At 46.6% G+C, this 143,199-nt stretch overlaps 4 protein-coding genes across 4 annotated transcripts; all 4 read right to left on the bottom strand.

Annotated features, from left to right (window-relative positions):
- Positions 1-27,245: 27,245 nt before the first annotated feature.
- DHX35 (DEAH-box helicase 35) lies at positions 27,246-57,147 on the bottom strand. Its single transcript, XM_032198400.1, has 22 exons — positions 57,098-57,147; positions 55,935-56,068; positions 55,491-55,583; positions 54,574-54,651; positions 52,507-52,611; positions 51,227-51,288; positions 50,574-50,643; positions 50,029-50,088; positions 48,380-48,492; positions 47,401-47,497; positions 46,126-46,284; positions 44,634-44,844; positions 42,348-42,472; positions 41,541-41,595; positions 37,315-37,410; positions 36,811-36,905; positions 36,132-36,209; positions 34,864-34,993; positions 34,073-34,154; positions 33,474-33,545; positions 31,127-31,238; positions 27,246-28,265 (listed from the first exon to the last, which is right to left on the bottom strand). Exons 1-22 carry the CDS (start codon positions 57,135-57,137, stop codon positions 28,221-28,223), a joined length of 2,112 nt encoding a protein of 703 aa, XP_032054291.1. The 5' UTR covers positions 57,138-57,147; the 3' UTR covers positions 27,246-28,220.
- Positions 57,148-59,240: 2,093 nt separating this feature from the next.
- On the bottom strand, positions 59,241-63,026 carry LOC116495907 (protein FAM83D-A-like). The gene is made up of 4 exons (XM_032198648.1): positions 62,565-63,026; positions 60,888-61,055; positions 60,145-60,269; positions 59,241-59,985 (listed from the first exon to the last, which is right to left on the bottom strand). The coding sequence occupies exons 1-4, from the start codon at positions 63,009-63,011 to the stop codon at positions 59,595-59,597; spliced, it is 1,131 nt and encodes a 376-aa protein (XP_032054539.1). The 5' UTR covers positions 63,012-63,026; the 3' UTR covers positions 59,241-59,594.
- Positions 63,027-65,732: 2,706 nt separating this feature from the next.
- LOC116495651 (protein FAM83D-like) lies at positions 65,733-71,303 on the bottom strand. Its single transcript, XM_032198300.1, has 4 exons — positions 70,842-71,303; positions 68,169-68,336; positions 67,073-67,197; positions 65,733-66,714 (listed from the first exon to the last, which is right to left on the bottom strand). Exons 1-4 carry the CDS (start codon positions 71,286-71,288, stop codon positions 65,760-65,762), a joined length of 1,695 nt encoding a protein of 564 aa, XP_032054191.1. The 5' UTR covers positions 71,289-71,303; the 3' UTR covers positions 65,733-65,759.
- Positions 71,304-71,752: 449 nt separating this feature from the next.
- On the bottom strand, positions 71,753-129,738 carry PPP1R16B (protein phosphatase 1 regulatory subunit 16B). Its single transcript, XM_032198244.1, has 11 exons — positions 129,718-129,738; positions 113,339-113,741; positions 87,369-87,439; positions 85,295-85,440; positions 83,199-83,302; positions 82,795-82,919; positions 81,181-81,306; positions 80,773-80,848; positions 79,506-79,635; positions 78,616-78,784; positions 71,753-77,968 (listed from the first exon to the last, which is right to left on the bottom strand). The coding sequence occupies exons 2-11, from the start codon at positions 113,583-113,585 to the stop codon at positions 77,447-77,449; spliced, it is 1,716 nt and encodes a 571-aa protein (XP_032054135.1). The 5' UTR covers positions 113,586-113,741; positions 129,718-129,738; the 3' UTR covers positions 71,753-77,446.
- Positions 129,739-143,199: the final 13,461 nt, after the last annotated feature.

The raw sequence follows: 143,199 nt of genomic DNA, 5'->3' as shown, positions 1-143,199 counted from the left end.
TACTCTGTCTTCAGTAAACACTGTTTCTAGCACTAAGTTTTCAATACTACCAAGGCAAACTCCTTATCCACCTGGCAGAAATACGGGAACTGTTCTGTGACTGTCTCCAAGCAAAGGAAAGATTTAGGCAAACATTGTTTTGATCTTTCCCATGTATATCATTATTTAATTTGATTTTGTATTGAGGATTTTTATTTATCTTATTTTTTAACAAGCACTAAATGATGGCTGTATCCTGGTCAAGCCATTCAAGCAGATCAAGTATTCAAGTAAAAAATGTTTTCCTGAGACAAATGTGTTAAATCCAGAGCATTTTAGAGGTAAATTCACTATTTCCCATCACTAAAAACAAGTTGGCCTGTGCTACCAGTGCATATAACTTGCTCTCCAGAGCAATCAATGTTAAAGCCTGAAGTCATTTTCACAGTTCTCAGCAAAATCAGGAGAACTGGCTTTAAACCTCCAGTTAATGGTGGAAGCTGCAGAGGAGCCCTGACAGGGGCAGCAGTGCTTCTCAACTCACCCTGCAAGCCCTGGATCACTGCCTGCTCAGCCCCCTGCAACTCTCGCCATTCTCCCACAGTTCCAGGCTCCTTTACAGGACTTGCAACAATTTTTAGGGTGGAAAGAAAAAAGAAAAAAAAGCCAACTTAAAACAGGACTACTTCAAAACTGCATTCTTTTGCTATGCTGGCCAAGATGAGTCAGGTATAATCAGATCAGTACCAAGCTGGGGGTGCATTGCCAAAAATGTCAGGCAGCCCCTGGCAAAGATAAAGCAGCACAAGGACCAGTCTCAGCCTGGGGACAGCACATGCACGTACAGGAACATCAGTTTTAGCAGAGAGATCTGGTCACCCTCGATACCGCAGCCACCTCCTCCACTGTGGCTGCTATCTAGGGCAAGGCTAGGATTAGGATTAGGACTAGAGTGGGAGATGGTTTATGTCTTGATATTCCTCAGCCTTCCAGAGCCCAGCTTCCTCCAGGAGAAGATGCTGGATGAAGGATTTAAACTCATCCTGTTCTGCTTCGCTAGGTACATCCACACAGGCGGGCAATGCACAGTAACGTGCAATAACAGAAAAAACAGCAGCAGCAGCATGCAAGGAGTGTGCATAAAGGGAAAAAAAAAATGTGGAGACACGCATGCAGCTGAAGCTTTCCTTAAGGGCATAAAGGTTCAGGTGGAGAGCTGAAAAGCAGGGGGTGTCAGAGGCTCATGAACACAAAGAGATCCAGGATTCTACAGGTCTACAAGTGGGTTCCTGGAAGTTCTAGCGTTTCCCTGCACAGATCTGCAAGAAATATTTTTCCACTGAAATGGGATTTGGGATGAGTTCACACAATCCAAACATACCTGCAGGTAACTCCCTGCAAAGGAGTCATGGTCATCCATGACTCCTGGTCATCCGGTGAGACCCATGGCAGTGGGATAACTGAGCACGCATCCATGCAGTCACCGCAGCTCATCCAACATGAGTGACTCACTAAGCCCAGGTTATTTGGTTGCTTTAACTGATGTGAGCAGACAAACTGATTCAGACAGGCATCATAACCATTGCTTATGTCCTGCTATCTCAAACACACTCCTCACAGTGCTATTTCACAGAACTGACACAAAAATACAAGCTGTGTGTTGTGAATAGATGGTGGATGCCCTCTCTGCATGAAGGGCCACGATGATGAAGTTGTCCCTGTTCTCTTGCATTTGGCTGCCCTTTCATCCTACCTGTCTCCTCCCTCCCCCTACCCCCCCTCCCCAAGAAGTTTCTTCTCAAATGTTATTGTATTTGCATCATTAATGTCACCATCCGAGTTCCTCAACCTGCTTACAATAGCCGTTAGATCACGATTTATTATCCAAATGCCAAGAGCCTTGTTATCACAAATGAACTTTGGGAAGCAGAAGAACTCATACATGATAGTCTAGGTTTATTTACTCAACTGACATCTTTTAACTACTAAAAAATGTTACCTCTTTAAATCATGTAGCCCCAGATATATGCATCTGCTTACAACCTGGTAACTCTGCTGACAGAAGATTTGGTGACCTTCCCCATCATAGCTGATGACCTCTGAAAACAGGACCCATTTTCTTAGGCTTTGTCTGAAATTGTTTTCATGTCCAAAAACTTGAGTTATCCCAGTCTAAGAAAAGGAAATCTGTGAAGATAAATTTCCTAAAATGCCAGGAATATATGCATATGGATATCAAGTTAAGCAAGCTGTCCCTCCTGCCTTATTTTGCTCAAAAAAGAAGAAATAAGGAATTATATGTTTTGATTAGCTAATCTTTTACACAAATTACTTAATTAATTTAATGTATGCTACTGTACAAATCATAATTCTATGACATATGATACAATTTTGTGAATAAACAGGTAAGTAGTAGCATATTGGTTGTATCACATAATAAATATAGGTTTTGGTCAAAACCTGTGAACTTAATACTTTGATTCACACATGTAAACTATTAGTTTGGGATATGGAGTATTGCTGCACACATTTTTAAACTTTATAGAAAAAAAAGCTTTCATACCATCAGGATTTTATGGTCCAAATTTTCATGGGGAGTACTTGACAAAAAGGCGTGAACACAGCTGAAACAAATTCACTTAAGATGTTACACACTTCCTTAAAACTGCATGTGTTTGAGAGTTCTGCTAGGCTACGGACCAAAACAAAAGTCACAGAAATCATTGTTATTCACTCTGAAATTTTATTTTAGCACTTCTGTTCCATACGCACACAGACTGAGTATTCTGACAGAGATCTAAAACATCAAAACTAACATCCATTGCAAAACTCTCACGTCCCATTTATGTGGTCAGACAATGCCAGCTGCTACCAGACACCCACCAGGTGGTATGGTGTCCCATTTGAACAACACATTTTCAGATTCGGCCTGTTTCTCTGCAGAAATCATAAAGGCCAAAATCTGGTTTCAACTTGCTGTTTTGAAGAGCCGACTCGCATGCACAGGCAACTCAGAGTCCTGATGTGGTCTGACAACAGCCCTGATGCTCACAGACTACTGCAGCTTGCTCACCAAGAGGAGAACAGCCTTGGCTTGGCCAAATACATATACATATATATGGCATTTTTTATGATTTTTTACAACCACAGAGCTAGTCAGGACTTTTCAGATTATGATAGACATCTTTCCCTTCTTTTTTGACCTGATAAATACCCACCACCATCCAAGCCTCCTAGTGTCCCATCACCTCCTGTCCATCCCTTTAGCACCTGAAGTGCATTTCCTTGGTTCCAGTTGCAGAAGTTCCTACAGCTGCTGCCAGTTTTTCAAAGTGGAAATAAATTCACCATGAAAAGCCATTTCCACAGCCCAGGGTTCTTTCTGCTGTTTTGGCTTGCATTGGGTTTGCTGCAAGTGAAGCAACACTAGAGAAGGAGAGCAGAGCTTCAGATATTTCTTTTGCAGCTGACGGCAGCTGTTTGCCAATGCCTTACTTGGATGTGAGTTTCAGAATAATAAAAATACAAGTGAGGACTATAAACACAAGCACAAATATCTCAGGACTCAGAAAAAGCACAAAAGCAGGCAACGTTGCCACCATCCCAAAGCATTAAAAGGTATTAAAAGCTCTGGTCACTAGAGGATATAAACCAAATACTAAAGGATCTGTGACTAGAGATCTTATTACACAAATTGATTTGCTCAGCTCTAATTTTATAGATAAAGCTCAAAAAATAAATATGCCATGTAAAAGGTTATTGATCAGCTCACCTAGGGCAAGTAATCCTTGCATCGCTGGGCGCAGGCGGTGCATGAGCAGCGTGCCAGCTCGGTGTGAGCTCGGGCTGGGCTTTGTGGCTGTGAGATCCAAGCAGGTCCCGTGTTTGGCTTCAGTGGCCAAATTCAAGAAATCTGCCAGGTTTTCCTCTAAGTGCTCCAATAGAGGTCTTTCCCGACCTGAATGATTTTGTGATTCTCTAGGAAGAAATAAATAAGTAAAAGGGGAAGGTGGAGAAGAAAGGGGAAGGTGAAGAGGGAAAAGTAAAAGTGGGGGGGATATAGGACAACACAGGTATCTGAGCAGGGTGTAAGGGCTTCAGCTGGGAACTGGCACACGTGGGTTTTAGTGCCAATTGTACATTCCCATAAGATGTTACAGCAGCAGGCAGCCCCATGTGCCTCTCCTGCTGCAGGCACCTTGGGCGACCGGCCAGCTGCCCGTGCCTCCCACTGGAACTGGTTATTTACTTAGTGTGAAACAAACTAAATCTTCACATCAGCTTCCTGCAAATGGAGAGAAAGGGGCGGCAGGGATTGGGACATATCTCATAAAGTGTTGATTGCCCCTTTTGGTACAGGCTATAGGGCTAATTGCTGAGCCCTGGAATGATGGATAACAGACCCAATGTGTTGCTTCTCGCCGCCATCAGGGATGTGCCAAGGCCAGCCCCACTCAGATAAACACAGATTCAGGTCAACCAAAGTACTTTGTGAATTGATAATTGTTTCAAATTGTTGAATTGTAAATTTAAGTGTTTCAAAAATCCAACCAATAAATTCATGGGGGAAAAAATAGGCAAGTTTCATCTTGACAGTTGCAGAATTTCACCATATTTTCATGTGAAATGAGAAAACATTTTGAAGTTGACTTTAAATGGTTTGGGTCTAAAATGGTCAAGAATAAATGGTTCTTCTGCCCTGTTTGCCAGGATTGTTGATTTATGACCAATCCAAAATTCTTTAACACCCTGTAGTGTCACAGGAAGCTTTACAATTAATTTGCAGCTCCTCACCCAGCCTTCACCCTGACTCTGACACCTCATGCACTCAGCAGAGGAGGCAAGAGCTCTTCTTGCAGCTCTAGTGTACTTTGAGGAAAAATACTTCAGAAGAATGAAGGGTCCGGGATGAGATGAAGGAGGGCAGAGCTGGAGGCACTCAGGGACACCATGGGCTGTGCAAGGTAGAAGGGTCCTGTCCTGGAGCCCTGCAGTCTTTACGATGAGGTAGATCAAGAAACACATTGCACAAGTGCAGAGACCTTTCTTCTCACCGCTTGCTGCATTTAAACAGTTTGCTGCTTAAATTTATCCTGTAAAGACAGAGCAACAAGACAAGCAATGAAACAAGGAGATAGATCCTGTAGGAAATTCTCCTATTGCAGGTAAATGTAGAGTGAAGTCCTCTTACCTCAGTATTTCAAAGATGTGTCCAGAAAGTTTCATCCTTGGCCTCTAAAAAGAGTACAAACCTCCCCTCTCTGTGGTCCCAAATCAACAGCGCTGTACAGAGGTCCCTTCCTCACCTGATAGACAGAAATCTTTCACTTAATTTCTTGAATACTTGAACTCAAACTATCTAATTACAGAAGTTTGGAAAATCAGGTAACACTTCCAGCATGCCTTACTGCTGTTCTGCTATGTGTGCTGAGAACAGGAGCAGGGTGAAGTCATTGCCTAGTGAAATCCTAACTGCCTTTCCTTTCACACAGATGGCACACTCAGTAGCATTAATCACATCCTGATTAATGACTGACTTGAAAGCAGCATGCACACTTCACTAGAGGATCTCATAATGCCCTGCCACCATTAATGGATTTTACATGATTTCTCCACTTGGTTTTAAAAAGAGCAAAATCAAGCTAGGGAGATGCTGGCACTATAGGAGTGTATGAGTGAAAGAGCCTCAGCTCCCATGTCCATCCTGCATGTCAGAACTTCTAAAGCTTGGCTCGTGGCACTGGGAATAAGCAACCAACCATCGGCTTGGGTTACCCCTGTATAAACTCAGAGTGCTAAAAATAAATCTGCAAAATAAAAGCTCCCGCCTGGCGCACCAAAACACAATGGGCATCAAATTGCATTAGAATGTTTATATTGAGGAAAATTGCATCCTGCAAACTTAAATTATCTCTCTCCTCCCTCTCCCCTCCCACCTGCCATGGCCCATTTCCTATTATATTTTTCTAACAAACCAATAGATGCTTGAAATCACAGAAAGCCATAAAGAATTGGAATCAAATTAAGTCTACATTCTAACTGCATTAGGTGCTGTCAAGCATAGTTTACTCACTTTTCACAGTTCTATCTAGAGGCTAAACAATTTTGTACCCTTTCTCTACTAATCAAAACTGATTACTCTGATAATGGACCCCTGACGCTGAACACTTTATGAAGGTAAATTATGCCATATCGAACAGGAAGGGGAATGGAAAAATCACCCAGAGATAAATAGGTCTAAAGATGCATATATTGATCTCACACTCATTCTTTTTCTCTCTTTCAATGCCTGCAATGGCTAAAGGTTCAATCAATACTTTCAGTGCTGTAATGCCATCTTTTATAATACCATCATAATTGGCCGTTACCACAGCTTGCCCTCGGATTGGCTTGTGCTGGGGCCTTTTAGAGCTGAGGTCTTTTGTTTCTCCCCTTCCAGGGCACATAACTGGTGGGCAGGTTGAATGTGGCCCCAGCATTCCCCAAATTAGACCATCCTTGTGCATCATGGCAAGGGGAGGAAAGAGATGCTCAGCCATCAGCTGAAGCTGCTGGGTAATTCAGCCAACAAGCACCTTCTAATTCATAGACCAAGCAACGTTCAAGCACAAGCAGATTTTATGGTCAAACATACTGATTTTTGATTGCTAGAGACAATATATCTTTACTGGAAATGAAATCCTGATTAGGTGCCTATGTAAGTTGAATTTCAATAATTTGGGGCTATTCTGTCAAAGGGCAAAAACCAAAGCTGTTTCCCATCCCCATCCCAGCAAATCCCAATTTAGGTCCTAGCATGGTGCCTTGGTGGCCTTCCCTGTGATGGATTTATGGTCCTGAGAGATGAGGGTGTTATGTGGAACACAATGTACAAATCCAGAAGATGGGGAAGCAGGAAAAGGTCTTTGAGGGGTTTTGTTGTCCTGTATTTGACTGTCAAAGCACAGGCTTCATGTTGGGTTTTGGCTGCACTGGTTTACAAACACTCTCCGGAGTGACTACATGAGATACCACCAGTACTCTGAGTAGTGGCCCCTTTATTTCTGGTCCAGGCTCAGCATCTTCCTTCTCATACAAGTGAGTATCTGCAGAAAGGAGGTACTTACTGCTTCGTAATAGAACCTGAGAGCATGCTGCATGGTGGCACATCAGCTGCTGTTTTCATCCACCACCGTCTGTGGAACACAGTACGAAGTGTTTGATGGCAATGCAAAGGCCTTGGCTTGCTGAGCGTGGCTCTACACCAGCAGTGGAAGCCTCTGCTATTACAACAGCCCCCCACAGACACAAAGAGCAATTTAAGCATGAAATTCTCCATAATCACAGCTTAGGGCATGATATGAGCTTGTTCAGAATTCAAGAGACCTCCTCTTGAGAATCAGGTGCCAAAAAATAATAATGAAGAAAAATAAAAATAAAACAAATAAGCAGCATCCAGCTTTCTGCATAGCTGCATAAAACTATATGCTCCATGGAATAGAAGTGACCCCTGATAAAAATCCTGCATTGCATCCATAAAATTCCATCATTGCATCTGTAAATACTCCATATTTAACACCATGAAATAACAAGAGTCACATAGTACGTAGTTGAACTTTTTTGGTTCTAGATGTTTAGGTATAGCTCAAAATGAGGCAGGCAGGATTTCTTGCATCAAATACAAGCTCTGCTAGAGCAGGTACAAGCTGCTCTTTGCTATATGGTTGTAGTGAAGGAAATCCAATGGGCTTGTCAATACAGACATTTAGACTACTTGTTGCAAGTGTGCAGTGTTTAAAGAAATCACAAATGATTTTTGTAAAACATGAATAAAAGTGCTCACTTAACAGAAGTGTATTTGAACAGACATAACTGCTCTTTTTGACATATTAATATTTCTCATTTATGCACCTCTCCACAAAGTAGGAATTAATGACCCTCTCTCCACCCTCACAAAATTTTAATTTATTTCCCCACCTGTGCAAACCTCCAAGAGGCCACACTTTGCACTCCACCAAAACAGGGTAACTGATTCCAGATTAAATACATTTAAAAAAAAATCATCAGGCGTCTATTTTCTACCCACCATTATAGCTGGCCTAGACAAGAGCCATAAAATGTCCTGCCCAAACTATTGGGGCAACTGTGCTTTGAGGCAGTCACCACCATGCTCAAAGGTAATCTCAGATTACCTTTGGGTGAATGATCTCAAATTACCTTTGGCTCTAGGAAGAAAAATTGGCTGTTTAATCTGGTTTGATTCACTGAACTATCATGCTAAGTGGGAGATTTTAGTTGTCAAGGATGAGCACAGCAGCTTGAATCAAGATCTGAGAAGCCTTCAGTGTTTACGGCTCCTTGGACCTCCTGGAGCTGGCTCACTTTCCAAACAACTGGCTCAAGGCAAGTCTTTAGAAATCCAAACACAGATCCCAGCACCACTCTGCGACCAGAACAACACCAGGCATGGCCTCGGTGCCCACCCAGGTGCTGTCCAGCCTGTCCAGGAGAAGGGTGGGTGACACCAGGAGAAGGGTGGGTGACACTCATGCACCTGGGCACCGTGGGCTGACAGCCCGGGCTGCTCGCGGAGGCTCAGCAAGATAAATGCCCTCCTCCGTGAGACGAGATACCTATCCCACAAATCACCGCTCTCTTCCCCCTGCACCTTCCCTTCCCTCTAACCCGCTTCCATTACTCATCCCCTGGACGAAAATGCAAAGAGTAATAATAATTAGACAAGTACAAATAGCCGGACGGCGCTGCGGATGGCGTGTTCCACTAAATAAGGGGCCGTTACCATACCAACGGGCGGGCCGAGAGCAGGCCTGACGGCGCTCGCGGGCGCTCCGGCGGTGGCACCTCATCTGTTATCCCGCTCCTGGCTCCGGCCTCCCCGAGGCGCTGCCCAGGCCTTGCGCCCCATCCGTTTAAGTCAGGAGGATCTGCTGCCTCTTCCGAGGGACTGTGCCGAAAGGCTCCGTGTCTGCAGGAAATTAGGCAGCGGCGCAGCTTTGCTTCTGGAAGGACAGGGATGGAATAAGCAGGCTGAGCTCTTTCTGGGATGTTAATGCCAAAAAACTTCTAAACTTCGGTAAACTGGGAGGCCAATGTGGAGAGAGCTGGCCATGGCACGGGCATGGTATCAGCCTGCTTGGCCAGAGCACCTACTGCTACTTCTCCAAGGCTTGAGTTTGCTTTGCCGGGATAAATCCAGGCTTGTCTGAAGCACAGTCTGATAGGAACAAATAAACCAGAATCCTCAGTAGGAGCAAGGCCCTTAGGGAGCTGTTGGGCTGCAGAATCCACCCCCTGAAGTTAGGGAGGAGATGGACTTCAGGTCCAGAAGGGCACATGTAACAACCAAACTCTCACCTGCACTTCTTAACAGCAATATACAACCTGGCTAACTGGGGTCTCTCATAAAAATAATAATAATAAAAAAAATTAAAAACAAACAAAAAAAAAAAATCAGAAGTTGTAACACCACTGATGAACCAGTATGGAGAAAGATGGGGAGGGATCGATGATCTTGATCCTTGTGACAGCAGGAAATCTGCTGGATTACTCACACTGCCAGTGGTAGGTCCAGCAAGGTGATTTGGGCTGAAAATCTAAAATACTTCATTATGTCACAGACACATAAGGGAGATCAGCTACAGATTCCTGGTGGAGCTCTGTGCCCTTATCAATAAGCACAGTCATCTGACGTAGCAGTATTTATAACACCAACCCAGCTGCATGAAGAGGTGGGTGCTCTAAAGGAGAGGAAAGCCTCTTTGTTTTAAGAGTAGACACAACAAGCTCTGTCTGCAATCCTGCTAGCACAGTTAACAACAAATCACATTCAGACATTTTTGGAAGAAGCCTGCTGCAGAGGAGTGATGCTTTTTGAAGGTCAGCAGCACGTACCTCTCCGTACATGTGTTGCTGCAGGGCTGTCCTGGCAGGTGTTCCAGCTCCTTCACAATTTTTCCTGTCTGACCAAGTGTCTTGCCTGTTGATTTCCTAGGAAGTAAAAGTACTAAACCCAACAGGTCCAACAGATTATAAAACTAACAGTTTCTGCAAGAGGCACTTGTGCACTCAGTAGCTGCACACTCAAGATCACCGATCTTTTGAAAATCTTGATAATTGCTCCTAGTTCAGGTAATGAAATCTGTTCAGAACAAAAGGCCTGGACACACCATCAAAAAGGCACAATTGTCCCTTTCTGAAGGGCCAGAGGTACAAGAGACTGGAGGGGGGGCTCCTCCAGGGGGGCTTTGGCCACTACCTGTCCAAACCTTCAAACAGCTAACAGCAAAAGAAAAACCTCTGAAATTCTGGTTACCAGTTTTTCTATCATGCAAAAAGATGGTCAAATGGGAGAGAGGAAGAAGTCAAACATTTTGTTAAATTATTGAAACAGCATTTTTTGAACTAACAGTTGTTCCAACTCACACTCTGCAAAGGTAATCGATTTTTTCTCCCAAGTTTTTATTTAAGATTTTACTATGAGGCTTAGAGATCGCACATTGATTTAATTTAATTAATCTCCTTTTGCTTGCCAATCTGTTCTTGCTGCATATAAAATAGTCCGTGTCCCAGCTGAAATTTGCAATATATTTCCAGTGGTAACCCTATCCATCACAACAAACACTATCTTCTGGTTTTAGGGCCTTCAAATATGAATTTAAGGTACAGATGTTTCTACTATCATACAGAAACCTCATGAAGACAGTAATTACTTTAACCTCTCCTCCTTATAGCTAATCTATATAAATCCCCTTCTCTGTCAGCTTCCTTTGCGGTCTCTTCTCTTCCCCCCACAAAACCTCCTCAGGAGGACTTGGCAGTTCCTGTGCTAAAATTATTCATGGTACATATGTTTTTAGGACAGTACATCATCATTACAACAGGGATCTCACGCATACCGTAAGTGAGCAAGTTAGCATTTGCTTCACCTTCCTTTCCTTACTCTGCAAGGGAGGTGGACAAAAGCCAGAGGAAAGACAGGCTGACAGAGCCAGCGGAAGCCATCTATCACAAAAGCCAACACGAAGGGCAGTTTTTCACTTTTCTTGCTGAGCCAAAAGGACAGCAAGTCCCATGCAACTGTGCTTTCCCAGTATTCACAATCTTAACAACTAGAGTAAAGGCAGGTAAAATAAAGTGCATGAAGGCAACTGTTTGTGTGAACAGATAACGATGCAAGTGCTAGGGTAATTTTACAATAACTCAAAATAGCTGAAACAAACCCTTCTCTGCTATTTCTGTCTAGTTCTGGGAAGCTCCTGTTCCTAGACGCATTGAAAACTGGAATAAAAGGGCATTTTATCAGTGAAAAGCTCAAGCAGACTATTTAGTTCCTGACTTGCACTATACCTTCTAAAGTACATGAAACAACAAAGACTTTACTAGAGTGTACTAATCTTATGCAGAAGGACTTACTCTAATTTGCTACTTCTTCAAGTAGCAAATCTTCATCTTCAGCCCAGATGAACCTGCCATGAATTATTCATTTAAAATCCACATACCTGTAACTAGTCAGACTGGTGTCTAACCTCATTTCAATTGCTTCACTGCATTTTTCCCCACACCGTTGCTATTGCAAGTTGAAGCAAAAGATTTCCTCTCTGTTTCTCCTTCCCTCTGTTTCTGGAAGTTGCTTGGTTCCCAGCTCACTTCAGGTATTTCCAGAATGCAAATATTACTAGAACACAAGCAGTGAATGAACTTGGGTGCTCTACTTGACCCTGCTGGGTACAGGGGGTTGGACTAGATGATCTCCAACGGTACCTTCCAGCCTCAGTCATGCTGTGAGTCTGTGACTGTAGTAATATGCACACAGATGGGGAGTAACAAATGCAAAGCCTTCTGTCTGCTAAGGTGCAAGACAGCATGACTCTACGGTGCAGGGAAAGTCTCAGGAGAATCAAGACAGCCACCATGAGTCTGAACATTTAAACACCCTGCAGCTGTGCAGGGAATGCGCAGTGCTTTCCAGCAGCCAAAGGCCTGGAATATCAGAGTTCAAGTTTCCTGCTAGATTTTGTACCAGCTATTTGACTAAAAAAACTTGCTCTAGAAAAAACTATAAATTAAACTAGGGAGGTTTGATTTCAAGTGAGGCTGTACTTCAGTCTAATCTGTCAGAGGAAAAATCATCCAGCAATGCAATTCCTAAATAATTGTTCCAAATTACATCCTTAATATCATTATTCTAAAAATTAAAAATTAAAAAATAACCATGCTCTCATATAGTAAATAAAAATTTCTCCTATACTAGGACAAAATAATTGTGGAGTACCTTGTTCTAAAACAACTGGGTTGATTGCAGAACACAGACACAGACTAGGTCGTGTTCAGGCTCTCCTGTTTTCCCTTAGCACTGTGCCTCTTGACAGCAGTTTCTGCACATCTACTCGTTGAATTATTGGTCCCCATTTAAATGCCTGTGCCCTGTGATAGACCTGTCATTACCTGCGTCCCTCAGCCACATGGGATTAGAGGAAACTCAGCAATACAAACAGCCCTATCTTCCATATGTAAACTGATTCAAGAGCAGGTTAAGGCTCCAGCTTTGTGGGACATTGCTAGCAGAAGATGAGCAATGGTACCACTGCTACAGTCAGGGAGAGGGAGCACCGCAAGGATGCTCATTTAGTTTCGCAGCTGCATTTTGGGGCATGACTGCAGTTAGATTCCTGAGCAGAGCTGGGTCAACTCCTGTGGTGTCCTGGCAGCACTTTCAGGAGCAGCCTGCAGAACTGCTGGCCCTCCCCAGCATCACTGGCTCCTTGCTTCCCTCCAGAAAATAAACCATTTGATTTGCAAAATCCCTCTTAATAACATAGCAAACCAAAGCTTTCCAGATCCCTGGCTGTGCCTCTCCATAAAGCTGCTTTGTCCCCTCTGCACTTAACAAGACAAAGAAGATGGTTAACAAGAACTTTTGCAGATACATTTTATTTTTATTTTTAAGACCTTCGCAAGCCAACTCATCTGCTCTCATGGACTTCTTGCTGATACGTCTCACTTTATTAGTGCCTTTGGCCTTGAGTGTCTCAGCTGTTTGATCAATACTGCAGGGGGTCAGTGATATTTTCTCACTTTTAGTGGCTCGCTGCCTTTAACTTTGTCACCTGATGAACAGCACTACCCCTGGAACGCTTATCTCATATCGATTTTCTCCAGGCTCCTGCTGCATTTCCAGATGTCCCACCATTTCCCCCCCTGTCACCACATGCCCATTTAATGTTAACTTATCCCCTTTCTCCTGGCTCCTCATTCTTACAGAGGCTTTCCCCCCCCCCCCCCCTCCACACTAGCAGATTGTCAAAAAAACAATTTCCTTTTTCCACCTGACTCATTGTTATCCTTCAGCCGTTTATTGTTTGTCAGCCGGGCGCCCTCAGCCCCGCGCTGGGATGGGACGAGGAGAGGGGCTAAGCCAAAGCTGATGTCCAAAACCCACCTGCAGCCCCATCCAAACCTACACCTGGTCCTACAGCCAGCCTCCTCTTGCCCCAGAGCTGCGGTGGGTACGTGCTCAGGCTCGGCCGTAACGCACCAAGCAGGATGAACATGCTCAGTGTCGTGTGGGGATGGGAACAACGTGGCCAGGTGACAGGGACCCTCAGCCCCCACTGCTGTTGGGTGCTTCAGCCCAGCCTGGGTCTGGAGCAAGTGAGAGCCGCCTGCCATGAGCCCCGGCAAGCAGCTTGTCATGCGCTGTGCCTCCCAATGCAGGGGAAGGGACTGACGGCTACCAAAAGCTCCATTTGTAACAGAGTGAGGGTTTTAATGCTGTTGTAACTCTGTCATACCTGATACAGACTGCTTGGCTAGTGGAAAGGACCACAAATCGAGGTGTCATCTCATCCTTGGGCTTGCACTGAGCTGCATAGCAGAGCAGGGTGCTGCAGGTTTACACCAGTAAGCTGTGGTTCTTTGCATGTTTTTTTCCTGCAACTGGAACCATTTAAAAAGATCTCTATGATAACCTTACATATTCTGTCCCCTAGAGTTGCACACCTTCCCTTGGTTGGGCAAAAAGGGTCATAACCAGAAAGTTTACCTTCCTCACTGAAAGTGAAACTTTTCCTTCTATCTCAGTATCACAGAAAGCAAACCAAAATGCATTTCACATGGTATGGAAAACGGAGCAGCCCTGCCAATGGCTTCCAAATGTCTCTCCCTAAATTGATGTAGACTTAAGCTAAGCCAAAGAGGATTTGGGGAACCCTGCACACACAGGGTATTTAATCACACCACACACATGTTGCTCTAAAACAGTTAGAATGTGAACAAGCCACGTCCACGAACACAGCCAGCCACATCACTGGCAGTAGGTAGCTGGTTATAAAACTAACAAGGTGTTGCCTGAGAAGAATCAGCTCACTCCATGCTCAATATCTGGGAAATACCCCAGGTACAGTAATACTCCTCCAGCCAGCCTCATTTCCAGAGCTCACCCCACACGTGCTTCCCCCTGCAGCTGGTAAGGGCAGAGTACTGCTCACGTCTCTAGCTGAGAAGTATTTTCTGTTTAGAAACAAATTTTAGACACTTTCACTTACAAATGTATCTAAATTTAAAATGAACTAAGAGCAAAACAAAAACAAACAAACAAACAAACAAACAACAAAAAAAACACATCTGGAATAATAAAAATATCCATACCATCCAAAACAGAATTTCTGATTTTGCATTCCAACAGAAAAATGCAAAGAAAAAGGTTTTCACCTGGTAGTTAACTTTTAAATTTTCAGCTTATCAAGAAACAAAACAAAAAGAAGTCCTCTCTCCCTCCCCCAAGACAATGACTTACACAGTTTTTTTTCAGTCCCATTAGAGACATATCAGTGGGGGGAGTCTTTTGATTTCACTGGACCAGGTCTAACAGGTTTCCCTAGTGTTCTCCTGTGACCATGACTTTTAGCCAGTAGATGTCCTGAGCTTGGGGATGCAGAGATGGTGAGAGGTGATGGCTTACCTTGTTGTACTTTTACTGTAGGTCACTGGCTTGAATTTCCCTATTTTTAGGCAAATGGTACGGTGAATTTGGGGAAAACCACTATATTAATAAGAGCAGCAAATGCTGCTGTACTGTACTGCTGTGCAGAACAAAGGGAACTAAACCTGGTCCAATGGTGCAAAAGGAACATGCTGCACTGAGCAGTGACTGAGGCCAGATCATCCCCCGCCAGGGACATCCAGCTGAACTCACACAAAGGAGGCTGGAGGTCGTGATGAAAGAGGTGACCACTGCTCTGCAGATGAAGCAGCAAGACTACCCCAGGATGTCAAGCAGGAGGGCCAGGGAACAATTTTTACCATTGAAGGTTTTCACAGAAGCTTCAGTTTCCCACTGGGACAAGTGAGAAAGGAATCAGAGGCAAAAAGCCCTCTGCCCAGCAGGAAAGCCAGAGTCCCAGGGGGTGGAAGAAGAGGGAAATGGCAAGTAGTGCTGAGAGGACACCTCTCCTCTCCTCTCCTCTACACAAGGATGCTTCACAGATCCTGGCCTCCCAACTTGCCTCTGCTAATGCCACTCAGTCCCAAACAGAGTTATGAACTGGTCTCTCCCAATTCTTTACTCCCAAAGCAGACTCTAGACGTTTATAGGGCTGCTGGGTGGCGTGTTCCTCTCCTGCCTGTGAGAAGTTTTGAAAACCTCCAGGTCTTGCTGTGCCTCCCTCCAAACCACTCTAGAGGCTGGAGCAACATGGCACAGCCTTTCAGCATTTCCCTCAGCATTTCCCTCCAGCAGCTTTACCCATTTTCCCATCCCTCAGTTAGGTGCAGCCCTCTCTGTCTGCTGGCGTTAAACGCTGGGATTTAATATATATGTGCTCTTTTATTCATCTAACAAGTTTATTCCTTTGTCAGGTGCAGCCTCATATCAGAGGGCTGTGCCGAGATGGATACGCAGGGAATTTATTGCTATAACAGGCTTATTCTTACAGCATCTATTCATTTATGCAGACTCCCCTCTGTTTGGCATCCCTGTGCATAAACAGCAGGGGCAGCGAGCTCCCACGCAGCAGCCGCAGAGCGAGCCTGCATTGCCCTCCTGCGGCCAGCCGCTGGATCCCAGAGCCTGCACATTAATCATAGCAGCAGGAGTGTAAAATTCAATTTTACCTCTCCATTCATTCTGAGATGAGTTGAAGGCCGGCCTTGTACATATAAACCACACTTTACTTCATCAGAGCCCCGGTAACAAATGGAGTGTCTTCTTCGGGGAGTTTAACCATCAAAAAACACCGCGCCATTTAATTCCACGCGTGCCTAGGGTCAAAGAAGTAGCTCTTGGCATCAGCAAATGCTTCAGCCCTCAGCTGCGCAGTAAACTATGTTTTAGAGATTGTTCCTCAATACGAAATGATCAGTCCATTTATCTGCTAAAGCAGCCTGTCTCTTTGTTCAGTCTCCCAATATTTTTTCCGCTGACCTGATCTGGACAATAAACCAGAGTCATCTTAAGATATTCACCGTTCAATTTGTTACTTGAGTGCCCCCAAGCCCGGCAGTCCCTGCTGCCAGCGTCACAGGCTGCCCAGCCTTCGCCACCATGCTGAGTGCCCATGCTGTGCCCTGCATATGGTGATGGGCTCTTCTCTCTGTAACCACACAGTCCCAAGCCACTGCCTTGCCCCAAGGCCCCTGCCAAGTGTTCTTCTGTCCGCCCTCCCTTACACCAAATCCACAAGCAGTACTCACTCAAGTGCTGGTGTCTCTCTGCTCCATGGGGTGCTGCTTGCAGAGCTGCATTCACACTCCTTCCCCTAAGCTGATAGAACATTGGGTACCATCTACAAAAGAGTCTGACCTATACTAGGAGGCCCCCCTTTTCATCCTAAAACTCCTGGAGGTAGTACGTTTTACCACCTTCTGCTGAAGGAGACTTAGAAGCACCACTGCAGGCTGCTAAGTGAATGCATCAAACACAGAGCCATCACACAGCAGGAATTTACTGCTAGTCTGTCTAATCCTGTCGACACGACGAGTTTTGTAGCAGAGCATGGTGCTGAGGTACCAAGAGCTAAATCCAACAAGTCTTCCATGTCCTTAGCAAACATCAATGAAAGGTGTGAAAGGTTTCGTCTCCCTCGGAAGGGCCTCATAACTCATGTGCACAACTGTATCCCTGCTGGACATCAGCAGGCTACTGCTGTCTGAGTTCTGGGTTTCCAGTTTTGGAACTGGTTCATCTATGTCTACACCACCTTGCCTGCGGGGTTTTAGAAACTCATTTCCAGGAGAGTTTTCAGTGTCCCGAAGAGCTGAGCTCCCAGCCGGACTACCAATACAAACTCACTTTTCCCTGGCTATCGTCGGTGGGCTCCCAATAAACAGGCTGAATGTCATGAACATTATCCTTCAGCATCAACAGTCCCTTTGCATTGCACAGAAGATTAGACACCTACACAAGGTTGTGGTGTCCACTACTGGAGCCAGATGTCCAGAATTTTGACCGCACAGATCCCTGACTCACCTCCAGAGCCCTTTCATGCGTGTAGCTGTAAATAACTAATGCAAGTTTACACTACAGTGATGGAGGGATTTAATCTTCAAAGATGTAAAAAGAGTCTCCAAACCACAGAATCATACTTGCTGCTCAGACAAGAAACTTCCTAGAAAAGCTGCTCCTCATAATCATTGTTTTTGATTCATTTGCTATTCTTCATTATGCATGTGCCACTGTGTTGTCCCACATCGGAATCCCACATTGCCTATTCAGCATGGCAAGCACCAAGATTTTAACAGCAGCCTGCTGATAGCTGGAGCTTTCTCAACACTTCTCACCTCAGTTGCATCACACCAGCACTCAGCCAAAACAACACAGGCACAGTGAAGCAAATGAGCAATGCCTGAAGCCTCACACATGGCACTTCCATTTTGTTACAAAGGCCCAGAGAACTGGAGCATGCACAGCACAGCCTGGGGAGAAGAAGCCTAAATGTCTGCGCAGTTGCAGAGGGGGCCATAACCCCAAATTTTCCATGGAGTCCAGCCTGCTTGCACAGAGATGTACAGATCACCTGCGTCATGGGACTCGCTGGCTTCCACCAGGGTGCCTCCTGACAGTGTGATGATCCATGCTGGCTCACGAGCTGGTCAGCACAGAGGATCAGATACATGTATCCGCTTGGACTGTTTGCTAGCAGTGGCACAACTGCTCTAGGATTGACTTTTTCCATGGAAGATTCTAAAACTTTACCCATGTTTTGAATTTTCTCCCTAATTCTATTCCTTTTTCTTTTTTTTTTTTCTCCCAATGGAAAAGGATGAGGAGTATCCCTCACTTGTAAGTCTGCATCTTTCTGCCATGAGAAAGCATGGAGAAGAGAGATACACGTACATAGCAAGATGCTTTCTCCCACCTAACTACATTAGGAAAAGGGAGAGACGGAAGATTTGCTTTCTCTACTACTTTTCCTCCAGTGCCCACAAAGGAGAAATTAAAGGGTGACAAGGGACATAAATAACCCCAAAAAAATAAAATAGAAATTGAAGTGATGGAAAAAGTGCAACTCAAATCAAGTATAGCGTTTAGAGATCAGTCAGCACTGAAGCACTGAAAAGTATTGGATGTCAGCAATCTGCTAATTCCTATTTTAGAAGGGTTTTCTCTCAAAATGTTTCAACTAGCCTTGGACAGGAAACTCAAAACACACAAACCCCCTTGCCAAAGACATTTCTGCATTCCAGAAAGCATCACATTTGTGGGTGTCAGTGTATCTGACAGACATTACAGTCTTGTACTGCCGTAGGAGATAAAATTTCACCCCTATTTACACTTCAGTAAAATGAAATACAAGAGGATTTCCCGAGTGAGACACAAAGTCAAGAGCTAAATTCAGATGTTCTAGTTCTGTTTCCAACTCAAAATTCATTCCAGGGGGAAAAAAAAATGGAGGGAGGAGAATGATACAAAGTGTTTATCCTTTAACTTTTGTAAAAATTCAAAGAACATCCCAATCCAAAACAGTTCACAGGACAACTGGCCTCTGTAAAGGTTTGTCTCGAGAAAGAGCCATTGGGAAGACCTGCACCCGCAGCAGGTGCTCGTGCTGTGGCTGTCTCCACATGCTCCCGAGTGCCATCAAGGTCCTGGTCAAAGCGCTGTAACGCTCAGCTCAACTCTTTTTTTCCCCACACCTGATGCAGGATTTCTGGTAAAGCCTAAAGCACCTGTCTTGCCAAAAATTATTACTTAGGTACAGTGGCTCCTGAAAAGCTTCCCAGCCCTAATGGAAACTTCACTCAAATGACTAAGGGCTGAGCAGCTGGTTCTCTTATATTGGATCTGCTCTTGCTACACATCTTCCCCCTGCGTACCACTCCTCACAGGAGTAAGGGCCCTTAAACAGACATAAAAGGACTTGGTGACAAACTGGCTGAAATTTAGAAGCATCTAGAAAAGGCTTTTGGATGGCTATAGGGCAGGAGGCTATAGAGCAGAGTCGGAGCAGAAGTTCTTATCAGCAGTGGATCTGCAGTCCTCCTCTGCCCTCCTTAGTCAGCTAACGATGAACATTTTCCACTCCCACCTCTTCTCTCATCTTTGTACGTCTTGTCTTTCTCTTTGTGCAGCACATCCTCAGGAGGCCTTCAAATAGGACTTAAATTGAAAGGTGTACATGCAATGATGAACACAAATGCCCGATGTGCCTACACACATGGAAGCTGCACAGTGCACGCTACGCACGTGCTCACAAACCCTGATCACCAAAAAGATCCAGTGATGAATTTGGGGTTCCCAAGAGGTGTGAGTGGTACAATTTGCCATTTAAAGATGACTGAGAAGTCACTTTTCCCCAGATGTTTTGTTTACAGGATGAGAGCCTGAACACATCGTGAGTGGAAACTCCTCCAGTTCATCTGCGTTCTCAAGGAAGAGGAACATGGATCCGCCGTGACTGCATGGGCTCCCTCTGTTGTCAGGAAGGACACCCTGCTTGCTCTCCCCGCAGCAAGATACACGGTCTGTCCGATCGAGAAGGGCACATGCAGGCTCTAACAGCTGGCCTCCCACTACATGGCCTGCAGCGAGCCCTGTTGGTTATAACACACATCCAAGCCCTGGCACCATCTCTGTGTAGGTGCTCAGCCTGTCAACCAGCCAGTTACAAATGCAGGTTTTGTACCAGGACCACAAGAGGCAACCTCTGGAAGTGCTCCAGCCAGCAGGCCCCTTCACGCAGCGGCAGGAGGCCTTCCACTGCTCTGTCTAAAGCAAGAGGCTCCAAGGCTTCTCGGATTGATCCCTTGCCACCGATGTGCACCGCTTCTCCTCCTCAGTGTCTCTCCCTGCAGTGCAAAGGGTTAAACAAGCATCAGCAGACGTTTTCAAGAAGCCAAAGTGATTTTGAACAAGACGAAGCCCTCCTCTTCCCTTGCTGGCCCTGACTGCCCTGCCTGCACCCCCGGGGAGCCACAAAACACCCATGTCAGTGTCCTGACTGGCGTTACTGCTCCCCGTGGCCACCAGGACCACACACTGCCTCAGCACATGTTTCTGTGTCAGAGCAGCTGCTGTGACTGGCACCGTGCACAAAACAAGCCCGGCCTATGCCCACACAGTGGCAGGCTTCGTTCTCCTCCTACGCCCTGACATGTCCCCGTTCCTGCAGCGCCCAAAGGCACCTGCAAAGTTCTGTGCCCTGGCGTGCCAGATACCAAGCACCTGGGTGTGTAATCACACACTCAAAAACAGTCCTTGGCCTCCCAAAACTTTAAAAGACTTGGGGAAGGAGGAAAGCCTAACTCCACCTTGCAAGCAAGTCCTGTTCTTGGGAGCAGACCTGAACATTAACCCAGCTCTTCCAGGTCCCAGCATGGGGCACCACATCTGATATCATTCATTTGCTGGTCTCCAGCTTCATCAGGGCTCGAAATCCTGGTTTCTCATCAGGTACTACAAAGAAAAACAGGAGTTCCTCAATATCCAGCCCACAAAGGACATTTCCTGGCACCAAAACACTCCCTGCCTGATGGGATTATCCTTCTGCCAGCAGGTATTTGCAATATACAACCTGGTTCTTGGCCTGCAGGCAGCCAAGAAGCCTTTGCAATTCTGTCTTCTTTGTCCTATTCCTTCTGCAAGTTTTGACTTCACCTAGCCAAGTAGCACAGGATGCACAGTTTAAGGGATCTCTTCCACCTAAGCCATTTTCCCCCACAGCACTCGGCTGGGGAGCAGTAGGCCACTGGGAGCACTGCTCAGCAAGGGTGAGAGCTGCAGTTGCAGCCATAGAAGGCGTCTCCTGCACTTACACTGCCAATGGCAAGCAAGGTTTTCCTCCTGTGCTGTTCCTTGTGCTACTGTGCACTCCAGGAGCTGCTAAAGAGGATTAAAACAAAAGTGAAATACATATTACACATACATATTTCATATATATACATATATATGTGTGTTATATATATATATATATATATATATATATATATATACACACACACACACACAAATCTTACATCATGATGATGATCCTAGAAAGGACAGTCAGGAATTTTTTCAGATGGTTTTTGATTTCTCACCATCAACAACATGGCTAACTGCAACCTCTGTACCTCGCAGACTTCAAAAACTTCAGCCCTGTGAAAGACAGTTTTGAAACAGAGCAGGCAGTCACTTTTGCTGCCTTTGTGGGAAATTGTATCTACCATGCTGCCATGAAATGAACTGGATTTGTAGCTCTGAACTGTTGATTTTGTTTATTGCAGTAGTGGATGGAATCCAGCTCAGCTTGGAGATTTCTTTGTAGTGGATACAACTGCTGTTGCCCTGAAGTGTGGACAAAAAGGGAAGGAGATAAAGGCCAAGTGGGAGGGCAGGCTGGCTCTGCCTCACATCATGGAAACACCTACCTAAGACCTGCCACCACAGGGCATCTCAAAAACTTCATCCTGCCTCTGAGTGTAGACAGAAGCAGACACTTATGAAGAAATAGCGTGCCCGTACCCCATGTGTGCATATCTTCAAACATTTTGCTGAGCTGGCTGTATTTTGGACATAGAGTGGTATTCTCAAAATGCCATAGACTTCTTGGTCTCTTCATCCTGCTCTGAGCCTTGTTCCTATCTCCAGAACCCATGGAGCATTCCTGTAAGAAGAACAAGCCCAGATGCATGGGCAGCCTCTCTTTAGGGTTTTCAGGTTTACAAAATTTTGCTAAAAGGAGACATATCTAGGTTGGATCTTAGAAAAAGGTTCTTCACTGAGAGGATAGCAGACCCCTGGAACATCCTCCACAGAGAAGTAGTCACAGCACCAGACCTGTCAGAGTTTAGGAAGCATTTGGACAGCACTGTCAGATATATGGGCTGAGTTTTGGGTGGCCCTGTGTGGAGCCAGGAGTTGGACTTGATCCTTGTGGGTTTCTTCCAACTCAGGATATTCTGTGACTTCACGTGTCCAATATTTCACAGAGGAAAATCAACCAGGTTAATGATGAGTTTTAACCGAGAAAGCTTCAACAATTTAAAACTAGAAGAACATTTCAGTATGCCTTATTTACAAAAAATAATATATATGGAAAAAAATGAGGAAAAGAACAGTATGGAGAAAGAAGAAAGGTCTAATAACCCAGATTTGCAGCCTTAGACTGAGACTTAGTAACATACCAGGAAATACCTTTAGTGAATATTGTCCAGCTATACAACAGAGCTGTTGTGGTTTTGGCTGTGACAGAGTTAATTTTCTTCCTAGTAGCTAATATGGTACTGTGTTTTGGATTTAGGCTGAGAATAATGCTGATAACACACCAATATTGCAGAGCAGTGCTTGCACAGAGCCCATGGCTTCCCAGCTCCCTGTGCCGCCTTGCCAGCAAGCAGGCCTGGGGGGACACAGCCAGAGCAGCTGGCCCTAATGGCCCAAGGGACATCCCGTGGTATGGGGAACAATAAAACTGGGGCTGTTGGTGACACGCAGTTTGGGGACTGGCTGAGCATCAGTCAGCAAGCAATTGCATAGTGCATCCATTGTTTTGTACATTCTTTTATCATTATTTCTTTTTTTTTCCCTTCCTTTTCTGTCCTATTAAACTGTCTTTATCTCAACCCACCAGATTTACCTTTTCCCCCAATTCTCTCCCTCATTCCACTGGCAGAGGGAAGTGAGCAAAGGGCCCTGTGGTGCTTGGCTAACCGCAGGGTCACACCACAAGTGCTTATGTGCAGCAGTTTTCAGTTCCAAGGATTACTAGTAACTCATTATTATGAAAATATCTCTACTAGATAAGACAACTGCAAAATTTAACTTTATTTAAAATCTGAGAGCTCAAGCCAGAAGTTACCGCCAAAAAAAAAAAAAAAAAAAAGTGAGAAAAATTTTAAACTTCAGCTGTGGTTGGTCACTTGGGTAAGCTAAGTATAAAAGCCACTGACAAATGCCATCAATCTCCTTGACTTATTAGCACGCTCCCATCCAGCACACTCTTCCAAACCTCCAGCTACGGCCCACAATAAAAGTTGCCATTTTTATGGTTAAGAGTATAATTGAAAGAACTGCTATAGAATGTATTGACTTATGGGTTGGCTGTTGGGTTTGGTTGTTTTTAAACCAGCAGGGCACGCAGCACTGGGCTTTTTCTCTAATCTCTGCCGTTGAAATACTGACTTTCTCCCATATCCACAAGAGCGTTTCCCTTTCCCCTTCCTGCTCCCATTTATCACAAAACTGATTTAAGAAGAAAAACGTTTTAAGAATTGACCAATTATTTCTTCCCCCAGATACTACTACTCAAAACTGACGCCTGCCATCTACTGGCATTTTTCTCAAAATGCAGTCAAGCCTGGGGCAAAAATGCTCATTTCTCCAAGAAATCGTACAGAGTGGTGCAATTATTGACAGGAAAAAAACATGCAAGCTCTCGAGTACAAAAGCTCTGCAAGCCTGAGAACCAATGAGACACTGGACATAAGGTCAGTTTTTCTGTATGCACTTATGTACATCTTCCAGCTAGTTTGTTCCAAATTGTTTTTGTAAGAAAAACTTAGCTCCAAACTCTTTGCCAGTTGTTGATAGTATTGCCACTTGATAAACAGCAATGAAAAATTATGAAACCACACTGATAAACAGTGATTCCAAGCTGCCTTCACTGGAGTTACTCAGAAGTGATGAACTAGTCCAGCAAAGGCCACTCACCAGAATGATGGGATGCCACCAGCTGCCGATGCACATTCATGCTCCCAAACACGTGGGTTCTGAAACGCTTGTGGAAAAAAGACACAACGAGTTTTCCTTGGTAAAGAAAGCAGTTGGAACATCAGGAAAGATTTTGACAACTACATTTCAGAACAGAATCGCCCTTCAAAGCCCAAGGCAGTGTATGGCCTGGATGGTTTTACCCCCAGCACGGCCAGGTGGGTTATCACCTCTGCCTTCCTGCACCAGCAGCTGCGGGATGCAAACCAGCAGTGCAGGCCTCAGCTCCAGGACTGCGGGTCAGTGATCCTGTCACAAGATACAGACATCACGCAAAGGGGACAAGCGCAGTTAGGCTGCTCAGCTAATTAATTCCTAATCAGCTTCTGGAAGTTTAGGTTCCCACCAAGCAAGCCAGCAGCTCAGTAACCACTTGTTCAGCAGCAGTTGGAGGAGTAAACAGACAAGGCACTGCACTGAGTCACTGGGTGAACCAGCGATGAAGAAATTTTGCACCTATTTGCACCTTCCCTACAGATATCTCTGCCTCTCTGCACTTTTCCCTCCTTTATTCCCTACGATGGGGGTTCCTGACAGAATCCGAGAAGCTGGCCCAGCCCTTCCTTGTGGTCAGAAATGTCTTTCCAGAACACGGCTGGAATTACCAAAACAATTCTGACGTGTTACAGCCCTGTCCTCCCTCATGCACCCTCCCCATGGTAGCATCGCTACCCTATTTCTCCATTTGCTGGAACAGGAAACTATTCACTGCTTGCACTTGCCCACAAGCTAGAAAAGATCTGAACCACAGGATCCAAAATGAGTCACACAGATATCTGACTCTAATAAACAACTTTTCAGATTAAAGATGCACACAACCTGACTTACTGCTTTTTTCCCATGCCCATATACCAAGTGCTTAGCATAACATACACAAAATCAATCCATCTTAAAAAAAAATCATATCTTGAAGTTTAGAGAACACTGTTCTGTGCATGCCTCAGTTATGTATTCTATTATCATATTAATATTATATTATTATATCAATATCATATCAATTATGTTATTATAACTATTATAATATTAATTATCATAAAGCAGAGTATTTTTTATCATAAAAAGTATTTAATCCTAAAGCACTAAGAAGTAATGGCAGATAAGTCTCCCTAAACACTGTATTTACACCTTTAATTTTAGTCAATAAATGGTCTCTTTCCTCAAATTAAACAGACAGAGCTGTGGCTGTGTTCTTACCCATTTAGTAGAATTATTTTTACGCTATAAGAAATACATTTCAATTAACAATGTCTTACCTGAATTTTTATTCTGATTTAGCACCATCTTATTCCACCACTGACAACACTGAAGCCATGACATGAGCAGAAACACTGACAGCACTTCCCGCTGAACTTCAGTAATTTGAAATTGATGGATTGTAGGCTTACTTCTGAAAAACATTTATCTCCTTGTCAGTGGTAGCATGACTTCTATTTCAAACAGCATTTTAATTCAAGAGTGATATTTTAACATCATTCCCTACAGGCCAGATTTTAAGTCTTAAACTGTTTCATAAACTTCCTTGCCTTCATCTTCAAATGCCTCCAACCTCCCCCACAACAGCACACCGACTGTTTATCCAGCAAAGAGCCAACAACAAGGCAGAGTTGCCCATCTCCTTAATCAAAGTTATTTAAAGCATAGAGCTACACAGACAGCTAGCAGAGAGCTGCAGGCCACAATTTTATAAAGTAAAGACATTTTCAGTCCTTTCAAGTTTTGGGTCTCTAACTTCAAGCACCTTCAAAGAGTCCACCTTTCTTGATGAAAGCAGTGCTTTCTCTCTAAAGATACCTTAATATGGATACTAAAAACACTTATTCTTGCCTACATCTCTAGTATAAAGTCTACGTGTTCAACCTGTGTGTGCACCTCCGGCAATCCTTCCATAGTCTGTAAAACTACCTACCCACTGTGAAGACAAGTCTCCATTTCTGTTTTTGTTTATAAGACATATTGCACTCGTTCTTATAGAAGTACAATTGCTTGCAGCATGTTACAAAGCTTTTACATCCCTGGCTTCTGAACTTGGCAGGAGTCACAGTCATTCCAACAGAAAATTTTGCAGATGTAAAGCCAGGCTAAAGTACACCTGGAGAAGAGAGTTCAGACCCAATTCTCAAAGCAGCAAGTTCTAGTGGCCACCCTCTGCATGCCAAGCACCACCCAGACCAGCACCGTACAGCCACCCAGTATGCTGGGAAACCACCCTGTAGTCAGCCTGAAGTAATGCACTCTCAAGCTTCCTTGATTCAATGGTTTTTATTTTTTGTAAGAATATTTCCAGAGGATGGAGCGACACAGACACTTGAAAAGTCTTCATATTTAGTTCATTCTCTGATCCTTTGACAGAAAAAAAACCTGCAAGTTGATTATGTTCGATAAGTGCCAGCAATGCTCTCAGCTCTGGCTAGGAGACAGTCCCTGCCCCAAAGAGCTTCCATTCTAAGAAAGTAATACAAAGGTGAGGATCCCAGGGAAGACAAAGAAGGTGACGTGGTTTGTCGTGCTGCTGGTGGCTTACGTTGAGACTGGTCCATCTTTTTGTGCTGGCAACCAGTATGGAGACACTGCACAGACAACACGTTGCACATGACAGAACATGTTCTTTCTGCAGGTGTTTGTAAAGGATAAAGTAACGAAGCTCTCACAGTTTTCAAGGCAGTCCTGTTATGAGGAAGGCATTTACTCTACATAGAAATTTCTGCCTATTTACATACTCTTGCTTTTTTTTTTTTTTTTTTAAAAAAAAAAAAAAAAAAAGAAAACAAAATCACAGCTAATGTGCCCAAAATATTCATCACATCAATTGCCTTACAAAAATAAAGTTTTAGAACAATATGTTGTGCCTTTCTAAAATAAATATTGATAGAGTAGGAAGAAATAAATACATGTATACAAGCTATTTTATTAAAACACAAAGAATACAGTTCTTTACTGAAAAGTAGCCATGGAATTCTGGTTAAAGCAGGAAGTGTTCAGAGCATCCTTCTCTTGCAGTAACACATGCAGTCCCAGGCAGCAAAGAACAAATTCTTTTTTCTTATTTATATGTGTATATATATATATATATATATATATACACACACACACACATACACATATATGTGTGTGTATACATACACACACACAGTGTTCCTTATTAGGAAAGTACAGAACATATTCATCTTTGCTGAATGAGACACTAGAAAACGTGTTCCCTGATGATATTTTCTGGGATTTCCAAGCCAAAAGAGGCTAACAGCTTTTTCTTGTTAGAAGAAAGAATAATAAAAAAAAAACATAAAGCCCCATCTGCAAATCTGAATAACTGTTAACAAATATATAGTTCCTTGACTGAGAAAAAAAAAAAAATCCTTCTTAGAAAGGCTGAGCTGTTTCTCTTCCTCCCCCTCCTCAAATAACTATTCTCAAGTATGGAAATCAGACATTTTAGATATTATGCTACTTTCTATAGGACTGTTACAGCAAAGGAAGCAAGGGGCAGCTCATCTTCAGGCAGGAGACTTTTACTGCTTGGGAGCACAAGCTGCACCAGTTCGGGGTGGTCCAACATGAAATCAACATTTCCATGGCAGTCCCTTGTATTTCAAGGGTGACTTCCTTGCCCTGAGCTACCTGCTGTCAGGAGTCAGTCTCAGTTTGGCCGGTAGTAGTCACAGTGCTCTAGGTAATAGGAGGCAGGGTACCCTATTCCCCACTCTCATAAGGCAGCCGTACCACTCCAGGAAATCAGCTTCCCTCTTGAAGGCTTTTTTGTGGTCCTGTATGTCCTCTTACTTTTGTTTATTGTTGTTGTTGTTTGCCTATTTATTAAAAGGAGCAACATGCCTAGATTAACAACAGTGGTCAATTAGGCAAAGAATAAAATGTCCACAATGCAAGCTCTACATAGGTTTACAATGTACTGGTCATGCATAAACCCCTACAGATCCTGGCAGGCATTTAAACATTTAACTTTATGTAGGATCAAATTGGTAATGAGCTAACTGCTGAATGGACTGTAGCCAGCTTCAGATCACTGGTAGGTTCTGCATCTGCTGTCACAAGTCATGTCAAGTCAGTGGTCATCCACTTTAGCTCTTTTGGCTTTCAAGGAAAGATGCTGCAAAAAGAAAAAAAACTTCATAGCACATACACCACAAATAGAAAAAAGTTCAACTAGAATGTTTTCAGGTATTAATCATAAATTAGATAAATCCTTAGACAAATATTACCCTTCCCAAGCCCTGCTTATTATTGATAAAGCTAAAATAAATACATGAAATCCATTAAAAAAAAAAAAAAAGAAACCCACATGCATCCCCAAATAGTATTTTGGCTCGATATAAAACAGCATCTTCTAGTACTTCTGTATTGACTGCAAGCATATGAAAATTCCCCAGCTGAAGCAACTTGCCAACATGTGAAAATGCACATAAAGATAGACGTGCTCCAAACAATGCATCTGCACAAACACCAGGAACACATACACAAAGTATAAGATTTTAACAAGCATTAAATCTGCAGCTGTAGTTTCAGTAGTGCTTTGAATCTATTTGTCTTAAAGAAAAAGGCACGCCAAAAAGCGCAATGGAAGAACACCCTCCAAAACCACTGCAAAAGTTGGAATGAAACACAATTGTCTGAAACTGTAATCAAAGTGTAGAAAAAGTCTTAGCAGAGAATCTATTCAGTTCTAATTTGTGTGGGTTTTTTTTGTTTGTTTGTTTGAATGATGTAGGAATAAAAATCCTAAGATTTCAGAAATATTTAAGCAGAAAGATGTGTTCTTCAGTATAAGTCTGAATGACTATAATTCAGCATAAATTTTTGTGCCTTGCAATTGTTTGCATATACAAAATTTACTTCTATAATTCAAACCTTTACACAACAGATTTATATCTGATTTTCAAACATTTTTATAAATACATCCAAGCTTTTTGGCTGATGAAGATAAACAGAGGCTGACCAAACTGAATAAGTTTTTGAAAAAGTTTTCCTCAAAAATAGCACCACCTTTGGTAACTTCCATTACTTTAGGATGAATGCAATGCTTACTTCATCCTGCAAACAGATCAAATCTAAAGAATGGCAATACTAAGAGTTAGGTGATTTTATGGAGCATCTGCAACAGTGGTAACGGTGCCTTGGAAAACATGTTCTCTCAGTCAGGTAGGTAGTACAGCTCAAGACAACTCTTACTCGCTTACAAAAAGCGATTCTATGAGTCACTGAATCACATTTCCCAACACCACCTATTTAAAGTAAAACCTCACACTGAGTTTTAGCCCACAGAGAGGTCATTTCCTAATGAGATGTTGTGTTACATATGGGATGTTTCAACATATAAATATGTGAGTCAAAAGGATGAATTATTCCAGGAGCAGATTAGATAAAACACGAACATTGGCTCATCTTTCTACACCGTGCTTGCAGAATGCGTCTAACAGCAGCTAAAGACTTGAGGGACTACCCTGCAGGGTCATTACTACCTTTGTCAAATATATTATAGAGTAAAAGGCAAAAAATACTCAGCTACTTAATAAATGTATTTATAGACGGCAAATGTCTGGATAACCAAGATGAATTCTTCAAGCTCAGCATTCATAAAAATAAGAAAAAACACCCTCTCAAGTCAATTGTATGGACAGATGCCAATTCTGGTGTACACTGAAACCACATACATATGTTCTAAGACAATCCATGCAGCACAATGTTTTTCTTTTTTTTTTTTTTTTTTTTCCAAAAAACCCAAGAAGTAAAAGAAAGCAAGCCTGAGATTCTAAGAAAAAAAAAGTGTAGCAGATGTATAAATCAAACAAGCATTTTTGCAACCTGGCTGCTCATGTGCACAAACAAATCTCATTTTGCATCAGTCTGATAGGCAAGTGCATTTTTTCACTCAGCGTTTTGGAAATAGTTCACTAATTCATATGACTAATATTAATCCCAATGGGAAACTCGTATGCAAGAACAATTTGGTTATCTTGCCTGTACGGTATCTACATGCAATGTGGTATCAGAAGCTTTGGCATAAATAACATTTAGATAATTGTGAAAACTGGGTTGGCATTAAGTATTATCAGTGAATACTTCTTGATTGATGAATTTGCATAGGGCAGAGTAGCTAAAGAATGATAGGAAAAAGTGGTAACTTAAGAGATATCTGTGAAGAACAGGACCACACACAGGATGGTTGAGGTTGGAAGAGACCTCTGGGGTCCATCTGGTCCAACCCCCCCGCTCAAGCAGGGACACCTACTGCAGATTGCCCAGGGCCAAGTCCAAGCAGCTTTTGAAGATCTCCAAGGAGACTCCACAACTTTGGGCAACCTCTGCCAGTGCTCTGTTACACGCACAGTAAAGAAATACTTCCTGAAGGTTAGACAGAACCTCCCGTGCTCCAGTTTGTGCACACTGCCTCTTGTCCTGCCACCGGGCGTTACTGAAAAGAGCCTGGTTCTGGCTTCCCCATGCCCTCCCTTCAGGTATTGATTAAATTGATCAGATCCCCTCCTGGCCTCCTCCTCTTCTTCTTCCTCTATGTATGTATATAGTTACATATATCACACGTTACAGAATTTAAAATAAAGGTTTGCACAAATAGCAGCTATTCTTTGACATTTCATGTTTTAACAAATCAGAGCTGACTTTTGCAGCTCTGAATCATGAGCAGAAGGCCTGGGATTTGCACAAACATTTGCAAAGCATACAGAGACTTAAAACTGTGAAAAGCATGACCTCTGCCAGTCCTAGTGCTGCTCCCAGAAGTAATACCAACCACCTACATTTAAGTGTAAAATAGTTCAAGGTTTCATTTACTGGAAGAATATACTATTTTATAACTTTGAAATCATGCCTGTTGGTTGGATAATTTTTGTATCGTTACATAGATGACAAAAAAAAAAAAAGCACTTAAAAGTTCAGATACAAGAGCTGTTAATACAGCAATGGTACTGTTTGGGCTTTATGCCGATTCCGTACCGTTCCTTGCTGGTAAAAATGAGGTGCCAGTTCCAAGAGCCATGCTGATTCAATGGCTGTCACATCTCTCATGTAGTATTTGGCAGTCTGTATGACTTCATTGTAGACTACCCTAGGAGAAAGAAAAGAAAAAATAATGTACCATAAAGCAATGAGGGAGGCAGGTGTATAATGGCATATTTAAATAGTTTCTCATACAAGCTGCTAGAGGTAGTATTCACAGCACAAAGAAGTCTGTAAATTGTATGGTCTCTTACCTCTTTCCTTCCAGTTGCTTGGAGTGCTCTACATGAAAACAATTTCTAGACTACCATTAAAAACAATTTCACGTACTACCATGACAGACTGCTACAAGGTATAAAAATAATGGGGCCAAGGGGACTCAAAGCAAATCCTTTGGAAGACAGAATATTACTTATTCTGTAATATCAGGAGGAAGGTTGTCAAAGGCACCAAAACCCTGTGCCCGTAACAAGCTGGGCACAAATACAGCATGACTACCCCTGGTGTCTGCAAGCAAGCAAGATAAGGATTTGGAAAAGAAATCACCTTCATACCCCGATAGGAAATTCAGAAACGGTCACATGGACTCATTCATTACTGCCTCCATGAACAGAGTGTGCAACCCATTTCTGAAGATAACCTTCTGTAGGGAAAGTCAATTTTACCAAGGAAGCACAAACCCACGCTCTGAACAGTCATCAAAACCAGAAGTTATTTGCCTTCTATAAGCATAAAGCTGCCACAAGGTTTGTGGCCTCTCGTTAATTGATATTTTGCTCTCAAAGCAAATAGGAAAGAGTCCAAAATTCTCTGCCAAATGCAGCCAGACTCATGGTAACCAATCCAACTAAAGAGAAATCAAAGGAAGAGAAGCAAGAACACACTATGAACACACGTAACAAATCAAAAACTGAAGTTCTCAGCACAGGAGGTGCTCTGAGACAGAAGTAGCACTGAAAGCAGGGTTGCCAGGTAAGTTAAACCCCTGTCTTAAAAGATGTCCTTAGCGAGTAGGGTGTTGGGGTTGGCAGTGACAATACCACATGGCCTTGGAAGACAGCTCCAAGAAATTACTGCTGCCACCAAACAGCCAGTGAAGCAAACAAGAGCTTTCAGGTTTTACCAGTTAAGGCTTCCAGCTATCCACAGTTCTGATTTCTGGAAGTGCCCAAGGCTAGGATGGAGATTCTGCTCTGACCTCACTTGAAAACTGAACCCTGCAGTACTTGAGCCCTCTGCTAAGAGATTGCAGAAGGTGTGTGCTGGAGCAAGGAATTCTTCCAATGCTTTTCTACTACTGGATTTTCTTTACAGATGATTTTCTTCTTAATTTATTCTTCTTACTGTCTGTCACTCTCCCATAACAGAACCTCTTTCAGGATGTCATCTTCAGCAAGCTAGAAAGTTTCAGAAGTGTATCTGCAAAGCATTCTTTTCATCATTTCAAACAGTTTGTGTCTTATTTTTAGTAGCAATGACAGGAGGTTAAAAAATAGCAAAAAAGGGAGAGGATCAGGCTGGTTTCATTGGCAAAAATTACTTTAGCTACACTCTGCTCAACTCAGCCCTGAAGAATCAGTCCAGTTCACACCAAGTGAGAGCTGGACTCATTTCTGTTTTGTGAGCCAATGTAACCGATGGCTAAGTTCCAATCAGTTATGCTTCTGCAAACCATACGCACAAGGCGTAGGAAGCCAGTTCCAAGATAACAGATAACACAGGCCAAGTTTACCCTTCAAATTCTCACCTACAGGACAAGAGTCCAAATACATCAGGTTCATCATGTTGATCTGGCAGTTGGAAGCACATTTCTAGTTATCTGAGCATTTTTGGCATAAATGGAACTGTAATATCCCAGCTAAGAGGAAAGTAATACTATTAATGTCATCTTTTAAACAACCATATCTCATCTCAAAGGATTCTGGATCATGAAATTTATATCTAAGCCCTCTCCCAGGAATCCAAGTGCAAGTACTGCAGCACCTATTTGATAAAACATTTACTTACTAGGTTTAATAAAAGCAACATAACTCTAGCCACATCTAGGTACAGCGACCACTCGGAGAACAATTTGCAGTGCAAGACATGGTGCCTATTAAAAGGGTCACTTGCCTCTCCTTTCCAACCTCTGCAAGCTTTTTGATTGTTAAACATCATTTTATTTCCCTGATTTATTTGGATACTGCCTACAAAAAGTTGCAAGGGAAACACCAACCAAATTATCTCTGTGAGAACCATGACCTGTGTTTATCTCTCTCTCCACAAAAAGTCATTCATGAAAATGTCTGGATGCTCAAAACATCTTCTAAAGATCACAAAGCAAGTGCGAGTTGCTTTAACTTACCAGCGTGGAGGTTTCTCTGCATACAAGACTGAAGTGGGGTGGATATGAAGCTCATGGTCATCACGGATAGTCCTTGAAAGCAAGATACTATTTCAGATCATGCACAGATTTATCATTTAACATTTGGTTTCTTCCATCCACAGTACAAATGTTAACAAATGGCAACAGCGAAAGAACTGGAGCAAACTAAAAACATTCACATTTAATGAACAGCTTTCAGCTGAAACCAGGCTTAAATCCTGGCAAATGGAAAAAATTATAGTTTAATGATCTAGAAGAAATCTATCTATATTAAATGAAGAACTAGTGTTTCAGGCTTTTATTCAGTGCTCTGAAGCACTACAAAGACACAGTACTTGCTTGTATTAACACAAATAATTCCTATTAGTACCAGCTTCTTGCTATCAATAATTCTAATCATATTTGCCAAAAAGAAGAGAGAAGAATTGAAGTAGTTTGAACACACAAGCCTTCAAAGATGTAGTAAATCAAGTGCCATGTTTCTTACTGCAAGTGCCTAGAAGAGCACCCATTTGTTGATTTATCCAGTCAAAACTTTTAAACCAAGCAACAGTTGTAATGAAAGTACATATATTTACCTGTAAGCACCGGTAGAGTGGAATTTAGCTGCATTAGCAAAGAATCCAGAAACTATGCATCTCAAAACAGGATCTGGATCACCTGAAGATATTGATGAATTTGACAGACAAACATTAATGTAAATTAAAAAATAAAAAAAAAAAATAAAAAGTTTGATTCATCAATCAAACTTTGATAGCAAAGGCTTGAAAGAAAACCCTGCAATCTCTTCTGACTTCAATTTCACAGCAAGTCAAAATTACTGTGAAAAAAAATACTGTTGCCACCATGAAGATAGTTTCACAGTCCTTAGGGCAACCTTGTGCGACAGCAAAGCATTGAAGTCTGATTTTTCAGAGCAGTTAGAGACAAGTTTTGAGAACTAGTCATAGCACCCACATCCTCAGAGCACAGCTGGAAATCAGATCCCAATGTCCATGCATTTTGAACATAGTAGAAAGAAATGTGTTTTTTGAGAAGTCAAATAGGTCACCCCATTCCTTCTTTTATGATTTTTGTAAAATCTGTCCTTTAAATATATAATCAATGGTGATAATCTCTTGCTGGAAAACTTAACTAATGAAGACTGGACTAAATTCAAATCATAAAAACTGGCTACGTTGCTCTTTTACAGTCATTTTTATGAGAAAAATATGCTTTTAATTAATGTTATTTTTAGGCCATAGAGAAAAACAGGTTACAAGAAAAGCAAAAGGCAGACTAACAATTTGGAAACTATCCTCAAAGCGTATCGGACATGTGTTTTTTTATTTTTTTATTTAAAAAAAAAAAAAAAAAAGCAAACTTTCACCTTCACTGGACTTCTTTGGAACTTTAAAACGTACAAGAAGCTTTTTCAGCTGCTCTCTTACAACAGAAGCTCTAACAAGACCTTTGTAGTTTAGAAAGTGCTCCTGACACCACTGAGAGCTCTTGCTGTGCTGTAGAATGAGAAGAAAAAATTACAGTGAAATACCTCCAGCAAAACAAAAAACAATCTCTCTTGGATCACGGTCTCATTCTGTTTTTGTCTCCTACAACGCTATTTATTGTTCTTTTCCCTGAAAATTATCTGCCTACACAGCAACTAACATGAGTTAGTAATCAACAGTAATTACAGAACATGTTTGAAGCAACTTCTAAATGGCAGCAGAATAAACACTGTGAGGATATGTTCAAATAGTTGTTCCTCATTTCTTGACATGTGGTCAAAGAGAAAAGCATCAATTATTTAATTTTCACACACAAATGCATTATATCATAAATTAGTCTGTTTTTAATCTGAAAATGTAAACAAACTTTTCTGTTTACTGTTTTCATTAGTTCAAATGTTTTCACTACTTCTCCAGAAGCCAGCACTTACTCCAAGAATCTCTGCAACTGGCTACTTCTGAGAGAATTATGCAGGTACAAAATCTAAAAGGCAAATTTTTCGTTGGTACCTGAGCTTTGGTTAGTACCTGGGAGCTGGGGAGAGGAAAGTCACTTTTTTAAATAGTAGAGCTGTTATACTGGTTCAACTCAAGACTGTTGCAAGTATATTACAGATGTGCTTTATACCAGCAAAACATACTTCTCCCCAGCAGGTATAGTACTTCAAAACTAATAGGTAAAACCTCAGCTTACAGAAAAGTACTAAGATTGCTGTTAAACCTTAAGGTAAATACATAAAGATACTGAAAAAGAAGATGCGTTGATCAATGAGGCAACTATTTTAAAAAATTGCTAGACTTGGATGCAGTTTATCATCAGTAAAACTTGGATACGTTTATAAAAAAGATATGGTAACATGAATTTCACTGAGAATTTGAATACATGTTTTTCCTAGACCTGTTCAAAAATTCCAATGGAGACAGTTCTCCACAGACAAGAATTTTGTGCTGTACCCAAACCAGAGAATTTTTTCTATTTCCTGTTCAAGATCTATGGCAAAATACAAACAAAGCAGAACTATCATTTAATAGATTTGGCAAGTCCTCAACTTTGAGGATGCTATATCCAGAACTTCCAGAATCAGAACTGGGGGATGTTCGAGTTCCTTACATTTCTGCAAATCCACATACACTTGAATCAACTTACTTTGACAAAGGCTTCATAAACATTAAGCATAGTGAGGTGATCACCTTCTTCCACAGCAAACTTTCTGTGTTGCCTGGCCTGAAAAAGAAATATATTTTTTACAGGCAGATTGATTTTTTGCAATGATCATGTCTAATACCCTCAGTTCCCATTATCTCCATGTTGACTGTCAAAATTCTTACCATAAAGAATAGTAGTTCTAGGCAACATCAATATTCTACTAGCCCACCTACATTGAGGTGGCGTTCTAAAACTTGAATTAGAAAAGTGAACTGAAAAGGAATGCCAAAAGTATGAGAAGGATGCATTAAAATTAGGCTCTTACTACCTTTTAAGAATTTGCTACATCCTAATACTTTTGTTTGTTTGTTTCTCTCAAAAGGAAAGTGACTTGGGGAGGTTTTTAAATTTTATTTGTTTCTTTTTAACCCATCCTTTAACAAGCCCTCATGCTGGTCAATATTGGATTATAACCCTCCGCATTTCTAATCCTCAGAAGGAGGCTTTTATCACTGACAAGGAACTCCAAGGCTCCCCCTGTTAATCAGATTCTCCTTTTGCCTATAACCAATAGGTAGAGTTTAAAACTGTTTCATTTTCATGTAAACTTGCAGTATGCAACGAGCATCAGTATAATACCTTACATATGGAACATACAAAACAACACAGTTGAACTTACAGCTTGAGATTTTTGATTTGGAGGGATCATAAAAATATTTTGAATCTGCATCATGGCAGCAATTGTTAAAATTTCCTGGGAGCAGCCAAAATTTCCTGAGGAGTAAGTGGAGATATTTAGTACATGAAATCTTCTATCATTCAACTTATCACCATACAAAATAAAGAGGAAAAGAAGCAAGATGTATTTTGAAAGCATACAAAAATGCAATATCTAAACTCATGGATTTTCTTCACAAGTATGAAAATGAACGTTTTTAATGGAAAATAACAAGACAAATATGTTAGACTTAACAATTATTGACGTGTTAATTGGTTTAGACACTATCAGAAAGGACCATGAGTTTAACTACTCTTTTTACTAAGCACCATGCCAAGATGAAACACTATATTTCAAGTTTAGCAAATGTCTAATACTACTCTACAGTTACTAAAGGCAGTATTCACTACTCAACACAAGACTATGAAGAAAAGTATGAGGTGGTTTTATATTTTTTCTTCTTACCTGATTCCAGAAGCATCTTTGCAAACATAGGATTCAGAGGAAACTCTGCTATTCTTATTCCAAGAGGCTCTGTTAAACGGCAGTGCATATCCAAACCTGCAGCACATTAATAAATGTATCTGTGATACAGGCAAAAGTAGCGCAGAAAGACTTCTTTCGGAATTTTAAAGCATACAGAAGAGCAGAATTAAGAGCTAAAATATAGCAAATACACCTAGGAATGGAAACAGTTTTCTGACTTATATATGCTTAGGTCACAGAGAAAAATAATTCAATATAATCTGAACCAGAGATGCACAACTGCTGAAGATTCTCTGCAGTTTATCCTGCCTCATGCATCAGTTAGTGAACTGGCAGCCACGTTTCAACTGCAGCCTCTTTACTGGAGCTGAAGCAGTACAGGACAGAGGCATGGCAGCTTGATTTCAGCGCACAAGAGAAGCCACACAAGAAGACTAAGAGGAGTACAGGAGCAAGACTTTGGAGAACCACAGATTGCGTAAATAACCATAGAGTAGTCTGAGGAAACCTAAGTGCGACCCAGGCATTATATAAGCATGGTATTTGTCAGACTGCTTGGTGGCAAGAAAACCACAGCTGTACTTCAGCTGTGTTTCACAAAGAAGACCAAAACCACAAATCATTTCAAAGGAGAATAGCTCTGAAAACTTGTGTCAGCATACCTAAAGCCATAGATACCTCTATCGCAGTTACTTTCTTTTATTATTTGATATACTTTTATTGAACTTCTTACGACAATGTAGTAAGTCCCTCACCACACCCCTACACTAACACTTTGAGACATTTCACATGTCAAAATATTTTCCTCAGAAGCAGGTACAACAGTCAGCTTATGTGAAGTGATAAAGTTAATGTATTTAAACACGAAGTAAAAGAAATTGCAAACATTAAGATATGATTAGCTATCATTTGACCAGCACAATGGAAGAGGCTTAAGTGCTACCACCATTAATACAGAAGCATAGAATACCCCGAGTTGGAAGGGACCCATAAGGATCATCAAGTCCAACTCCTAGCACCACACAGGTCTACCCAAAAATCCAGACCATAATACTAAGAGCACAGTCCAAATGCTTCTTAAACTCTGACTGGCTTGGTGCTGTGACTACAGCCCTGTGGAGCCTGTTGCAGTGCACGACCACCCTCTCAGTGAAGAACCTCTTCCTGAAATCCAGCCTGAACCTCCCCTGCCTCAGCTTGACACCATTCCCACAGGTCCTATCACTGGTCACTAAAGAGGATTGATCAGCACCTGCCCCTCCACTCCACCTTGCGAGGAAGCTATAGACCGCGATGAGGTCTCCCCTCAGCCTACTCTTTTCCAGGCTGAACAGGCCCAGTGCCCTCAGACGCTGTCTTCCCCTCTAGGCCCTTCACCATCTTTGTAGCCCTTCTCTGGACACTCTCCAACAGGTTGTACTGTGGTGCCCAGAACTGCACACAGTACTCTGCGCTGGTGTGGCCTCACCTCGAGTAGAGTGGGACAATCACTTCTCTCAACCAACTAGCGATGCCGTGCTTGATGCACCCCAGGACACAATTGGCCCTCCTGGCTGCCAGGGCACACTGCTGGCTCATATTCAACTTGCTGTCAACCACAACCCCCATATCCCTCTCTGCAAGGCTGCTCTCCAGCGTCTTGTTGCCCAGTCTGTACGGAAAGCCAGGGTTGCCCCATCCCAGGTGCAGGACCCGGCACTTGCTCTTTTTAAACTTCATGCGGTTGGTGATCGCCCGGCTCTCCAACCTGTCCAGATCTCTCTGCAATTTAATATCTTAGAATAAGTAGCCCTTCATTTAGAGATATTTAACTGAGTTCCCAAGTATGGAAAAGGAGAAATTAATATCTTTTCAACTTTCTACGGGTACACCAAGCCATTGGTTTCTGCTGAATTCTATAAATCTCAAAGCAATTATGCATGAATATATACAGCTTGTGCACAGATGCTTTTGTAGCAACACGCCTGATTATAAACCAAATAAATCTGAGCTCTGCTTAAAGATAAAGATGTTGCTAAGACTATTATTGAACGTGCTCAGTAGAAATTATTCAAGAGTCTTGTCATTAAGCTTCAAGTAACAATCACTAGTAAAATGTGATGGGCTGAAGGAGACAAACAGTTATTTTAAGCTTAGCTGGAGTGGTTGTTTCTGATAGGCAATAACTTACAAAAATCTTCACCAAGATCCTGGATCTGAAGTAAAGCTAAAAATTAAGTCACTTTTTGCCTACTTATCTGTATTCTCCTAAATTATACTTAAAACTTATACCAGCTGAGACCTATACTTAAAACTTATACCAACCGAGACCTTCAAAGGGGCATCAAAGAAGGCTAAGAGGTGCTCCTGATGTAATCTGTTTGCATCACTGTAAAAATAATCGGTCTGAGAACAGTGATGTGTTTATCCAACAGACCTATCTCAGCCTTAACAGCGTTTGCTCTGCACGTTTCTCTGTTGGCCCTGCAGTGGCATAATAGGGTCCTGACCCACATTTGCATGCTGTTACAATGCAAATGATGAAACACATGTTCATACTTGCATAAGGGATTTATTCCTGACTGCACCTGCAAACTCTTGGGCAGCTTCAACTCTGCAACTTAAAAAAAAAAAAAAAAAAATCTATAGTAAGCCACTGAAAACCTTAAACTTCAGCAAAAAATTGAGAGTGAATCCATATCACGCACTACATTCCTTTCCATCTCAGACACCAACATCAGCGTTTCTCTGCTTTGCTACAAAAGCTGGACAGCCAACAAAGTAACAGCTCTACACTTTCCTGTGAACCTACCACGAGCATAACACTTTTGCCAAAACATCAAACAGCTAATCAGTGAGTTTATTGACCTTTCCTCTCCATTTCCCTAAGGTGGTTTTGGCTGCAAATTCATCCTTGCAACACACTTTGGAGCCAGTGTGCAGGTACTTGTTCCAAGCTTGAAATGGCTGCCAAGAACCAAGTGCCTTGAGTGAAACCTTCCTTCACAAGATGGAAATGAATCAGCACAGAACAAAATCACAGCCAAGAGAGCTACAGTTCCATGAGAATTAGAATTGTGCTGACTGCCAAAACTTACAACATGGCATTTGTAAGTGACGTAAAACCAGTTCCAAATGTCTAGAAGCTTCCAAACTTCACAGTCTTTTTTACACTACCCTTTTCCTAGTGTTTACATTATGTAGCAAATACTCTTAACTTAGCATTTGCAGTTAATCAAAAAGTAGATCAGACTTTCATTTTGATTACTTGTTCCTGCATCAATTTCTTGTTTTGCTTTAAGTTTGCTGCACTCAAAAAGATTAAATAGCTGTCAGAAAAGAACTGTTCTGATAAACAAAATTAGATGACATACATTCTGCTAATCACAACAAAACAAAACTGAAAATTGTGTATAAAACTATTGCTAGGGTGTGATTTTAATGTTAGCAGTATTCAACAGGAGCGTAACAAATACAAACCAAAATGAACACGTTTAACCTCTACCGAATTTGAGAACATGCTATGAATAGTAATTTAGAAAATATTATAAAAAGATGCTCTATTAAATAACTAATAAAAAGTACTTTGAATTATATTCTCATGGTTTTCCATGTGCCTTAGCATGGTTTCCAGGAGGTTCTGTCCCATGATCTCGTCAGGCACAGAAGTAAGACTGACTGGCCTGTAGCTCCCCAGGTTTTCCTTTCTTCCCTTTTTAAAAATAGGGGTTATGTTTCCCCTCTTCCAGTCAGTGGGAACTTTCCCAGAGTACCTCAACTTCTCAATAGTCGCATCTTCTCACAAAAGTACTAGGCAATATGCCTAGTACTTACATATACTTATAGCTACTATATAGTATTTATAGCTACTATATAGTACTTATAGCTACTAAGTACACTTTTAAGCAACCTAAACGGTTAAATTCTAGTTTTATACTCCATTTAACCGATTTTTAGTTGCTCCCATAAAGTTACTGCTGCTTTTTGCTTGCTTACCTGTGTAGAATAACCTTACAGTAAAAGAAAGTACATTTGGAGGAGGCTGAAATACTTTTCAAGAAAATAAAAAATAAAAAAATAAATATTTCACTGGTCAAATCTGCTATTTCTCTTACTCTATTCTCAAAAACAAACTCAATTAACATCCATCCAATCACCAAATCCAAATCAACAATGTTTTTCATAACTTCTGTAAGATAACTAAGTAAAGCAAAGTATATTCTCACCTCCTAAAGCATACAGCAATTCCAAAGCTTGTACCATTGACTGTGCAGGAGGTGGCTGTGAAGAAAAAATTGCTTAAAAGTTATCATCACAGAACACATGAATTTCCATAAAAATTCTTCCACAAGATCATTACCTTTTAATTATCTACTTTCTTTCTTAAGCAAAATGAAAAGTTCTCAGACTCTTCCTGTCAGCTTTCCATTAACCACAACCACCAGTGTTGCAAGCCAAATCCATCTCAACAGGCTCATCATGATTACCATGACACTCTCAAGATCCTATCAGTATACAGAATTAGGCCAAGTTGAAGAGGCAAACTTTCTTTATCCAGAAGTGACTGCCATAACAATTGCTTCTTAACTTTCTCTTCTAATGCTATCGTATCAGATTTAGTCATCAATATAAGAGTAGCTAGAAACTTCACAGAAATATAAAAACTGATATTGCTCTTTTTAATGAGACAGATTTAGTTCTGTAGATATTTCTTTTCCCCCTGAAAATTTAGTGTAAAACAACTAGTTAGTATTGCAGAACCTTACAAGTGTTTTTCTTTCCAAGCTGTTCTCAGCATTTCTAACAGCAAACTCCAGAACACAAACAGTTATTTCCAAGTTGCCACACACATTACTCGTACTAGCTGATTTCCATAGAGCTATTTTACTGCCTGATAGTAGGCAATGAGGCATGCTTTCCAAATTAACAGGACAATAATTACTGGTTAATGGTTCTATGGGTTACCAACAAGTCATCTCACGATATCTGTTCTCACTAAAGAAAGATGACAAACTCCATTTTCTGGGACTCACTGAAAGAAAGGGGAACCTGAGCACGTTGTCAATTCCCAAAGCCTTCAGTTGCAAGATGACAGGTGCAAGATTACTGCGCTGCATCTCAGGAACAGTGGACTTTGGCAACTTCTCAAAGTCTTCCTCTGTTGCAGGAGAAAACAAAGCCATTTGGGATTCAACTCTTACCATGGGCAAGCCAACATGATAGAACTGTACCCATTTCAAGTTCAAGTTCAATTTTAAAGACCAAACAGGTGTTAAAACAACTAACTCAAAGATGATGTTTCTCCAGTTACTGTATTTAAAATTACTTTAGTGTGAAAATTCTGTTTTATCTACACTGTTGATTCTGTACTTGACCCACATTTCAATTGGAAATTTAAATTCTTCATAAAAATCTGGAAATACTTTATTTTTCTTCCCAGAGTTTGATGTAATACTATAAAAAAGCTTTGATTTTAAAAAGGGGACAAGGAAAAGTTCAAAACAAACATGTTCTCAATATAAAAATACTATTTTTAGTAACTATACAAGTCAATGAGGTTTTAAAGTGTATTGAAAATAACAACTAAGGATTGAAAAACAACAAAAAAAAAAGGCATTGTTGAGTAAATTTAAGCATACTTACTATAAATTCTAAGCATGGAAAAACACTTCATGGAAGGTCAAAACCCCCATAACCTCTCTATCCATCTCTTCTACACACACACATTCCTATGCTAAACTCACCCCAAATCAAGAGAGTAAATGCATTATTTTTACCTCACTTATTTTTCATGTCCAGACAGAAACTTCCTCCATTTCTGATCTCTCTCATACCTTCACTAAGACAAATCACAGAATCACAGAATTTCTAGGTTGGAAGAGACCTCAAGATCATCGAGTCCAACCTCTGACAAAGGTAGCTTACCTTTTCTGTGCTTTGGTCCACTCAGTGCACCTTTTATTTATTATTTTTTTCTTTAATGTTTCTTAAAACACTCATCATTAGGCCATCTCTGGGGCACACGAAAATAACTTAAATATAGTCATGTAAGAGATTATGTTGACAGGAGCACTAAAACCACAAAGGTTGACTAATCCTGGGACGTAGTATCATCATGGCCACCTACAGAGTAAAAGTGCTCAGTGCCACTGCATATGTTGTAAGAGATCACAGTGGTATCACCTGAATTCTTAAACAATGCTCTATAGTTCCACATGGAAAAATGCTGCAAACCTCCATGGGAAAAGGTGCTTTGAAAGATGCAAGGACCACACATGTGAAAGACAGCTATGAAATAACTTTTTTTTTTTTTTTTAAATAAGATGTATCAGCAAGAAAAATGCTCTGTAGTACATCCAAACAACTACCTCATGAATTGCAAGCCGATCTCACACAGATGTATTTTAACAGTATCACCAAGACCTAATGACAAATTATTAATCTCAACAATCTACTAAGCACTTGCTTTAGTCTGCAGGCTCTTGTTCATTAAAACATCTGCTAAATTTAAAGCTAAAGCAATTCCATTCACTCTCGTTCTTCACTGGACACACAAATTTAGGTAATAAATCACATCTTTGTTTAATGCGGCAACTGCTGGAAAGCACATGTATGTTGCAAAAAAGATATAAGCCTCAAAGCTGCAATAAAACTAGAGGGAACCTCATGCACATAAGCAACTACCATGCTCAACTGTAAAGCCTTTTCTCATTAAACAGCTGAGAATAGAGACAGTTGGATTGCAGCTTTCTGAACACTGCCAGGTGGCTGACAGATTCATTTATAACAGTTATTTTTCTACAGTGCCAGCCTAAATAATTCAGGACAGCATTTGGGGTTGGCACCTATTGCTCTGAAAAAGAAACTGCATAAAGAAGTTTTTCTCAACCATCTGATGAATCCTTTATTAAACACAGAGTCTAAAGGGAACTTTAGTCACAGAAGAGAGTGTCACATGTGAAGCAAAGCCTCAGAAACGAAAACAGGGGTAGTTTTTTTTTTTTCCTTTTTTAACCAAGAAAGGTAAACTGAGTAAACTTGTCACTCTGAAAGGTGTCAGCAAGTGCAAGCCTGAAATGTTGATGCAACCTCATTGCACTTTCCCTGCTCAGTTTGTATTTCTGTTTTATAAAAGCAATTCAGTTTCCAATGCTTAGCATATACAAACAATGCACTTTTAAATATGCCAAAGGAATAATGAAGGGAAATTTCTGTCTCTTGCTGAAAGAATAAAATGCAGTTTTGGTTCCCTTTAGCTAATGCTAAAACAAAACACAAGTCATACCAACAGGTTCATCTTCCCTACACAAATTACTGACCTGTAAACAGTCTGTAACATTTTCCAGAGCGGTTCCGTCCGGCACGCCCTGCTCTCTGATTAGCTGACGCTTTGGACTCTGGCACCACCACAAGGCATTCAATGGCTGTTTTTGGATTATAGGCCCGAAGCTTCACAAAGCCACAATCAATTACAAACGTAATTCCATGAATTGTGATAGAAGTCTCAGCAACGTTGGTGGCTACTATCACCTGCAGATATGAACACAAGGAGGATACTGTGAGATGCCCCAATTTCCATTACACTGTCAAGCCCTACCATCACTGCACCAGGACTGAAATACAAGCCACCATTTGAGATTGAAAGATCTCAAACATGACGGTTCCAATCAACACACTCTGCAGCACAAAAGGATACAGCAGATGCAGCAGAAATAGCTGTCAGCTTAAAGTAAGCCCAGTTTTTTTACAGTTTCACAATTAATTTCTTATTCAGATTTATTCTCCCTTCATAAAAGCAGTAGAACTTGGCTGTGTTTACAAAGAAAACCATAATCTGACTGTAAATTGAATGTTACTATGTAGTGAACTAAAATATCTTCTCTCTGCTTCTCAGTTACAGTGACCTGTTACTTGTAACACTGGTGCAGGGCAGGAGATAAGAGGGGGGCAGAGCTGATTCATTGTTCTACGTTCAGTATTCCTGCAGAGAAGTCCCAAAATATTAAAAAATAATTGCTCCCTGCTGACAAGGGGAATTTTAATCCTTATTTCACCTGAAAATAAAAAAAGTAAGTCTTGGCAATTAATTGACATATCCAGGAGAGAAAATAAGTACTTATCTCTCAATGTTTTCCAACATCAGATGAACAGCTTTACTCATTAGACTCCAGCAGGCACAAGAAGTATAACAACGCACCTGGGTAATTGTCAGCTTATCTCAGCCCCAACACAGGCTCTGCCTAAGCAGAAAGCACTAATAATTGTGACCAATTAGATGATAGTTCTGTGACGTTAAACATCCAAACAAGACTTTCAGAAGTCAAAACAAAGCATTTTCTATGTAAGCCAAGCAAGTCTTAACTTGTATCTTAAGTGAAAACAGAGCATTTACCCACTGTCATTATTTTTTCCTTTACTAATAGAAAATAGACATAGGCTGTCCACAGAAAGGAAAGAAAACAGGTGAAAGCAGAAGACTTCAGAGCGTAAGAAGCTGCAACTTGATATAAGCAAAAGCTGCAAGTGGATACAGATATATGTGGCATGTAAAAAGGCTCTTAAAAATTGAGAGCTGAAGTAGACAGGAGAGCTAGAGCTAACATACCTAGGAACGATAGAAGATGAAAAGGGAAGCCAGAGAACATGTTCTCGGTTCGCATTATGAAAATAACAGGCACTATCAGGAGATGCAAAAAAAATCTTCTTCCATAAAAGTTCACAACAGTCTTGTGATGTGAATACCATATATGGTACCTGTGAAACACAGACACCCTTCTGGGTGGTAGAAATGAAGATAAATTACAACTGTACCTTCCTGACATTGCGAGAAACTCTCTCAAACACCTTCATTTGCTCCGGATAAGGCAGCCCAGCATACATGGGGAGAACACGGAGGTGTCTTTTCATTCCAGTACGAGAAAGGGCCCGAGCCTGTTCTATAAGCATAGAAACAACAGTCTCCACTTCCTCCTAGAACAACAGCAAGACAAAAAAGGGCATGAGGGAGTTTTCACTTTAGTATCATTCAGCTATCACCTGTAAAGAAAACGCACAAAAGTAATCCTAATATAGTTTTAGTTGTTCAAAATCCAGGACCACATGAATAGCTCCCTCAACTTTGAAATATTCTTATATTAATTGCCATTTCTATGAAATACATATTTACATAAAATATTTATATCCATTTATTCAAAACAGCATTCCTTCACAAATTCATGAGAAAAATCGCAAAGGAAGGACTGAACAAAGCTCAATAAGGAGGAAGCAGGCCTGTTTTTCTGTGCATTTCAATGCATGAGAGAGCAAATTGAGAGGCCGTATTTTGACTGTGCTGTGCATCTTGATGAGGCATGACACAGTACCAGCATTAACACCTATCCTCACATTTTCTCCAAGATTACATTCAGAGATCAACTGTGGCATCTCACTCAAAAAAAATACAGACAACAAAGTGTTTAGACATTGCCTTATCATATATCAAATTCACTTTTTCAAAGTCGAATCAATAACAGGGATGAAAATTTTTTTTGTAGAAACACGCAAGACGCTAGTGAAGCTATTCAAGGTAGCTTGCTCTGCACTGGAAGAACCATAAGCCACCTCCCATTTACTCTTCTGGGCTGCAAAGCGAGCTGACAGGCACAAACAGAGCAAAAGAGACTCGCAGATCTCATAGCAATTTGTTTTTCTGTCAAAGACTTCAGATTTTAAGCCTAACAAATGAAAATTCCATTTGCCCTATTAATGATGATTCACTGTCAATTTTAACAACTTTGTAGGTGTGACTAGCACCAAGAAACAAGCTGTTCCACATTATCAACAAGGCCATAACCATACAGCATTAAACAAGGGAAAATGTTAACCATTACTAGCTCTGATAAATTCAGACCTAATTACATTTTCTGAAAGTCCTTGGGACTGGCCTAATTCTGCTCCCATTGACCCAGAAAGGCTCATCATCTTTAACAACTGTAAAGTAAGCACAGCTAGGGAAAGATGGAGACTTTGCAAAGCCAACAATACAGCACTGTAAAGCAAAAAAAAAAAAAAAAAAAAAAAAAAAAAAAAGATTGCTTTTGTTTATACCTGGCCAGTTAAAAATGCCAGTATATCACCATCATTCTCCATCTGGTGAATTTTCATTGCAGTTTCCACAGTTGATTTTACATAGTCTGGAACAGGACTGTTGGGAGAAAAAATGGCAGAGATGTTAGTAGAAAAGTAAGTACAGATGCCTTGCTTATGTAGGAGTAGAATAAAAAGCTAGCTTTTGGACACTGTAAATCACATGCACATTTACTTCAGGATGTATTCTTACGAATCAGCCTTTGACAATTCATTTGTTTCCTTGACAGAAATGTGAGTTTAAAAAAAAAAAAAAAAAAAAGTCTTTCTACATGTGTTTTGCTGCTGTAAGCAACATCCCATCATTTCAAGGGCTTTTTTTAATGCTGTGTTTCCAAGCAAATATGCAAGTGCTTACTTCAAATGTATAAAAGCTATGACAATGAGCCTGTTCTAAGAAAAGAAATGTAACTGTAAGAATTATCCTATTTTTCATACAATCAGTTTACCATTTATTAGACGTGTTCCCAAACACATCCAAGAACTGGGGCATCTCCCCAGAGTGAACTGACATGACCAGAGCTGTTTGTACAAATGTGAATTCATGTACACAAGTTAGAAGGTTCTTCTGAGAATTCTGTTTTAATGATTTCCACTTCAGGGGCTTTCAAGAAGCTATATGCATTTATTGCAAAATGAAACTGATGGATCAAGAAAAGACCCTTCAATTCGTCCACAGCTTTCACTGTTTCATCACTTTTGTACTTATGTTCCTGTTCTTCACAAAGCCAGAAGAATCATTCAATCTGAAAACAACACTGCACTTATATCCTTAATTTCTTGGTATGAAGACTATGAAAATATTTTGAAAGAATGACTGTTTGCCAAATCAAACATTACACCTACTTACTACTGGTTTGTGTTTCTGACCTTAGTCAAAAATGATACCACGGTCAGACACCCTCCTAATCATCACTGAGAAGATCAAAGAGAAACACACCTTTGTAAGTAAAAGATGTCCACTGGAAACGTCCTCCCCTCCACAGTAAGGATCACGCTGGTATCTTTGCTGGGGTCACCGGTGTCATTTTGATTAAAGAAATCCCTGAATTTCTACATTAAAATAAAGACAAACACTTTCAGTTTGTTAAATTCAAAGAAGTGAGGGAGAAGCCTCAAGACAATAAGAAATCAAAATACTACATTACTCGACATATTCTTCACAAATTCGACAGTCTTTTGATAAAGTACTAAATTAAAAAAAAAAAGATTCTGTTGCCTTGTATTCTGGTTGGGATTCAGGCACTGGAAAAAGTAGATGTATAATCTTTTACTGGATCTACTGAAGCTAAGTAGAACATAGAAATTATTGTTCTTACAAGTTTGAGTGAGGCTTGCACATTCTCACCTATATTTTTTGGATGAAGAAGTAAATTTTACCGTTTCTACTGAAAACCAAGATCTCTCTTTGTAAAAGCAGAGTTAAGCTGATTTATGTAAGTTCAGGACTTGTGTTGTGAGACACTTCTATAAATTTTAAGTTTAGCACCATGAAATATTTAAATACACAAGAGTGAACAGCAAGAACGCAAATAATCCATCTCTAATCACAGAGATACTGCAAACTCGCTGTATTTAAACAAATGTATATAGTCACTAGTTAATGTGTAAAATTACTAATACTTTACATTCACTGCAAAGGCAGACCATTGTCATGTTCTCTAATGTAACATACAGAATACACAGTATTATAAGTACTACCAAAGCACAGCATATTATCACTATTTACTGCATATGGTATTTGTCACTTAAGGAAGTCTCAGTACACCTGCATCATCAGTGCTAGATGCAGCTCCCACCACCACATCTCATGAAAGACACAGTGGAGTTCAGAGAAGTACAGAGAAAGGCAATGAATATGATGAAGGAGACAGAGTAGCTGTCTTACGAGGAAAGGCTGAAAAGGCTGGGACTCCAACCGGGGAACAGAAGGCACACAGCTGAGATTTACAAAATCAAAGGTGAGAGAAAATGGTTTTTTGTTTGAAAAAATCCCATACTACTTGAACTAGGAGGCACCTGATCAACCTAGCATGTTTAAGAGTATCTCATTAAATAGTAGGTGTTCTTACTCAAAGTTACTCTGTTCTTACTCAAAGTTAAACTAATGACATTTTTAGTAAGTTAAATTCCCAGAGGCTGCAAGTCAATCACAGAGTTTATTTCTCACTGAAATAAAACCTCCTTGTCTGTCACTTATTTTTATGGTCTATGGTTGTCTCAAATTATTGCTATCAGTAAAACAGAACTAAACCAATGTCTCTTACTAGATTAGATTAAGCCAAAAGAACATCTTTGTATACAATACCACTAAGATGGAAAAAAAGCCATGAATATATGAAAAACAGATTCATATTTAAACTTACTTCCAAAGAAGTTTGGTAATGTAATATGTAAAGCAATATGTAAAGCAAACACAGCAACCTAACTGTAGCAGATTTTTTTCCTGCATTCCTTCCCCTCTTCACCCCTCAAACAGAAGCAATACTTCACAAGAAGAAAGCAGCACAGAAGACAAGCTGTATATAAACAGAGGGAGAGCTGCCACTTCAGGTCACTTCATTACAAAACAAAATTTGAGAGATATACCTCTGCATCCAAGGTGGCTGAAGCCACAATCAGTCGAAGATCCCCACGCTTCTTTTGAATCTAGTATCAAAGAGAGCAAGAACATCCAGAGTAAAAATTATTTTCTGAGGTATAAGGCTAGAAGCAGGCTCCTAGAGCATCAACCAGAGAGCTGTGTGTGGAGCTTTATATAATTAAGAATAAAAAACAACTGGGGGTATTCAGTCTGTAATCACAGTTTACTCTTAATTTCTGGTGGTAGTGAGGCCCTTAGTAGATTGAAAGTCAGCAGCTCCCTGTGGGATTACTTCACATGATCATCATCAGCAGAAGCAAGATTGTCTTTTTGCTATTACCACAGAGAGAAAAGGCAGCCTTACAGGGAGGAAGAGGAGCAACCCGAGCATCAGATGTATAATGTACAATGGGCTGTAAAATAAATGAGGAACTAGAAATCTCCCTCTCTCAAATGGGCGCACTAATCAGCCATCAAGACCAGAGGTCTAGCAAAAACAATAGCAATGAAAAGGGTTAGAGGACACTAAAAAACAAACAAACAAACAAACCTTTTTTAGTAGGCCGATGGCAATATCTGTATAGAGAGTCCTCTCATGGGCTTCATCCAGCATGAGCACACTGTGAATAAAGCAGAAAGATGAGATTTTAGAAATGGTTAGATTAACACCAGAATCACTGTCTTCCTATATTCTATGAAATATCATTGTTTGAAATTTGTTGCTGGCTTATTAGTGTTTACAGCCCCTTAAAAAAACGTGGAGATAAAATAAAGAGAACAGAAGCAAAATGGGAGGGAAAAAGTAGCTAATGTATGTGGTACATACAAAATGTTTATTCAGGCTGTTTTTTGGAAAGGGGTGGAAGAAGCAACGTTTATCTTCACTATACCGCATAGGTTTTGTTTAGAATAAGCCTGTGGCTTTGTTTTATTAATTATTATTATAAGAAAGAAAAAAAAAATGAGTTTAAAACTAGTATATGAATCAATTCAGACTCCACAAGGTACATTTATATTTTGTTCCAAAAATCACAGCACAAAATCCTGCTGGGTTTGGCATTGCAATGATCAGTTGATTTTCTTACAGGCTTTACAACATATATCTCCTGAATAATTTTCACATCTTTTTATTTAACTTACCATACCTCAGCCTAAAAAAAAAAAAAAAAAACCTTCAGCAAGCATCATTCCATGTTTCCTTACCTGTATCTTGTTAATAGAGGATCAGCCATCATCTCCCTTACCAGCATACCATCAGTCAGGAACTAAAAGTGAAAGCAAAGAAAAATGTTAAAAAACAAATGAACAGCACACACCCTAACAGATAGTCCTAATTACCCATGTGATTTTTTGATATGAACGATTTTTGCCTGAAGTTTTACTTGTCTTTCATTTTCTAACGATCTATTAAGCTGATCTACTTCCAGCTACAGAAGCCAAATCTATTTCTGAGTATCAGCCTGCAGATAAGCAGAGAAATTGGTATTTAATCAGTATTGAACTGTTGAAAATGAGTTGTTTTCACAATGAAAATATAATGGACTGGCAGCACTGGAATGCTGCAATAGAAGTTTCTTCACACTCGTCTGTAACACGACAATCTCTTCTACAGATAACATTCTCCATGTCAGTCCAGCTTCGACTCTCTCAAAGCAAACTACTTAACAGCAATCGGGCATCTGACCAGAATGCAAGCCTTAACATTCCAACAAAATACATGTTCATTTAGTAATTTCTTCTTACTAGCCAGTGGAAAGAAACCAGCTTCACATAGGCATCAACCAGAGTTTGACTGAGGACTCCAATTTTGACTTTGAATTGGACAAGAACTTGTCAAGGTAAAAATCTCCAAATTTCCAACCCCAAATGATGAATCATCATCATCAAAAATGAATAAGCATCTTTATCTCTTTCAAACTGCTCTTAGCCTCAGAAAAATAAAAATTCAAAGACTAAATTCTCATTCACCCTCATTCCTCTTCCAGCGTAACTAAAACAAACTCTCGTCTGTACACTACACAAGCAAAATATTGCTCAGAGGGCTAAGGAACAGCTGCAAATCTCGCTATTTAATCCATATTAAATTACCCTCAGTTAGCCTGCTCATCTTCCCTTTTATTTGCACTTTTAATCAAAATCTATTTTTAGGGTGGTGAGAATACTTCAGCTTTGATTCACTGCAGCCTTTCGCTATGACTTTGAGTGGTTTATCAGGTCACACTAGCACCGCATCGATAGCTAGCAACAACTAACTTGAAAAGCTCCTTTACTTTAAAAAGGTGGCTGCCAGACCAGCAGAACAGAGCATATTCTAGTAAGGTCTGGAGAGCCACAACTATTTAAGCACACTCTTGGGGTACCCACCTGGAAACCAGAAATGCTACCTGTTCTCTTTACTGGGCATTACAAGGTTCTCGTTAATTTTGCAAAAGCACTTTAAGAGTTTCAGCTAAACTTTCCAGAGGAAGCACATACTGTTTCACCTTAATTCTTGTAGCCTGGGGATCCGTGCAGTCATCAAACCGAATGCAATATCCAACTTCATGACCCAACACTGCACCCCTTTCATCAGCAACTCGGCCTGCGACCTGAGAAAAGAGATCTGCATAAACAAGAGACAGCTCACAGCAAACTTCTTCACTCTATCATTGTTTTGTCTGTAGGGAATTGACATTACAACAGGAATAGAGCTACTGCTTCTAAAGAACTACTACTTGTTCCTAATGAAATGCAGAGTTCTGTTTCACACCACAATGCATACCTAATATAGAACTGGTAAATACTTTTAAGATGTTTCAATATAACTTGAATCTGTTTCACGCTGCTTCCACTTAGAAAAGCTACAGAAGTACTTCTTTGTGATAAGGACTCTGAGAGACCTACAAAAGCAGCCCCTCGATCAGTCATAAAGCTGGGGAAGGGCTCCATACCTGCAATTGTGGGAACACAGTTTAAGAACACCGCATGCAAAGAGGTACATAGCACGCAGAAAAAAAGTCATCAGTTAAGCTGATCTGTCCCTGAACTTACTCAGACTTTTTTTTTCTTTTACGTGAAGATGCTACTCTCCATTTCATAATACAGAATTCCCTGTGCAGAAATCAGACAGAAAAATGGCAGAATAATTAAAAGCAACAACAATTTTTGGAACAGTAGATCTCTGAGCCAGCTTAAAGCCAAGAGCTCATTTAGCTAAATCTTGAATCACTTAGACTTATCCTACTTAATATTATGTATTATCAGATTATGATTTCAGCAAAGTGCAGAAGACATTTAAAACCTGAAAACACAATAAAAATTCAGAATGCATACATTAGTTTTCTTTAAATTCCAACAGCAAGCTACCTTCAGTCATTTGAATGACATTATAAACCATACTGGTAAGCAACGAATTCATTTTCACTTAGAATCTTTACACTCCTTCACTTTCAGGCAAACCTTCAGGATAACTGTCAGCCTGAGTTATACAAGCAGAACTTCAGGAACTTCTAAACTACATCTTGCGTCTCTGCAACTACTGCTCTTCACTTCTGACAGCCTCCATAGTCCTAGCTGAGAAAGCAGGTAAAATTTTAAAATAAAATTTAAAAAAAAAAAGTTTCAGTTCAAGACAAAGCAATAAATCATTAATGTCTCTCATCTCCCTGCAATTGCCAAATAGCACAGGCAGTTTGCAACAACATTATTAAAGGAAAATCCTACTGTGACTATATGCTAAGCACTAATTGAGTAATCCTATTTTAGACTTAAAAATAACATTCTCAAAGATAAAAGGGAAAAGAGAAATAAGTTTGCCAGGGGACGTCATTGCAGTATATGCAACATCTTGTGTAGAACCATCCAATGTCAGATGAATGTCCTATGAAGGGGAAAAGGAAGGACACTGCAGGCAGAATGCCCAAAGCTCAGGAGGCAGCTCACTGCTAGGGACTGTTTCCCTAACCGCAGTGGATCTAGTCAAAGACAGCTGATGAGATGATACATCCAGGTAGACAACTGCCCAATCTTCTACATTTTTACAAGAGACATACACTGATGTACTGCAGTTACAGTTTAATGCCATTAACAAAAAATAGGCAAAATGAGGATTACAAAAAGGCACCTCAATTTTCTATAGAAAGAAATCAGGTATGAATTGCTAAAAAGAGGTACACAACCTCCCATTTCCTCCACTGGCAGTGTTACTGCACACAGATTTGCATCACTACTTTATTTTCAGAGAGCAGTTAGGGGTTATGCAAGCATTATTCTAGCTGAGAGTCAAACACAGCTCAACCTTGCACAGTCCTAACTCCCTGTACGGTTCTGCTGATGCAACTCAATTTTATTTCTAAGCTTTTACATCTGCAATTCTGGGATTGGAATCTTTGGCAAGACCTACTAATCAGGTTGAATTCAGCATATAGTACCAGCAATTCTGGAAGGAAGATGAGCAGAAATGTCTATTCACTCAGGAGCTCACAGAGTTAGCAGTTTTGCTGAGAAGCAGGAATGACAAGACATCAGAGGTTACAGTGACAATGAAGTGAAAAAACTGGGGAGAAACTCACTGAAACAGCAGCTACTCGACGAGGCTGCGTCACCCCAACAACTCTTCCTTCGGCTGTCCAGCCAGCTTCTGCTAGGTACTGCAAACCAAAATGAAGGATAAGAAATGAGTCATCCACATTGTGATTACAGCAAGGTTTTGGTTCTCCACACTCTACATTTCTTCCTGGTTCTGACACAAAACGATGCATGACCCTAGGCAAATCGGTTACTTGGAGATTGTGCATTATTCATCTCACCATTAAAAACAATACAGTACAATATTACTTCCTAAGCACATTAGCTTCCAGAAAGCATTCTAAAAGCAGTTCTTTGGGTCTCAATTTGATTTATTTTTTTCCCTTTTCTTCTCTTTATTTTATAATCTCTTTGAGGAAAACAAAACTAGGCAGCACAACTCCAGTGGTCACACTGAAACAGATGGCATTCATCATTAGCTTGTAATTATTCAAACTAAACCCAAGAACTAACTTTTACATATTCTTGGATTTTCTTCATTCCTGTCACAACAGAGAAAGTTTTAAGAAAATACAGAAATATGTACTTCAAAAATTTCCAAGAGCAAAGCTCGTTAGAAACCTGCACTTTTTTTCCTACTCAAAAACATATTCTCTACAACATTTTAAACTTCAGCTAGACAGAATAAGGACACCTCCTATAGCACAGTAACTACTATTTGTACCAGCATAATCTTGTTTTGTGTGGTCCTTCACTGTAGCGAAAGAAGACTTTGTATTACAGATATATGGGCTCCTGCTATGTAAAATTAAGCTTTATTTTTCTCTCCTTTTGTTCACACACAGGAAAAAGCACTGGTAAATTCCCACTCTTAAAGTACAGTTCTGGAATGCTGTTTCAACATTTCATGTAAAATTCCCTGAGGGAATACTTGATTTTACTGAGCTGAACGCACACTTACTTGTGGAATTTGCGTTGATTTCCCACATCCTGTTTCCCCAACAATCACCAGAGTTTGATAGTTCTCCACTAGATAAAGTATGTGATTTCTCAGCTGAAAAAGTGACATTTTAATCTCAAAAACAGATTTGTACAAAAGTAAGAAAATAAATTAACATTACAGTAGTTACATAATGACACAGTAAATTAATTTTACCAAGTACTTACTGTCAAAAGTCATACTTTGAAATTTACAAGCATTATACATACAATACATAGTAACTTAAATCTACGAAGCCTGTAGACTTGCATAAAGGAAATAAACTTTTGCAGGAAATTTCCTGCCTAAAGGAAACGCAACTATTGCTGTATGCTGCACAATGTTTGTATGCTTCTTTCTCAAAAGAAAACCATGAAAGCCAGTCACCACACAACAGATTTAGTGTTCCCAAAAGAACTTCTGTACCTTAAAAACGGGCAGCTTTTGTCTTTGTTGTTCAATAGAAAGGGAAGCATAAGGATTATAGATGATAGTTACACCACCGCTCTCAGCAGGACTCTGCCTCTCTTCTGAAACACTGACACCAGGACCTTCTGTGCCTAAATGACATAATTTTAATGGGAAAAACACACTTCTGTCAGCTGCGTCACAGTACTGCCAGAATCAGTATGCTCCTTACAAAGAAGAATCATACATAGCAGCATGCATCAAAAGACCAACTTTTCTAAGAAAATAATCAAAAGAATTCAATAATGCAAGCAGGAATTCTTTCAAATGAAGTATCTTTCTCGAATAAGTATATGAATCTTTAAATGAGCCTTGTCAGGTTATGAGGTACACCGCTCACTTCAGCTCTGTATCTACCTTAGTAATGAAATTTGATTTATGTCTGCTGCAAATTAACATAAAACTACTGACAACCACAAATACTGAATTATGTAAGCAAACCTGAAGCTAAAACTCATCTCAGTAAAGATGATGAACGTTCCTGATGAACGTATCACCAGGGCTGCACGTTCAACTGGGGAAGCCTGAGCGCAAAGAGAAGGCTCCTCCAGTTTTGTAGGATTTGCTTGTTTGGGCTTCTCCCGCTGTTTAAGAACAGTTAGTCCCTACTCAAAGCTGCCCAGCAAAATTCAGAGCCTACTGACCTAACCTGAAGAGGCGTCAGCAATGCCTCTGATTGCTATCCGCTCCCCAGCCCACCTGGGGTCGTTAGGAAGCTCAGCAGCCTCTTGTCCTGTCCCTGGGCACCACCAAGGACCTGCTCCAGCACCCCCCGCTCCCCCAGCACAGTTTGTGCACAGAGGCACACCCCGAGCCTCCCCTTCTCCAGGTGTCCCCGCCACCCCCTGCACCGGCCCATCACCTCAGCGACCCCTCGCAGACCCCCCCCCAGCCCGGCCCCTCCTGTGTGGTGCCAGCAGCCCACGGAGCGCCCCGAGAGGTGCCGCAGGACGGCCCGGCTCCCCTCCAGCACAGCCCCTGCTGCCGCCGGCCTCGATCCCCGCAGGGCCCCGGGGTCCCTCCAGGCCCAGGACACGGAGCTCTCAGCGGCTGGGGGCAGCCCAGGGGAGCGGAGGAGGCCGGGGAGCCCCCCCCCCCAACCCAGGCCCCGCCGCCCTCACCCGGCTTCCAGAACTTCACCGGCCCCACGGGCGCCGCCATCTTGAGGCGAGAGGCGGGGACGCGCCGCCCATTGCCTCGGCCCCGCCGCCACAGCGGGGAGGCGCCGTGCGCGGCTGCTGCCCTGTGGGAACGGCGGTAGGGGCCGGGACAGAGCCGTCAAGCAGCAGTCGGAAAGATCTCAGTCTCCAAAACGGCCTTCTGTCGTTAATTAACTACAGTTAATTGCTGTAAATCCCCACCCTGAATGATAGCGCCTCACTGCGAACGCGAGGCGCTGCGCTTCGCGCCAGGCGGCTGAGGGACTGAAAGTGAGTACAGGGGCATCTGCAGGCACAGCTACTGCAACCAAAGGGAACCATTACTGAGTCACATCTAAGCTAGAGTTTGAGTTATTTAAGTATAAGCTGAAGTAAAAAAAAAAAAAAAAAAAAAAAAAAAAAAAAGTGATAGTTTCCAATAAGTAATGCTGTCAAAAATTCACACTTAAGGGAAAAAAATAACCACATTTTATATTCCTAATCGTTCTCCATAAATAACTTAACACACAAGCAGGGCAGCTGTGGTGACAAAAGCAGAGTGCACTTTGTAACACTGTACTTCCACAGTAACTCCTGCTATGGCTCTGGATAACCTGCCCGTAAAACCTTCATTCAGTTATAATTAAAGACATTGTTACAATTCTAGCTACTTATTTCAGTGGAGTTGTCACATAGGAAAAAAAAAAAAAGTATCAAAAGTAAACACAATTGTTACCACAGAAGTTTGTACCATCAATATGTTAACAGCTGCTGAGAAAAAAGTCCTACGGCTGTGCAGTGGAAGTAATAAGTAGTGCCCTATTTAAAGAATGAGATGAACAACAAAGTTAAAAACTTGTATTTGAGAAAACAGATATACAGACAATCATCACTGTGAAATATTGCACAAACGTTTTGCATAGAGTACAAAATTATCTTTTTTGTCTTTATGGAAAATATAGTTAAGAATAAAAATATATTTTTAAAACTTTTTTACATCAGGATAAAACTTAACACTTAATCTATAAACTATCGAACATTTACAAAGTAGGAGGCAGAACTATTACAATTCCATGTTTGTAAGAGTAGAAGAAAAAGGACACACATTAGTTGTATCCTAATCAGTACATTTTTGCATTGTCAGTAAAGAGCATTCCTGTACACTCTCACGTTCAATTTAATATTGTCCTACTGGCATTTAGCATAGGCCCATACAACATGCCCCAGCTAAGTTTATAGATTCCCCTTTGAGGCCCAGAATCCACAAGAATCCACAAAGGCAAGAATATACCCAAGATTTCTGCAGCAGCAGAGCCACAAGAACAGCTTGGGACATGGCTACCACGGTTGGGTTAACAGGAGTTTCTGCACTGGAAGGCTGGTGGAACATCAATGCATCTAAGTACAACAGTTTGGGAGGGTGTTTTATTCATTTATTTTTCTTCTCCAGAAAACAATGGATTTTTAAAAAATTGAGCTGGCATGAAACTTTAAAATTAAATGCTTCTGACCTCCACATTATTACCTGTCAAGTGGAAGTAAGGTGGTTTTTTTTTTTTTTTTTTTTTTTTTTTAGAAGTAGCAGATTTAAGATCTAATTAGCTTTTCCCTGTAAGAGCAGGCAGCAGTAGCAACCACAAAATAGGTATGTAATGCCAAAAAAATGTATTATTTGGCTTTGCTACATATATTAGTAGGTTCTTAGTAACATTACCCCTTGATTACAGGCATTTAAAATACATTTTTTGTGATGGTCAACAAGTATTCTTATTACCAAAAAGAAAAGGTAATTTGAAATTCAGTCATCAGAAAACTGTGATGGCCTGATGTGTTAACTTGTTTTGCCAGCTGCACAGCGTCATGTAAAGAAGATGTAACATCTGAGAACCAGGGCTGGTAATTATCTAGTTTCTAGATTATGGCTACTCCAGCTCTGTCATGAAACGGTTTGTTGAACACAAGATCAAGCTTACAATGATTTCAGAAATGTACAGCAGTCCTGATATTCATCCTTAGAAACCCTTTAAGCAATATATACATATTTAAGGTATCTGGGTATAGAAAATAAAGTTTCATAGAATCATAGAATATCCTGAGTTGGAAGGGACCCTTAAGGATCATCAAGTTTGAGCCACTTTGCCAAGACATTGCTAACCCATTAGCTTAAACCATTCAAGAACAGGTTGAAAAATGAAAAACTGATAGAACGCAGTCAATAATGGCTTTCCAGGTGCTAGGAGTTTTGTTGTCTTTGGCATTGAAGCACTTCTTAGCCTAAGACAATACCATAACTGTATCTGCTGCTCAGCATTATAGAAGTGTTGAACTGAAACCACATCTCCAGTATCCCTTTCTCTCAGTTTGAGGTTGGTTTCCCAGCTGCTTGCACACACACGCTGTAAGACAGTATGTCATGTAAGACATGGACCATGGGACATGGTTTCGAGGTTCTGCATCTCGCTGTGAGTGAACTTGCAATTCATCTCTCTATGATCCAGTGTGGCCTCATAATTTGAGAGCCATTCCTCTTAGTCAGTGGTGGAGAAGCATGCATTGCATTATTTGACACGTAGACTGCCTCCCTTGAGGCATGCAGCCAGTTTCGTTTCCTTTTTAGATTTCCTACAAATGCTCTAAGATACAAAAACTCCATTCTCAGGAAGTTTTCTCTGGTTAAGTCTCTGGAAGCCACTGTTATCCTGACCAGCTGATCCAACACCTTACTTTTCTTGCTGCTGGAAAACTCTCTGAGGTTGACAGGTTTTGACCGTGCATAAAGAATCCGAAACTCGTGGTCAAAGTGTGCAACTGCAGGGCCTGACAGGATCAAAATGTTACTGCTGTTCAGCTTCCCATCTGTCCATGTAAAACTAGCAAAAGAAGAATGAGAAAATTTCAAGTTAATTATAAATGATAATAAAGATTATCATTTATTTAAAGATTATTAACTGAAAATTCTCTTAATGGTGTGCCTTGTTTTAAGGCTAAATATTACAAAAAAAAGAAAAAAAAAAGAAATTGCCACTTGCCTGTAGGAGCCTGTTGTCACTCTAATGCCATCAATTAACATGAACTTTTCACAGACTTTTCCAACAATTTTGGCACCTGACCTTGTGTAGTATGTGTTCCCAGTGATATTTCGGATTCTCATCGACTGTTAAAAAGAAAGATGTGGAAAGATCACATACATTTCAAAGTTAAATGATCGCACTTAAAGGAGTAACACATGATAATAAAGATCACCAACAAACTACGAAAGTTGCTGTGCAGCAGTGCAGGTTTCACCCTCCAGAAACAATTTGGTGTTGTTTTAGCAGGCAAAGAGAAAGCACGCTAAGGGACAACCCCATACACTGGCTGTGCAGAAGGTGATCATAAAAAACATTGCCTAATATCACGTCTCTTGACGTGATATTAGGCAATGACGTCTCCACGTCTTCTTGAGAACCAACTCCATCAGCCTTTAAAAGCTCAGCACGCCTGAGCAACTCCACTCATCCTTTTAGAAACCAGACATTCCTCCTTCATTTTCTTGGATGCTCCACTAGTATTTGTACTCAGAGAGCAACTGTGACAGCCTCTTGTAAAGATTTCAGCTTTTCTGTTAAGTACCTTCTTTTATAAGAATGGTTACATCTTACAAGAAAGAGCTAGAGCTACATAAACCCCATTTTAAGTTATGGCAGCAGGCAAAACAGTTTCTTCTAACAGCTCAAAGATTAGAGTTATTATAGGACCAACTCTCTATCCCTAGAAATATCACAAGGCTTACCTTTTCCTGCTCAAGGTCAACTCCTAGATCTCTGCACATTTTCAGAAAGTGGGAAAATGAAGACTGATCCAGAAGGATATATGCTTTAACTTGCCGCTGGCTACAAGCTTCCAAGAGGTCTCTGAAGATATCGGTATCTGTGAAGGAATCCATAACCAAGGCAATCATCTGCAACAAGTTTCAGAATAAATCATTAGGCTGTTTCCACAGCATTCCAAGAGAGATGGCACGTGAGGAATTTGACTTTGAATTTAAATATTTTCCCCCTATTTTCTTCTCTTTGGTGGTTATACAACCTGGCAGTCTTCTGCTGTACAATGCATTCTTCTGTTGTTCACAGAACTGCTGAAACATTTATGAGACGTATAAGAAATAGCAGAGAAAGGAAGAAGTAACTGACTAAAATAAAGTTTTGTGACGAGGAGGGTATTTTGGTAAAGATGATTACAGACTACAGTACACCGAGGTACAGGAGATACAACATACTTCACTACAATCACTTATTCATGTCTCTGTATAGTTAAAAAAAAAAAAAAAAAAAACAGTACATACTGAACTCAAGGATGGAAACCATTGCTATTTGCCCCAGTTTTGGTGTTGCTTGACTCACATATAACAGATAATATCAATTAGGATTTCTATTAACCCAATGTAAAATTTCCCTTTTTACAGTAGTTAGAGCTGTGACTTTGGTAGCGGACTTTGAAGCTTCTTTTGCCAGGATCTCTATTGGTTTGGTTCATTTGGTAGATGCAAACTAGCCTGAAAGCCTGTTGTGGAGAAACACCCCTTAACTATTTTTAAAAACTGGAGTTCATCACTAACTGCCAACAATGAGAGCTCCTACACCCGTTCAGTAACACACTGCTCATGACTTTTCATTAAGGTTGTACTAAAGCCTTCCCCTTTTTTATTCCATAACTTCACCTTCAAGATCCAGTTACACAAATCTGAGCATTTCTGCCTCTGCCCCAACCTCTGGAGTGGTCCACAAGACACCTCAAGGCATCCAGGAGACTGACACCTCTCCAAAAACTGAGCGAGCTCATATAAAAAGAGTCCAAAAAAGAAAGACATTTTGCTGTCGGTCTTCTTTAGCTACACACTGCTTGGTGTGACAGGAGCACTGAGCTCACCGGGGGCTGTCAGGGGGTGAGAAGATCTCACACAAATCAGATCAGTGGAAAACAAACGTGTTGCTTCAGGATTTTCTTCATCCTCCCAGATACCAAAAGAGGCGTCTGGGTAAGACAAATTTGGTCTCTGATTCCTGGATGAGAGCTCTTCTCCTGAGGACAGTCCCCTTGTTGTTAAAAGCACTCTACAAAAATTGTAAAGTATGAGCTTATTTCCAAAACATAAATGGGCCGAAATCTTTCAAACTTTTCAAATAGGAAGCCAAATAGGGAAAAAAAAAAAAAAAACCACCTGCGTCCACCCGTGGCTGCTCATCGCACCTTTTTAAGATACACCCGAGCTTCCCCTGCAGCTTACGGTTCATTTTCCCGTGACGCGCCCTCACGGCTCCCTCACGGCTCCCTCACGGCTCTCCCGGTGCTCGCAGCCCTCCCACCGCCCGCGTGCCTTCGGGGCATCCCCTGACGGGGCACTCCTGGTGCTTTTTTCTCCTGCCGAGGCAGCGCGGGGGCAGCCCCCGGGGAGTCGCCGCGCACCCACCTGCCGCGCGGAGCGGATCTGGCGCCGCACCGCCTCCTTGCAGCCGCAGCCGCCGTCCCCGCAGCCCGGCTGGAAGTGCGCCTCCACCCGCGTCAGCCCGCGGAAGGCGCCGCCGGCGAAGCCCGGCCAGCCCAGCTCCAGCGCCGGCGGCTCCACGTCCGAGCGCTCGGGGAAGTAGGTGAGCGACGAGGCGGCCGGCGAGGCGCCGAGCGACGGCGGCTCCTCCTCGGCCGCGGCGGGCGGCACGGCGCCCCGCGCGATGGCCTGCACCTCGGGCTCCGACAGGAAGGGCGGCAGCTGCTCCCGCCGCAGGAAGGCCCGCAGCGCCTCGGGGCCGCCCGCCACCAGCTCCTCCAGCGCCAGCCGCTGCGCCTCGCTGTACAGCCCCGGCCCCGGCTCCGGCCAGCGCCCGGCGCCCTCCTCCAGGCACTGCGACGGGTTGGCCATGGCGCGGCTCGCTGCCCGCCCGGCCCGGCACGGGATGCTTTATAGCGACCCCGCTCCCCCCCCGCGGCCCTTCCCCGCCTCACGCCCGGCCCGCCCCGGGGCGGGGAGCGGCCGCCGGCGCTGCCCCGGGCCCGGCCCCGCGCTCCCCTCAGGGGGCGCCGCGAAATGGCGGCGGGATGGGGGGAGGCTGGGGCAGCCCTCGGAGCGTCCCGGGGAAGGGGGAGCAGCGCGGCCCCAGGGCTGAGCTCAGGCTGCCCCCCGTGAGGAGCTGTGTGAGGGAGGGCGGCTGCCTTCCCTTCTGCCTTGCCTTCATTCCGCAGCAGCCAAGCGGGCAGGGCGGCGGCCGGCGGGATGCGGAGGGACAGGTACACAGACGGCAAAACGCGGAAGGGAGGCGGTGAGAAGCCCCGTGGCAAAATGAGTTTATTTGTAAAAAAAGGTATCGTTCCTGGGAGAGCTCCAAAACAACCGTACAGGGCACCGAAGCCGAGAAGTACAGAGAACAAACGCGGTTTTCAGGTGGGTTTCGTATACATTCAAGCATTGCCGAACACGAGGCTTTTAAGAATACAGCTCTGACAGTGTCCTGAATGTGTATTGTGGCTCCCTGTTTGCAACCCCCTTTCGTCTCTGTTCCAGCTCTAGGAGCTGTGCCCCTCACCTGTTTAAGCAGGTGCAGACAGTTTTTCCCTTCCCTGCACCTCTCCGTACATCTGCCTTGCAGCTTTAGGGAAGAACTGGCTGCTTTAACCTCCAATCTATTGACAAAGAGGCTTAGCTACTTCTATACAGGACTCAAAAATTCTAGTCAGTAGAATAAAAGTGCCGCTGTCTACACTTCGGTTGCAGCTCTGCGGAGTTTGGGCTGTTCCCTATTCATTCATTGCCCCTTGTGGAAATAAATAACAGCTGAAACGTGCCACCTACTGGACAGACATGCCTATAAATAAGAAGGAAATACCTCACCCAGACTCTGATTTGACTGAAGAATACCACATCAGGTTGGTCACTAAACTATTTTCACACAGGTCTAAAGAATAATATCACAGGTCAGATTTCAGAGAGAACTCAGAAAAACTCACATACTACTCAAAAAAAAAAAAAAGTGATCCATCAAGCATGGACACATGCACAGTAATACTAACAAATATTTGCGTAGTGTCTGCAGAGTGACTTAACCCAAGATTCAGTTAGTGTTGAAAGCAGAATATTTTCAAAAGCTAGAAAGGCACTTAACTCTCTTTGAAGAACCTATTAGTGGATAAAATACAGACAGAGCAGGAAGCAGAATACTTCAAAAAGCACAGTTTAGGATAAAAATAAAAACCCAAAATTACTTGTAAAAGAATAAAAACAAACAATCTATAATGCTTTTGTAGTGTGTTTGAGCAGGGGCTTTGTTATGCGTCCTCAGTGATTGTTTCACCACTAGGCTGACCCCAAAGATGCCATTTACAGGTCTCTTAACAGAAGCAAGATCATGGAATCATTAAGGCTGTAAAAGCCCTCCAAGGTCATCTGGTCCAACCATCACCCTATTGCCACTGTCCCCCACTAAACCACATCCCTAAGCACCACATCCAGCCTTTCCTTGAACACCACCAGGGATGGTGACACCACCAGCTCCCTGGGCAACCCATCCCAATGCCTGACCGCCCTTTAGGAGACATTTCTTCTCATAAATTCTAACCTTAATCTCCCCTAAATGGTTCAGAAACCTCCTAGACCAAGCTAGAATACAGCTTGGTCTCAATTCTGGGAGAGACATCGAACAAAAAGCATCTTCTGAAGTTATGCCAAAAGGGGTGTACAACAGGGGCACATTGTAGTGTCTGCTATGAGACACTGAGCTCCAACTATTACCTCATCTCCTGCTCACAAGCAAGATTTGCACCCCCAAACACCTCATTAATACATTTACATTAATATCCATACAGATCCAATAGGTGCTTCTAGTATTCAAAACTAAAAGCTAGTTAAATGAGGACAAAGTTCCCCTAAAATAGGTATGGCTGTCTTGGAGTGCTAGGTTGCTACTTCCTTGACTTTTTAAAGATGCTCCTCAGAGAATGTGCACATATACACAAATGTGATGCAAATGTGTATGGAGAGAGAGAGACAGACATAAGGTGATCTGACTGAATTGCTGGCTGGCTCAGTACTATTCAGTCCCTTTCAGAATGCTTAAGCAATGGAAAGAGGATGCAGTAAGAGATACACAAGAACCTGCAACTGTTCCAATAGACCCTTCACAACTTTAATGGAAGGGTAATTTTTTTTTTTTTTTAAATCTGTGAAGTCAGAAAAAAAAATAGCTTTATGATTAATTTTTCCCCCTAATGCTGAGTATAAAGTAAAAGTCCCAATTTTAGAAAGGGGAAAAGAGTATGTATTGATAAAGTCATTCTGAGCAAGGTCAGTTGGACTCAGATTTTTCCAAGTTTAGATAACTTAAAGCCAGAGAATTAGCTATCCTGAAGAGTAAACATATTAATGCTTTCTAAGTCAAGTATACAGAAGTACTATACACCTCTACCACTAATGCATATAAGAGAAACATCTAAGTGGTTACGGTATAAATAAAAACCTGTTCTTTATTACTTAAATTGCATAGTATAAAACAAAGTGCTGGTAAGGGATTTACTCTTGTTGGTATGTGTGCAAGTATCGGAAGGAATTAGAAGACTCAGCAGACAAACAAGTGCATTTTGAAACCCAAACTTCTGTGCTCTGCGTTCAGTCCAGCAGTCATTTATTCAGAGAAAAGAGGGAAACATCTCGGAGGCTGCGCAGGCTGGTGCTGATGTCTCGCCTCTGATTCAGATTGCATTTTCCAGTGTAGTGGTTCATGTAGTTTTCAGGCACACGCCTCCTTCGGGACAGGATGTCCACCATGTGGCTGAATTTCGACCTGATGGTAGAGTAGTGGAATTGCCTCTCCTTATGCAGTTTCTGGAAATACTCTGCCCTGTGACTGCTGGAGTATTCGATGGAACAAATAGAAGAGAGTGAGCTGGTAGAGCTTGTAACAGAACACTGGGACGACGATGAAGACAGCGATCGCAGGCTAGAATTTGATACAGACTTTCCAGGTAGAAAGGATTCTTCTTTTGATGCCCTTCTGTAAAGCAGGGGTGTTTCTGCACACTCTTCTTCCTTTGTCTGTGTCACTGCAGTCTTCAGCAAAACTGAAGTCTGAGTCCCCGTCATTCTAGCAGCAACAGAAGTTTGAGTGCCAATTTCATCTGTTAGAACATTGGTCTGCGTGCCAGCATTACACACCGTCACTGCAGGCTTCTCTTCCCACTGGCCAGTTTGAGTTGATGCATTCTTTCGCTCCGCTGTAGCCTCCTGATCACTGAACCACTCCACTTCGCTGATGCAAGAGTGTTCCAGGTTACAAGGTTTGCCTCTGGGAGTACCTTCAGCCAGATCTAGTCCTTTTAACATTTTTTTGGGAGTACTAGACATCCTGGCAAATTCTGCTCTCAAATTGCTTTTTACAGAGTATTCTTTAGAGGACTCTCTTCTGCTCACCAGATGATCAAACATCCCACTGTTCCTGGATCTTGACAGGCGTTTAGGGCTGATAGGGTCTGACTGGGCATAAAGAATTCTGAACTGGAGGTCAAATTGTTCAACCACTTGACCTGACAACACCAGCAAGTTACAGCTGTTCAGCTTCCCATCAGTCCATGTGAAACTATTGAAAACAAACCAAGACTCACAGTTAAATTTCAACTCACTTCAACACGTACAGTTACAGGTAACAAGACAAGACTCAGCTTAGGACTGTTGTGCATGAGGGAGGTATCAACTTGAGTGAGTGTTCGCTCTCCTTCAGGAAAACCCCTACATAGCCATGGCCACGTTCCTTCCTAGCTGTGTAAGCCAACGTAGTTTTCCCACTGTTTTTTCCAGTTTTGTGTTAGTTCCACTTGAGTCAGACAGCCCACTTTATATTTACCAGTACCAAGCAAACAGCAGAGTTAATACACCCTTCCTGCAGAACCTCCCCCTTTTCACAGCATCATCAGGCACTGACAGACCCCAATACTTGCCTGTAGGAGCCCGTTGTCACTCTGATGCCATCAATTAACATGAACTTCTCGTGGACTTTCCCAATGATTTTGGCGCCTGACCTCACGTAGTACGTGCTCCCAGTGAGAGTTCGAACTCTCATCAACTGTTTCAGGAGAGAAGGGAAAAAGTAACATCAGATTTCAATTAAAGCTTTGAGCAGTAATTCTGCACAAAAACAACTAGACACGTTATGGATGATAGGAATGAAGTGAGCTTCCTTACATTATTCAGCAAGTGAGTCTTACTAATGCTAAATTTCTGTTAGTTTAAGAGAGGCTGTAGAGTCGGCCTGGAGAAAACTGCTAATTACTTCCAGGTAATTACTGACCGCAAAGCTAGGAGTGCCTCCCCATCCAGAGAAGCTCTCACTTGGGTCAGCACAAGCCTGTCCTAGCCAGGACAGGACGCAGTCACGTCAGCTTCCATTCAGAGGAATTGGGTAAGCCACCTGGGTCACATCATGCAAACCCTGAATTAGAAAGATGTTCCCAAAGCCATGCCACTCTTGAGCTTCCTGTCTTTGTTTTCCTTGGAGTCATTTTCCTTAGCAAGCTCAAGGAACCCATTCTTGGTTTAGAAAGAATAAAGCTACTTAGATCTTGCAAAATTAAGTGCTTGAAGATAGCCACTTTGTCAGGATGCTCCATCCAGCACACTGGGGAGCTGCACAGCCTGGCAGTAGCTCCTACATACTGGTAGCGTAGGATAGAAGTAAACGTGCCTTTTCTGTATGGTTTTCAATGAGTTTGTGAGCAATTTAGGAACATTGTTTAGTGGCTGATACTGGTGGTAGGGTGATGGTTGGACCAGGTGATCTTGGAGGTCTTCTCCAGCCCTCATGATTCTATGATACTAGCCAGTATTGGGCCATGATCTTCAGGAGCTGAGAAACTTTTCAAAAACCAAAGCAAGACACCATCACCCTTCTACTTCAGTTACCAGACAGACAGGATGCTTCAGTCTTCCAGGGAAGTCTGATGATTTACAGAAGGGTGTCTGTGATGTCCAAAATCGTAAGCAGTAACACAAGAAGTAGAAACAAACCACCTCCCCTCCACCACGTTTAGTACTTACACTTTCCTGCTCAGGACAGACTCCTAAATTCTTGCACATCTCCAAGAAGTAGGGTAGAAAGCCCTGGTCAAGGAGGATATAGACAGGGACCTTGCGCTTGTTGTAGGCATCCTGAAGGTCACTGAAAATATCAGTATCCGTGAAGGAATCCATCACAATGGCAATTACCTGTAAAGAGAAGTGGCAACACTTGTTTAAGAGCTTTACCTTACACAAGGCAAGACCATTGCCTCCCCCAACAGTTTCCTCCTGCTGTACTGTCAAGACCAAATACATATTTCTTTGCCCTGCTGCTTTGGCCTTGGCAAGTTTTAAACAACTCCTACATTCTCCCAATGTTTCTGTAAATTCATCATGTCCTGGCGTGCAAAGTATGAGACTGAAGAGATTTTTCCAACATCTGCTGCAGCGTTTGTGCACAGCCTGCTTTCCTACCTCACCTCCCATGAGCTGACCGTTTCTTAAAACCTGGGAAGCTGACACGACAGTCAGCAACCCCGACAGGCCATCCCCACTCCTGTGCTTCCCGAGTGTCAGTAGCTGCAGGGATTATGCTGAATGAGGAACTGCCATATCCAAAGAGCAGTTCTTATAGAGTAAGAAAGAGGGAGGTTTTAAACTAAACCTTACCAGCTTGTGCCTCCTGCAAAGCATTCTCAAGACTCTCTTCTGTGGCAAACCCGCTGCAGACAGCTGCTTCCCCCAGGAGAATTAGCTCAAACAACCTCTCGGTGTCACAGAGAAACATCTCAGACACTCACTGCTGTCTCTTCAGGCCACGCACCCCTATGTGAATTACCATGACAAACTAGTTCTGCAGCAACATAATAAACTGAATACATCCCATAAGAGTCTGGAAATGGCATATTCCAAGCGTCCACCCAAAACCCACACAAGAAAGCCATCCAGCTGCCCAGGAGCAGATGCAGACTTGTACTAACAATTCTTTACAGCAGGCAAGTCCCAAGATGAAGATTTCCTTCCAGTGGGCCAAAGATAGAACGGTCTTACATTTGCAAACAGCCTCCCCATTCAGAACACCACTGTGTGCCATTTCTGTGCTAGAAACCCAGCCCTTCAAAACTGGGAACATGCAGCCGCGTGGGTGCAGACACAAAGGATCTGGCTTCACGACTTCCCGTATTGTTCCACTAGACCAGCATCAAGGACACCAGTTGCAGAAGCGCAGCAGTGCCTGCCTGTATCAGATAGGGCGTGCGCCCTACTGCCACATGCCCAAGGCATCCATGCACGCAACACAGCTGCTGTGTGTGGCATCGCCTGTGCTCAGAGGAAGCGTTTCCCACAAGAACAGACTGAGCTTCGCATTCACACCTGTGCCCTGCTCCTCAGGGGATTGGCTCTAAACAGATGATTTTTTAGTTATAAAAAACACAAACACACTGGTATTTCTACATAAAGTTAGTTCACACCTGTGCTTCTTACATATCTCCTCTGGTCTTCTCCACCCTATCACTACACTGAATGCCAAAGTAAGATAGAGAAAGTCAAGGTACTCTGGATGAGACCAGGTGAGTAAGAAGTTAACCCCTGAAACCAGAACGAGAGGTACACAGTTCACAGTAAGCCCTTTGGAACATGGCTGCCTTCAAATGACTACTCAATTGGAAGAGCATTTGAGATCCAGTCCCGGAATTATAAACTGAAAAAGAAATAAAGTTGTGCTCAAAGTGAGCAAGAGTGCAGTGACGTGGGTAGGAGGTAGAGAAAACATTTTTCTCCTGAGCCATTCAGGATAGCAGAGGCAAGACAGCGACAGTGCCCAAGTTAGTCTGTCAAGCCAACCGTATTTTAGCAAGCTGAGAAGGAACTACACAGCATCTGCAGCTTTCCTGTTCCTCACATTAACCCTGGGAGCTCAGCTGCGATCCCACAACTGTTCACAGCAGCTCAAGTGACAAGGGTCAGAATTCTCCCTGTTCCACACCCACAGAGCTGCCTCCCAGGCCAGGCAGGCACGCTGCAGTGACCAGCACAGCTTGGCGGCTGTTGGCTCCATGCAAGGGAAGATGCTTTGGCCAGATGCTACAGGCAAGAACATGACAAGCAACAACAGCTTTTTGGAAAAACAGCCGTTTTCACGGGGTTTGCTTGAACCACCAGGCTGCTCACAGCTACCTGATACAGGCCCTTTGCCAACACATCTTTGTCTGCAACAGCTTCTGGCAAGAAGCCCACGCTCGTGTCATCCTCACACGCCCCAGGCTTCTGCTCTCGGGCAGGCTGGGACCCGGCTCGTCGCTAGCTCTGGGTGTGCCCGTGTGAGCACCTCACCCACAGCCAGGCGTTGCTTCACCTGGAGAGGAAGCTGTGCTTTAAATTCTGGCCAAGCCAATCGAGTGGCTGCAGGTGGGGAAGGAGACTCCCTCCTGGGATTGCAGTTAGAGCCTGCAAGCTCAATTAGCGCTGCGAGTTACGGAGCACAGTTACAAGTTACTCCTCAGCACGGCTTTTCCAGGCCATGCCCTGCGCCAGATCAAAGCCGCTGTGAAACGGGAGCCCCGCTACGAGCAGCTCCGCACAAAGCCTTGGGTCAAGCCGCGAGCACAACAGCAAGGAGAGGAGCTGCAGGCACTGCTGCCAGCACCGCCTCGACACGGGAGGGCTCACCGCAGCCGAGCACCCCCGGGGCCGTGCCCGCCGCGCACCCACCTGCCGCGCGGAGCGGATCTGGCGCCGCACCGCCTCCTTGCAGCCGCAGCCGCCGTCCCCGCAGCCCGGCTGGAAGTGCGCCTCCACCCGCGTCAGCCCGCGGAAGGCGCCGCCGGCGAAGCCCGGCCAGCCCAGCTCCAGCGCCGGCGGCTCCACGTCCGAGCGCTCGGGGAAGTAGGTGAGCGACGAGGCGGCCGGCGAGGCGCCGAGCGACGGCGGCTCCTCCTCGGCCGCGGCGGGCGGCACGGCGCCCCGCGCGATGGCCTGCACCTCGGGCTCCGACAGGAAGGGCGGCAGCTGCTCCCGCCGCAGGAAGGCCCGCAGCGCCTCGGGGCCGCCCGCCACCAGCTCCTCCAGCGCCAGCCGCTGCGCCTCGCTGTACAGCCCCGGCCCCGGCTCCGGCCAGCGCCCGGCGCCCTCCTCCAGGCACTGCGACGGGTTGGCCATGGCGCGGCTCGCTGCCCGCCCGGCCCGGCACGGGATGCTTTATAGCGCCTTTGAATCCAAACAGCCCCGCGCCGCCGCCGCCACTGGGGCAGCCGCGCTCCGCCTCTGCCGCCCGTTGGCTGCGGGACGCGGCGCGGCCCCGCCTGGAGGCCGGGCCCGGGCTCGGAGCCGCGCGGCCCCGCGCTCCCCTCAGGGCCGGGCTGAGGCGGCGCCGCTGCCCTCACACGGGGAGGACCCGGCCCGCAAAGCCCCCGTCAGAGCCCCGGCCCCCAGCAAGGGCAGCCGCGGTGTGGGCCTTCCTCCCCGGCCCCATAAGGGCAGGAGAAAGTTAAAATTTGTCACACCCGCCCCTGCCCGGATTTACCCCTCCTGGCAGTAACAGCCACAGGAGCGGCAGAGTCACTCAGGGAGAGTCCCACACCGTCAACCAAATAAATGAAAACCCGCGGGCTTTTCTGTATTATTAAAAGAAATTTAATATAATTTTTAAATTAAAAAATTCAATCTCTATTAAAGACACAGGTCAGGTACTAATACTGTCAGACATACCCTTTTGGCATGGGTTTTACATACAATTTATGATTTTATGCATTGCTTCAACATGTTAAGAAACCATCTCTTCATACTTACAGTAGCAATAAAGTCAGTTCCATACAATATCAAATATCCTTTTTTTTAAAAAAAAAAAAAAAAAGTTTTAAATATATTAGACTCTGATTGCCAAAATGCCATTTTATACACAAAGCTGCTAATACAATATACAGTTCTTACATTATTTTTTTTTTCACATAAAATACATTTCATCAAGTTTTATTTGTACATCCTTTACTACTGATCGATGGAATTAGGAATTATTGCAGAAGGCGTGCCATCGAGTGTCACCTCCTGTACACGCAGCGGTCGCACCCAGCCGTACAGGGGCTGCCGGCGCTGCCATAGTTCCCTCGTCCCCTCTCGACGCCAACAGCGCGATCCACAGGCTGAACGTGCCGAGGTGGCAATGCTAAGGCTGCATTTGCACCATTTTAAAACCCGTATGTCCCGGTCAGGTGGAGACAATTGTATTGGTGTAGATTTGGAACAGGTCTCTTGAGCACTGTCTCCTCTACCACAGCTTCTGCAGTTGAAATACAGCAAAATATTCCAGGCCCTATTTTTGCCATGGCAGATGTTGCCTGAAGAACCCAGTGGTATTCGAATCATGCGGGGCCACTGACAAGTCCGTTACCAGGTCCGTTACCAGCATGGCCAACACCAAAACAGCAGAATAAAGCTGAAGAACAACCAGGAACAATGAATTATGTTGTACAGCCACAGACAAAACTAAACTAAATTCCAAATATTAACTGTTCTGTGGTAAGATGCTAGACCTTGCTACTCAAATATCTTCTGGACTCTGTGGAGAACTGCTATAACTGAATAGGCCAACAAGATTTGTTAAATTAGAATGAAGATCCTGATCGTTTCCATTCCCTGTGTTTAGAAATGGTGATCATGAGAGAAATGAAAGAACGAAAATTTCAGTATCCTACATGCTCTGAACTGCTTTCCTCTTGCAATAAAGAACGGCACAGCGTAGTCACTGCAAACGTTCCAGAGACCAGAAACCAAATTCATTTCAGCAAGTGTGATAAGGCACAGAAATATCCAGCCATAGGGAGGACACCTTCCGGCAGGTAGACAACAGTAAATCTGTGGCTCACTACAGACCAGTGCTATTGCTTTCTCTGTTAAGATATTCCTATTTCGTGGTATTGCCAATTTTGTTTCAGCATAGATGATTTAGGTAAACAGAAGTCCAAGATTAAAGCAAAAGGACGCCGAACAGAAGTTCTGCCATTGGGAGATTATAAATGCTTTCACCTGCAACCCCATGAAATAAGACTCGCTCAGGGTACTAGAGAACCCACTGCCTCCACTGCACATCGGACTGATTTGTTATTGCTATTGCCCTGCCATGCTCTTCTCTTCCCTACCAGGAATTCCTCAACCATGTCATTCCCCAACCACGCCTACAAGATGGTGCAGAATCGCATCAGCTGGAGTCAGTTCTTACCAAAACCAGGAGGGTTTTAAGATTCTGGAGCACCACAGAAGTGAGGCTAACTGAGATAAAATCGCATCACTTGGTACATGAAGTACAGACCCGGGTCTGAAGGTCTGAAGCCAAACAGATCCCAGCAATGGTACTGGAGCCCTTAACTAATATGTCATTGCTGAGACTTTCCTGGTGGAGTTCAGCAAAGCAGATACACGATTTTTAGATACTTTTTTTGCATCTAAAGTCTTTCAACATGGGAAGTAAAGCTGCTCTCACTAACTAGATAGTTTGCTATAAACACTACGACTAGCACTTTTGGAAGATTTTGCAAGCAGAAGAGTTACTCCCACGTGCAGCTTTGCCTACAGCGGGCCTGTCAGCACACCACAGTGTTCTCAGATCTTTGCGTAGCCTGCACCAACTACAACCTTCAGCTTACAGCCGATGAAAGTGGGACTCTGAGCTGACCTGCCATCTGCATGTAGAGCTTTATAGAACCTAGAGTCACTGAGCACGGTGTAAAACCCCCAGATCTTCCTCTAATAAGCCAAGTGCTTGATATCTTGCCCGTCACAATACGATTCACAGTTTCTACAGCTTTTTAGCAAAATGAAGATCCACTGAATTATCCAAGGTGCCTTCTGCTATGTACTCAAGAGCTTTCCACTGGGATGGTCTTATTAAAATGCACAGGTACTTGAGAGCACCACCATGGTAACATTGCTAAATTTAACAATGAAAAGCCCTGTTGCTAGAGGTAGGCTCCTACAATGCACATACAAGAACATCTATGTTTTTATTGCTCCCCCCAAAGCCTGTTTGTCTCTACAGCACTTTAGAAGCAGGCTGAATGCCCGCTGTACTGAACCGCTCATCCCAGACCTCCACCCAACAGCTCTTCAGGCAGCATAAATCATCAGCTCCTTCCCTGAGCTCATTTGCCAGTGCCCCGTGGGCAGTGACTCTTACATCTGAAATGTCACCAATACAAAAGCATGAATCCATTTTAGGTCACTCTTCAACTGTCTTCCCAAGTCCCACTCTGATGCATTCTGTGCAGTGGAAGATAAATACTTGGCTTGGCTGTGAAACAAATCCTGGGATATTTATCAATTACCAATTCTCTCCTCTGAATGAGAATTGATTACATTTGATCAGACAGCACTTGACTTCAGAGAGTGCTAGCTTACAGTGCTAACATCACAAGAGCTGTATTATGGCCAATTTTACAATTGCAACGCAAAGTCCAATTAATGGGATGCTTTATAATCGAGAATCTGTAGTCTTTTTCTCCTGATAGTAAATCAATTGTTGTTTTGCTCAAATCACAGCTAGAATAATGAATTTCTGGGGCTTCACACATAACCAAAGTGAGGTACCAATGAACTCAACGCTATTTGTCTAGTGTGCACTGGCGTCCTACAGCTTTGCTGTATCAGTAGCTCCCAGTGAGAGCAAGGCTCTAACTACTTAACACCATTGCATCCAGCTGCCTCCTTTTCACGTGCATGGGGCTATGCAGCGTTCAGTGCACTCATAGCACAAAATTCCTCTGAGAAGGAAAACGGCCCCACTCCTCCTGCCTCCAGGAGGGAAGGCATCAGCAGGGCCAAATCTTGCACCACTCACTACCTGGTGAGTAACAGCACCAACATTTGCTATACTGAGTCCAGAATGCTCGTGGGTTTTGATGTGAGGAGGCAATCCCAGCACCATGGGAGAGCAGGGGCATCTGGAAGATCATCTTCCCCCGCTCAGTAACACCCAGGCTACGCTTGGTTTAATCCCAGATAAATTTTCTCTAGGTAAGCAGAAGACCCCCTGTTAACTACACACAGATGCTGTATGGCCTGTCCAGTTACTAAATCATCTTCTTCCTACTGGATGGTCTTATAATTTCCCTTAAGGTTAAGCACAAGGAGTATTTTCTAGTCTTATATTTACACTATGCATTCCAGTGACGGAGGGAGATCAGCTGAAGCCTGCACATTAGCCACAAACAGGGCAGCACAAGCTACTGGCTCTGTGTCAGAAAAAGCCCAACTTCTCTGTTTCAGAACAAACACAGGAACCCCTTAACTGAAGGGAGGCTGCAAAATACATAGATAAATAAATAAAAAAGCAGACCGACTGCTGCCATTTCCCAATTCATTCCTAAACAGGCCCGTGGCCCTGTGACATGACACAGCCAGCCCCAGAGAGGGGCCAGACCTAGGGCACGCAGCCACAGCTGTGCTGGGAGCAGAGAGAGCCTTCCCTCCCTCCGTGGCACTGCCCAAAACGCTGCACGTGGAGATCGAAGGATGCTTCTGGCTGCCGGGGAGCAGAGGGTAGTGGCTTATGCTCGCTGACATCCTCAGCCAACTTTTTATGGCCTAAAAAAAGGCAAGGCTGTGGGGATTCCCAGAGGGGAAGCGTATGTGTGAGGTGTAATACTGATGTCTAACAGCTGCCAGCTAAAACGATGACGGGTGGAAGCTGTGTTTTCTGTTGCTCGGCTGAAGCACAATTACACTGCTGCGAGCGTGATTTAACCCACCGATGGCTTACAGAGCCCTGAGCGGGTGTGTTTGCAGTCTGGGATTTCAGCTGCCCAAGATGACATACTCATAGAAATAGTTATCTGTGGGACAGCCCCTGTGCAGAAAAAGGTTTGAACATCTTTCTGCAGATGCAACTTGTTAGCTCAGCTGTAGCCAGTTCCTCGGAGCTGGCTCCCACGGGGCACTTTCCTTTCAGCCTCACCCAAGTACACAAGAAACGTGACTTGCTGAAACAGCAGGGCCAAAACCCCCTGTTACACCGTGCAGGAGTTTCTCAGGTACGTCAGAGCTACGTGAACTACATCAAAGCGGTGGTGTTGCTGTGCCAACCTCTGTGCAGCAGAGAGGCTTTGCTGAGGACGGTGTGGTGCTGGGTGCCCTGGCACACAGGGGCAGTTCAGCCCCATTCTGACAGCTACTGATGGTGATGATTTCATCACGGGAGCAGGAAAAAGCCAAAAAGTCTCCTGTCCTGCTGCAGCATTCAACTACCAAAGCAATGACTTAACAGTTATTCATCAGCCAAAGACTGCAGGTTAACCCAAGTGTCGTAACATCTAGGGAGGTTAGAAACATTTTCACATTTTTCTAGGTTAGTGCAGGCAAGCCTTCCCTCCTCTTCTCTTCCAAGCCCTGTGGTTCTGGAAATCCAGAAAAATCCGAACACAAAGCACACTGCCCCAAGTATCTGTGTTGAGCATACAGGGTAAACAGAATCAACAGGAAAGTGAGATCAGCAGAAGTCTTTTCAGTTTTAAACAAATTAAAGTCTAAATAGTACAAATAAGTGTTTTAAATTACTTATCCCAATATAGACCTTTGTCAGTATTTTATTGCAGTAAAATTCTATTGCCAGGGCCCCTTATTGCAACACCGGTTTTAAAGCCTGTCGAGTGAAGCCTGTTCCAGGAAGAGTTCTGCTTAAACCCTGACAGCAGTCTGCATGATGAGTTCACACGAGCAGAACAGGACCCAGGCAGCGCACAGTTTCTGATGGTGAGCTGGCACTGCAAGGAGACAACACCTCGCAAACTTCCTAAAGCAGGCGCAGCATCCACAGATGCAGGATCCAGCTGCAGGGAAAACAGCTCTGTCCACTCGTGCAAACCTTGTGTTGGGGCCAACCGCCCCTCCAGGACACGTGCATCACCCAAGAATGAAAATTCAGGTCTGGACTGCCACCCTCCAAAAGCGTGGTGGCTTGCAGCAAGAGACTCAGATGCAAATATATTTTAATTCAGATCATTTCTTCTTTCCAAGCCATCCCATGACTCCTCAAGGATGGGAAAGCAGCTCATACTTTCTTCCCCAGGGGGAAAGACATGGGCATCTCTTTTGACATCATACCGATGCATATCCCTTCCTCTCCTGGGAGCCTTGCTCCACCTGCATTACTCATTCAACTTCAATGGAAGTAATTGGCAGGGTAAAGTACAATTCAAGATGAACGAGGCGACACAGTCAGGATGTCCGTAACCAGATCCTCCCCATGGAATGCCAACAACCTGGCCACAGTGATAGATCCAACCAGCCCACCCGCTTCTCGTTTCCTCTGGGGCGAGTAGTAGGTGAGACTAGGAAATTCTGCAGCACCCATGCACCTTCTCTTCCATTTCCTCCATGGGAGCTTTGAATTTCAAGAGGGGTGGCTCACCACTGGACACCGTGTAATACACCGAGGTCCCATTGGAGCTGTAGGGAGAAGTCCTGGATCCGATTAGGTGCGACTTGGCCTCGCCCCCGTTTTCGGCAACTCCTCCCATGCCGCTGCCAAAGTGGGTGCTGAGGAAGGGGTGGTTGAGGAGCTTGGCCGCAGCCCGCTGCCGCTTCAGTTCCGAGAGCGTCTGGTGGCCGTGCTCCTTGTAGGTGCCCCAGAACTGCTGCGTGTCGGGGAGCCCGGGGTTGCCGTAGGGCAGCACGTGGCCCGGGCTGCCGTCGGGGTCTGCGTGCATGCTCCAGATGTCCCCGTTGGAGAAGGTGTACTGGTACGTGCTGGCCGATGCCATGAGTCCATTCTGCAGGGGGATTTCGGAGTCACACTGGGTGCTCTTGTTTGCTAACTCTGGAAGGAGGGAGGAGTTCTCCAGCACTGAATTCTGTAACAAGAAGACATTAAAGAAGAGCGTCTTCCCCTGTTCTCCACGTACAGTTCATCCCTGTGACAACTTCCTAAGCCAGCTCACACTCAGTCTGTCAGCCAGAGGTACTGCAGCAAAAACACCAAATTCACCCACCAACAGGAGCCTATGATGCTGTGAGCACCAACCAGGGGCTGCTCCCAGCCAGGAACACGGAAATGTTAGCACAGAAGGACTCAGAAAAAGAAATATGGATTGAGTGACATGCATGTGAATAGAACATGACAATAACTCAATTAAAAACAAGTAACTGCAAAGCAATATAGAAATTCCTTTGTGATTACCCGTTTGTTAGCTCTACAGAGAAATGCATGTGTCATAACTAACTGCTATTTTTTCTGAACACTCTGGTTCACTAGGGTCATATCTCAAACCTATTTAAGCAGCTGTAAATCCCAAACAGCCTTTCCACTGTAGTGAGACATTCCTGTTTATACTAAGTGAGAATTTGGTCTTTTGCTTAAATCTGATGGATAATAAATAATAAATAAATAATAAATGTTTACAAATTTTCCAGCCACGTCCCACCCCAGGGCACCCACTGCTATTGAGCCTGCACTACCCACCCTCCTCTGAAACTCTTTAAGACAACTGAGATTCCTTACGGGGTCTGTGTTCTCCTGGTCAGGCCGAGTCTCCCCTATTTCTCCAATGAGACCCGAATTCCTTCCTTCTTCTGCAGCCCCCAGCTGCTGCCAGACGATGGCCTCTTTCTCGCACTCCTTCCTGTAAAGGTTTGTTCGGTCCGACAGGCTGGCCCTCCTCACCACCTTCCTGCGGGACATGGGGAAGGAGCATCAAAGCTGTGAGCAGGATACAGAACATCTTACCCTCTAACTCCTCTCACCTCCTCCTCGTGCTTCAAGGCATCTCCCACTGGAAAGTAACGTGAATTTAGCTTCCTGGCACCCACGCAAAGCAGACAAAGGCACTAGTGTGGATATTAAAGGTGGGAGGAATTTTAAGGAGTTTTAAAGTAGTACTGCAAATGTGGGTTAGAGCTCACACAGCTCACCTGATGGATCTACTCTGCGGCCAGGGGAGTAAATACAGAGGGAAAGACCTGTGAGACGGGGGAGTTCTGTGGTCTGCAGGACTGCTTTGATGTCTAGCAAAGGTCTTATAAAGGCATTTGCAAAGTGTCTGAACACAGAATCTTGGCCATGAGAATTTATTGCTCTTCATTCCCCTTCCCCTCCGCCTTCCTCATTAAAACTGTCAAGAAGCTCATGTTAATCCATCTGAAGCGCTGATTCTCAGTCCCAACATCCAGCGGTCCAGCAGGGGAAATCCTCACCACCTGGCTCTGTTCAGGGCAGCTCTAAGGAATCCCTCGTCAGAGGAGCTCTGCCTTCCACTGACAGCCAGCTTCTGCCTTCCAGAGTGTGCTCCAAAAGGGCAGACGGGCTCGCTCTCTGCACGCTGCCCACGGGGTGCTCACACCTGGGGGGCCAAGCAAAGGTGCTGGGTGACCTGCGGGGAACAAGGCACTCACCCCCGGCTGCCGGTGCTGGAGGTCCTTCGGCTCAGGGAGGATTTGTGCCTCATCTGTGACTTCATGATCACGTCGTGCTTGTGTTTCAGCTCCAGAAGTAAGACTTTGAATTCCTCTTCCTCACAGAGATCTACGGGGCACACAAACCAGGCCATTAGTCAGACCATTCACACATGGCACCATTCACAGCATGGTACTACCTGCGTTTTCCTAGTATATACAACTCCAAATGCCAGGAGGAGGAGAAAGGAAATTTAAGAAAAATATGCTTAGACACGTTCATCTCCAAACAAACTGCAGGAGGCACAACGGTTTGGGCACCTAAGTGGGATCAGAAAACAAGAGCTGCTCAGTGTGACAGCGGCTCAGCTTTGCAGTGATCCAGCTATTCAGCTAGGTTTTATCCCATCTCTAGCAGTACATTCTGCCTTTACCTGTGAAGGGGTGAAAGAAATATTGACCAGTGTCTCAACACTTCAAGGTATGAGGAAAAGAAATTTCTGTAATTACCAGACTGCACCTCCCCTGGTTATAGCATTTTTACTTAAGTCTCCAGAATTTAAGACTAGACAAAGGCAGAGCAGGTCAGGGTAGAAGATGAGAACTTCCATCCTTGTAAAAAATCCTGTAGAAAAATGAGGATGCACAGATTTTGCAATTAAAAAAAACTTCATGCCAAAACCTTAATGCTCAGAAAACATTTTGCCAAAAGAAAACGTGGCACAAGATAATAATAGACATGGTCAGATGCTAACACTGGCATTTTTACTTCCAATCTGTTCCAGGACTTGTGTGTTTTCTCTTCCCTCTCCAACCCTAATAGGTCGCAGCACTTCACTGCATTAAGGCAGAACGAGAGACACACAAGTTTTAGGGCTGCACTCAGCTTTAGAAGTGGTACACCAAACCCTGCTGCTGTGGGGTAAGCCAGGTCTAAGACCATGATGCAAGAGCAAGGAGACTCCAAAGCACAGGAACAGAGAGATGACATGAGTGTGGACAGACAAGACAAAAGCTTGGTGCTTGAGAAATTCATTCTCCCTTCTTTTTTTGAGCAGGAAGAAGCATTTTCAGGAGTAACAAAGCAGGCTCTTTAAAACTTCAATCCCTGTTAAAGTCCCTATAACTTTGATTCTAGACACCTGAAAAATGAAGTGTTAATGCTTCTGAAAACACCATCTGAAGACTCCAGCAGGCTTAGAGGCAAAAGCTTCTAAAGGATTTTCTTAATGACTTTGATCTCGTTATTTAAGATTAGTAAACCCACCTATTGGCATCTCATCCAAAGATGTCCTGGCACTCAAGCTAGCCCCATGGGACACAAGCAACTCAGCCATCTGCATCTAAAGAAACAGAAAGAAAACCCAGTTGGCAGAGGTATTTTAGGAAATCGTTTCCCACCTCAAACTGAAAAGTTGGAAGATGACAAGAAGCAATAGGATGCCTGCTCAACTTGCCTCACATTTTTCTGGTACGTGTGATGTTAAGCATAGTTCCCACCATTCAACTGCACAGACATTCTCTTACTGAGCTTTCTCAGCAAGAGCTTCTTTTTGGAGCCCCGTGGATCTCATCTGACACCATCCAGCAAGTCCAGCCCTAGTACAGATTGCTTGTTTGTACAGGCGGAAAGAAATATCACCCTCATACACGAGTTTTGCAACAGAATCCTTACCTGTCCCCAGAAGGCTGCAGCATGAAGAGGTTCCCAGCCGTCCCAGTCCTTAACATCCAGGCTTGCCCCCTGGTCAAGGAGGACTTCAGCTGCATGCAGATACCCGTTGGCCGCGGCTATATGCAGCTAGGAGACAAGGAACAGAGCAAGGACCATGAACATTTTTTCACACTGAGCTTCAGTGGAATTTCCTGGATGATGTCTGACTCCAGATTTAGACACGTTGGGCATTTGGTAGATGCATTCCATCAGGTCAGAAGCAGGTTGGTCCTGTTACTGATACTCAGCATTACCTGCATGAAATTCTGCTTGGAGAGGAAAGTGCTGAACAGTGCTTAAGATCTCTTACATATATGGCTTAACACATAATGTTTTCAAGTTTTAAATCAAGGGCTCCTAAGTGCTTCCCAATCAGCACACAAACAGCACCATCAAAATGCAAACCTGCCAGGGAGAACAGCTAAGGTGAACTCTACATCCCTCATGCCAGAAAACATCCCCTCTTCCCCACTAAGTGCTGTGGATGTGATTTTTTGATGAAACGGTCAGCATGCTTTAGTCAAGACTCCCTTTGTGCAAGTGCACATCTATGCATTCTGTGATTGCTTTCACCATTTGAAAATCAGAAACATTTAAATCCATGGCGACTTCTAGTTAAAGAAGTCTGATTTTTCAGATACTGGCCTCAAACTATACCCATCACTTTGGAGACACGAATAATCATCTCCTGTACTCCACCATGACCCTTCATGTCTCTGAGGATTTTCATAATTGCTGTCTGCTGCTGCCTCTCTGAGCACACCATTGACCTGTACGCCATTCTGAAGGTATGAACTTCATTCAGAGCTCATCCTACTTCAGCTGTGCTAAAAAGGAGCACAAAAGCGTCTTTTCAAAATTTTCCGCATGGATTCTACCTCATGAAGTTAAAACCTCATCTGGAAATAACGTCTGATGCTTTCTGGCAGTTGAATTAATTTCTACATAAATTTGATGGCACGGGGTCATTTCCCCTAGAGGTCGTATGATTTAACAAGGTATCAGTTAATGCTCAGAAGCAGTCCGACAAGCAAATGCGAGCTTGAATCTGATGCTGAGAGTTGTTAAAACAGTTACCAGTTTTCAGGACTGGAAGGCAGTTTCACAGCTAGACCCTCTACGAGCAAGGTGGGGGTGATACAGAAAGGGAAGCCAATACACCTGTTTCTTTTTTTAAATATATAAGCCATTTAACAAGTATTATATGTATAAATTTATATCCTCATCACAGGATATTCTGAACCTTTCTGTGGAAACTGCTGGTACCAACCACTGTCAGATGCGACACAGGGTCTCAGCAGCCTTACCGTAGGACCTGACCCGTGGGGCAAGTGGCGGAGGTCACAGCAACAAGGGATTTGCTTCAGAAAGCTCAGGGTTAGGCACTAAGTTATGTCAGCTGTACTCATGGACAGAGTCTGTTCCTACGTGACGATACTAAAACGGAGGAAAAGATCCAGACAGCTTCCTCCCTCCTTGTACGTGTTGATTTTGTATAACCTCCTGCCACGGGGCAGGTTTCATAACCCGCAGGCTAAAGGAAGGCAGAAGCGAAGCCGCGGCAGTTTCACTCACCAGCGTAGCACCCTGGGCATCAGTCCTGTTCAGGTCTTGTCCAGTCGCAAGTATGTCATGAATGTCACAGATCATGACCTGCTCCGGGGCAGCCCGCATCTCATTGATTTTTTCCTGTGTAATTCCTGTTAAAATTCCAATTGAGGAGAAGAGTCGGAAAGGATCTTTGTCTCCACTGATTGAGCACAATTATACTCATGATTCCTTGTTGATATGGCCTCACATTCTTTCCAGAGGCTGAGGGGACTTCATAATTTAGGAATCAGAGAAACTAAACAGTTCCAAAACATTACACCAGGCAGCAGCTCTCTGCTTCTCTCAGGAGGCAAATCAAGAGCTGAGGAGGTCATTTAAAGTACTACACTGGCCCCCTTTTGGATTCTACATGTTCTCGGCCTCCTTACCCTGATAGGCCATGCAAGTCTCGATGACATCCAGGGTTGGCTCGTCTTCACAGAGGTCGTACGGCATGTTGCCATCCGCGTTTACTGCCAGCAGGTCTGCTCCACTGCAAGGGGAAAAAGGTGTCACACGAGAAAGGATTCCCATATTATCCTAGAGCAGACAGTGCCAAACACTGGGATAACGTTTGGCAAAAAGCAGCGGGGGTTTCACAGTTGCCCAAATGTCACCAAGATTTGTTTGAGAATTTAGATTTAAAACAAAGCCATGGAGCTACGAGTGGGGAAGAAGACAAATTCCAAAAACAGATGAAAGGCAGCCCCTCCTTTGTGGGCTGTGGGGGACACAAGCCACTGAGCCGTTCCTGTCCTCTCCTGGACCTACCACTTGTCCTGGCACTGTACAGACCAGCAGCTTCTCAGGGATAGAAGTGATTTATTTGCTGAATTTCTGGATATCAAAGCCAAGCAACTACCAGGTGCTTGTTATTTGGGCACTTGGCAGCCCTTGAACAAAAAGTTCACGAGGACCGGAGAAGTTGTGGGAGATAGAGGCTGAGTGGTGGAGGGAGCCTTCCACCTAACCAAGGGCACACTAGCAAAAATAAAAAATAAAATAGTAACCATACAAATTTCTGGCAACTGCTGAATTTCTCCATCTGAGAATGCTTCCAAAAGCATTTCTCTAAGCCTTTGTATCACCTCCAGGAGGTACTATTTGGAATGAAAATAGTCAGTTTTATTGTTCACTAGCCTCATATTCTCACATGGTAAAAGAATTTCCTGCACCTTCTGAGCTTTGCCATTTGAGCTAGCTGTTAAGAAGTCCTCAGCTGACCTCTGCTCTACCTTGGCAAGATGGCAGACAACGCCCATTTGCATTTACATTCCTGTTCCTTTACTTTTTTCCCCCTCTCTCTGCCCGAGCAGAGCAAACTGCACTGAAATTCGCACTTGCAGTGTTCCTGTGTTAGTTTAATCAGCAAACAAAAAAGCAAGGAACTGAACATCTCGTGTGGGCTGCCACCTCTGATGGTCTCCCAGGGCTCCAGGTGCCACCACCAGTACCACTGCCTTCCATGGCAGTGTTTAACCAGCCATTTGGTGTGTGAGACCTGCTCCAAAGGACAACTTTCATCATAGCAAACACATCACCCATTCCTCAAAAGTCCAGTGGAAGACTCTTTCTGAGCATGACACCATGCCTGCATCCTCTGCCTCACCTCCTTCATTTTAAGTCAAGAAAGAAGGGCAAAAATTCCCATGCTAGTGTCCCAGATGGCAGCACTGCGGGGAGAAGAGGCCCTCAGGGAGCGGTGACAGGCTCTGCTGTGCAAAGCAGCACGGTAAAACCCCAAAACACATTTTGCCCTCTCCACCGTCACCCCGGCAAATGGAGGAGAGGCCTCCGTTTGCAGTCAGGACTGTCTGCTCCAGCAGGTGCTCATTAACAGCTGCACGTGGTATGGCTCAAAACGCATCCTTCCTCTTCCTCCTTGCCAACAAGCCCAGGGAAGACACGAGCTTTGTGGCCCTTGAAAACGCAAGGGGAAGGTCCAGGGCGAGCGCCCTGTGTCATACAGCTGGGGAACAAACGCATTACGAGCAGCTATCTGGTCACTAATTAAGAGCCAGTAAGGCAGGTCAAAAAGTTCAGCCAACTATTCAAGCCATAGGAATCTGCTGTCCTCCTGCATCGGTGTCTGACTGTGGCTGGAAGATCTGAAGCTGTGTTTAAAAGCCTGAGAGTAGGTCGTGCTGGCTGCTCCTATTCCTACCCATCCAGCAAGCGCAGTTCAACGAGCACAAACACAGGCACCTACACACCAGAACACAAGGCAAAATGGGCAAATTTCAGCCCAGTCCTGAGCAGCTTCCTGAAACTGAGCCAGGCCACCTGGGATTTTATTGCATCTCCTCAACCTTTCTGCTCTTCCTCCTCCACCTCCTCATCCCCCATGCAGGAAGGAGTCCCACGAACAGCCTGTGAGCAGGCAGTAACCACCACCGAGAGGTACCAAGCAGCCCCAGTGCCCACCCGCAGAAGCTGCGGGTTAACTCAGACTTGCAGAAAGGGGCAGACACAAGAAGCCACCTACTGCTGGATGAGGATCTTCACCAGGTTGATATGACCACACGTAGCTGCTGCGTGCAAGGGAGTCCACAGCTCGTTGTCCTTGGCGTTGACGTTGGCCCCGTGGTTGAGGAGAAGCTTGACTATCTCTTCGTAGTTGTCTATGCAGCACTGGTGAGGAAGAGATGTAGACAAATTGTTTTGGTTTGCTTTCTACTTTGGGAAGATGAGGGCTCACCCCTGCTCAGTTGTACCACGGTACCTGGACACGGGGACCTACTTTATGCTGTGGTATTTGACAACGAGCCTCGCCAACAGCATCAAACACCAAGTTCAACACAACCAGGCCAGAAAGACACCGTGCAGAACACCCACATGGTGGACTGAGGGTCACTGGTGTTCTGCAGGGCCTTCTGGTTTGGGGCTTGAGCAGGAGGGGAACATCAGCAAATATGCACACAGCTGCTGCCTCACTGGCTCTTCCATATTCAAGAGCAAACAGAGCAGAAATTCAAGGTAAGCAGCACAGCTGCATACCAAGGGAGGAGCTGACAAGCTGACATTCCCTTTTCTTAGGGAAAATCCCACGCGCTGGCATGCGATGAATAAAAAACTTCTAAGCAGCTCATGCTACCTACCACAGTTATCTGAAGAGATGCAAGCTGGATTCCCAACAATATGAAGTGCTTCACGGGGCATCTTTCGTTTCCTGGAAAAATTGGCATCCCCCATGCGCTCACACCAAGAGGGGCCTCGACTGCTTCCTTTGGGGAAGGTGGAATTTGCTCTTTGACCCACCTTGTGCTCAATTTTTAATATGAACGTGCGTGTGGGACACTAAAATAAGATCGGTCCTTGTGCAGAAAGCCCGTTTGTGGTCTGCCCACGCTGGAGTCTCGTGGCCCAGTGCTGCAGTGGAGGCTTGTACAGGGGCCGAAGCACACCCACAGCAAGCATCTTGGCAGCCAAGCGACAAGGACCCTTTGTGTATTTCTATTTCTGTTTACTATTTATATGTGGAAGTGAGGCTAAAATCATGCCTGTCAGACCGCCAAGTTATCCCAGAAGCATAAGCCGCATCCTTCACGGGAAGCCACTGCCAATGGGCATTTGTGTCCGTCTGGCAGCTCCTCTCTGTTCAGGGATACAATTAATTCTCGTGAAGTCAAAGCTTCCACCTCAGCCCCCAAATGCACCTTTACAAAAACTGATCCTTTAGTGGGCAAAGCCTTTCACAGCTCCAGCAGCTGGTGGTGGAAGCACAGAGGCTGCCAGCAGCACCAGCTGCCTGCGTTTCTGTGTGCAGAACAGCATCGCTTTGGAGAGGAGGTGGCAGGAGCTTTTGCTCTTCGAGGAGCCGCTTTGCCTTTTCAAGCAAGCATCCACCCAGCTTTAAAGACAGAAAGCGACTCGCAGAGGAATCCAAAATGCCAAGTCAATGGGAGCATTTACAGCGGGGACAAACGGAGAGAAAGCCGCGTGTCCCCGTTCCACCCTCGGAGCGAGCTCCACAACTACGCTGTTGTTTTTGGTGGAGGCGGTGGCTGCCAGGCACGGGGAGCCCCACGGGACTGCCACGGGGACTGTCCTGAGGCTTTGGCACTGAGCATCTGGGCTCACGAGGTGGGGTGGGGATGGGGTCGTGGGAAGAACAAAAAACCCTGGCAGCACGGAGGCTCTGAGGAAGGACACAGGCTGGCACCCCAGGACAGCAGCCCTGTGTTTTCCTACAGATCTGCTGCTGCCCCTCACACCAACCATGAAGTCACACAGCCTGCGGAGAGCTCTTCAGACACCTTGGGCATCATTTATCTAAGCCCCTTCCAAACCTTGTAAGGTTGCCATAGTCTCAGGGTGAGTTAACCAGCTGTAAGAGTTTACCTCCCAGCCCCATAAAGATTATAGAGTGTGAGCAATGTCGCTGCTGGTGCCTGAAACCCAGCCCCAATTCCTGAGCCCTTACCAGCGTGGAACAAAGCCTCATGTACAGCACGAGACGGGTTTTATCTCGGCCCGCTCCCAGCACAACGTGGCAAAGCTTCCCTGTTTTATCTGAGCGAGGAAATGAGGCACGGAGCGCTCTCCGTGCTGTGCCTCACCTGATGCAGTGCGGTCAGTCCGTCTTCGTTGCACAGGTCGGGGCTGATGTTGCTCTTCAGCAGGTAGCACACTGCAAGGGAGGAAGAGAGGAGAGGGCGGTCAGAGCAGGCACCTCCTGTGCACAACCCCAGGCAGCGGTGTCAGCGGAGCAGCCCTGCTGGCTTTATCCAGCAGGGAGCAGCAGCACACAGCTCTCCCCCCTGCCTCCTTCCAAAGGAGGCTTTATGACAGCCATCATTTCCACACGGCCGTGCTGGAGCAATTCACGTTTTCTTCTTTTGCTTAAGAGACAACCGGGAGCGACCTCTGCACGCTGCAGCCCAGGAGAGCTCCAAGGCGATCGGTGACTTTTGGGTCCTGAGCTACAGCCATAGGAGACACCACAGAGTCACAGAACCATCTAGGTTGGAAAAGACCTCTAAGATCACCCAGTCCAACCTCTGAGATCTCACTCTGGGAAGATGAGGTCTTGCCTCAAGAAGTTATCAGCGTGGTACTGGAAGCCCAATACGTTCGTGGCACATCTAAAATACACCAGGGTTGCCTTGGACACTCCATATGGATGGGTGGGTGTTTGAGGAAAGCTTTCCAGAGGCTTAACTTTTAAATTGCTGCTTTTTGGGGAAAGGATAGGTTTTATTCCATTAAAATGTAAATTTGGGGAACACATGAAAAGCCTCCAGGTAAAAGATGAAGTTTGCTCTGGGGTGCAGCTCATCCATGGGTAATAGCAATAAGGCTGGCAGAGGGAGCAACCGAATAGCAATAGCAGGAACTTGCAATCCAATGAAATCAAATTCACTGACAGGTCTCGGTGATCCATACCTGTCTGCTGGTGCTTGCTTTCTCCTTCCCTGCTTTTTCTGCAGATGTTTTCCTACCTAATGCTTTTCCCACCCCAGCTGTCGCTGCCAGCGCAGGCATAAGCCAGAGGTTCGCAGTCATTTCCTTGGGGCCAGCGCAGCAACATGTTCCAGCCCCACCTGATCTGTTGGCAAGGATACAACCACTGAGCGAAACCAGAGCTGCAAAACAAGGAGCAGTAACGAAGCTAAACAGGCAATAAACGTCAGAGCTGGCAGTCAGGAACGGCTGCAGGGCCGGCTGCTCCCAGAGCACCCGTGGTGCTGATGCCCACCGTGGGCAGAGGGAGCTCCCTCCCAGTACAACTGGGGGAAACTGGGAGCAGGGCAGCTCCTGGCAGCCAGCGTGGGGCCTGGGGGACTTCCTCGCTGGAAAACAGGGCCAGGAGCACACTGATGCTGATTTACGAAGCTTTGTTTGAACAAAGCTCTCTTGAGAGAGGTGGAAAGCACACTTGTAAGAAAGTCAAACTGGAAGCGAAGTGGGATTTTGTTTGGACACCACTGGCCTGATGTCAGCAAAAAGGGAGGCAAACGTGGACAAAAGTGGAGTAAGGCACTTCCCATCACGGCACCGTTTCACCAAACTCTGGCGTTTCCCTCAGCTGGAAAAAACCTGCAGGGATTGACACCTGCTGGGTAAAACCGGTACAAAAAAGGGAAAGACAGCGAAGAACAAAACTCGCCCCACACCACGGCGAGTCCAAGGCATGCCGGTTTGTTTCCAGCTCGGAGGCCAGCGCAGGAAGCCTGCAGCTCCTCCAGCTCCCCCGGCACTCGCCTGCATGCCTGCATCGAGGCGCTGAGCTCCCTCCGGGCAGCACGCCCACCACAATCACCACGCTCCTGCTGCCCGGCCGGAGCTCTGCTCTGCTCATCGGGGCTGGCTGAGAGGCACGTCAGCCCCAGCGGATCTGCTCGCCTGTTATTTACTCTGGATGCTCTGCCATTAAGGCTTTAATTCAATCTGGGCCATTTAAGAGCCATTGTGTCCTAACGACAAGCAGCTCCATAATCACGTTTCGCCTGATTATGGAGATTTGGACAAGTAGATGCTGGCGGATCGACCTTGCGAGTGCTGTCCCTCCATGGGGAAGATGCAAAAGCATAAATCCCTGCTCATTAGGGTGTTCGGGTTTTTGTGCTGAAGGCTTTGTGGTCACGGCTTGACAGAGCTCGTGGGAGTCCTTAAAGGGTTAAGAATCAGCCAAGGATTTGTCTTACCCTAAAGCAGCTTTGAATTCTCCGCTGACCCCTGCAGCAGCCCTCGTCTTGGCTGTACACCACGGCTCCCACCTGCCTGCGGGACCTGCTCACCACTGCCTGCAAAACATTTCCCTCTACACCCCGACACACCAGAGACTGATGGCCACGAGACACCAAAAAAAGCCCCACAAGGTAATAAAGCCAGTCATGGATGGGGTGCCAATGAATTCATGAGGACACTGCTCGGGTAAGAGGCCAGACTCCTTGCCAACTCGCCCTAAAGTAAAGTTGGCATCGAGAGGCACAGCAGTGGGAGCACAAAGCTGGGCAGCAGCGAGTCCTGGCTCCTTCCTGCAAAGCCAGAGGGACGTCACTTTGAGTGCTTGCCTGTGCTCCAGACAGGCTGCAGAGGGACACGGAGGGAGGACATGGACATCTTCAGCCCCCTGCCAACCACCCTACAGCGACCTGGCTTAAAAACATCCCTCCCGTGTGACTGGTGACACCAAACCCGGCTGTAGGAGCAACGTGCATTTGCGGGTTTTCCAGCGCCTGAAGAAAGGGGAGCACAGCTGTGGAGCTTTGCAGTGCTGGAAGACAACCCAGCACTTCCAGCACTGCCCCCGCTCCCCTCCGTTGTCTGCAGCACAGTGCAAGAGGCAGGGACCTGAGCGAGCAAAGCGCTTCTCTTCGAGGCTGCCGGTGTCACACGCCTGGCTGTGAAGCTCAACTCCTCCTCCTCCCACCACAGCACCAGCGAGGCCATACAGGCAGGAAGGATACGCTCCAGGGATGCAGAGCGATCGCCAACAGCAGCCGGTTGCCTTCTGCTGGTAAAGCCTCAGCACACCACTCGCAGAGACACTGCTGAACTCCGGCAGCGCAGCAGGGAGGGCTTCAGGGGTTAGCAGCCAAATCGCTGCCAGCTTAAAGGGTCGAGGTGACTGCAGCCTGCAAAATGGGCTTTTATGGGTCACATCTGAGCGATCAGCAGGCAGCAGCCTCCACTTCAGCACTTCTGATTAACTCCACTCTGACACTTCCGATTAACTTCTTAAAGAGAGCTCAGTGCCTGCGATGCTGAGCTCTTTCAAATCTGCCCTTCGTGGCGTGTAGGCGGGGGGAGGTGGGGAGAAGGGGCTGGGTGCGTGGATATACTTCATTACAAGTTGTGGGAAGCAGTTCCAAACGCAGAGCAAATGAAGGAACGAAAATTATTACAATAAGAGTGGGGGTGAACAAATTGTTGTGAATAATTCATTGCAAATGATATTAACTGAACAATCACTCAAACATATTTTCCATTATTCTGCTTGCTCTGCCTATAATTGAACCTTTCACACGCCACGATGCTGTACATTAATCTTCGATTTATATTTTATCATTCACATCTGCGCTGAGTTAAATGGAAAATGCTCTCACAAAAGCTGTAAAAATGGATCCCCAAAGCAGCAGGTTTTAAGTCACCCTCTGCCTCACGTCCTGGGGCAGCCCCACGCAGATCCTCCTCCCCGCACACCACAAACCCACTGCCAGCAGCTCCCAAGCCTCGCTTCTCCTCCCCCAAACCTACAAATCAGGGGGAAGACAAAGAAGCCACTGCAGAGGCCCTAAGGAAAATTCAGCGTGGGGTAATCAGCTCTCTCACCTGAAGAGACAGGACAGCGCTATCATTTTACATTTATTTTACTTCCCACAGAGGTTATAGGAGAAACAAATGTTCCAGGAAGGTTCCTGAACCAGATGGAGACTTCTCCGTGGAGAAAAATGCCTTCATCAGTGCAGTTCCCCCAAAGTCAATAAACTACACCATAAAATTCTGGATAATATCACACTCCCATCTATACCTGGCTTCTGCATACTTCAAGTATTACTAATCCATCACAGACAAAGCCAGCTGATACTGGGAAGAAAAAGGAACAAGACAACAAACAAACAAAACACCTTCCCAATAGGAGGTCCCCAAAACACCTTTCTGATAGCAGCTCCCAAAAATATACAGTAGCAAATTGTCCAGACTGGCAAACAGGCTTCCCTGTGTGCTCCAAGTTTACACACATGCATGGAGTTTTTGCAGGTCCAGGTTTACATACAACCTTTGCACTCAGCGACTTCTTTTTGAAAGTGATGTTTAAACTCTTCTGTTTCACTGTCTGGTTCTCCTCTCCTGAAGGACACCTAAAAGCTGCTCTTGCAGTGAGGTTCCTAAGGCAGTGGAAGGATTCTCTGACATTTATACACGATTTCACACAAGTTTCACCTGGGTTACGATGCACACGTCTGCGCACCAGTAGAAGTCACTTCCACCCAAACACAGCTTTAAGCAAAGCCCCAGGTTAGCAGCAGAAACTCCTCCAGCATCACTCGCAGTGATGTACGGGTGGTGCCAGCACCAACACGTGTCCCAGCAAAGGTCTCAGCAGCCTGATCCCCGGCTGGGCACGGCTCTCTGGATGGGCTCAGCTACTTCATGATGGGCTTCTCCTGCTACGGTTTTGCAGGGATGTTTATCACATAGGAGAAACTTTGCCAGAAAAATGGCATTGAGGCTATGAGTGCTTTGCCAGCATCGCATCTAGCTGCCTAACGCTGCATGCCGTGATATTCATATTTAAGAGCCCAACTAAACACTGAGCAATCCCAGGAGGAACGTACTTGGCCCTGTCCTCTGCTCCTGCACCGCACCACTGAGAGCCCACCCTGGCCCACTGACAAACTCTGCAGCTCCCAGGAGCTTTCTGAAAGACAAAACAAGCCACGGAAAACAAAAACCATGCTCAGCTCAAACACTGAGCACGCCTAAAAATAAATATGGCCCGTTTTGCCTGCTGAGCTAGCAAGCGAGACATCCCACCGTGCTTGATGGCTGAGCTTTCTCAGGCAGGATCAAAGCCTGCGAAGACACCTCCCACCTCGTTTACGGCTGGGCACACACGTCCCTCCTACCATACCCACCAAATCTGGGAGGTTTGGAAAGAGGCCAGCAGAGTCCCATCTGCTTTGTGCCACGTGCACGAGGGCAGGGAACATTTCATTTCATACTCAGCCCAGGCGCTCGCAAGGAAAGCCTATTTCGAACTGTGACACTTCTTGCCCATCGGAGCGCACCCGTGGCCACCCGCGGAGCCGGCCGTAGCACTGTCTGGTGACTGCTGCCTACAGAGAAAATGCTCTTTGGTCAGTGGGCACAGCCAGGTGCCCAAGCCCTGCCGCATCCCACGTTTCCCATGTTTTGTGTCTAGGTTCACCTATAATCCACTTAGCGCTAGCGATGCCAAAGCGTCTTTCTTTTATGGCTGCCATCCACCTGGGATTGCTCTGACAAGTAACACTGTGCAAGCTGCCCATCTGCAACCAGCAGTGCTCAAAGGACATGGGAGAAGCAAAGCCAGATTTGTTTCAATAGACAAAATAAAAATTATAGGAAGCTGCCATCTGACAAGCCCTCCTAAGGATGCAGCGTCCCATTAAAAAGCACCCTCACCCTCTCCTCCTGCTCAGGCTAACAGTGAAATTGGCCCACTCAGGAGATACTAAATACGTAAAAGAAAGCTCAGGTCAGAGACTAGTTTTTCAGTTTCCTATTCCTCACCTGCTATTGGAAGAATAAATAAATCATTTTGGTATGGTCTTTAAACAGATGATGGGCTTGAAGGGCTGAGTGTTTTATGTAACCTGCGGGCTCAGCTGCCTTCAGCAGGATCGCTGTGGGCAGGGAGCCAGGGAAGCAGATTCCCCAATATCATCGTGACAGTGACACCTGGGCTGCCAAAGAGCCTCTTCTCTCTTTAAGAGGCACTTTGGAGTAGGTATTTGTGAATTGTGCCTATTTGGAGAGGGCCAAAAAATATTTCTGTCAGATTCATGGATCTGTGATCAAGGAGACCGGGGCCAAGGTCCCCAGGGTGACCCAGGAGCTGTAGCCACGAGCAGAGCAACGCCAGCTTTTGGGGTGCCGTGGTGCTGGGCAGAAGTCCCTGCACAACATGCAGAGGGACTTGCTTGCTGTCTTCAGAGCCCTGTGAGGCAGCAGCCTCAGCAGGGAGGTCCAAGAGAAACGAGGGCTGGAGGACAGCCACATCCTATAGAGCGGCTCAATAGGAACCTGCACCCTCGGCCCCTCAGCTGGCTCCTCACACGCGGGGTTGGGTGCGTGCAAGCAGGTCAGCAGCACACCTCGCTCCTTGGTGTCTCAGGCAGAGCCAGATGAAGGGCACCTCCAGGATCAATAACTGCTGACCAGGACCTCTTCTTCTCCTACTGCTCTGGCCTCTTCTAGCTTTCGTCCCACAAAAAGTTCTTCCTGGAAGTCATGAGAACACCTTCAAACCCATTCAGACATCACAACATCAAAGCCTTTTATCCGAGTAGCACAGAAGATCCCACTTAAATACCTGTTCAAAGACTGCTTTTGATCTGCAGGACCAAAACCTACCTACTGACACATGCCGCCGCAGCAGTCACCATCTGTGAAGTCGATCCTAAGCCTATTAGAAAATAAACCTTTCAGAGCACCGGAAAGAAAAGGTAGGGGAAAAAAAATAATTGGCTTTAATAGAAATCTAAACACTTCTTCAGCTGTAATAAAAGGGAGCAGCGCTGTCAGGAGGTAAATTTCTCCAGCTACCCGAATATCGGAGAGCTCCCCCCGTTACCCCGCTGCGGTCGTGCAGCAGGTGAGCGGTGCCTGGGGAGCAGCATTGCTCCGTGCAGCCTGGCAGTATTTGCAACAGGATACTCGAATACGCTCTGTATAGCAGGAAATAGTTCATATTGCCATTTTAAAGTGTTACTTGGTTCCAGAGTCAACAGCCTCTGCCCCAGCTCGTATTTCAGGCATTTATGGGCTCAGCTCGGCAGCTGTACGTTGACCTGAACACCACGAAGGCTTTTAAGAGCCTCAATTATAAAACAGGAAACTTTCTATTTAGAGTAATGGAAAAGAGGTTTTGCTAGAGGGGTGGGCAAATGTCTACTTGCTTTTCAAGCTGCCCTGCATTAACACCAAATGATCCCCTTCAGGCAGAGCCTGAGGGCTGCAGCCTCACTCCTGCTGCCCAGCCCCAGCTCTGATGGGCAGCTCCCACCTTGCTGCTCTCCTTGGAGGAGCTCCTGCTGCTTTGGATCTTTCAGTCCCTTCTCCACCCTCTGCAGCACCCCCTGTGACCTTGATCAGCACGTTGAGTTTTTTTTTTTCTTCCTGTGAATTTGTCTCCATGTAGTACAGGATGAGTACATACGGGATGAAGATCTTCAAGAGACGAAAGACCAAATCTCGTAGGGAGGTCTGAACGCTGCACTCATGAAGCAGGCTTGAAGCAGGCTCCTACCCACCTAAACACTCGAGAGCACGGTGTGCCAGGACACGCTCTGTGACAGAGCCCTATAAAACCCCTCCTGGTGTGAAACAGCACCCGCAGGAGCCAGTGGCAGCCCCCAGCTCACCCCGACCACACCACTGCCCCGCACGGGAGACCCTGGGGGCACGGCAGGAGTTAAAGCATAATCTGCTAAATCATCACCCCCTGCTCGACAGCACAGCTTCTTACTGGAAACTCCGCACTGCGATGCGGTGCCGGAAGGGAAATGTCTATCAAGGAGAAAGTCCCCGTCCCCCCCCCCACGCCTCTTTTTTCTTTGTTAATAAAAAAAGATTGTGGTTTCCTTTTAAAAAGCAAACGCTACAGAAATAAAACTTTCACACAAGTTTAGCAGCACCCTGCACTGTACCAGGGAAACACCGGCTGGTCCTCCGCAGCCCTCCCGCTTCAGCAGCCTGCAGTTATTCGGCAGCAAGTTGTCAGCGATGCCGAGATCTGAATTTCAGCACAGCCTTGCAGGCAGAGATCTCTGCAAGCCCTGCTGCCGTTAGCAAAGCAGCTCCAGGCTCTCTCCTGGGATTTTACAGCCGGCATTCGCCTCATTTCACAGATGTGACATCTCAGCCTGAGTTAGACCAAAGGCTCTGGAGGCTCGGGTTTCTTCACCAAGGTCACAGCGACAGTCGCTGGCACGGCTGTGACGGTGCTGGGAGTCCCAGCTCCACACACAGGAGAACATTTCTCTTCTCTTCTCCTCTCCTCTCCTCAGCTCCCAGAGGAGCTGAGCCAAGGAGCTGAATTCTCAACGCTAAAGGCTCCCATCTGGCAAGGCGAACCTTATTTTTGACAGGATTGGATAATTATGTGTATGGGTATTGTAAAAAGAAAGCCTGAAGCCGTTGCTCAGCGGCAGCAGCTCTGCCTGGTGCCCCCTCAAGAAGGTCCCCATGTTGGGCAGACACGGGGCTGTCCGTCCGTCTGTCTGTCCGTCCGTCCGTCTGTACACTGCGCTGGGGAGCCAGGCCAGGAAAGGAGCACGGGGACACGGCGCAGAGCGGGGACAGCAGGTCAGCACGCTGAGCTTCATCCCGAGCCAGGAACACTGCCACGGCTGAGGCAGAGAGCGAAGCACGTCTGGCCACCAGGCCTACCTTCTACAAACGTTCCTGAGCTCCACCAGCAACCCAGCCGGCCCAGCTTCTTTTTTACGGTGTTCTTTTTAAGTCTCCCCTCTCACAAGCCTGAGAAGTTTGCGGGTTTTCAGTCTGCACTTGGCTGCCTATCACACAAAGACAAATCGCACAGCTGAGAGCCTTGGTTTTGGTATCAAGGAAGAAGCATGTTTCATTTGCTCTCCAGGCCAAACACCTCCAATCTCAGGGACTGCCCCGGCTCAAACATCATCCCCAGGCAGCTGCTGCTCATGGTGCCTGCGGCAAACCCATCACAAACTGATTGCCTGCAACACCAACACGCTGCTGGGGAACAAGCAGCCAGGGGGTGAGAGCCATGGGACTTCTCTTGCAGCTTTTGGCAAGCACCAAACCATTGTCAGAGCAGTCGGAGATGAAAAACGTCAATGAAGGCACAGAGCGCTGCGTGGAAACTGATTTTTTGCCTCGTGGAGCTGAACCTGATCCCACTGAGGATGCTCTGCTCGGTAAAGACCACAACATAAACTTGCTTCAGGTTGCTACTCCCACAGATCCACCTTTAAGCCCCATTATCTCAAGCATCCAAGCTAAAGAAAATAAAAAAGGCCCCATTATGAAGAACACGACAAACACTTCATTCCCTAATTTCACGGCAGAAGCTCTGAAATCCCCCACCACGACTCCTCAGAGACGTCACAAAGACAAAAGACCTTTAGGTTAGGTGAAAGCAAGTGACTCTAAGTGGTCCCTAAGTGACCAGAAAGTGCTCTGCATCCAGACCAACTCGTTCCAACTCTCGTGCTACCTGCCCCATCACACAGAGCTGAGCCTCTCTCCTCCTGTCCCAGGTTTTACGTGATTTCTGCTCCCCACAAAGGCACCCAGTAGAAGCTGAGCGCTCCCAGCCCGGATGGTGCACTACAGGCAGGAGGAGAGCCCACGAGGAAGCAACCTCAGAGCCTGACATGCCACTTGGACTATTTTAGGGGTAAAAAAAATAGCCCAGCTGGTTGCCTTCGCCCTCAGCCAGCTGAAGGCTTTCACCTGCAAAAATTGAGTTGAATTCAGCAAAAGCATTCAGAGCAGAGCTGGGAGGAGAGAGCGAGCCTGCTCCCCTTCACAGAAAGGGAAGGGAAGGGAAGTCTGGGGTCCGAGTGCATGGGCACGGCTCAGACCGGGACTCTCAACAGTTACAGGAAAGCTTGAACAGGTTTAGGGTCAGTCTAGGGTTCTCTGGGCTCTCTAGTGAATGTTTAACGTAAAGTGGAAAGGAGACAGCTGAAATTCTCCTCCACAACTTGCTTTGGCTTGGTGCTTCACACGGGGTCACTCGTGGCTCAGACTCAGGGCAGCACATCTCTCCCAGCTGCCGAGGGGAGTGTGTCAGTCTCAGCAATGGTTTTGTTGGTTTTTTTACTTAGTTTTTCACCTCATGAGCTTGCTAACAAAAGTTACAGTTTAAACAACCAAATAATAAAGAAATAAACAGTCCTTAGACAGGTGATTAACCTGTGTTTAAAGCATCCCGTTTCTCAGAGCAGTGTCATGAACACTGAGGACGTAACTCCTCGATGCTGGGAGCAAGGAACTGCACCTAACAGCAGGGAGCAGAGAGAGCACGATGTGTCCTGCTTCCCTCCCTTCATCCCTCCAACAGGTCTCCTGACCTGGGATGAAATACATTGTCCAACTTGGCATTAGCTCTGCAAGTCCATGCCTCCCACTCCCTCTTCAGCAAAGAGTGAGCTCAGAGGAATTACCATTTGCCTTTCTGCAACAGTGGAGAAAAGCCTCAGTTTGCCAAAGTATATTGCATTTCCTGAGAAGAACAATTTTCAAAATAATTGAGTCATTAAAATCTCCCATTAGGCTACACCATTAGCAGTGGCAGGACCATTTTCCTCTCCACGGTGGTGGCAGAACTCCGCTAACTTCTGTATTAAAACAGCTTTTTTAATGAACCATTTTATTCTGTCCTGTTTGCTTAGCAAAGGGTTCCTTCCCCAGCAGATTCCCCATGTCGGGGAGTTTTTCGTTACGCATTTCATGCTACAGGAACCCCGCCATCGTGGGCCACAGCCGGGTGTCTGTCAGCTGTCACAGCACAGGAGAGGTGACATCCATCCTCAGCGCCTGCATGGCAGGTTGCCCTCACTGCCTGCATCCCTCATGCCCAGGTAGCAGCAAACAGGGCAGAGATGAGAGCTTCCCCGTGCTCCCCTCCGTGCCATGGCTGGTTCTGCACCACCACTGAGGAAAGAACAGGTGGTTCCCTACAAAATAATATATAAAAAAAGCTCAAAATTAAAAGAGAAGGAAAGACAGGCTCAAGCTTGGCATCACCTCCCACCAATTCCACAATCTCGTATGTTGACTTTAAGGTTATAGTAATAACAGAATGCTTTAGGAGCTAAACCCACCTCAGTAAGTTCATTAAAGCAATTAATGCTGCCTGAATGCTCACCCCGCTCTGCTGACAGAGCTGACAAGCAGCTGCGGGGGTGGATGCCAGCACTGGGGGCTCACATGCGGTGCTGGGAGGGGTTGCAGCCCCAGCCAGCACCCACCACCACCTTTCCCTACTGAATTTTATTTGGCTTTTAGCACCTCCAGCACGGAGTGTAGCTGAGCACCTTTGGCAGAAGACCACGGTCAGAGCATCCTGAGGACAGGACTCAAGGGGCACGGGTTGCTGGGGACACCAGGGGCCATTTCATCACTCGCAAAGTGACCCAGCAGGGGGGAGCTGTCGCCCCCACACACTGCAGCAGGGCTCCAGCCTCCCCACGCCAGCAGAGCTGTCCGCCCAGCACGTGCAGCCACCCAGGTGGAGGCCTGAGCCTCACTGCCAGGTCTGCGGTCAATCACAGAATCCCTCCCTCCTTTGGTCCTCCCGCCTTTGGTCCTACCTTCACCTGGCAAAAGCAGCCTTTAAAAGAATAAATAAAGAAGTTTCCAAGCAGCTGTTTGTGACAAAGGCTTCTGAGGTGCTTCCCGCAGCTTATAAAGAGTGAAGAAAACCCCGTTGCAAGGCCCCGCTCCCAGCCCAGGCAGTGCTGCAGCAGAGAAGCCCCGTTCCTCTCTGTACGTCTCCCCCCAAGGCGTTATTCCCAGGGCCAGCAGCCAGCCAGACCAGGAGCAGCCAGCGAGGCCCGCGTGTCACACGAGCAGCTGAAAGCAGCACGGTTGTGTAATGGAAACCTGATCTACGAACCTCGAACCAAATTCCAGCTATTTCCCCTTGAAAAGAGAGCAGCTGGAGCCGACCCCGCACACCTCTCCGGCCCCGGCTGCTGCCAGCGATTTCAGCTGGGACCCCCCCGTGGCTCCCAGCCCCCCGGGAGCATCACCTCTGCTGCACGGAAACCCGCGAAGCAGGGGATTGCCAGCGAAAAGCAAGTGAGGGCGGGCCCGGCTGCGTGAGCGAAATTTGTGCAACCTGTTAGCAGGGGATGGGGCGCCTTGTGCCAGCCACCATCTCCTCCCAGCACCGCGTGTTTGTGGCTGAAGGACGCAAGGAGGAAAAGCAGACTGCAGCGCTGCCTCTCCCAGCACACCGGGGAGCACCGAAGCCGCCTTAACGAGGTCCCTACACTGTGAAGAGGTCCCTACGCTGCCAGCAGTTGGGGGATGCTTTGCAACCACCCGATCCATCCCTCTTTCACCCCCAGTGGTACTAAAATCAATGAGTTTCTTCAGAGACTGGACTGAATTTGAAAGATATTCCCCAATTCCTTGGCTAGCAATCCCTTCCTATGCTCCCTCTGCTGCTTCACCACATCCCTTCCAATATTCTCACTGGAAATGAGAAGTTTGCTGCTGATGCACGTCCCCTGAGCACACCAGCTCCACTGCTCCCATTACCGCCACGCAGGACGATGCATCTCCCCCGCCAGCTGACCCCTGCACGACAAAAAGGGTTTGATCCCAGCTGCTGACCCCTCTGCTTATCCCATGAGACAAATGAAAGGGGAGGCAGGGAACAGCCACGCGAGCCTCGCTGGAAGATGCCCACGTTGGTGCTAGAGACGACAGGAGCACGGTGAGACGTATTTTAGACATCACACGTGACTACACTGGAGGATAACTCGTTAAAAAACTGATTTCCTTAACAAACATCGCAGCAACTTTTCTGCAAGCGAGTGGCTTCACAGGAAGCCGGTGCCCCGCTGCTGCTCTGAGTCACGGGAAGCGCAGCTCGGCGGCCGAGCCCCGCAGCGAGACCGGAACATCTCCGCTTCCCCGAACCGCTCTTATCTTGTCTCGCAGTAACTCCAGGCTTGTTCTCAAAACCAGGCCCGTGCAAAGCAAACAAACAAAGCACGGCGTTCACTGCACCCTGCTGCGTCTGGGAAAACACAGCGCATCACGGGTGCAGGCAGGATTTACGTGCAGAGGTGACGAGGAACACGCATTGCTGAGGACTCCACAGCACACCAGCAGGTTTTTGTCCTCCTAAAAACAGGCACACCAGCACAGGTCACATTTGTGTGCTCTTAAAAACAGGTGACTTAAATCTGGGGCTGTCAGAGGTTTTTATCCAGAGCTAGTTATTTCCTCTTCTATGCCCAAACGTAAGTCACCATCATCCAGAGGGCAGAACTCACCGAGATAAATTTTCCTGAAGACTGTCAGAGTATGAGGGAGCGATGCTCTGCACGGCAAAGCAGTTCAATCACTGCCCAATAAAGCAACGATCAATAATTAGCGATTTGGTGTGTTCCTTCTGACAGCCAGCAGCAAATGCCCTCTCCTTAAAGCTAGTGCATTTGCCAACTTAAAACTAATCGGTCTGAAAATTAAACAAAACTTCTGGAAAAATAAAAATCCCAGTGAATATTAGCTAAGATTGACAAAGTGATACACCTGCTGCAGCGTGAGACAATTCAGCCATAATTAAGGTAGAGCTGAGATGGCCTCATGTAAAGAGCCACTGGATGAATGGAAAATGGATGGGAATAAAGCTGCATCAGTTTGGGTTTCTCTTAACAGGGACAGATCAAAGGAAAACTAACCTGATTAGGAAGGAGAGGGAGGCTGGTCCAGATTCATCTGGCAAAGCAGATCAGCTCTAAAGTGACATTTATGGTTATTATTATGGTCGGACAAAGCAGCCAGCATGTACCAGTGGATCTGGCCCAGATTTACAGGCCAGGGGTAGACTCTTTGAAATAAGGGCAGCTTTCTTCCCTGTAGCTTACTTCCCCAGTCCAAATGAAATAGGCCATAAAAAAAACCCTGGAAAAAAAAATTAATTAGTGTAAGTGATGCTTACTGCCTGCTGGCAGTGTCCCCCTGCCTTTGCTGGGCTGTCCTGCTTGTCGGCAGGTCGAAGCTGTGCTGCTCGGCTCGGCCCAGCCCCAGCAGGAGGTGGCTCAGGTGCTGGCATCCCGCTCCCAGGAACTCTTTCCTACTGCTTTCTGGAGCTGTGCCCATGCCAGGGGATGCACCGGCCCAGGTGGATGTCCTCTTCCTTGCTCCCTGCATGCTGAAAATCATGCCAAATCTCAAGAGACTTCTGGTCCTCCAGGAGGCTGTCCTGGAGCTGGAGCAGGCTGCACCCCAAACGTCTCTGCAGGGCCACCAGCCGTGCTGGGTGCCCTTCCCACCCTCCTCCTGCAGCTCCACACCAACCACGCTCACCCCAGTGCTGCTCCAGCTTCCCCACTCTCCTCCTGCAACGCCTCCATCAGCTTCTTCCTCATCCCTGCTAAATGAGACCTTCACCCAAGGCTTCTCATGCTGTCCAGACCTCCGGCCTCGGGTTGGAGCCGAGCAGCATTGGGTTGGACGCTGTTAGGTACTAGGACAAAAAAAGCCCAGCATGTGCTCAGGCCCCTTTTGGTTTCTGTTGTTTAATGCCAAGAACACACGTACTAACCTGGGGGGATCTCTGGCCCACACAGCCCCTGTTTGGGGCAGGACTGTCTCCTGCAGCCCAACCCAAGCATGGTCTGGGGGTGACCACCAGCTGCTCAGCTCCCACTACATCTCCCCCACGGGGATTTGAAGCACCAAAGCTCCAGCGTCCCCACCCCAGCATCTCAGGACCCCCAGGCATGATGCTGCAGGGATCAGCTCCTTCCAGCGGGCACAGGGAGCCGAGGCAGCTGGCGCCCGTGGCGCTGCCGCCGTGACATTGCAAAGCCAAATCTGCAGTCAATGGCAGCAGCTCAGCGGGCAGCTGGCGGCATCCCCTGCGTTTTTCCTGTTCCTGGGGAAATGCTCCTCCCTGCAGCAAGGAGAGAAGGCGTTTCCACTGCTGCTGGGAGCTCCTGGGGCTGATCGGGGCAATCCCCGAAACGCCACAGCGGTGTTTTAATGCCCCAGGACAGGAATGCCTAGCTGGGGCTCTGCACGCCCTCCTCCAGAAGGGAGCTGAATATTCAGCAGACAGACTCTGTGTTCGTCAGGAGAACAAAGGCACGAGGTGACCAACACAAACGGACTTGAGTGGAACTTAAAATACCCCAGTATCTTCACAAGACCTGGGCCAAAATGCTCCAGGGCGCACAAGAAGCTAACCACAGCTGACTGTGCTCCTACCAGAGCTCGGTCCAGGAGCAGTGTGCTTCTGGAGGCTTTCAGGATGAAGAGAATAACAGAAGGATCAAGCAGACGGCCAGACCTCTGCCTCGTCACCACCACACTGCTTGGGGCACAGCTCCTGCACCTCCAGCTGCAGCCCAAGCTGCCAGCCCCACCTCGCAGGAGTGATGAGTTGGCCAGCACTGCCCTGTGGCTGCCAGGAAAGCCTCCAGGTGCAAGTGAAACGAGAAATATTCCCTGCTCTCGTTCCCCTTAGGGTAACTGCACAGACCAACACCACGAATGTTCCCATCACGAAGTGCACGGGAAATCTTACAGCACTGACAACGCGACGATGACCCAAATTTTGAACCCATGGCACAGCTTCGGCACCGACCGGTCCTCGAGTGACAGCTTTCCTTGCTCTGAGGAGGGATGGAAAATTGTCACAGAGCAGAATGATTTGGGCCAGGGGGCAGAGTGGCTGCTTGTTCATGGCTACTTCACAACCGCGTGGTTCAAGTTCTTGAAGAATAAATTTACCCTGAAAGCAGACAGGGAATCCCTTTGGGTTGCCTTTTATCACGAAGTTTTAACGCTGATGGCCTTTCTAGCAGGAGCAAGGCGCTCTGTGAGCATCTCTCCAGGACCTGCTGTCACCGACCAGCACAGACACGCTGCCACTTCGGCACAGCACCCAGCAGCAGGTTGGAAGTTGACTGCTTACAGCCTGTGCTGGAGCCCCGTATCACACCCAGGGCTAACATCATTGTTTTGACAGCATCGCTGTTAGGAAGGAAGAAAACCTCTGCTCAACAGCTGACGGCCAGGAGAATGTCCCCGTGCAGGTCCACGGGGACCGTCCTCCTTTAGGGGAGCTTGGCCCTTCCTAAAGGCTGCTATTTCGGGCTACCAAACCAGAGCTGGAATTAAAAGACGAGTCCCATTTAGTGCCTGTGGAGCCCTGCTGTGGCCTAACAGTTTGCTAATTAGAGATGAACCAACAGAATCTGAAATGGAAAAATAAACCAGGTCGGAAAAGTTCGAAAGTCACAGAAAGAGTCTGAGCTAAGTAGGTTGAAACTCGGGGTCTGTGGGAGCCCCACGTGTCATTTCTCAGCCAGGAGCTGGTCCCTGTGGGGCTGACAGACTTTCCTGGGGCTTGAGCACAGCCCTTCAGCTCAGACCTCTTTTGCCTCCATGGGCTGTACAGGGGACACAAACCTCACCCTGGCAGACAGACGCAGCAAATGCTCTCCTCTCCACATCCCAAACACGAGTGAAATGTCTGTCTCCTGCTGCAGGGCATCGCTCCTTCCCCCCTCCAGAGGCTGAGGGCTGGCAGGCATTGCCAGGGGATTTCCTCACCCCAAGGCAGGGGCAGAGGGTAGGCGTCCCGCCGCGGTGACACCTCGGCACAGGAAGGCTGCTGTATCCCTCTGCAAGTGCTTCACGTTTTCATCCAGGAGTACTGTCTGGATCAAATTTTGCTTTCATTAAAGCTGATATTTTTGACAGAGAGGATCTTTCAGACTGGAAAATGCAAAGGACTTTGCTTGACTACACCAAGACATTCTGCCTCACTCTGTGGTCGAGCAGTATCGTTTCAGCTGGCACCGGGCAGCTATCAGCACTCGATCTCCATCCTTTGCTGTTCTGAACCAGACCAATGTGGAAATACTTTGAAGGTGCCAGAATCCCCACCCACTCGAGACGTGGAGGTTTGCAGACAGATGTGGGTGTCACACAACCAGGACAAGATGCAAGCTGCATGCAGGCAGCTTCACCACGCAAAGCATCAGCTGCCAGCCAGGTTAGAAGAGGGCTGGAGAAGCCAATGAAGGCTGCGTGCGAGCACAGTTTACTAATAAGATCTCTCTCGTCAGCCCAGGTGAAGGCACACAAATCGAAACGAGTCTTTCGGAAGTTCCCCGTAGCAATGAAGAGCTTGGTGCTCAAGGCAGGGCCGGGCGGAGCGGGGCAGCCCATCAGGAAAAAGGGGAACCACGATGGAGCTCAAAATCCTTGGCCAAACCGATGGATGCTGCAAACTGTTACAAAATGCACACTGAGCATGAGAACAACGGAGCAACTTGAGGCACTTTCCTACACAAATAACATTTACAGCCAGTCCGCTTCGTGCTATCTAGGGAACGCAGAGGCCAAATTCAGCACTAAGCGGTTGCAAATTGCAGGGACCTCAGTGGAAACTGCATCTGCTTGCTAGGAGCTGCACATGGGCTCTTGTTCCCCGAATTAAAAGGAGTGCAGGGTGCTTGATTGCATCTCAGCTCTTGATTACAAAGGCATCAGCAGACAGCATTAAACAGTGTGCTTCCTGTCCTATTTAGCATCCTCCGGGTGACGGCTCAGAGAGCAGGCGAGGCTTAGGACATTTTTAATAGTGGTGCCAGAATCTGATTTTTTTTTCTTTTGTCAACTGCAGATGATAAGGTTTCCCAAAGATCTGGCCAGGCTCCAGAGGAAAAACCAAGCAGTGAATGTGTATGTAAAAGCAGCTCTGCACTAGGTTATGAGGCACTGCCTGAACCAGCTGCCATAGCAACTGCTATTAGAAGAAGAATTAGAGCATTCTTCGTGGAAGTAGGAAAACTCAGTCAATAAGCATAAGGATGGGATGCAAAGAAGAAAAAAAAAAGAAAAAAAAGAGGATGAATAGGATAAATATAAGCAAGTGGGAAGAATGCACAGAACTGAAGGAGAAGCTGGACTGTTTGCACAGGTAATATGTGCTCTTGTGTGGTGGAGGTGCCTATAAATACACTAAGATACCTAACTCCAGCCTCATTAGCAAGCATTTTAGATACAGTTGATCCCGCCTTGGGGCAAGAGGTGGATTACATGACCTCCCAGGGCCCGCTCAGCCTCTATTTTCCATGATTCTAGGAGGAAGAAACCTACACCAGCTGAGCAGGGCTGGCCTCAATCCAGCAAGGAAGGAATTTAAATCTGGAAAAAATAGATTTAATCCACCTTTAAAGTTCTCCTCGGCCAGGAGAGGGGGCAAAAAGCAGAGCCTGCAGCCATGCACTGCCACAGCTTGCAGCCAGGTTCCTCCTGTGCAGGCACGACACCCAAACACCGTGTCCTCAGGCACACGAGGGTAAAGCAGAACTGCACAACTTGGTCCTGCAGGAGGGTTTCACCTCCAGAAATATTCATTTCTCCACCACTATTCATTTACAAAGAGTTGGTCACCATGCCTCCTTTTTTTTTTTTTTTTTTCAAATGTACATATACAAACAAAACCTACTTGTAAACACAATGATGCTGCAAAATGCCAGTAACAGTGAGTGCTTACGAGCAGCCAGGCCGACACCTTCCCTACCCCTGGCAGAACTGGGTGAGCTGTCACAGCACAGCGCTGCGCTGAGGCAGAGCCTTGGCTGGGGAGGTCACAGCCAGCATGGGCACAGAGCCGATATTTCACTCCGGGTTGCTGCTGCTTATTAGGCAGAAAATACCCGGGGTCCCTGACTGAGCTGGTATTCACGCTCTTGTTGCTCATTATTGGAGTGGGACAAGAGCACAGTTATCTGAGCGTAGGAAAGAGCACACACCTGGAAGGCAGCCAGGCAGGCAAGAAGCACAGCGAGTGCAAGAAACCCCATGTCACAGCCCCTCGGAGCGAGGAGCTGCAGCATCAGCCCTCCAGCCTTATCCCACCGAGCAGGCAGCCAGGCAAACTGCTTGGTCCCACCCATACCAGCACCATCGCTTCCCTTCCGTGCCTTGGTCCCCCTCATCCAGACAGCAGGCAGCAGTTCCCCCTGGGGAAACCACAAGGACAACCAAGCTGGGAAGTCACTGGCTCAAAACGCCAGCAATAAATCAGCAAATATTATCGGGCAGAGATTTGGAAGTTCTGACTTTGACATTTGGCAGTCCATAGGTAAGAAGAAGAACAATAAAAAGCAGCCACTCAAGGCTGCCCCAACATCATCGGGAGCAGAGCAGCCAGGACGGAGGACGGAGAGGTTCAACGCGAGGCATTTAGCACTTTGCTGGACACATGAGCATTGCCGAGCACCCGGCTGAATTGCTGCAGCAGCAGCAACCCGCCTTCGGCTGACAGAAGCCCCGAGGCTCCCAGCAGAGGCAGCCACAGCGCCCGAGCCCTCCCTGCTGCAATTTGGCCAGGCAGGGTTTGAGAGCAGATGGTGACCTGATGTATCCTACCTGCTGCACCGCGCCAAGAGCTTCAGCCTCTGCTGCCCACTGCCTCCATCCCCTTCTGAACGCTCCCTTCTTACGGGTGCATGAGGAAGAGACCATCGACAGCACAAATACATTGTGCAGGATTTAAACATGAAGCCCATGCACCCTCGTCTGCACAGCATCCCTGATGCACAGCAACAGCAGATAGGAGCCATTCACTGCCAGGAAACTCAACTTTTTAGTGTGTTTTTCTAAAAAACGAGAACTATGTGTAGACAGCTCAGGTTTTTTAATGCAGCCGAGCAGATGGTTCCTGACTTTCACTTCCACAATATATTGTAGGCAAATTTTAGAAGCAAATTAAGGTGATTTAAGTCTCTTTTAGTAAGAAACAAAACCTGGGAGTGGCAACAGCCATTGACCAATCCCTCTTTATTTTAAAACATCTTGAATCCAAACAGAACCACCATCCTAAAGGGACGAGCAGTTTGAACCCAACATTTAGTGTTTATTTGCTACGATTATTACAAGATCCACAAAAAAATACTTTCAGTAGTATGAGAAATGGTAGAAACTGGCACACATAAAAGTCAGAAACTGAAGCAACATGAAACCAACCCATTGCCACTGTGTGAGCTGACAGCATGCACTGCTGAAACACAGCACAAATGGGAAGATGTGCCCAGGGAGGTGTGGGTGGGCACACGGGCATCCAAACATTTGGAGGTTTCATTTCAGTTAAAAAAATCCTATCCAGGATCCCTGTATTTCTGTGTCTTAGCAAGGACAGCCAGGATGTTTTATTACAGTGTGCATTTGCAGCTTGTTTTAGCCAGGAAAAGCACTTGCTCGCTGGGTGCAATGCTACAAGCCTTACTAGGAACTGAGAGACTCCACAGATGCAGAGTTTCTGGTGCATACACTTGGGAAAATCCCACTTCTCAACTCACATCTCGAAACTCAGCACACCCAGCAGCCAGCACCCAGCGAGCAGGCACCCCGGCTCTCCTGCAAAATGACCGTCATGAAGAGGCTCAACCTGCTGAAACCAATGCTCCTCCACAATGGCTTGTGCAACATTAAAAAAAAAATAGTTAAGGGAATATTTCGTTTTGATATTTAAAACAAACAAACAAACATGCGTTTCTGGTCATGTCTTAAAACTTGTTGAAAAAGAGTTGGAAAGAAAAACGTTTCAGTTGACTCAAATCTGGGGAGGTAGATCTGAGATGGACTTTCAGCAGTAATTTCCAAAAAGGTAAGTTTGCATTTCAAGCTCTTATGGAAATAATGTTTCCACTTCACTGAAACTCCAGCAAGTCAGGGGGGAAAAAAAATTACTTGTTATGACAACAGAGAAAGTTGCATATTCAATATTGCTTGTGCTCCCAGCTGACATCTCGTTAGCTGTCATATGCGAGCTACCCCGCCTTGGCATCAGGTTCAGATTGTGTGAAAAAAAGCCAAGTTAAATCTGGCCAAGTGCGTGAATCTGCTTTTGGAAGACATACCAACTGCCATTAACAAAATTAACAAAATCCGTCACTGCCAAGAGCTCCCACATGTAGCTTCTTCAAGAGAAGGGGTTTCATTTCCACACCAACGGAGTTTAAAAACCCGAGAAATGCTTTTGTTATTGAGCTGAAACTCTTTGCTTCTGACTCAAGTCATTCCCCAAAAGCACAGGTATACACTCAGACTGCTGGCAATAAAAGACACTTTCTTTCAGAGCCCTTCAAAGGGCACAAAACCCAGGAGAAAAATCTTCTGAAACAGATAAATGCACTTGCTCATAGACTTGGACACAGGAACTCTATGTAAAAAGCTTCAGGAGACTAATAATGTGGGTGGAAAATTAAGGCACCTCATAAAAGGTTTTTAGTAACAAGGGAACAGATCACATCAGCTAGGAAAGGTTAACGAAAGCAATTTATAGACACTAATTAGGGCCTCTCTTTAAAGTGCCTTTGCAAATGACAAAGTTGGTTTTATTCCAAAAAGTGGAAAGAAGCTGCCCGGGGAGGGCTGTGCTTCTTGCACACAAGGGCTTCTCACCCTCCGTATTACCAAGCATTTAGGATTTAAGGGTCATTATGAAGGGAAATTTGGGGGACGTGCTTGTATGAATAAGCTGTGCAATACTTACACTCCTGTGGTGGAAATCTTCTCAACAAGATAAAAGGCCACCTCAGCTAGCCCTGCACTACCCCATACAGTGTGCAAGGTGGTGGGGTGGGGGCACGGGCCCAGCAAACCCCAAGCTGCTCACAGGAACAAGTCTGCTGGATGCCAGGTCCAACACTGAGTTTTCGTTCCCCTTTTGGCACAGCAACCATTAGGATCTGCGTGTTTGAATTCCTCCAGAAATAGTTTTACGTAACTCTCCGGCCCTGACAAAGTTTTGCTCACAGGAGGTGGGGGCTGAAGGACTTCGCCGCGTGCAGTGATGCTGCTGGAGCTGCGCCCATAGGGACGGGAACCCGTAGGGATGGAGCAGGAGAAACCAGGGCACTTTTAGCACTGCGGGAAGGTGAGTCAGTCCTTCAGCTTTATTTCTCTGATGGTTTCCTGAAAGGAGCACAGCTCACCCAATAGCTGAGGTGAACCCTCCAGCCTCTGCCATTGGGGTAGCAGCTCCCCCTGCAACTTGGCCAGGCACTCAGAGGCACTTCCAGGCAGAAAATGCCATGCATCCTTGCAGGTGGCCACTGAGAGCTTTTTTTTTTTTTTTTTTTTTCCATTTACAGGATGCCAGCCTCTCTCCCAGCTCCCCAGAACTGCTCTTACGGCAGCTCAGTGATGCAGAAAGCCCCAGACTCGACAGCCCGACAGCAGACACCACCCTGGGACCAGCCTCCTGCCAACAGCATCCGCCCGCCACCTCACAGCCTTCGGCAGCCCTTGTAATTTCTCGGAAATTAGTACAGTAGCTATACAGTTTTTTATAAAGCAAATCTCCTTCTTAACTGTTAGAACCGAGGTTAAATACAACACCACTTTACCACAGCTAGCCTGGGGTGCTTCCTCCTAGCTTTACCCCAGTGCCCATCCGTCTCCTATCCCACAGCAGATGCACTTCACAACAAGCACAGAGCTGCCATTCTCTGTTTTCCCTCCTCTCATCCCCTGTAAGTGCATCCCCTGGTCCAGCAGACACAACAGACAGATCTCCTTTCCAGATCTCCCAGTGACTCCCTCACCCACCCAACGCATCTACAGCATCATCCTGCAGCCAGCTCAGGTTGTGCCTAGAGCTGGGCTTGGGGCTTCAGTAGATTTTCATTTAGATTAACTACTTGGCATGACGCTCCTCCAGAGCGTGGCCTTCCCAGCTCCTCCATGGGGGAGGATGGAGTGGGTCCTGTCTGGCACCTGGGAGCCCCCCACTCTCCCCTCGGGGCTGTCTGTAGGCACTTCAGCTCCAAACCGCAGGTCCCTGCCACCACTCTGCAGCCGAGGGGGGCGGCTGGCCCAGGCCTGGTTCTGTCAGCAGAGATCTCAGCGAGCATTTCGCAGCAGCTTGTTTGCTAAGCCGAGGACATTTTGACAGATCCGTTGCAGGAGATGCACGCAGCTCCTGCCCACATGCCCCATCAGAGCCATCTCCTTCAGCCCCATTTCACTGCCTCGCCATCCCAAGACGGGAAGCTGTGGTGGCTTGGCCTTTGGCTGAAAGGAGCAGGGGCGATGTGAACCCACCGTAGTGCCTGTCATTGACAAGCCATGTCCCACACAGACCTACAAGGCTCCACAGAGATAACTCTTTCTCCAAAAATCCCCTCACATGACCACACCACATCCCCAGTGCCACCAGCTCTGGCCCTGGGCTGCACACGTGGCAGCAGGGCCAAGCAACTCCGCTGTCACCTCTCCTCACGCCTGAGCTGCTCCCAGCGTCTCCGCCCGCCCTCCAAGCAAACACTTCCCAGGCTGACACGGGATTTTGAAAGCAAAATGTTGTTTTTTTGAGCAAAACAAGTGCTGCTATTTCGATCACACCCGTGTGAGACGCAGGAAGCAGCAGACGCAGTCAGCACGGCCAGGCCCCGGGGGACACAGAGCTCTGAAGGGCAGGGTCAGGTTCCTGCCCTGCTGCTGCCATCTCGTGGGACTTGGCCCACCTCCATCAGGAGGTCACGCCACAGCACAACACGCCTTCCAGAGAGAAAGCTAACTTGCTCTTCACCTCCGCTCATTCCTAATTTCATTGCATGGCACCTACTGTCATCCCTTCTTCCAACTCAGGAGTGAGAATGTTAAAAAAAAAATAGAGAAAACTAATAAAGGATGGAAATTGCACGCCCGCTCAGAGGTAGTTCAGAGATGACGAGTGCTAACGGCACCCCCAGCCCTAAATTTCCACACAAAAACTTCTCAACTTTTTAATAATGTATATTTCTCCTCCCCCTTCACTTCCCACATGGAAACAAAAGATGATTCATATGCTGAAATCATCCCTTGGGACCTTCAAAAGGCCATTAATTCACTCACTTTGGCCTAGGGCTCTTGATAAGCAATTTTCCCAGTTTGGCATCTGGGATCGATACCATCCCTTCCTTCCCTTTATACTGGTGCCACACCACAAAAGGAGAGACCCTGTCTGCAGGTTATTTTTAGGACTTAATTGACCACCAAAACCATCAGGTTTAAGAAACTTGCGGCATCTGAGAAACCCAGCTATGCAGGTGAAGCACTCATGGTTCAGGCCTGCAGTCGCGACCTGGGCTCACCAAGAGAAAGAGGCCAACACAATGACAGCCCCAGCGCTGAGCGGATGCACCACCGCTGCGTGAAGAGGGGGACGATGAGGTGCTCACTGCCCAACCCAGCACTGTGACCACCTGCAGCTGTGCCCAAAATCCCACTACATGCCACCAAGTGTCTGTCAGTACAGGCATGGGTGATAAATGCCATATATCTGTCATTTCAGCTGATGCTAGCAGATATAATTTCACGGCATGGCTCTAGATGGCTTTGTTGATGGGGCTTTCCGAGAAGACCAGAAATGCTCAGAGTGAGAAACACAGGCTCAGTGGAGCAGAGAGCTGGAAGTAATTGTTAAACCTTTAAAGCAAGGAAGAAAGAAAGAAAAGCATGCAGGTTGCTACGCATTATCACAGGTCTGCTCTCCCATGGGGAGATAACAAATGAATGCACAGACACAGACACAAAGCAGGACTTGGAAATGCTTGTAACCACGTGGGCAGAAACGCACTACACCACCAAATCCCTCTGTTTCCAAACAGCATGAAACGTGCACTGGTGAGATGTGAGGGCAAGCAGTGGTGCATGAAAGGCCTTCTCAGAAACAGGAACGTAACTCTGGGGAGGTTCCTTACAAGACAAGGTTCTTGCTTTCCACACACATACACTGCTTCTTGCAGAAGATGCTGGGAACCAGAGCAACATTCACTAGCAGAGATGCAACCCAACCGGTCAGGTTTCCTAGGCATCTTCCTTTGTCTCTGCAACACCAATGGATGATGAAGATCACACCAATTTCACTACCTGGCAGAGCAGCAACCCCAAAGACTGCTCCAGGTCTCCTCAGAGAAATATTTTACATCTCTGAGGAGCATTTGTCCTTATTTCCTAGCAGAGCCCTTGATCTTGACTTAGACTTTTTGAGCAGTGGTTCATGGTGACTGGTAGGAAATGAGGCAAAGATGGAGGGAGAGGTGAGGCAGACAGATTTCTGTCTCTAAAAGGTATCTTCAGAAATGGCAAACCAGGTGTTTGCCCACTGCTTTTAGTGGCAGGACTGGGAAAACAGGTGACCCAAGCTCTCTTCCCAGAGAGGATTTCTCATTAAAAATGTTACTGTGTTGGAAGAGAAAAGTTCTGCATTTCATTTATAGAACTCACAGGAGAATTGCAGTGGCCACTGTAGGAACAAAGCCCCAATTCTCTCACTTGGCAGAGTAACAGAGGCCTCTTTCGTTGTCCCTTCAACAGGGCTGAGGAGCACTCCAACCCAGCAGCAGTGTTGCTGAAAGCACCAGAGCTCAGCCCAGCTGTCCCATTTCCAAACCACTGCCAGAGCCCTGGCTTCCCGGAGCTTACAGGTTTTTCCCATTTCATTACTAAGGCTAATTTGGATTGATTTTTAGACATTTTTTTCCCTTCATTTTAAACAAAAGCAAAGGATTTTGACCCACTTTGAAACGGAGCAATTAAACTGATTTCTGAACAATTTGGAGTCTTCTCTTCTACGGGAAAAATTAAGCACAGAAGTGAATTTCAGTATTCTAAATGGGGAAAATTCATACATCCAGGTAGCTCTCAATCCATCCCCCAAGCAGAAAAGCTGAAAAGATTTACACTGACATGTAAATCCCTGTGGCAGACTTCTAAAAAACCTCTAAAATAGGCACACCCAAAAGGCGAAGGAGTGTTTCTCACCTTCTGTAAATGGGAAGTGTGAAAAGGAAAGAGATGAAAGCTGTCTTCCTTTTCCCAAATCTTGCTGTTAACTCCTGCCCCATCCTGTCACTTGTGCACCCACTCCTGGTGTCATTCTAGGTAACGATGGTGTCTTACCATGCTTTCAGCACCCCAACCCTACAGCTATACCAGAGATGGCAACACTCTAGAGATCAACACATGTCAAGGGTAGTCTTGTCCATGGATGTCAATGCAGATGCCTCTGCAAGCCAAGGAGCTACATGGACCTCAGCAGGCAGCCAAAAAAATAAATTATCAGATACAAACATCCTACCTTCTTCCAAGTCGTTCCTCAGAGAAGCCTCCAGCAGAGCAACACTGGCTTCAAAAGACACTTTCTTCTGGTTAACAGCATTTCTCTTCTTTTCATGCTTCCGCTTCTTGTGCTGCATCTCCTTCTCATACTGTGCCCACTTCTTCAGCTGCTGAGCCCTCCGCTTCTGGGCTGCCCGCAGCCTCTCCAGCGTGGGCACCTTGTCCAGCAGCTGCAGCTCTGTCAGGAGGTCCACGTGGGCATCCATCGCCTCTGCCAGGAAAGAGGAGGTGAAGGACGTCCCAGCTGGATGTGATGTCCTTCCACAGGTCCTCAAGATCACGGTGGCCTCGTGCTATACCAGCATCTTGGGGCTGAGCTGGGAAGGGCCCATCGCAGAGAGTGGTAGGAATGTGGTGGAAGCCTGAAATGAAGAGGAAAGTGTGAGGGATCAAGTCACATCCACGTATACAAAATGATTAAGACCAGCCCACTGGAAAACTCAGCAGGCAACACCTACCATCTCAAAAGACGGCTCTTTTTATTGCATTTTAATTGCTTGGCTCTTCTCACTGGCCTTTGTGATTCCACCTCTCACCCACTTCAAACACCCAAGCAAAACCCTCTTGACTAGGTAGCAGTTTTACCAAGCAATTCCTTCATGTCTACAGTTCAAGGTAGCCTTCTTTTATCAGCAGAAAAAAGTCGGAGTGAGCTAACAAAGATCTTACTTAGTCTTTCACAAATGTCACTTCTCAGACAACCTGTGAGAGAGATACCAAGACACATCCTCAGGCAGGTTTCTACCTTCCACGAGCATCACCTGTGCTCCACTTCTTCATCCATCACCCCTTATTACTCCAGTCTAGCCGAGGGCAGATGGGTTGGACATCTCCCAGAGAGGCATTAGCAACACTTTAACCCTCTCAGCCGCTTAAAAACACGGTGTTTTGTGTTCATTTCACTTCTCCCCAGATATTCTCTTCAGCACACAGTGGGCCATTCTGGTTTTGCTGTACAGGCTCTGTGCTCAGAGCAAGGAGCACAGTTAAATCAGAGCTGGACTTGTGGTGTGACCACAACACCAGCCAGCAGCCCGCAGCAGCACCCACAGAGCGGCCAGCCCAGAGGTCCATGGGCAGCCGCCCCATCACCTGCTGCACGGCAGAAGGAAACGCGCCCCAGATTCAAGGAGCTGCTCGACCTGGAAAGATGCACATGAAATAAAGTCAGTGCCGCAAGCAAACTGAGCAAATCCATTCCAAACAGACCCATGTGTAGCACGTCGAATGGCAAGGCTAGCGTGCCAAATCAGGGTAAGCTGCAAATAACCACACACAGGACCAGAGCTCTGAGGAGCTGCTGGGAGATGTCCAAGCCGTGCTGCACGCCTGCAGCATCCCAACAAGTTGCACAAGGCAGAAACATCCACTCCTTTCAAACATTGCCACAGCCTTGCCACCGGGGTTTGACCTCACCTATAAATACCTCGTCAGACTGACAGCGAGGCATGTCCTTTCCTCTGCGAGATAATTGGGTTGAAAACTGAAAACAAACAAACTCAGCCAGAGTACACAGGCAGCTCCTGGGCAGTTGCTTTATCCAGCAATGGGCCAGCAGAGGCCAAGGGCAGCTTCAGCAGCACCTGCAAACCTTATTTTGAGGGTTTCAGAACAGATCTGAACACAAAAAAATCTGTTTCAGTCCCATGAGAACTCAGGATCGCAAAAGTAAAGACTGTATAAGTAAATAAATTATTAATAATAATGATAATAGTAATCAAATATTCTGTTCATATTCAGTAATAATCATTTTCAGTAATATTTCAGTTCATATTCAGTAATAATTAAATATTTCAGTTCCACATAGGTACAAACCCAAATCCTTGCAAACTTTTTCATCAGAAAGACGCCACCAAGAAATTGAAGTACTTGCTCCAGCTGACCTCCACCAGCAGCTCTGCGAGGTTGGCACCAACGCAGACCTCTTCCCCAAATGGTTTTGTTTTGGGACCAACGCCTTTCCCAAGCACAGGCATTTTGCTGGGAAGCTCTTCCCCACCTCCCATGGCTCCTGCCCCGCGCAGGCGTTCCTGTGCAGGTATCTCTTTTGGCGATCTCCGCTGCAGTAACACAGGCTGCAGATCTGAAGCCCGCTGACAATACCTCGAGTGGCGGAGATAAGGGCAGGAAATGCCTCTCAGCATACCACGCCTGCACTCCCACCCGGCGCCTTTCCCACCCCGCTTCCACCATTGTTTGCTGAAAGATGAACAAATATTTCCCAAAATACACCTGAAGTAGAAATGACGGCCGAATTCTGCAGGTTTTTGAAAGCATGTAAACTATTTCAGTGCTCCTGTTTACCCCAGAAAGCTGGGAGCTTTCCTCGTGGACGACACCTTGGAAAGACACGAGGTGAGGAGAAGCGTGGCTTGCTCTGCTCCCCATGTTCCAGCTCTCCTGGCTTTCCTGCTCTCACAACAGCAAAAACAGGGAGGGGTGAGCTGCCTTCACAGGGGAATAAATGAAATGGCAACAAGGGATGCACGAACACCAGGAGATATCTGCTGCTCCCATGGGGATCAAGCTGCCCTGGCACCAAAACATGCCCGTCCCCAAAACACCCAGTGAACCTCTAAAGGAGCAGAGAGGACCCCTGGAGAGGACTTCTTGAAGCGGATACAGGTCAGCTGCTTAGGCACAAGTCCCCTAGCACCCTCCGCAGACCCCAAAAGCCTCATGAAGACTTTAGCTCCATCACTCCAGCTACCTGGTTTCCAGCAACCTGGTTTCTCTGTACCGAAAGATGGCATGTTGCCTTATGGTCACACAAACCAGCCGGTGTCATTACAGCAGAGGTACAGGCCCAAGCGTTTGTTTACCTGCAAAGTGACACAGGAGCTGGCTGTGTGGGTGTCTGTGGTTTGCAAGGCATTGCATTTTGGTTTCTGTTTTATTTAAAGAAATGAAAAAAAGCTCCGTTCCTTGCACTCGGTTTCCATGAGCTCAGCAGATCTGAGCCCTGGAGCTGAGCACATCCTGTGAGGCGCAGGGACAGTGAGCGCTGCTGTGTCGGGGCCAGGAGGGAGGCGAGGAGCTTGCTGCTGGGTTGTGCTCCTGGCTTTTGGCAGGGAAGGACCCGCTCCAACAGTGCCAGAGAGCAGGCCCTGCACAGGGCGTGCAAGCGTTGGCAAACACAACCTTTAAAGAACTTCGTGTTTCCTACATACTTTGCCTCACCTTAACACAAGATAGGTCTGGCTAAGCTCAGAGGGACTCTTTCAGGGCATTGGTTACTCACTTGCACTACCAGACACCCCGATTCTGTGCATGTAGTGAATCCCTGGCTGTAACAAGCTGCTGCAGTGCAGGGACTGGCAGGGGCCTTCATCTCCTGTACACACACTTTTTCCGCATCAGATTTAGTGGTTAGTAGAGGAAAACACCGAGTGCATCTGTTTTCCTGTTCCAGCAAGCACTCAGGGCTGCCCCCCAGGCCTTCCTACCAAGCACTCCACTTGCAGCCACTTTGCCACAGCGTCGCTGAGAATGGAGCTGGATCCGTTCAATCAGCACCGCTGCTGGGTGATGCCGGAGAGCACTCTGCTCCCCCGTCGGAGCTAAGACCTGCAAATCCTCTGCCACATCTCCTCAAGGAGCTACTTAAAGCACAGCACGACACCAAAGCAGAGCACACACACTTGCAAGAGTCATTTGCTTAAGTATCATTAAGTGATTTAATTTTTATACCACTTTAAAAAAAAATAAAAACAAATGGAAAAAAAAAAAAAGCACACACACAAACTCTGGCAGAGCAACCTTTGAATGGGACACACTGAAACAAAATAGTTTGGCAAACAAATAATTCCTTTAAGTTGTGCACCTTTCAAGCAAAAGTAAAATTCAAGGCCTGTGTACACGAGCAGACTGCTGAAGTGAAGGAGATCGTTTCTCTTCCCTGGGATCATTTCTGGGAAGACACCTGTAGGACTGGGCCCAGCTGACTGGATGAAGTGTCTGAGTTTGCAGCATGAACTCAAGCCAGTGGCATGAAAAGCGACAGAAATAGCCCACTCCTCCCCACCTCACGTTAATCTTCTCTCGGCTGGAATTGGAAACCAAGCGCAAAAGCCTATAGCAGGGATCTGAACACATAAGCAGCCTGCAGCAGAGGTGGCTGCCCGATTTATTTATTTCCTTGGCATTGACTGCTGCACCACAGCAAGGTGAGGAGTTTCCAAACTTACCCCTGCTCCTTCTCAGCAGGACCCAGGCTCACCCGTACTATTCTGGATGACCAGCCTGTTGCAGTCCTGAACCCATCCTCCAGCAACGAGCACCACTGATGAATTCACAGGCTCCTTTTTCAAGCAGTACCCTCAGCACTGTCACTGCTCATCGATACAAGACGTACTGCATCATGGCCTGGGTGACCAGCCAGGATCTCTCTCCCCAAGGCCTGGAGAAAGCAGCTCTTCATCGTTTTCTCCCCAGCAGCACAGCAACACGGTGAGGGGACAGCCAGAGAGGTGCCAGAAAGCCACCAGGAGCGGGAGGTGACAGGCTGTGGGACGGGCAGGAGGAGGCAGGCACAGGAGCTCAGCTGTCCCCCGGGAAAACCAAGGCAGGAGGCAGGCGGGGTTGCCATTCACACAACGCCATGTGATGAGGACGGCAGCAGCGTCCCCCTCGCACACAACAAGCTCCGAGTCATTTCCTAACTGGTGTCACTGCTGGGATCTTCAGGAAGAAGATCCACTTCCAGATCTTCAGGAAGACGAGAAAGCAAACCCCTCTCCTGGCTTGAGGCCAAGCGTTACTGCCCAAATGCCCAAACCTCCTCCGCCTCACACTCCTGGAACCGAGGGCTCAGCTGCTGGGCCTGCCAAATGCAAAAGGACAGAGCACCAGGCACCAGAGGCCACACAGGCAACTGGGAAGGGATGTTCAAATCACCCAGAGCTTGCACAGAGATGTGCCTGCCTCGCCAAGGAATCCCAAACACCTATTTCCCCCCACAGTGCCACAGGAAAGCCACATTTCCTATAAACCCCAGGGGAGGGGGATGCCAGAATGCCCGTGCTGAAAGGCCACAACGCCGTGTTTCCCAGCCTCATGAAGTGTTTCCCTCCTCCTTGAAACCAAAATGTGCATTTCCCCAGTCCCACACCTTGGCGGGCAGGTTGCACCCTCACCTTCAGCTGGATCTCCAAGCGATGAGGGTGCCACTGGCTGTCACCTCCTCCAGGACGGCCCGGCCAGCAGCAGAGCTGAAGGCAGAAACCTGCAGCTGGTAACACACAGACCGCGAATGCAGCCCAAGGCAGCGCGTCAAACAACCCATTAACACACACCTGAGCCAGTGCTTTCAAGATAAAAAGCAGCAAACCCTTCTGCGGGGGTCAGGAGCCTGCACAGACAGGCAGGGGGAAGCAGAACAAGGTCACCTGCCTGGCTGCAGGCTGCAAGCTCACTGCGAGAGCCCCCTCGGGACTATTATTGCTGGCTCTGTGCTGCACAAGGTATCGGTGAAACCCTGCTTGTCCCCCAGTGCCACGCTGACAGCTCTGACCATGGCTTCTGGTTGCAAATTATTCTTGCAGGCACCATGCAACGCTTCCTGCGCCCTGCTGCAAGCCCCACAGCACCCGCAGGTTAACCACACGGAGGAGTGAAAATTCAGAGAGTCGCTGCCACGTGACTCGATGTCACTGCTATCTCAGAAGCAAACAGCTCCTTCCCTTGCTCAGCTTCTGCAGCATTTCGAGCAGCACACATGCAGCACGACTGAATGAAAGGAAAGAAGGTCAAAGTGGCAAGGAATGTAACTTGAAAAAAGAAAATTAAACACAAGATTTCAGCCAAGACCCCTCAGGGAACGCAACTCCTACAGGCTGCCGTGGCATGCTGGGGGGGGAGAGAGGGTACAGAAGTCTTCTGGGTGAGAGATCTCATCAGAAACTAGGGGTTTGGGGAGAGATTCTTGGCTTTCCCACAGGTTTCTTGTATGCAAAGTAAGTAACTTAATCTGTGCCCCAATTACCTTCTTAAAGCGAAGGTACCGCTTCACCTGGCTGCCACAAAGGAGGCTCCATCGCTGGTAAAGGTGAATTCGGTGGGGAAGGTGCTCCAGTGGAAGTTGTATTCCTCACTGGATGGAAAGCTCGAAATGTAAAGCTAGGCTCTTCCCCAAAGAATTGAAAACATTTTGCTTTGGCTGCGTTAGCTCTGGTTTCAGATAATCTCTCCCTCTTCAGTGAGCTCTTTCCTAGCGGTGGGAATGAAATTCGAGTAAGAAGGAAAAGGAAAAAAGTGAAACAGCAAGTCCAAAGAATTCCTTGGAGCTGATGCTGGTAGGAGAAAAATGTAAGTGCCTCATTCTTTTCTCCTCCCAACTGTTCCACTCTTAACAATATTGGCACTTGTTTGAGGAAAGCCCCTCAGTATTTTCACCGTGTATTTCCTGTAAACACCCAGCACAGCACAATATACTTTCTTTTTCCCAGCAGTATTTCAGCATGGGCTTACTTTCCTTGCTTCCTTAAAAAAAAGCCCTCCCCTGCCAAGCAGTCCTCCCCCACACGTTGGGAACCACCCTGCTCCTCCACGACAAGCAAAACAAAGCCAGCGGTGGTCCCCAGGCGTGTGCACGCTGCCCTCGAAGCTCCTGCAAACAAGGGGAGAGCTGCACCTTCAGGGCCAGCCTTCACCACCAGCTTTGCTTTAGGACACGAGTGGGATGTGGGATGCAAGTCTGCTACGGCACCAGAGCCAGGCCGGCTCCTGTCGGACAGCAGCAGGACACAACACTTGTGTCCCTCTAAATGGGTCGTGGGCAAAGCCACTCTTTGAACCCGATTCCCATTGCAAGGCAGCAGGACTTTGGGGCGTTTTATAAAACCTCAAGCTAGAGAAGAACATCTGCTGCGCAGAGCTCCTGCCTCTGGTCACCGCAGCACTCTCGAGGCTGCTGCCCTGCTGCATTAAGCAGCCCCCTTTGGCTTTCCAGGCATGAAAATGCAGTTTTGCCTTTTGCTTCCAGGTCAACCTGGGCTCCTGGTCATCAGCTTCCAATCTGGAGAAGGGAGAGGGACATTTCAATCAGCTTGAACATGGAAAAAAATCAAATTACGGTTTTGAATCAAGTCCAAATTATAACTGAGTTTGGGGCTCAGTTTCAAACTGTACACCAAATGAGTCTTGTGCAATAGAGAAAACTGCTCAACAGCCCACAGATCTGCAGAGACCGCGCACCAACTGCACCAGTTCCTCTTTTTCCTTCAATTAGGGCCGTATGCTTTAAACCAGGAGTGAAGTCCCCACTGTGCCCCGCTGCCTGTCCCCGAGCCAGCGCAGACACCGGCTCAAGGGCAGCACTGAACGACTCCAGAGAAGACGATGCTCGAAGACAAGGAAATTTTATTCCTTCAAGAATCCATTACACACCACTCCCCTCTCCCCTTTGCTCTCCCAAAGAAGAGTATCTGCTAACAAAATTTATCTCCAGCATCAGAGGAGCAGCAGGATCCCTGCCCTTAGGCAAAGAAAGGAAGATCAGAGCAGGATTTCTGTGCAAACATGAACTGAATCCCAGCTTCCCTCGCACGGGAGCAGGCCCATCCTCTGAGCCAGGCAGCTAAATAGTGAAGGAAAAGCATGCAGCAGCGCCGATTATGTGGAACAAAAATTAATTGAGGGCATAAGTCTCCGATTCGGCTCTCCAGTTATTTTTCCACAGCAAGTTATATGTGAGTGCAGGTTGCAACGCAGACACCTGCAGGGAAAGCATCCCGACCCAACTGTGACAGTGAGATTACCTCCTTTTATTTGTTTTTCAGGGTAAAGCTTCCATTTTTTATCAGACCTGCAACAGGCAAACGTACACGATCTTTCAGCCCTACATCCCCCTTCCTGACGTTTTGAACTACACGCGTGGAGATTCTGAATGTGAAAAACACCAACAAATGCCTGCAAAACAGGCTTTAAAGTAAGAGACGGAGGGGAAAAATAGCTAATTTCCAACAGAACCTCCAAAACACCGCTGCAAAGCCCACACCCTTCCCGTACGATACCAGCCGGAGCCCTGTTTGCCTGCACACCGCTTTTTGACTGAAGTCCTTTCATTGTGCAAAGCCACCCGCACGCACTGTGGCACATGGAAAAAACACGGGGAACAGCCCTGCTCCGGCCCAGCAGCCAGCTCGATAAGGGAGCGGATTTTCCATCTGCAGCTCCGCGGTACCTGCGGCCGTGCCAGCCCTGGGACGTTTCAGCAACACCAACATCAGTGCCGAGAGCCCACCAAGAGACACCCAGCCCTCGGCACCGGGTGGGCCCAGCAGGATCCAGCCCAAGCAGAAGGTAGGAGAGGTCCTCACACCACGAAGCCACAGAGCAAACACTGTGGAGCCCGTCAGCTGCAGGCCATGGCACAGATGTCACCTGGGCTGTGACAAAGGCACACGGTGGGAGGAGAGGGGTTGAGAGCCTGGGAAGCAGCTGTGCCGTCGGGGTGGTGTGCTGCTTTCGGCGTGGAAATGACTGACAGGACCTGAAAGCGGCTGCTGCACACCTGACAGAAGGGATATTGATTTCTGTGGGAGATGCAGGAGAGGATGCTCATCCCCATCATCTGATTCATTCCTTTTAAATAGCAGTTGTGTTTAATTATTGCTAACCACATGCCTTCAGCCCTAATGCTTGCAGACATTACTGAGCTCATCCTTAAGCATTCCAGTGATCCTCGAGAGATCTTAAGCAAGTAACACACAAAGGTGCCCGCACATCTCCCATCCGTCGGGGAGCCCCCACGTCTGCCCAGCAGGGAGCCTGCAGGCCCTGCAGGAGAGGAAAGAGGTGAGACCTTGGGAAAAACAATTTATCCACGCTACAGCGCATGAAATTTTGCTCCATACAGCTCAGACATCTGGATTTCTGTCCGAGGCACTGCCCTTATTCCCTGGTGAACCCCACAATGCCTTATTGATTCTGCTGCTAAGCCACGCACACGCTGCCCCTCCACACCAAAAAATTCACCCCCTTGTCCGCCTCTCCCGCAGGCTGAGGCCAGCCACGAGCAAGCACGAAGTGGGCATGAGGCTGCAGAGGGTCAGGCTTCCCTGCAGCATGAAACAGTTGCTCTAGGGTATCGCTATCAGCCCATTCGCAACAGCAGCAAGGTCCAGCACCACCAGATATTGTTACTGCTGGGCAATCACCAAGACTTGTGTCTCTTGAATCCCACAGGAGTAACTGAAGTGCGTTTTCCAGAAAGCTGCCCCCTAACATTTCAAGAGCAGACCAGCAGATGCCCTGCACGGGATGCCGTTTGCTGCCAGCTGGGCTTGGCGAAGGAAAAGCATCCCCACCAACAGCCCCACCACTGCCTCTCACTTCCACCTCAGCCCGAGCACAGCTCGAGAGCAACTTGTCTTATCTTAGCTGCAAGCCGTCAAATCTAAACAGACACACAGCCTTCTGCAGCGCTAACATCACCAGCTTCAGTCTTAAATCAAACACTCAGAGCAGCTTGCCACTGCCTTGCTTGCGAGGCAGATTTTGTGTTTCTAAAGTACCTTATTTTTAGGCGCAGCTATCAACCCGTACGTCACCACCCATGTCCTACTTTTCATGTTTTCTGCATCTACGCTTGGCCACAGCCAGCGATGGCATGGTGGCTTCCCTTGCTGCTCTGACCACACGGTTGCCCTTACATTCGGTTTCAGACCTTTACCATTTATTGCTTTGCAAATATGATTTAGGATATTTCATGCAGACTTGATTACCAACACAGCATCAGAACTGCAGGTCCTTCTCTCCTCCTCAGCATTACTTTGCTTCTGCAGCTACGAGCAGTAGGGCCACAGGCCCCTCTTCTCATCTACCCACAACACAAGGCTTGGCCTTCCTCCTCTGCTGCCTGGATGTGCAGCTCTGCCTGGATTTGCAGACACACAACTGGCCCAGGGGAGAAAGACTTCCCCAAAATACTGAGATTTAAGGGTCAGACCTCAGCCGGGAAGAACGGCTGCTCTCACAGGAGACTTTCTGGAGTTTTCCAGGCACGGGTACCCAGCTCGCCATTCTCGACCTGCCTCAGCTGAGCACTGCTCTAGGAAGCTGCTCTAGTTGGGTGGCAGAAAGTTGTTCTGGTTGTGAAAGTCATATTCAGGTCACATCTTAAAGCCAAAAACCCAACCCCGCAGGTGGTGGAGATGGCCCTCCTGTATCCCACTGCCACATCTAAAGCACGGCTCCCTCCAGTTGCTTTGGTGGCTCAAACAGGTCAGCAAGCACAGCCCACCCAGGACAAAGCCCCTCTTACTTTCACATACCAGCTGGATGCTGCTTGCTCAGGACCTCAGGAATAAAAAGCCAAGCCCTACACAAATACCTAAATCTCAGCTTAGCGCCAGGCAGCAGAGCACGATGGTGGATCTCATTAGACACTTCACAGCCAGCACAGGGCTCACGTCATCCTTGGTCTTTCTCTGATGGGTATTTGACCTCTGAGCTGCTCAGCAAGCAGCTCCGCAGAGCTCATGGCTGTGCAATGCTGCCAGCATCCAGTATTGCTGCATGGAGCTGCTGCAATGCCTCGTCCTCGGGGTTTTCCCATCAAAGGTGCCATCACTGTACCACGAGGTCACACGTGGCAGCTGGGACAAAATTAAGGCAGCTGGGACAGGTAAGTGAAACTGTGCATCTCCAGCCCTCCCTCCTAACTACCTCCTCTTGTCCTTCCTAAAAATGCTGGACCTGCAGCTCCCGCCCCCTCCGGCTCGAGGGCAAAGCCCCACGGCACTGGGTGCTGAGCAGCCCCTCACCTGCAGCGAGGAGGCAAGAGCTAACGAGCAAACTCACAGGGGAGGTCTCTTGGCAACACGGGGTGAGAGAAAAGGAGGGGAAAATTGCTGCCAGCTTGTTTGTGTGCACTTAGGGTGGCATTTCCAACCCTGTAATTGTTGCATAATGAATTTAGCAATGGAGTTCAAGAGCTATGATTCATTCAGGCCAAAAAAACATGAGTCAGCCCCCGAAGAATCATGAGATGTTAAAATTATATACATTTAACTTGAGCCTGACAAATCCGAGGGAGCAGCGTAGCAGCAGAGTGTCTCAGCACAACTCAAAACATCATGCAAATACCCCGCAAGGCGAGCACCGGGCAGAGCAGCGAGGCACGCCGGCAGCGCAAATAATTTACGGCCGGCACCTGAAGGCGGCTCAGGTGATCAGCCCCAGCTGGGACCCGGGCACCTGATGCTGTGTCTTACCTGGCACTCAAATCACCTCCTGGGTTAAAGGGAATGAGGTCCCGTCCAGCCTGGCACAAGGGCGTTGTGCCACCTCCCTGCGGAGAGGAGCACTCGAGATGCTCGCTGCTGCGTGCGAGCAGCACAAAGGCCGGACAGACGACAGGGGAGGAGAGGAGAGGTTGCTACGGGGAGCTGGCACTCTGGATGTTAAAACAAACCACAGCGTGGGGCTGGAGAGGGAGTGCGGATCTCTGCGGGGGACAGAGCAAGAAAGAGGGCAGATTCATTATGGCAAAGGATGTCTACGTTCAGGAGCGTGTGCGGATCGCCAGGAGGCAATGCGGAGAAGACCTCGGGAAAAATAAGATTTTTTTCCTAGCTCTGTTGGGTGAACTTGCTTAAATCATGCCCTGTATTCTGTGCTTACGGAGCTTATGTGAAAAGAAACATTATTCTGAACCAAGATAGGGTGCAAATTCAAAGCAGAGCAACTATTCTGGGTTAACTCCCCAGGTGGCTGCTTACTCTAGAGTGGCAATACCTTTTCCTAGTTTAATTCACTTTAAAAATAGATTAGGCCAATGGTTCTGATCCGCAAGGCCATCATAGCTGGCCTGCCGCTTTTAGAGCACCCTTAATTAGAGCCTGGATATGGGGACCTGTGGGGCTCCGGGATGCAGCTCTGATGGTCCCAGTTTGGCAGCGCTGGATTAACCCCGCGGGAAGGAACGAGCTGCCTGCAGGAGGGTCTGCACGGAGCCCCCCTGGCCGGGAGCTGCTGCCCAACAGCCATCCCACACGGACACGTGCTCCCTTCTCCTCCCTCTCTGTACGACAGGGGACGGCCGGCACCACGCACTCTGCCCAACCCGAGCCAGGCAGCGCTGCAATGAGCCTGCAATCCGTGCCGGGCGTGCAAGCAAAAGCTGCCTTACACAGCCGTTTTTGTTTAATGTTCATTCGAGTTTACCATTTATCAAAGTTCTATTTAGCCTCATTAATCACAGCCTATCAAGCTCTTTCGAAGGCAAACAGAAAAGAGCACCCAACAACTGCACTTCGTGCTTTATCCTTCTCCTCCTGGAATCGTGGAAAGCCACGAAGCAGGAATGCCCACCCACCTGCCTCCTGCTTTCCAATCACTTCCCATGGGATTAAATCAGCTGACTATTCTGGAAAATAAAAATTGTATCTCTTTCGAGCAATATCCCAGGAGAGCAAACAGTGTGTTGTGCTGGAGGACGAGCAGAGGGAAGGCAGATACACCGCTCCCAGCTCTCGGCAGCACCGGTACCTGCATCGGGACTTGGGTGCGGTGTCTGAAGGCAGGGATGGCCAAGCCACCTTTGTCAAAGGCTTTGTCATTTCCTACCCGGGCCTCTAGAGCTGGAAACCCTGCAGCTCGCCTAATCCACATCAAATATACACCATTTGTTTGCTTCATACCGGTATCGAGGCTTTGTGCTCCTAAAGCTATTTGTTTTTTTCTAGGTGTGGACGGGGCTCAGTTAACCACAGTATTTACACACTTCTGTGAGGCCTTGAAGGAGAAGGTTCATCAGAAGAACCGCGTTACTCTGGAAGCTGTACTTGCCCCTGCAAGGAGGTGACACCGAGTTCAGGCTCACACCGAGCAGCCCAGCAGGACCCGGCACAGCAGCAGGCTCTGGGCTGCTCACCTCCACCCCAGCCAGCAAAGCAGCAGCATCACCTTAGAAATAATTCATTATTACTAGAAATATAGAAATATAAACAGAGAGAGAAAGAAAAACGTGTCGGGGAGCAAAAAGCAACAGGCTGCAAAGGAACATGCCCAAAGCAGGAGCACTTGGGCGAGCCACAGGCAGTGCCGACGGGCAGCAGAGCCGGCAGCACGGCGCTGTCGGGATGAATGTGCGAGGGAGCACGTGGAGAGGAGCTGAGGAGAGACGAGCAGATTAACAGAAGACAACAGATTTCTAGTAAGATTGCGATAAGCCTCTTTAAACATCCCTGAAGGATGAGCCAGCTGGCAAGGCCGTCCTCCGAGGTGGTGTAACTCAACTCGGAGCCTTGCTAAAAGCGAGCAGCTGACCCCTTTCACACATCCCGGCTCGCTCCTGCAGCTCTTTAGGCAACGTGGCCGAACGTGCGGTGCCTGGATGCTTCTGCACCCGCCAGCAGCCTGCAATTAACAGCCTCCCAGCAGAGAGGAAGCCAGCCCTGAACTATTTTCAATGAGCAAACAAGACGCGAGGTCGGGCTGATCGTTAGTGCCGGCGGAGCGCACCGTTCCCCCGGCCTGGCCAGGCAGCACAGAAGGCAACGCGCTGTGTGTGCGGGCTGAGCCCGAGCCACGTCCCCAGCACGAGGCCGTGCCGCTGCCCCACGCGTGCCGGTAGGGCTGGGGGCAAAGGCATGTCGCTCCTGGAAAGGGCTTTGCCAAAGCAGGGATGGCAAGGTGAAGAGGGGGGCCCCGCTATGGTGCTCTAACCTCCTTCCAAAATTCAGCTCTGCCAGGCTCGGGGCAGAGCCGAGTTCCCCCTCTTGGGCACACCACATCCCCATGAGCAGTGTCACCTTCTGAGGAGGAACAGGAGGGGAAGCAGGGGAAGGCAAGCTGCAACGTTACCATTCTGATGCTTTTTTAAGGGACGACACCTGCAAAACCTCCTGAAGCTGGAGTGGACCCCTCACAGGTACGGCTATGGGAAGAGCTTGTCCTGTCCCTTTTCCAGCACCCCAACAAAAACCCACAAGTATTAGAAACCAGAGGGATCACCTGCAGCAGGAGAGGGCTTCAGAACGAAGAACAGCAGCAGCGGGTTTGTTTGATATCAGGCAAGATCTTCTCCGGCCAATTAGCTGGTGATACAATTTGCCCACTCGGGTCACTGAACCCCCATTTAGCAGCTTCGAACGAGCCGAACTGCGGCCAATCTTCCCCCTCCAGCAAAACGAGGGATTCAAAGTGCAGCTAATGACAGAGGTTCAGGAGGATCTGGCCGAGGATTTGGCCTGCTGCTTTGAGAGGGCCATTTATTGCCCAAAAAGAGACCGACCTCTTTCAAGCCAAAGAAGTTAATCCTGTGAAGACAACGGACCTGAATTCCCTATCTTAATTCACAACCAACAGTACCAGAGAGCTGCCAAACTCGAGGCAGATGCAGGTAAAAGAATAAATAAATAAATAAATAAATAAGAGAGAATCACATCCAAAATCAGGTTAAGGAAGGTCACAGTTAAACCCCCCTTCATCACCAGAGAGCAAGAGACATTTTTAAGGATGGAAATAAGAAAGGACTAACGTCTCCTGAAGACTTTTTAGCACAAACCCTGCTTTTTCACTAATTTACATAAGACAAAAATGAGACATCCCCTCACCCACAAAGGCTTCATTATTTGTCAGCCTCAGACTCTGTAACCATTATTCCAGCAAACATTGGTTGATGTTTTTCTTCTTACTGGATGAAATGTGCCTAGAGGCAACAGGCATTTTATAAATTATTAAACCAAGGGAAAATGAGGTCCTAACAAAGTAGCTGCAGAAGCGATGCAGAAGCACCAAGGAGCCGGTACAATTGGTACCAGCACACTCACACAGGGTCATTTTTCCAGCACTGAAGGACTCAACAACAAGACATTGTCTGAAATGGGCAGCCTGCTCACACGAGAAAGAAAAAGTTGTATCTCGGTGCTTCATCACATCCAGCAGACATCAGAAGTTCAACACTTTAAAGCTTATTTTTGTTATGAAATCCCCATATGCGTCTTCCAGCTAGAAGGAAAATAAGCTTTTTAACCTCACAAGAGATCTCAGAAGATGAAGCAAAACCCACAAAAATAATGTAATGAGAGTACTTTCTAATATAAGAAGAGTGTTTTCAGGATCACGCGGAGTTTTTGAGCAAACCCTTAGCACAGAGGTGAAGCCAGGAAAGCATAAATGAAAAGGTGCTCTTCCTAGTCAGGATTTAGCACATCTTTCACAAGAACAACACAACCTCTCCAGTTTTGTTTGGCTCCAGACTGGAAAGCCCGTTCTGCTTTGTGCCCGACGGACACCGGGCCCCTCTCCATCAGGAGCAGGGCACCCGGCGGCAGCGGCCAGCTCAGGGCAGCCGAGCCGAGGCAGCCAGGGTCAAGGTGAGCACTAGGGCAGCCCCTGGGCTGCTCCTCCCCAGGCTCCCCGAGCTCTCTGGGAACACCGAGGGCTCAAACCGAGATCATCGGCTTCCAGGTTTGCGACCCTCGTGCTTTCCTCCACCATGGCGAGAAGCCACCTTCTCTTCCCCTCCCCTTAGCTTGAGACACCCTCCTCAAGAGGAGTTAGCCCAGCGCAGGAAGGACCTTCCCACGATAACGTAGTGGGGTTAGGAGCAAGAACTTCTTTTCTTGCCAGCAGAGCCAACCGAGAGCATCCCCAACGCCGCAACCCCGGCGCTGCGGAGTTTGGGCTGCGCTCAGCCCTGCTGCCGGCGCCTGGAGGAGCCGCTCCCCATGCGGGACCTTCAGCGCCTCGCACGCAGCCCAGCTGCAGTCCCGGTGCCCCTGCAGGAATTACGGCTGCTTATCTTTATGCTGCCTCAGGTCCGTCTCTTCCACAGCACGGTTATGCCAAAGGGGCGAGGGTTTCTAAAGGCAACCAGCAAAAGCCCTCGGTGAAGTGAGGGAAGATTCCCCCCTTGGGTTCCTTGGGCTCCGGGCCATGACCCACGGCCCAAGGGTGTCCTCAAACACCAAACGCAGCCCTTGGCCAGGGGAGCAGGGTGCCTTAAGGACCTAATTCCGTCCTCAGCGCTAGATACGTCCGAGATAAGGTCGGACACATTTATTGTGGGATTACCCGGGTGTCTTGAGCCACCGGGGGCGGGCAGCGGGCTGCATTATTTAAGCGGCTCTCACCAGCCCTGGCTAGGATTGCACAGGGCTGGAGTTACCGAAACTCCGTGATTGCAGCCACCCGGGAGAGGCGACAAGGACCCCGGGGGGAGGTGGTGGTGGAGGGGGGGGGAGGACACCCCCACGGCCCTCCCCTCTCCCAAACCCACCCTCCTCGGGCGACGAGCTCTGCAGGGGCTGTCGCGCCCCCGAAGGGGTCATCGCCCCCGAAGCCCCTTCCCCGGCCCCCCCCTCTCCATCCCCGCTGCCCCTCACTCACCCGATGCGCAGCGGGGCCCGGCCGCCGAGCTCCCAGCGCCCCGGCTCCGGCTCCGGCTCCTCCGGCGGCGGCGGCTGCTCCGCCCCGAGGTGGGGCCGCGGCTTTCGGAGGCGCGGCCGCGGAGCTGGAGGCGGCGGGGGGGCCGTGCGGGGCCGTGCGGGGCCGTGCGGGGCTGCCCGGCCCTGCAGGTGGCCGCCCGAGCATCCTCCGCACCAGCCCCTCTCGCAGCATCCCCCGGGGATGCTCCGCAACGGCCCCGGGGGGTGCTGCGGGAGGGGCTGGTGCGAGCGCTCAGCAGCTAGACTGGGTGAGAGTGTAATAAATTTAATGACAAAAAATGGAAATCGACACATCCATCGCCTTTCTGTCGCAGCCACCGGCCGCGGCGAGGCTGCTGGCTGCGGCTCTAGGTGCGGGTTGGGCTCGCAGCGCGCTGAGCCGGCGTTGGAAGGGCTGGGGAGGAAATCCGGGTGAGCAGCCTCGCTGCCCTTTATTTTCAGCACGCACAGCCGAGGCCGGTGGCAGGTTCCTGTTTGTCACAGAGCAGAGTAACAAACGGGGGAAGGGGGCTCTCGGGGAGCTTTTAGGGGAAACTGCGAGCCAGCCCCGACGCCTCGCCGCGCTCACATCAAGCTTGCAAAACACGGCGATGCCGAAACCAAACGGCGTGCCCGAGGTATGCCTCATGCCCATTGCACAGGCCGACAAAGCGAGGCAGATAAGAGGCTTTGCCCGGAGCCCAGATCAGTCACCGAGGCTGGGAGCACAGCCAGGAAGCTCCAGGGAGCTCACACTCACCCCACAGGGCTGGGGAGCACCGCCGAGGGGATGCTTCACGCTGCTGTCAGATCCTGCCTCCGTGCTTGTCCCAGGGTGAGATAGGTTTCGGTAGGGTTGGAGGATTAATCACCTCCCGCCCCGTTTCCTTTTGGGAAAAGGCCTCCACACAGGCTCCGGATAACAGCAACGGGGAGGCGGCTCTGACCATCGAGCTGTGGGATTTCCTTAAAATGTTCTGACTCTACAAAGAGCTGTCGGCTGGGGTCACAAATTGCTCCTTTGAACTGGAAGTGCTTAGGGGTAACAAACCTGGATCTTTGCAGTTGTACCTGGGTGTGAAAGGGCATCCGTAGCATGAAAGTCTTTAAGGTGGGAGTCTCCTCTGGTGTGTCTCAGGACATCTATCCAGAACTCACGTACAGCACAGCAAAAATGGGTTTCAAGAGTCACCAAGTGCCTTAACCATACAAACTTGTCTTACTGATGGATTTATAAATGATCAGGTCTGGACAACAAAGCTGATGAGAAGGAATTACGGCCACGTCCTCCTCCTGATTGGATCCACAAAGGTGTGGGTTGGGGACAGAAGAAATAAGAAAAAGTTTAGCCAAGGTAAAGGTTAGTTACAGAGCTGGGACCAGACTCAGATCCTCACCAGCCAGAGGCCTCGGTGGCCCCAAGGCTCCCAGAGAGGCTCTCCAAACCTGGCAGCTGCAGCCCTAGCTCAGGGCACAGGAGAGCCGAGCGACTTAGGATCGTCCTCTGAAGTCCATAATTTAGTTTGTTTATTGAAGAAGTGTTATAAGCACAGCTGCTTTCTGAGGCACGTATGGTAATGAGGGGGGGAACCATATAAATAAACTGGCTCCGTGCCAGAGCAGTGAGTCAGCGCGGAGAGCTGAAATGCATCCGAACAGTTACAGGAGCAAAATAAAATAAAATAAAATAAGGCTCACTTTCTGTTCAGGCTGGGGTATGAGCATTGCAAGCAGGACAAGAAGCCAGCTCCCACGTCTGCAGGCCCTCGCCATGCCCAGAGCCCAGCAACGGAGAAGGTGGAGAGCTCCAGGGCCGAGGGAGGACCCGCAGGCAGCTGCGTGTCCTCCTCCTTGCTGGCAGATCAAAGCTCTCGATTCAGTTGCCAACTCAAAGATTTGGAGATAGAATAGAAATACAGCTTGTTTGTTTTCTAATGCAGTCAAAATTCCCTGGTCAGGTTTTCATGGTTTTCTTTGGTACAAATTATTAAAAATAATAATAAAAATAAAAAGAATGCAAAGATTTAGGTTTAAAACAAACAAACAAAAGCTATTTCAAACCTAAAGTTCCACGAAGAGCACTCCTAAAGCATGCAGCATGTTCAAGGACCCAGTTCCTAGCATCTCTTTCCTCATCCAGACTTCAATCCAATTTCACAGCTAGTTTTGGTCCCTCGGGTTCCTTTCTTTAAGTTCACTCTTTGCTGGAACGATTTCACCTGGGTCTAAGAAGAGGATTTTTCTCTGGTGCTTTCCCAACATGCAAGTTACTCAGCGTGCAGACCAGGCACTGACAACCAACCCAGTCTTCCAGAGAAAAAAAAAACAAGTGGGAAGCTGCAGCGATTGCGGCAGCTCGTGCGCACAGAAGGAGCTGCCAGTCTTGTGCTGGGGATAAAAACACTGAAGTGAGGGGATGGCAGAAACCGAGCCCCTGCTCTTCATGTGTGCAGGGCTCGTGTGCTTGGCATCGCTGCATCGTACGTGTATGGGGACCGCTCGTCTCAGCAGGGACCAGCCCGGCACCAGCTGAGCGCCCTGGGAGCCGCACAGGTCACCCCATGCACCAGCTGAACCCACTGCCTTGTTTTCCCTCTCCTCTTTATTTCATACTTCCAAAGATTTCTTTTCAAGGTCTCACAATGTATGTTCTTCCAGCTGATGGTAAAATTTCTGTTTTTAAAGGCCTCAAATGGCCCTGAGCAGCCCCTGTCTGTGCTGAAACCTGCCCCAAATGAGCACAAGCCCCTGTGAAGCACAGGAGCAGCCCAGGCTCCAGCATCTGCTCTGCTGGGCAAGGCTCACGGGAGACATTTGGCAGCACCACCATGGCTGGGGGAAGAAACGAGCCACAAGATAAGAAATGAAGGCAGATGTTGGTCACAGCAATGGGCTGCTTTGAGCACTGGGGCTGGCCCAGGGCAAGAGGTAAAGTGAGCTGGGCAGGGACAGAGGGGTGGGAGAGATGGGGACAGAAAAGGGGGAAATCTTGCAGGTTTAACGATGAGGATAAGAGGCTCTGAACACAGATGGTGGGAGGAAATGAGCAGTGCAAGGGGAGGAGTGACCTGGCTGTGGGGCCTGGCTTGTTGAGGAGGAAGCTGCCAGGGACAAGACAAGGAGACGGGGCTGAGATGGAGCTCAGACGGTAGGGGTGCTACCGTCTGAAGAGAAGAGTGCTCCAGCACAAGCACTGGCATTGGTAATTCTCTGTGAAAAATAAACTCATTCAAGGGCTTGGGAAGCGCTGAAGTTATGGGAAGGCTCTCAGTGCCTTGCAGATAGTTACATGGCATAACCAGGGTGCGACTGGAAAAGGAGAGCTGGAGGAAGGAAATCAGCAGCGAGGAGGCAGGAGGGCACCCAGGGAAGGCTGAAAGTGGCAGCAGAACCATGGGACTAAAGATGCAGAGGGGCAGATCGGCTGCCTGGCACCCGTTCCTCCTCCTCCCTGTGGGCATGGAGGCCAGCTCACCACAGGTAACACGTGTCACACCAGCTCCAGCAGCAACACAGCATTAACATCCAGGCCTTACCCAGGGGAAGGACCATTTGTAGGCACAAAACCAGGAGTAGGCTTAGAGCAAACCTCTCCAAAAGCTGGAGAGAGTCGGGGCCAGGCTGACCTGTGCACGTACTGCAAGAGTTCACACCCTTGGCAAGAAAGAAACATTGCAGACCGATGGGCAGAGATCCATGGCCTGCAGGGTTCCTGGTTAAAGTCCCTGTGGTCAGGAGCTGGCCACCTGCCCGGTGCCGAGCGTGAAGCTGAGCTCTCCTTTCTATCCCCATCCTCCTCTCCACCCTCGAGTGCCTCGCCTGGGGCACTGGGTGCTCAGCTCCCAGTTCAGGGCTGCCGAGTGCCCAGCACTGACACCTGGGGCTGGTTTCCACCTCCCAGCACTGCACCAGAGTCGAGTCCACCTCAAGCACCAGCCCTTAGCAATAGTGGCTTTAATCCGCTAATTAATCCCTACGTCTTTGCTAATGCCGAGTCCCCTGTGCAGCCTCTGTCCTGCATGGGGCTAGCACTGTCCCAGGCAGTTTCTGGGGGAAGCCCACCTGGACAACACTGCTGCGGTCTTCTTCTGCCTCCAGTGTGGTTTGTGGGCTGAAAACCTCTTATGCTATCACAGCTCTGCATCTTACTCCTCTCCTCCAATCCCCGAACCACAGTTAATGCCTGTTACTTACCTTCTTCACAGCAGGGTGTGGAGATTAATTAGAAAGATTGTCTCAAGGTGCAAACTTTGCATCTGGCTGGAAATTTTGAAGGTCAGAAGTAAGCTGGTCTAACCCAGTGTTTGCAAGCCTCTGAGAAACTCTGATGGAAAGACTTTAAGGGCCAGACACAACTTAGAGTCAAGACATAAGGGCATGGCACACTCCTGGTGCTGCACAAAGTTGCTGTGCTAACATTAGCACAGGTGCTGCCACTGGGGAATTTGAAATGACAGCTCAAAGCCACCCTCCTGTGCCAAAAGGGCTTTGAATCAGAAGCAAGAGCTTCTGGCTACCTGAAAACAGACACCCCTGGGCAGCCCAAGGGTCAGTGCTAAAGAGTTTTGGTATGAGAAGTTGGTCAAAGCAAGGCACTCCCAAAGCACCTGGATGCTGGACCTTACCAAAGGGTGGCTTAGCTTTCAGATAACACAACGTTATTTTATTTTCTGCTATGCCCACTCCCCTCCTCTAACTGAAATAAACCATTGCCCCGGGTAATGGTCTTGAATTTTAGAGAAAGACCGGCACGGAAAGCCAGCAGAGAAGTGGCTCCATCCATGCCTCGCAAAGAGCAGAGCCTGCCCCACAGGAGCGAGGTGGGAGCCACCAGGAGGCTGCAGCTCAGCCCCTGCCCTTCCCCTTCCTTCTAGGCCGATGGCTCAAACTGGATCAAGACCCGTCCTCAGAGGCAAGCAGGTTAGTCACAGCAGTCGTGCCCATAATTTGCTTTGATATTTCCTACCCTACCATTAAAAGCCCTTCTACCTTCAGCCGGACACCTATCAATTGGCAATTTATGACATTATCTCCGTGCACTGCACTAGAAACTCATCAGTGCTTTGTTCTCATCCGCGAGCTTTCTCCCCAGAATAAGCAAATACTGTCCGATAAGCTGGTTTGCACAGCGCACGGAGTGTTTAGCCATAAAATCCCCTGTGGCATTCAGGTATTTAACAAGCTGAAGTGTTTAAGGGTGTGTCTGACATTTGTTTAATATACAATTATTTAATGTATTCTTGAATCCAATCTGAGAGAAACTTGGCCTCGCAACCTTTGGGAACAGAAAAAATGCAAAGGGGGTTCCTGAATCCCAACCCAAACCCTCGGTTTCTGTGGGCATTTTTGTCCTGGAAGCCCTCAGATGAAGCAGCCCTGCCATGTCCCCACCTGCTGTTTGAGGAGCTTCACCTTCCAGGTGCCAGGTGAGGCTTTTCCATGGGGCTGTCTCTGCTGCCACACTCAGGTCCCTCTCCTCTCCCGGGAGCATCCCCACACTGCTCTCGCCCTGGAGCAGAGCCCCAGGAGGACATTTCCTCCTGACTCCAAGCCCATCCTTACATCAAGGCACCGATGGCTCTGCCTGGCCAGTCTGGCTCAGACACTCAGAGCTCATCAGCTCCTGACCACAGGAGAGGAGCCCACGGAGAATTTCAGCGCTGCAGCCCCCACCCAGACCCAAGCAGCCCTCGCCAGCCCGCCAGGAAACAGAGATGCCACAGGCCATGCATCTTTAATGCTGCTGCTCGGTGGAGCACACATCTGATAGCCGGAGGCATAAAAGCCTCACCAGGAGCAGGCGTGTCAGAAGTCTTTGTCCATCTTTTAGGGCCAGATCTGGTTTCTGCAGTTAATGAAAGTCACCCCAGTAGTTTTTGCAGGATTTGAATCAGGGCCTGAGCAGCCACATGCAAGAAAGCTACAGCCGGGACACAGCACTGCAAGAACCAGGGAGCAGGTCACAGGGATGTAAATGCCTGCTCCATGCTTATGACTTTCTCCTTCCTAAAAATGGTGGCCTTACCACTCAGGTGCACTGACAGTTTTACATAAGCAGCAAAGAGCCAGTACGTGGATGGCTGTTGCAACACAAGAGGCACTCCTGCCACCAGCTCTAGGTTTATTCTGCAGCAGCCCAGACTTTCCCCACTCACTGAGCTTTCAGAAAAAGCAGAAAGTTATCTCCTTTCTCACTGCATTCAGCAAACAGCCTGGATACAGCTCTACAATTACTACAGGTCTAGTGTTTTTCCCCCTAAATTGTTTTCATATGTAATCGTTAACTAGGTTAATGATATAGAGGAAAGGAAAGGCCATCTTTTCATTCAGATTCCAATGAGTAAACAAAGCTAAAAAACAGCTGTAACAAGAAAAAAGTGCTAATGACAACACACAACACAATATAGTGGTTACAATAAGAAAAAAAAAAAATGTTTCTAATCAATACTAATTGGAAGTTTCCTGCTTTGAGAGCTTGTTAAGCATCTGTCTCCCCGTTGTACCAGCTAGTCTGATAGCGGACAAGGTTCTCCTGCTGTTTGCCAAATTCATCCTTCTGTCTAAGTATATTTCACAAGAAAGATAAATACCAAAAGAAAAGGAAAAAAAGAGCAAGATGACAGCTCTCTCAGGTGAGGTTGTTCACATATCCCTCATTTTCATAAGAAAAAACCTCTTACCAGAGGTTCTAACCAGGAGACTTGCTGAATAACCTGGAAGGGCTTCACATGTTCACTGATGCTCTGCATCTCCTCTTTCCTGCAGGGAACTACCACTGCTCGACTAACAATGATGGGGTTTAATCATGCAGTTATCCGGCTGCTATAAAGGTGACTGCACACATGAAAACTCACACCACCAGGGATGAATTTATCAAAAATGAGCCTCTGCCACTGATGTTACATAAGCATCTGCAACATACGAATGCCTATTTCATTCTGAAAGCATTAGAGGTGTTGACTCATTAGCAAGGAGATGAACAGAGGTACTGAACTGTTCGGCTTCCCAGGAAAATATGAGGGCAGTAGGGAAGTCAGCATTACAAAAATACAAAAGACTTTAGGTAAGTTATCACAAAGCACGTGAGATGCTTCTGAATTTTGATAACTGCTTTGCACGTAAGTTCTCTTTTAATTTTAATTCCACCCACAGACAAAAGAATAAAAGCCCAGTTTTAGAAACAAGTCACCCCCTAAACTCCCAGTGCAGAATCCTAACCAAGTCACCGCTGTGATGACTCAGTGCACGTTGCCAGCAGGACTTCAACTTGAGATGTGCAGCACTGAAGGCAAGGGGGTGTCTTGCCACCCCTGCAAGCCTGACCCAACCACACAACCAGGGTTTTTAACAGGGGTTGTTCTGGAAAGAAAGGCTAAAAGGGGGATTTGCAATGCTTAACCTGAGTAGTCTTAATTTCTCAAGGAGTCATAATGTTTTCGTATTACCACACCCAAGAAATATAAAACTCCGCAGCTTCTCCACATAGAGGGAGTTTAGGAAGACTTTAGCACTCCAGCCTCTCCCACTAACTTACAGCAGGCTGACTTACAGCACACGGAGCTCCTCCATCTGTTAAGATGCTTTGACATCAGCATTTAATTATTTCCAAGGGGGTTCTTGCAGGAGCTGAAGCCTGAGACATTGGTCTGCCTCATGCTGACAGACCTCTACATCCAGCTTGGACAAAGGCTCTCAAAACAAAACAAAACAAACAACAACAAAAAACAGCCCCTCAAGCTCCCAAAGTGTGTCGATTTAGCTACCTAGCTCTTCCTCAGAAGCCCTTGCTCAGCATTTCAGGGCCCTAAGACAGAGCACAAAATAGTACAGCTAAGCTTCTTCGGTAAGGTCTTAAATTTTCTTGGTAATGGTGTTTTAGAGGCACATGGAAAGGTTGAAAGGCATCAGCGAAGCCACCAGAAATATGTAAGTCTGGCAGCTGTAGCAACTGCTCTCAGTAGAAGTGATTTTCCTTGCCATGCCTTAAATCACACTCCAAGAAAAAGCAATGATATGTGGACTAGGGGAATCTGATGTTAAAATACTGGTACCTTGCATCAACCCCATCCCTGACCATAAAGTCATCCCCGTAAGCACCAGGACTATGGTGGGAGGTGTGCTGCTATCCATTAGGAGGTATAGCAAGGGGTATGGGAGAACTCCTACCGTGTCTTTTCTCTAATTCCAGCAGGCAGCTCTCAGCCCCATTCTAAAGACAAAAGCTGGAGTTAACGGGACAAAACCACAGAGCAGCACTGAATGAGAAATGCCAGTGCTGTTTCCTCCGGCTATCATCCATCAATGGCGCTCCACACTATGGCCTGAGGGAGGCCTCAGTTGGGAGACCCAGCACAGAGACAAACAAGAGCTCTTGCCAATGTTACAACAAGAAGGGCAGAAGGTGCCTGGAGGTGCAGGAGCAGCACAGTGAGCAGGCCAAGAGCTCAGGTGAGGACGAGCAGTACACGACCAGTACATAACCCCTGGGACACAGCCTTATTTATACCCTGATCGTTTCAACCCTGTGCTCCAGGAAACCTGTTTGCTGTGAATTTAAAAACAACCCAGAAGTCCACCCTTCAAGGCTCTGAGTGCCCCAGCACTGCCCAGAACAATAATCAGATCTCAGCAGCCTTACCTCCGCAACAGCTCTGGCTACACCTCTCTGTCTCTTCTTTCCCATGGGTGTCATTTGCTTTCAATCCTTTCAAAGTCCAAGGCCTTTCTGTACTGTGCTGAGGTCACCAAACCAGATTTGTGATTTGAAGTGTTAGCCCCTTCTGTGCCTCTTCATCCAGGGTCAGGGCACACTCCACGTCCTGGGAGTGACGTGGGGCACCGTAAGCCTCTGACCAGACACCTCGCTCTCAGTGTGTCTTAAAAAACACAGCCAGGCGCATCCGTGTAGATCAAGCCAGCGTACAAACCACAGGCCAATGCCAGCAGAAGGAAAAAAAAATGCTTGAATAGTTCATTTGTGTCCTCTCCAGCATCACCCTTCACATGCACTCATGCAAGACGACAGCCCCTTTCCTCTGGCAGCATCCACAGGGCCAACGTGGCCGCTGCCAAGCTGGAGCTCAGCCAGTCCCCGTGGGTCCATGGAGCCGAGGGGTCGCTCCTCGGCCTCACTCACACCTGGCTGAGCTCCTCCAGTCCCAGCTCCTTGCCCCAGCCTCCACACAGCCCCTGCATTGCTCTCAGAATGGACTCAGGCTGGCCTGCGTCACCTGCGTCACAGCAGGGTTCACAAGGCAAAAGTTAACAACAGCACCAGGAGGAGCACTGCAAATTTTATTTTTATTTTTTTAATTACCTAATGTGAGCATCTTCCAAGCAAGGCAGAGGTAGGCTGCAGCCACAGGAACCCCACAGCTCTGTGAGGCCAGAGACCACAAGTGGGGACACTGCTTGGCAAAAGCACCTTCTGAGCCCCATGCTGGGGCAGCTGCTGGTCCCACAGGGCTTACCCCAAGCAAAGAACTAGCACAGGAGTTTAACAGGAGCAAGAGCACCTGTTAACACCCAGCCGGGTACTGCACCACACAGCAACCCCAACACAGAAGGAAAGCAGCACCTGACAAATAGGACCCATACCATCCCACACGTAGCCCACCTCCTACACCCACCTCCCTAGAAGTAGACTTCAATGAGTGAAAGCCAGCAGACACAGAGCTTCTAGAACCCCAGATCAGCACCAAAGCCCTATAAAGTAATACACATTACCTAGCACAAGCCCCCAGCACACCCACCCCTTTTCCCCACCTAAAACCCCCAGCCCAAGGGCAGCCAGGCACAGCTGGGCAGCATCCCCTCCACTCTGCAAGGATTAGCGATGCTCCAATCAAGCTGACCATCTAATTACTGTCGTTACCAAGCAAGGTGGAGGGGTGAGTGGTTCCTGCTGCCATGCTCAATTGCAGGTGATTAGTTAAGTTGTAGGATTTTTTTCCCCCTCCTTCTTCTGTGGAAAATTCAATTTGCCTTAAGGCAGTCTCAAGAGCTGATACCGACCTAATCCCTCAGCAGCTCAGGCCTGACCTGCTGCAAATTTCTGTGTCTGTCAATAGTGCAAAACCACATTCCTCTCCTGAACAATACAATGGCACAAGGATCCACTTACCTTCAAGCCCTGCTTAAAACCTGTGTTGCAGAGCACTTTATATAATCATGAATCAAAAGTCAAATCCATGTGAACCAGCAGGTGAAAATGCATTTTGCTTGTTTGGCAAGCCCTAAAAAGCATTGTTAAATATTTTCTATAGTCCTTTCTTTAAAGGCTTATAGTCTTTCCTTCTCCTCCCTTCCCTGCTATGGGCTTAAATCCTTCCTGCTCAGCAAACATTAATTTTCCTTTGTCCCAAAGCGCTAAAATTGACATCTCTGTTACTCCTACCTCCTCACTTCCCCACACAACTAATTGACCATTACTGCTAATAATGTCAGCAGAGATCTGGGAGGGATGCTTAGTGTTGAAGTACTACTAAGGGAGTACTGCAGGCAAAAATAAGTGCGTGTTTCTCCTTTCAGCCCTGCAGAAACAGCTAGCTGAAGTACACTCTCCTCCCCCTGCATTCAGAAGTTTAAACAAATAATTCGGAGGTCAAGTTTGAGATCACAAGTTATTTCAACACCCTCTTGACGACTCCCTGGTCAGATGTATCCTCCCAAGAGTGAAATATGAGTGTAAGAGCAGCCTTTTCCCCTGGCTGGGCTGATAAAGGGGTATCGCTATGGGTAGAGGGAATGGGTGTGAGCATATTTGCACCAAAACCTGGGGGTTGTGGCTGTGCCCCGAGGCAGACCAGCAACCTGAGGACAAGGGTGAAGCACACGGCATTGGAGTGCAGGTGAAGCAAGCTCCAGTCACCTAGCTCTGCTCCTGCTGAAGCCATCGACACTGAATTACCTTCACGAGAAGATAAAAGCTGCCAGGCTGAAGGGCTGGACAGGACAGCAGAGGACGTGCTGCACAGGAGACAGCAGGGTGCCTACCAGGGATGCCGGCATGTCGAACCTTGTGGGATGCATCAGAGCAGTGCAGGGATGGGCACAGCGCTGTGCTTGCTTCACCCTGGGGCATGAGGATGCCCCTGTGCTGTAGGGGTGTGCATTACAAAGGTGCAGCAGCGTGCCCTGACAGTGCAGGGGGCTGCACCGCCATGCTTGGTGCTGACATGCACGTACCTGGAGGCACGTGGAAACGCCTCCCTGCATGCAGGTTTCGCAAGCACCCGCTGAAACGGTGCAGGTGCATCAGCTATGAGCTATTCCAAAACCAAGCCTCCAACGCTGATTCAAAGCTTGGCAGAGCAGGACTGAGTTAAAAGCCAGGTGCTGTGGTCACAGCGGGGAGCAGGGGCTGGGCAGCGCAGGCCCATGAGCAGCACAACCCTGCTCAGCCCCAGCTGTCAGGCACCACCCCTAGGGGCTGGGTAGGACAGCAGGGTGGTTGGTAGTTCTGCATGCATTTGCTGCTTCCAGAAAATGGCTGGTAGACATACATTAGGCAAAAATGGGAGATAGAAATTAAAAAATTAGTATTTCCAGAGAGCTCTTTTCACTCTGGGTATGCCATGGGATGGCACTGGGAAAAGGAAAAGGGAGGGCTCCAGGGGACATCTCGCTGTGCCCTGATCCTGGCTGGGAAAGGGGAGAACAGAGGAAGGGTCACCAGGATTCGCTCCCCATCTCTGAAACAAAGCACTCTGCATGTTTTGTCCTGCTTCAGTCCTATCTACTAACAGCTTGAACTTCTTTTTCCAAAAGCTAAATTGTTAGAAAAATCTTTCAGTTTAGTCCTGTGAGGAAACTCTCTTTTCTCTGGAGAGATTATTCTATCTTTATGCTCAGTAGGGAAGAAACTTAAACATGATCATATTAATTATGGTTCCTCGTTTAACATAAAGCTATAATCAAATGACTTATACGTCTAAACAGTTGTGGCAGTGGTATTAAGAAATTATGACATTAAAGGCTTACACTTACATTCAAAATGTTCAAATTATACATCTCGGAAGAAGCTGATGCCACATTTAGAGAATTACAAGCTTTTTATTTTCAAGTACAAACATGAATCTGAAGGAGCAAAACACTTTCAAAATAAACATATTTTCAACTTAATTTCAAGAAAGTCCTTAGGATGTCAATGAAACAAAACTAGATTTATTTATTTTTATTTCTTTTGCCTAGATTTATAACACAGCACCTTCTTTAAAAAGAAAGGGACACCCTGGCAAAAACCTGCTGAGGACATGAAGTCTGCAGAGCAGGAACTACCAAAATTGTCATGTTTGGCAGGACTTCATTCACTCGGCTTCTGCCAGCCTGACGGGGACTTCTGGTGTCTGTGGCCCCAGAGGAGTCAGCCTCGGGCCCGAAGAATGACTTCCTGAGCCAGAAAACCCTGGAGCACTTCTGTCCACATTTCAGGAAAGGACTTCCTTCAATTCAGGAGCTGGGGCAGCTCAAACACCCTCCTACAAAGAATAAAAATAGAAAGCGGTCAGCCCGTCTTCTGCTGAGAACAAGGCCTGGGAGGGTCTTTCTGTGGAAAATACTGAAATCAGAACAGTGGGATTTTGGGGTGTGGGGGGGTTAGTGTTGTGCTAGGTCTTTGTGTGTGTGTGGTTTTGGGGGGATATTTTTTATTTCTTTCTTAATCTCCACTTCTTGCAGCATAGAGACAGTCATTTTTGACCAAGGTCTGCTTCCCACAGGACCCTGCATCAGCGCTGCCGATGGGCTGTGCAGCTGGGTAGGGGAGAGAGCTGAAAGCCAGAGGTCTGCTTGTTGTAGGGACAGCACATGGAGCCGCCCCACAGCTGACATGGGGACAGCACACCAAGACATCCCACAAAGCCCAGGCTAGCAGCAAAACCTGCTCTGGCCCCACCTTTGATACCCTATAAAAACACACCTTCCTGAGGGCTGGCTCCTGCTGAGATGGGGTTTGTTTGCAGAATCTGCCATTCATAGCTCATTGGATTTGTAATCAAAGACCCATTTCAGGCCTGCGTAAGGCACACGGCACAACCAGGGCTTGCATTTGTATTTCAGATCCCAGCACGCAAAATAGCTGAGGAGATTGAAGAGTGATATAATACTGTAAGTGCATTTTGAGTTGTGTAAACACACTTTAAGGTTTTAGAGCTCCTGGGAATTGCCTTGTCTGGTGCCTGGAGAATCTGTTGTGTTGCGAAGAAACAGCATTCACTGGGAGCTTTAAACTGCACTTGAGAGAAGGAGCTGAGAGATAGCAATCATGAACGTGAGCTGTCTCCTCCAGGTTTGAGCATTGTCCCCAAGCCATCATGGACAGCAGGATGCTGGGGACAGGGGCCTGGACACAGCCCAGAGAGGTGATGGGTGGTGGGTATCTCCTGACACCTGCAGCTGTAGATCCTGTGTGGTGGACATCTACTGACTGCTGCAGGTGCATCTC

This window comes from Aythya fuligula, chromosome 16 (assembly GCF_009819795.1).
Source record: "Aythya fuligula isolate bAytFul2 chromosome 16, bAytFul2.pri, whole genome shotgun sequence".
Lineage (NCBI taxonomy): Eukaryota > Metazoa > Chordata > Aves > Anseriformes > Anatidae > Aythya > Aythya fuligula.
The sequence above is the reverse complement of the archived record's forward strand: the minus strand, read 5'-3'. Positions and strand labels throughout refer to the sequence as shown.

Bases quoted from the DNA above. Each gene is read 5' to 3' on its own strand.
- PPP1R16B (XM_032198244.1), bottom strand. From the start codon at position 113,585: ATGGATGCCCACGTGGACCTCCTGACAGAGCTGCAGCTGCTGGACAAG. The intron at 87,440-113,338 runs GTAGGATGTTTG...CCTCCCTTGCAG, and splicing joins GAGGAACGACTTGGAAGAAG to TGTGCTACCTGCTGAAGAGC. The intron at 78,785-79,505 runs GTGAGTGCCTTG...CATGTCCCGCAG, and splicing joins TCCAGCACCGGCAGCCGGGG to GAAGGTGGTGAGGAGGGCCA.
- DHX35 (XM_032198400.1), bottom strand. From the start codon at position 57,137: ATGGCGGCGCCCGTGGGGCCGGTGAAGTTCTGGAAGCCGG. The intron at 51,289-52,506 runs GTGAAACAGTAT...TTTCACTTTTAG, and splicing joins CCCAGGCTACAAGAATTAAG to TTCCTGACTGATGGTATGCT. The intron at 31,239-33,473 runs GTAAGTTAAAGC...TCTTTCTCCTAG, and splicing joins GCAGAGAAACCTCCACGCTG to GGTAGTCTACAATGAAGTCA.
- LOC116495651 (XM_032198300.1), bottom strand. From the start codon at position 71,288: ATGGCCAACCCGTCGCAGTGCCTGGAGGAGGGCGCCGGGCGCTGGCCG. The intron at 68,337-70,841 runs GTGGGTGCGCGG...TTCTCTTTACAG, and splicing joins AGATCCGCTCCGCGCGGCAG to GTAATTGCCATTGTGATGGA. The intron at 67,198-68,168 runs GTAAGTACTAAA...CTCCTGAAACAG, and splicing joins TCTGTCCTGAGCAGGAAAGT to TTGATGAGAGTTCGAACTCT.
- LOC116495907 (XM_032198648.1), bottom strand. From the start codon at position 63,011: ATGGCCAACCCGTCGCAGTGCCTGGAGGAGGGCGCCGGGCGCTGGCCG. The intron at 61,056-62,564 runs GTGGGTGCGCGG...AACTTGTTGCAG, and splicing joins AGATCCGCTCCGCGCGGCAG to ATGATTGCCTTGGTTATGGA. The intron at 60,270-60,887 runs GTAAGCCTTGTG...TCTTTTTAACAG, and splicing joins TTGACCTTGAGCAGGAAAAG to TCGATGAGAATCCGAAATAT.